The 144,179-nt window shown below is 40.5% G+C and overlaps 1 protein-coding gene across 14 annotated transcripts; it reads left to right on the forward strand.

Annotated features, from left to right (window-relative positions):
* Positions 1–16,021: 16,021 nt before the first annotated feature.
* On the forward strand, positions 16,022–97,227 carry ARHGAP12 (Rho GTPase activating protein 12). 14 transcript variants are annotated; one of them, XM_074832847.1, is made up of 20 exons: positions 16,068–16,173; positions 18,743–18,789; positions 21,945–22,699; positions 50,451–50,714; positions 57,875–58,015; positions 59,627–59,707; positions 67,999–68,124; positions 71,948–72,022; positions 74,788–74,849; positions 76,450–76,531; positions 78,477–78,599; positions 83,397–83,501; positions 83,850–83,948; positions 86,550–86,652; positions 87,664–87,783; positions 90,652–90,750; positions 92,881–92,958; positions 93,802–93,936; positions 94,221–94,323; positions 94,746–97,227. In XM_074832847.1, exons 3-20 carry the CDS (start codon positions 22,031–22,033, stop codon positions 94,918–94,920), a joined length of 2,640 nt encoding a protein of 879 aa, XP_074688948.1. In that variant the 5' UTR covers positions 16,068–16,173; positions 18,743–18,789; positions 21,945–22,030; the 3' UTR covers positions 94,921–97,227. The 14 variants fall into 14 exon arrangements, 13 of the variants coding, with proteins under 13 accessions (XP_074688938.1, XP_074688971.1, XP_074688979.1 ...); XM_074832837.1 differs by lacking the exon at positions 18,743–18,789 and having other exon boundaries at positions 16,022–16,173; XM_074832790.1 differs by lacking the exon at positions 18,743–18,789 and having other exon boundaries at positions 16,081–16,173; positions 87,667–87,783.
* The last annotated feature ends 46,952 nt before the right edge of the window (positions 97,228–144,179 follow it).

Consider the following 144,179-nt stretch of genomic DNA (forward strand, 5'->3'; position numbering starts at 1 on the left):
TTTGGGTTTTCTCAGTCATGGTGAGGGTCGGGGCATTTTCCTGGTCACCTCCAAAAGCAGGGAAAGGGCAGACTAGCTGCCTACTGAACAATGGGGGGGACAAACAAGTGGTGTCCCCACTGAAGTTGAAATTTAAAACCACACCACTTTTAATGTGCTAAGACACTTAAAAAAAAAGAGGGAGCTGGGGGCCAGTGCAGACAGCGCAGTGCTCTATGCCTGTCAGAGGGAGGAGAGGGAGGGAGATGGTGAGCTCCCCAGTTTCTCCATTAACACCACTCCTGCTTGCTTCTTTTGATTTTCAAGAAAGCAAACTTGTTTTTTCACTAAATGCTTCCTGCCTCTATACCCCAAACTCTTCATGTTTGTTACTGTTTTTCCTAAAGCATTTTGAACTAAATGCTGCTTTCAAACCTGTCCCCAAGCCCTGCAGCTACTACAGGATCTGCTTTTTTAACCTTCCTCCCCTTAATGGTCCTCTTACAGTATTTATTGCTCCCTCTTTGAATAATGGGAGATTAATTTAATTCTGCATCTTTTTCACATAGTAATTGTTATTAAATCTCTGAATCCTGATGCAATATTATCAAGCAGCTTCTACCAGCTGCTACAGCAGTAGGTCTGGATCCACAGACCACTGATTTTTTTTCATTTTGTGGAAGTCTTACAGGACTCAAGAAGAACCAAATATTATTTTCACTGCAGACTTTCCACAGGTCACTAAACCAACGCCTGTACTAAACTGACTGCCCTTATTATTCTGAATAGGGAGGCAGTTCCATGCCATCATTATGAACTGGTTTGAGAAAATTACTGATTTTTTCAGTTCAGCAGCTGAACCAAAATGTTAATAAAAGAAACAAAAATCAGAGTGAGCAGTGTGTAAAATTTGCAGGTGTTTCTTTTACGTTAAAAAAGTTTTGTCCATGTTAAACCATCCCATCTGACCCAAAGCAAAACATTTTCTTTCCTTGCATTTATAAAAACAAAAATAAGAAGAGGCTTCATATACAGATCTGTTCCTACACACCCAAATTTATCCCTCACCAATAGTACCTCACACAGCAGGTGGAAAAGATGGCAAAATAAGAGAAATTTAAACCCACATCTGCCATTTAGGGTCAGTGGAGACTTTCCTGGAGCGTGCTGGCCCAGAGGGGTTGGGAACAGCCATATCTTTGGTGGCCAAATGCCTTGGGAGAGACAGTTGTTCCTCTGGCTCTTCTCTTCCCCCTCAGCAGGTTTCCAGGAAATCATGTGAATAAAAGCCTTTGTAAGGAGAAAGGAGAGAGGGTCATGGAGACAAGCTGGAGAGGATGATGCCAGCAAGTGCCACGCTGACAAGTCCTTCCTCAGAAAGCAGCTGTGCTCCTATTGTGCTGGGTGAATGACAAGGCTCTGCCAGGATGTCACGCTGACCCAAAACGTTGCCGCTGTGTCCAATTGACCAATAAATCATGTCTTGTTCGGAATGCTCTCCTGAATAGCTGGGTAATCACTGCTTGTTGGCTAAATGCTCCCTAATGGGTGAGGTTTCATTTGGAGTAGATGTGAGTCTCTGATGCCTAAGGGTGAGTGTTTTTCAGTGGTGCAAACTGGAAGAGCCTCCAAGTGAGCCGGGCCAAGAGCATCCTGCAGCATCCCCCCTCCACAGTGGGGAGAATTGTCACCAACAGCTGATCATGTTTTTGTTTTTTTGTTTGTTTTTTTCCTAGAAATAACTATTTGGGTCAAATTTATGAGCAGTTTTGGGATGACTGAATTACTTTTGGGGGAGAATTTGCAATTTCCTTCTAAGAAACTGCTGAGATCTACCAGTTAATTGCTATTAGCATCTCTGAAGATCCTTTGGGCAGGTGGAGACCATGTAGAAGAGACAGAAGTGAGACAAAACATTTTCCAAGCAAAGATATAATTAGGGATTAGAGAGACTGATCCTACTGCATAGTGTAATTAGGGGATTATGGCATGGCATTGACCTGGATTAGACTTGACAGAAAAATCTCTACCCTGCTATATAAAACCTTCCAGGTTTTGATATGGAAACCTGTAAACAAAAGATCTTCACTGCCTTAAACCCGTGTCCTACAGCAGCCTCGCACAGCTAAGGCTTGCATGTTGAGGAGTGAATGGAAACTTGTGTGGTCTCCTGGGTTAGAGGTAGAGAAAACCCTGATGGGAGGTGACCACCAGCTCCGTCTGCTACTTCCCCTCCCCTGCAGGGAAACTGGTCTCAGCTGAGCCTCTTCTGGTGTCCCCAGTCCTCCCCCGTCCAAACCTTTCTCTGAGCCCCTCCCGGGTGTTGGCAGCCTGGGGGAGTGGGCTTGAGGACCTCCTGCTCTGGCTTCTGGGCAGGTTCCTACTGAGATCTCCACTAGGGTTTGGGAAGAGGCTTGAAGGGCACCCACCACCCCCCCAGTCCTGGGCATCACGTGGGAGGACAGAGCCACTTCCTCCTGTGAGGCCAAGGAAGGCACCTTGTGGGCCGGTGGGCAGGGAGAGAGGGAGAAACCTGCCTGCGCACAGCCCCAGTATCACGGAGTTCTACATCAGCCAAGCCAGCCCCTAAATCAAATGAAGACAAATAAAATTGTGAGAATCAGCTACACAGATTACATTCCCTTACCTCCTACCCTAAAGCATTTCTAAAATCAATAACTCAAAAAAAATTAAATCATACCTCTAAATGGACCACCAGCAGTATAGGCTTGGGTGCTCTTGGTACATTAGTTGATGAATTCTTACTAAAAGTCAATAAAACACTCCAGTGAAGCATCCCCCAAATCAAGCAGTAAGACCAATGCTGCCATTCAACCTCAGTATTTTTTGTGGTGCTCAGAGCCATAGATTCCCAAGGAGAAGAGAGAAGCGGGGAAGCATAGTACCCTCCCACAGCTACGAGCACTTGGCCGTGGGTCATGTACTACAATTGCAGCAGCAAGGCTGCCTAGTTGTCACGTCATCTTCTTCTCTCCCTGTACCACTTTTTTGTTTTTATCTAGTATTAATTCTTCAACACAGAAGCCACCTTTTTACTGTGTTAAATCCTTGTTCATGACAGTATAGATTGTAAATGCAAATGACTCTGGGTACTTCACTTCCCTCATTACATACTCTCCAGCACACAGGTGGATAATAAAATAATAATCTACATCTTATGGTCAGTTAACGAGAATAAATCCATGGGTGAAATGAATGTGACAAAAGCCTGCTGTGAGAAGGCCCTGCAGCCTCTGCAGATCCATTTCCTGTTCCATGCTCAAAAATCAATGTATAGTTAAGTTTCAACAGCATTCACATGTAACTGCTAGATAATAAGAGGAGATCTTGACCAAATCAAAGGCTTCTTTTACTTTGGGGAGCACTGATTTTGACAAGGTCATTTGTCTTTCTCTTGCTGTGCAATCACAGAATGAAAAATTGCAGAATTTACAGAAAATAGAGTCACCAGCACATCATCTTGTCAGCCTATGATTTGTCTGGAGACGAATGACTGTCGGATTTCCTCAGCCTAGGAAGCTAATATGAACACTGTCTGTGGTCTAGTAATTTTGCTAGACTTCCCAGCACTCACACCAAGCCAAATATTCAGGATAGTAAAATGAACATATTTAAACATGTAATTTTAATGAAAAATTATTCCAGAGCAAGTGTTTGGATTTTCAGATCCATCCTCTTTTAAGGTATTATTTGGAACTGTTTCACAATTTTATCTATAATAAGAACTAAATATTTGTGATACACCATAAGCTTGTCTAGTACGTGTGCTTGTCTCCCCTCTACATTCTATTTTCCTTGGTCAAGATTATTACCCCCTTGAGTACCATACTCAGCCTTTTGCTATCTGACAAGCCAATTAAAAAGTTATTTGAAGTTGTAAGTAAAGAAGTAAAAGAAGATTTAGAACTATAAAAAGTAATCGGTATACTTCTATAAAAGCACATATCTGGAGGATATTAAATGACTGCAACATACAGTCAGGAATAAAAGGTAACATAACAAATTTGAGCTGTCACTTCATCTCCCATTAGGAGATTAATTAATTTTCCTTTGACAGTGATAGCAGTTGAGATTCAACATAACGACACATGATATGAAAGCATAAAAGCTTCTTTTAGAAGTGCATATTGATAGTCATCTGCCTGGGACCCTACAAAGTACAGTAGATCTTTTTTTTCCCACATTTGGCCCAGCAGGACCATTAGGCGGTTTGTCAGAGGTTGCAGAAAGGCTCAGGAGCTCCTGAAATCGGGGTGCGTCCCTATTTCCAGAGAGGTTTTTTGGGTTTGGAAGATGCTAAAGATTTTACTGTTCCTAAAATACCTGCTTGCTTAGGGGAATTTTAAATGTGAGTCTTGTCACTTGTGTTTGGGATTAATTAACCCTTTGGAGAAAGAAGTCTTCTTGTATATCTAATAAAATTGCCTGAAAAGGTCTGTATTTAAAAGAAAGCCTACATGCATGACAACCTAGTTCTGCATAATAATCCTGTCACCACTGCACGGCGGTTGCTTTGGGGTTCACCCAGAGCCTCGGGGGCAACTTGTTCCCTCAACACCCCCAAAGATGCCACTTGTGCTGCAGCAAGCCACCAGTTTGCAGCTCTGCCACCCAGTTTAAGGGGCCTGACTTTACTTCCAGGAACTGGGATGAGTTTCTCTGGCAGTCCACCCTGGTTTTCCAGCAGATGGCAATAACCCATAATGGGTGAGCTGGAGGAGCTGGGGGCCTGCGCACCGGTGGGACAGGAGCCTCCCCAGCAGCCCTGCCAAATCCCGGCGGTAGGGAGAGAGGGGAAAAGCAGGGAAGAGAGAGCAGCAAGCCAATGAATAATAGATTACTAAAATCTAGCCAGCTAGAAAGTGCATTCACAGGAGAGGGGAAGAGTGCATAATTCATCTGTAATTGCTCAGGGGGTGATTTTAAATAAAGAAAAGAGAAGGGTTGCACATTCCCTTTGTTTCTTTTTTAAATTTTCCAGTGATGGAATTGTGGTTTTGTTCACATATCTTGGCCTTAGGGCTCAAAGGTGACCCAGCTACCGTCCTGCCATCTGTCAGGTGATGCAGCTGGTCACACATGGGATGCCAAGGCGTGACTGAAGTATGACCTAAAAATTGACTGTTGCCTGTAATACTGCAGGCAAAAAGTGGTGAACGTAGAGGATGCACCTTTAAAAAGTCAGGGACAAAATCCTGGTACTATCTTGTTGATGACTATTTCATAACTCCTGAAAATACTCCAGAGGAATTTCTATCTTGTGATTCACCGTTAATCATCCTGCTCACTTTGCAAACCATCAAATTTATGTGAGGTTAGCTTTTGTCACAGCGATTGGAAACCTGTTTAACTTTCTTGTGTTTCTCCAGAATAAACAAGACAACAGGAGAGAAAACGCAGGCTGGCTAACCTGGAGTCTATAAAGGATGTTTCCTTGGGAACTGACCATGTTTTTGTTTAGAGTTGATGATTTTACGTGATAAACTTACCCTCTGCATTTGTCAAGATTAAAGACCTCAAAATTCTTATTGGCATTATAAAAAGCAACATAAATATAGACCCATACTCTCAGCTCAGAGATCTGCTTGTGCCAACATCCCGTCTCTGAAAATCAAGCTCTTTTAGAGGAATAGCAAATGAGACAACATGCTCTGATTTCCTATTCACCCGGGGGGAGGTACAAAAGGCTGGTCTATGCTGTAAAACCTGAGCATTTATAACTGTCCCTGTTCCACGGCTACCTGCGTAAAGCTCCTTTTGTTTTCTCATCTTGCTACACTCTTGGCCTCAGTGAAAGACTTTGGCAACAATTTCCATGCTCTAGTTTGTATGAAAACCTTTCTCAGTTTCTACTTTGTAACATTTCAGTATAACTGAATGTTCCCTTCTTTTTTCTTTTCTATTGATGAAAGAGCGCACTTAGAAACTTTTGATCTGCTTTCTCCTTACCATGATGTTATATTTTTTCTTATGGTGTTTCCTTGTACTGGTCTCTTCCAAAGATAAATTTTTCAACCTCTTCAAAAAAGGCATAATAAAGTGGGAAGAATAGGTAAAACCCACTGATAAAACATGCTGAAAAATACTGAGGTAGTCTTACAAGAAAAGGCAATTCTTCCATTTTTATGTCTCCCTTGCTGTCTTCCTAAGAAGCAAATTAAAAGGTCTGAGGAAGATAATTGTTTTGGGTGGGTGTGTGATTGAGATCCTAATAATAAAGTAATTGCAAGAGCAATAGTTGAAGACCTATATCTGTTAAAAATTAGTGACTGCTTATTATTTACGCACCATTGTATGAGCGGACCTGTTTTAACTTCTGCTAGCATGACAGCTTCTCAGCCTCCACAGCAACAACCTGTTTCATGCTTATTTTTGAATTACTGTGTGTTCAGCACCTATTGATACCCTGTTTGTGGCATGCATGGAGTATGTGGTCCAGATTATCAGCTCTGCGCTTATTTTACTACTCAGTTATGATGAAGCTGATGCAGGTAGATGAGCACTAGCATATCTTTCAGTGCCAGATGGACTGGCACAGAAAAATGCAGTCTGAGACCGGCTCAGAAGTTAATTGTCTTGCGCTTTATTTTCTGAACGAGACAAGATGCCTACAGATACTGTGTTTCTTTTAATGATAAATTGTGGTTATTAATGCACTAAATATTTTCCATTAAACAAGAGTAGGAATGGATGATATATTTCCCAGTGAATAGTAAACTACAGTCTCATTCATTCAAAAACTTCATAGATTTGATCTGAGTTCATTTGAATGATGCTGCCTAGGGAGAGCAAAGGAAAAGCAATGTCACCGTATTCCCATCACGGAGCTGGGGGAGGGGACCGCCTCTCTTTGAACATTCACTCTCAGCATGAAAGATGCAGGTTCAGTGTCTGCTTGAGGGGATTTAAGACCCTCCACCACCTCTTTCTTAGTCCTTCATTGCTAACCTCCATGCCATTAAATATTCTGGGGTGCTTGCAATCCTGTTGCTGCTGTTCCACTTAGCATTAATAATTAAATCTTCACTGGCAGAGGTACTGAGCTTCAGATATCTTCCATCCTCGAGGAATGCTCCAGGCTGAGAAGCATTCATGTCCTTTGTTGAAATGACTGCTCATATATTTTCCACACACCAGAACTGTGCCAGCCAGAGGGACTGAAGGTGGCCCACTTTAGAGTGACTGTCTCATGGTTAGGATGCTAATCTGGAAGAGATGGTAAACATGATTTTAAATCCAGTTTCTGCTTCATTTGAACTGAACTACAAGGTCTTTGTTTTGCTATAAAAACTCTCACATTTAAATTTGTTTTGATGCAAGTCAGAGCTTGTTTTTAATTTTGTTCCCCCCCCCCCTTGCTTTTTTTGTCTCAGCAGGAAGCCTGAGAACTCGCCCTCCCTTTTCATTAATTGCAAACATAACGATAACAAAACTCTGAGCCAGTGAACACCTCTCACTTGGCTTTGGAGTTTATTCATCCCTAAGGTATAGCTATTATTTCGTAATTGGAAGCACCTTCTAGGTATTCTTTTATCAGTAGTATAATAGATGCTTACAGCTCTGCTACTACTTCCTTGTGAGCCTGCCTTGGTGTTAACAGCTTTTATCTTGGCTCAGCTGTTTGCAACAGCTCTGGGGCTCCTCCCTTCCAGGACATAGTTTCATCCTAACCGAAACCAGCATCCTACACAGCGTCACTCTGTCGTTAGGGCAGACAGGTGCTGCGCCATATTTCTTCCCACTCTGCAGGAAGAGATCATGACCTCAGTTATGTAAAACAGTGGATGGAGCATACATATTATGTACCGCTCAAGTCATGACCTAGTATGCACAAGGCTTCTAGACTTTCAAATTACAGACTGAGCTAATTAGAACTGGCTAAAATATCCAGATATTGCACATGTTTTTATTTCACAGGCTTCAAGAGATATAAGCCTCTACTCTTTCCAAAAATGTTTATATTTGGCATCAACATTTTCACTAAAATGTTTAACGTTTATTAAATTGAAACCTGATTACATGGATCGATGATTTTGATGAAAATAGGAGAGTTTGGAGATTGGCTTAATGACAGCGATACAGGCAAGAAGTTTTTGTGAATGCTTTAGGGAGTGCCGGTACAGTGGATGGCTGAGCCTACAGGAAAAGGCATTAGACAACAGCTGTGGTGTAGAGGTGAATTACAGTGTCACAGTTAACACAGTCTTTCTTTTTCCCCTTGCTTTATCATGGAGCAATTGTAAAGTCAAGCTATAATCTACCAAAAACATTCCAGGGGATCCTTCACGTCAGCTTGGGGTGTGAACCTATGCTGGTCCAGCCAAAATACTACAAATTTCCATTCTTTCTAATGACAAACCAATTTTACTATTTAAAACCACATACAAATAAAGACCCAGCGAATCCATTTTTGTGAGTTTCTCCCATGGTTTGCTCTCTAGTGAAAAACTTGAATGACTCATTTCTGGCTAGAAGCAGCCGGGACAACAGAACTAATGGCAGCGCTGACTGTGTCACCTACAGCGTTATTGCTATGCCAGCCTTAGAGCAATTAAATACTTTCTAAGGGTTTCTTTTCCTTTTTCAGTGGAAAACAACTGGGCAAATAGAAAGAACAAGGAAAACCAGCAGAGAAACTTGCAGGAAGGCAAACATAAGACAAAATGTGGACTTGGATTTCTGAAGATATCTCTATTTGAAGAAGAAGCAACAGGATTGGAAAGGGTTTGGTCTCTGAACTCCAGTGACTCCTTGGGAATGGCTATGATATGCTGAAATTAATAAGAACTCTGAGCCAGCACATAGTTTCCTTCATACCAGCCCACTCAGGGACTTGAAATAACTTTTCTGTCAGAAGCAAAGCACAGAACTGAAAGAACGAAACACAGCGTGTCATGGAAATGTCATAACCTACCTGACTCTTTCTGTAGTAGCTATTGGCACGGAAGGTTTATTTGTTCTTTTATGAAGCAGAATTAGATAGAGAAGAGTTGGTGCAGGGGCTATAATGGAACAGAGGAACTGGGGAAGAAAGAATAAAAGGTGGTATCTGTACTAGTAAATTAATCATGGTCACAGGCACTGGAACTTGATCATCTATACTGTGAAATTGTTAGAACAGTCCTTCCCATGGTTTTGGTCAGAGGCTAACCTGCTGTCTCCCACACATGCCCTGTGATGAGACATTTCCCAATAGGCAGTTTAGATGTTAACACCATATTTTGAAGAGTAAGAGCTCTATGGCTGTGGGCCCTTCTGGGCCGGTTGGCCTCACTGTCTGAGGGATGCTCAGGCCTGTTTAGCTCCCTGATATAGGCACATCCATAGAGAATTCAGGGACCTTCACATCCTTCTTCCTTTGACATAAACGACCAAGTCACATATTTTCTCTAAATGTATCTAACAGCATCTTGAAACAAGTTAAGATTTTTCTTGATTCTAGTGCTCTCTCTGAAGCCATTCAAAACTTCTACCCTTCTGATGGCAAGGAGCTTTAAAAAAAAAAAAAAAAAAAAGCCATTTGCATCCATTTTGCTTAGAGGAAAAACATTATGTTGGTATTTCCCCTGACATATTTGCAGAGAGGAATCAAAATCTCTCTTCACCTTTGTTGTGTTCAACTAAATACAAGAGTATGGAAATAGTTAGGGACCTTGCAGAAGATGGAGTGTACTGTTCACATACTTCAAATAGTCTCTTCTATGCTGAGTGATAAAAAAAAAAGGATTCTGGCTACTCTAGTTCTTAGTTCTATTACAGGTAGAAAGCATGTCCTAATTTCCAACTCGTATCTATTCACAGCTCAAATAGGAGAGCCACCCTGCACATAAGGGTATTTCATGCAACCACAGCTTGCCCAGTCCTGTAGACAGCCCTGGACACTAAAGCTGGGCCTGTGCTAGTAAATAAAACAGGCTGAGGCTGTCCTCTGGCTCTGGTGAACTGGCAGCATCCATCAGCTAAGCTCTTTCACTCTCAAAACCAGAGTGGGTGCATCCAAAGTGCCTAAGGGGAACAGTCTCTGGTCCGTGCTAATTCTCAAACTGCTTGAACATGGAGACATTCACTTTGGCTAAACCAATGTGCCAAAACCATGCCAGGGAGCATGCAACAATTTAACACAGTGGGTGGCCCTGTTTGTTTACCAGCACAGCCATAGCCTTAGACTGTAATTTGCAAGAATGTTTACTGAGTTGAATATCACAGTTACCAGACGAAATATTTTTCTGAATCACTAGGATGCATAGAGTGAAACCTCTTCCATCAGGATTGTTCTCTAGCTCTGTTTTCTTTAAGACCAACCCCATGGTGACTAAGCAACATCTTTAAGAGAAAATATCATGCTTATAAAACACAAGATTTCAGAGAAAAACTGAAATATAACACATGCATGTCTATTTTTCTGGGGATAGGTAGGATTAAATTCACGTCAGGCAGCTGAAAATTAAAATTCCAAGTCACTCAGTTTTAAACTTTCTCATGAATTTGTCTAATTCTTTTTGTACATGAAAACTTTTTGCATTCACCAATTCCAGTAGCAATGATTTCTACTGTTTAACGACATCGACAGACTCTAGAGTGCAATTGTTCTGATCACATATGGGCACCTACTTTAAGATGAGATTAATTATTCCAGAGTCCTTTGACTGTAACAAATACAACTCCACTGATTCTCAAGGGAGCTTAGACATCTACCTTTGATGTAGATACATACTAATAGACACCCAAAAAACCTGGGCAGGATGAACTTCTCCCCTGACTTGTAGCTATGCCTGTTAAGCTGAGATGAATTCCATACGGTCTATCAATTTCTGCTGTTCCTCAGAAATAGCATTCAGTATAAACTGGGCCACCTCGTATAACTTCACTTTGACTGTCCACTGGGAACTTTATTGGACCTTGAGAAGCCTCCGTGGTTCCATGGGATTGGCAACGTGCAGTTTGAACTTCCAGCTTCAGAGCGCCTGGAAGCGAGCACGTTGCTTGCTGAGCCACGCTGGGCCCTTGCACTGGAGCAAATTCTGAACTTGTGTGATTTGGAGAACCAGAAACTCCCTCTTGAAGCCTGAATTTTGTGCAGTATAATAAAATGAACTTCAATATGAATAAAACAGTTAACACACAAGGTTTTATTTCATTCTTTTTGCACACCTATGTAGTATCGTTATTTCAATTCTGTTTATCAGTGGTTCATAAACACAATTTCTTCCTTTTCATTAGACAAAAAATAAGTTACTTAGAAATTAAAGACACTGGTGTAGGACTCTCAATTCTCCAAGGTATAAATGGACATTTACATCGTGCTTTTTGAATATCAGTACCTTTCATTACAGGAAAGAGATCTTATTTAAAGGATTAATTGTGCCTTTTGTATGTTTTGCCTGTTAGCTCAAACCATGGCTAGATCAAGGCACGACTAGTTGTGCAGAGCTGACTAAGATTTAGCTTAGGCAAAGGCCTTAAATCAAGGTAGCACAAAGAAATGTTCTCCTTCACCCACTGTCTGCTTTAGCTATTCTGTCAGAAAATTATTCAATACCTTTCCCACTTTTAATTCTGTGCTGTGACTCAGAGGTATATTTTCATGCTCAACATAGAAGTAATACAGTTTGGAATACTACTCTCAAGAAAGGAAAAGCAATAAACAGTTTAACTTCACAGGCAAGTAGTGAGCCTGGTCTTGGCAAGAGCAATATTAAAGGATCAGCTTGACCGAAAGAAATCCCACTTTGTTCTTTAGTACTGCTGACAATCAGATAGTTGTAAAAAAATTGCTCTTTTTACTTGAAAACTGAGACTGCTAATACAAACAATAGGCACATTTGAATTTCTGTCACAGCTTCCATTGAATGATCTCAGAGAGATACAAATACTAAACACCACAATGACCATGTGGCAAATGAACAGAGCAAAGTAAAAAAGCATGCGTTGACCACAGTCCATTCTGGCTGATACTATTTACAGAAATAATCTCCTGGCAAGATGGAAAAATCTTACAAATTCCTCCCCAATTTTTCACAGTAAGACAAATTATCTTTTCTGAACTGTGGATAAAAGTTCTTCCTTAAGGCAGAGAACATTCCTTTGTAGTGTCATGGTGAAATAAGTTCTTCACCGAACTTCTGAGAAATCTCGTTCCTTTTTCTATATTCTTTACTTTCTTTGTTCCCTTTTATATAAATAAAAATGGCTCATCTGCTAGTTGAGTCAGGAGATGGGAGTAAATTGACAAGTTCATGCAAAAAGCCCACAGTATCTGCACTTCGTTAAAAAGTGTTTTTGTAGTAGTGAGAAAGAACAGAAAGGAGGAATTGATTGTATGTATATATGTAGGTAGTAAAAGTATTTTTAGATAGAGGTGAGAGGCTAGAAGCTGTCAAAAAACTGAGAGTAGGAGCAGAGTAGACAAGAGATGCCCCAGGTAATGTGCTTTTTATATCAGGCAAGTTGAACCATTTTATAAAATACACTTGTAAATAGTATTTGAAGTAAAATAAAAATATTTTCTATTGATATGAAAACTGTTTGCTTAATTAAGTGCATTTCTTTGTCTAAATTCAGAACGGTTTCTCTAGGGCATATCGCTACTGAGGTTATAAGACCAAACACGGAGAAAAAGTCTCTGAAAAATGGAGTGAAAACCCAAGGAAACAGCAAAATGAGCAAGGTGGGTATTTGCAGTATCTGCCTGTTAGATGTGAGAAGGCTTTTGTAATTGCCTTCTCACTCATTTCTGAAAGAAAGAATCAACATAGTTCATAATGAGATTAGTCTGTTTGGTAAGCGGGGGTGGCAAACAATGAATAAACAACAGGGTTTAATACCGATCACGTTTTAAGCAGCATATTTCTGTTGGTTACCCAACATCAGTCCTGGCATTATGACTAAGAGGATGGCAACATCCAATCTCAGATACGCATTTCAAATTAATTAATACACGACACGCATCTAGAATTACTGTGACTGAGGCATAAAATAATGGAGAGCCGAACTTGTAGAGATTTGAAATAGAGGACTCTAAAGAAAAAAAAAAAGCAAAAAAGTAAAATTGGAATTTGCCCTTCAATTTTAATAGGCTCAGATTTTTATACACATGACCCTGGTATTTCAGAACTTTGGATCTAAGGAGGGAAAGTATCCTTTCTATGTCTATTTCAAATGCTAAAAATGGATTTTTCCAAGACTGAATTTTCAGAACTATGAAACTTTTTTTTCTATGGATTTGTGTTTTATGATAGATTGTAAGTGTTGGGTCAACTCTTTCTCCACAGCTGTGGCATTTACAATGTCACTTTCTTATGTGGCTTCTCCTGCATCTCTATACGGCTGCCTGCTTTCACAAAACTTCTGGGAGCTTAATTACCTTTGAGACAACACCCTTTTGGCAAACATAGTTAAATTTAGACAAAGGTTTTGAAAGTTTGGCGTAACAGAACAGACAGACACAGTTCAAACATTGACTTTTCATAAGGAATCAGTTTACAAATACAGAGAAGGACGTCTTTGTGTGTGAGTTATGATATAAAACATTCAGAACACAACACATACATGAATTAAGTGTCCTGTAGTTTCTACCACAGCTCACATATCCTACATAAAGCAGTTGCAGTTGGCAATTCTTTCAACCCCAAGATTCATGATGTCACTACGTGTACTGGATCTTTCCACATAACATATACATATAGTCCCGTCTGAGGTGTCAGTATGACAGCCATCCTACATCTCCAGGAAAAACAAGTCATGGTGAGTAAAGGTTGCGAACTCTAGCTCTTTCTGCTCCAGAGAAATGACAGAGAAATCCTTCACAGATGGAAAATGTAACAGATGCTAAAATTGGAACTTGGGCTGGACAGTTTATTTGTAATGTGGAATCTTTTGTGACTGCACTTGGGCAGGGACTCAAAATTACATATCTTCTGGCACCTTCGGCTCTATTATGCATGTTGATATTATGTGGGACCATTGGTTCAACACTGACTCAGAGGGAAGAGTGCCTCCGACTGAATCACTAATGCCATATCCTGCAGCACTCTAGTGAAGCCTTGGCAGTAAGGAAGGATAATTACAATGTGGTTACTATGACTGATTTTTGAGATGCTTTTATGTATACCTCAGGCATGTCAGCAGGTAAAATGCAGTCAGCTTGCTCAGAAATACCCAAGTGTCCCGAGTATACTATTTTCTACCACAAAACTGGGCATACAGATAGAATCTTATTAGACAAAAAATGCAACTGAACACTATACCCTGAATTACTCTGTATCTTTTCCACATATATATAATTTACAAAACAGTAAGTATGAATACAAAACTGTCCTTGTACAGATTTCTTTCACCTTTTGATGATAAATAACAGACATTTATACAAAAGATGTTGCTTCCCTTACAACAGAAACACTAGTCTCTAGTCTGTTTTTCCAGAGTCTGTGAATAACTGCTGAATGAGTAGGTGTGACAGTGACATCAGCCTTCCAACATCAACAGAATTTTACTAACAATGTTATGAGGCCAGGCAGCCCGAAGTCAAATGATCCTTGGTGCCAAGGGGACATTTTCACAAGTATCAGGCTGACATACACAGTAGCAAAACTCTGCAGTGTTTACTACTTGTCTTGCATGTTGTCACATGCCACCTGATAGGAGGCATCAAGGAAATACCGATACGGGAAATATCATTCAATACGAAAATGTGTCCACATGGTCAGTTATACCTACTGATGCTATTTTAATCTCTTCCTCAAACAGGGTCTCTGTTTCTCTCTTCCTCTTGCTTGCACTCCTCAGGTCTCTTCCCATCGCCTTTCTTTGCCTTCAGCAAATCTGTACTTCCCACCTTCTGAAGATTTTACTGTCTCCTTCCTTCTTCTGTGTGTTAAAATAATCTAAGAAAAAGTTAGGGCCAACATCAGTCTTGATTAGATTAATAGAGCGCAGACAGTTTACACATCTCAGTGCCATTGTTTCAGGATGTTTGCAGATTCATTCCGATACCACTGTATGGGTTACAGTCAGTTCATGGTTTCAGGGTTATCTTTGCAACCATGACGACTAGATGCTATTTTTTTAAAGATGAAGATAAGATTACTTACAATTTGAAAATGCTGTGAAGGACACAGAAATGTTCCCAAACTGGACATTTGTCAACTTTTACTAATGTAGTAAGAGATAGCAAGCAAGTTAACTCAGAATAACTGAATAGGATTATTTTATTTCTTTTTGGTCAGATTATTTGAAATTGTGGTTTCTTCAGTTATGAACTATTAAGCACTCAGACCCCTGGTTGCAGGGAGGAAGGGGTGTAGCTTTTGTTTTCTGTTTTTTTTTATTACTGAGAGAAAGGTCTGGATATTTCACATTAACATGTGAATTAGAAAATGACCTTATCGCTCTGGCAGTCACGCTGGATTGCTTTAGCGGACTGTATTAAAGATGGACGGCAGAATGGATGGACTAACCTGTACGCCCACCAATGCCAAATTACGCGCAACGCCCCCTTTGGGGGCCAGGACCCGCGCTTTCTGTCAGGCTGCTGCCCCTCGAGCCTCCGCTCTGGCGCCAGCCCGCGGTCCCGGACAGCCCCACGGCCGAGCGCTGCCCAACGGGCTGCAGCCAGGCGCGGGGCCGCAGCTCCTCAGCGGGCAGCAGCCGCGGAGCCGGGGCCGCGCCGCTCGGCCGCTCACGCTGCTGAGGGCTCCGCGGCGAGCCCCGCGGCAAACACCACCCCCCCCCGCGCCCAGCCCCGCCGGCAGCCACGCGCGGGGCGGGCGGGGCTCGGCGCACGCCGCGGCAGGCCCAGGCTCGGACCCGGGGGCGGCGCCCACCGCCACCCCGGCCCGCGCCGCGCGTCCGCCGCAGCGCTCCTCGCGGCGACACCCGAGACCCGAGTGCCATCGCCGCGCCGGCAGGGCCGGGCCGCGCCGGACGGGACCGGATGAGAGCGGCGGGAACGGGGCTGCGCTGTGCCCGCCCCTCCCCGTGCCACACGCCCCCCGCGCGCCCCGCCCCCGGCACGTGACGGGGGAGCGGTGACGCCGCCGTGCCCCGGAGCTGACACTCGGCGTGGGGCCGGCGGGGCGGGGGAGCGGAGCGGAGCGCAGAGCAGCGCAGAGCAGCGCAGCGCGAGAGCGGCCACAGCCGGAGCGGGGCCCGGGCCCGGCCGTGCCGCCGGAGCAGGTGAGGGGCCGCGCCTCCCGGCCTGGCGGGGGGGAGGGAGCGGGGAGGAGCGCGGCGCCGCCGCCGCCGCCGCCGCCGGGACAATCGGGCAGGGCAGGGTGGCCCCGCGGAGGGCACGTCCGCGGCCGCGCCGGGGCCGGCTCACGGCAGCGGCCCAGGTCCCCCGGCGCCGCCCTCCCTCTGCCGGGGCGCCGCCGGGGAGCGCCTGCCGTGCCAGGCGGCCGGCGGGGGGTCTGGGCGGCGCCGCCCCGCGGTGCCCCCGGTGGCTGCGGCGGCTTCGTTCCCTGGGCGCCGCCGGGAGCGCGGAGTTGGCGGCGGCGGGAGGCAGCTCCGCGCCCGGGCGCTGCCGGTGCGCCCGCGGAGCCGGGGGCGGCCGGGCCGGGCCGCCCGACCTGCCTTGTGCAAGCGCCGCTCACCTGCTGGGGCCGCGGCCGGCGGGAAACAAAGGGCGGCGGCGGGCAGCGGCGCCTTGGCGGCCGTTCCCGGGCGCCCCCGCCGACCCGGGAGGGGGCTTCGACGCCCTGGCGTTAACTCGAGCGCGGCAGCTTGGGGTGGTTTAAAGGCCGGGGTGCGGCGGTGCGGCGCCGTTTGCAGCCGGTCGTTGGAGTCAACAACTTAACAAAAGCCCGCGACGAGGAGCAGGTGGGCTGCTGGTGCGTGGAGGCTCCTGAAGGTGCGGGGTGCCGCGGCGTGGCTTGAAAAGTTGTCCTGACGGTTATTTAAAATGCATCGCTCATCCAGTGCTCCGAGGCAATTGTTAAAGGGTTACTTATTATGCCTTTAATTTTTAAGGCTCTGGGAAGCTCGTTTATTTGGAAGTAGTGCTTTTTCTCTAGCCTGTGTTGGTAATCTCTGAGGAAACAGTAAAGGATTAAGTTTGTTTTCATAAACCTTACAAATTGTCTGTGTCTTGTCTATATCTGTTGTTTGTTTTTGCATCTTCGCATCTATTTTTATACAACTTTTGCATGCTCTAGACGTGCACTTTGCAGATGGTGGTTTTTATAGGCACTGCTGAGGGCTGGTTGTCTGCGTGAAAATATTAGCTGAGGAGTTAGTTGTGCTGGATAAAGAGTGGTAACCCTTGGGAAGGAAGGTATGAATAGGGTTGCATTCTAACCAGATTATTGTGGGACCAGTCTCCCAAGCAGTGTTCATGCAGTACAGCTTGCACCCCGAAGAAAAATGCCCAGGCAGAAGCATAGAATCTAGTGAGCTGTAGCCAGGGTATCTCATCTGGCCTGAACTGATAAGAATTTATCCTAATTTAGCTCCAGTAATTGAGTTTATTTCTGTATCAGCACTGCGGAAGGGTTCATTCCAGTAGTGGGTGAAGTTTGATGCTGAAAATGGAAAAAGATTACACAAGTCAACTGCTGCTGCTTTGTAGGACACCCTGAACAAGGTCACACAAAGATTTTTAAGGCGATTGTTTAACATCCTCAGTGGCATTTTTTAATAACTTATCATCTGCTTGTATTATAAAGTAAGTAACAATTCCATAGCCGTGGTAAGGTTTTTTCCAAGAGAAAAATAAAAGAAATAGGAAAAAAGTTTTTAAGTGTATCTCAAGTCTCAATTATCTGGGTCTAGAAGATCAGAAGAAAATACTCCGTGATATGAAACACCTATTGCGTACCTTCTGATGTTTATGTTTTTTTTTTTTTTCTTGTCTCGATAATGGTGAAGTTAGGGGTGATCATGTCTAATATGATATATGATTGTATTATCTACATATCATATATGATCATACTTATGATTCTGTGTGTGGTAGGACCATGCTTCTTTCAAGACCCTTTGCATGTGCTTCGAGATCAATGTAGTGAGCATCGTTCTGCCGTTCAGATGGAGAGCTGTGGTGGCCGCCTTGCTGTAGGGTTTAAGTCGCCCTGGGAAAGGCTTACCCCCGAGCAATCTAAAGCTTTCCAAACCCCACCCGTCTAAGGTGGGGTTTAGAAAAGGTCTCGTTTTGTGTGGACGTAGATAAAATCCGGCGAGAGGCAAGCGTTTGCACCCTCGCGTGGGGAGAGGCCCCCCGGGCCGTGGCCGCGGAGGGGCGCGGGGCGGGGAGAGGAGGCAAGGGAGGAGCTGACCCCCTCAAACACCGAGGGTTGCCAGCCTCACTCGGCCTTAGCTGAGTAAGAGGTGGGAACGGTGCCCATCGGAAATCGGATCCCGAAGAGATCTGTGCGTGGGTATCGAGTGGAAGAGCCTCTGGCCGCTTGCTTCCCGAGTGCGGCAGGGCGCTGGGCGGCCGGGGCCGTGGCTGTAATCACGCGTGTCCTCTCCTAGGGCGACGCGCGTGCTCTGCGAAACGGTGTTGCTGCGTGGGGATGTGGCCCACCTTAAATTAGCTACCATGTAGCAATCGGGGTTTTCCTCAGCAGAAGAGTGTGGCCTGAGTCTGTTTTTTGGTATTTGTAAGTTTTCTTAGGTCTTTGGTGTCAGTGGGGGCATTTGTTGTTATTAATCTCTTAATCAGGCATTGAGACTTTATTTAAGGTATTAAATCTTACAGCTGTCCTCTGTGGAAGTAAATAATATTTCATGATTATTGTCCTCTAATTAGGGTTCTTCAACCTTCGTTACCAGAGTGGGTGCCATCCAGCATTACAGGTAATGGTAAAGGAAAAAAAAAATACAGTGAGATTATAAAGTCTGACCTGACCTATCACTTCAGCTGTTGACTAGTAGCACAACCAAGTCAGTACTCCAAATGTCAATACTGTGCATTCACATCGGAATTATTCTAAGTCCCTTACAATAGAGGTTTAGCTAAGGCTTTGGTGGCTCTTTAACCTGAGTTCTATGAGACAGATAGATGGACACTTGAAAGGACATGACAGTGAGCTGTCCCCTGGAGTGCGCGTAGGGTACAGACAGTCTACCTTCTGTGGCACAACAGCTGCATTAAAAAAATTCAAACAAAATAAAACGTAATGCATTTGCATTTATGAAATCAAGACCATGGTAGTTGTTTGCAGACCTGCAGGGTTAATGTTGATATTTGTTAAATTTGGAAAGATTTCCTACCTATGCCATAGGTATTGCTTGCTTTTCTCTGTTGAGGTGGAGAATTAGAACCTTGTTTGATCCTGATGATGTGTTATGTTTATAAAACTGTTTTAGTGTTCTGATCAAATGCAGAACACAGCCTGTCTCTTTTTGATCATATGTTCAACATTACCAAATGTTTGCTGTTGACTTGATAATTTTGCCGTTTGGGTAAGAGAACAAAAAACTGTGCTGCTTATTTTTGTTGGTTTTTATTTTTTTATGGAAAGGGATGAGACTGCAAAACTGACTTCAAAAGTGGATACAGCTATTTTTGTAGCTACTGTATTTTATTTGACCTGTATTTCTTAAAATTCTGTTTTTTTAAGCATAAAATGCAACTTGTTGAACCTATCTGTCTTGAAAAAATGTGAAGCATGCATTCTCAATAAATACCTGTATGAAATTGGATTTTTCATTTCTCTTTTGCCAAACTTTTAAACACTTGGTAGCCCTGTGGGAAACCATAGACTTAGGTTCTCTTCTTGGTTTCTGTATTGGAGAAGGAAAAACAGTGTAAATAGATCCTCATGCTACCTTTTGACTTCCAAGGTAGCAGACTTTAGAGGTGGATTGTAACTTGGGAACACTTGCATTTTTCTGGTGTATGACCTTGAAGCCATGAAGGGGGTTGGTAGCAGCTTTGAAGTGTTGGGAGGAGTCAGGTTTAGTAATGAGGAAACCATAACATTTGTAAGGCAGAGCTTCCAGAACTAGGAAGAGTGGGAATGGCTGCAGTTTGTGTTTACCTTCTGCTACAGTTGTTAAATAACTGCAGAGCTGCACTTGAAAAAATACCTATTTATGTAGAACAGCAGGTAAGCAAGTTTATTTTGTACCGAGTCTGTAAATAGACTATAATGCTGTGAATTTCAGTGTACCATTTTATGGTAGAGAGAGTAAACACCAGAATCCTAGCATTCTTTTCTACTCTCAGCTTTGTTGAATGTGGTACCGTCATTCCTTCTGCTGAGTCCTCAATAAAATTGTCTGACCTTCTGATTCCATTTGGAGCTTTGCGAATGATGGTAGCTTTCAAGTTACCTGTAGGAAATGCTTCCTGGAGGTAAAAGAAGATGGACTGTAGGAGAGAGAAAGATGCAGTTTAAAGATGGGCACTCTGTCTTGGCATCATACTTGAGCTTTTTAGCTGCTTCTTTCTCTGCTCAGTTATGTGGGAAATACATTATTTTTTTCAAGGCTCAGACCAGATAGCAGAAATGGTGAAAGAGAACTTGAAGAACTGTTGGGGGTTTCTGCTTAAGCTCTCCCCAGTAGCCTTTTTTTGTTGTTGTTTCTGTCCTTAGTCCCGTTTAGGGTAGCTGAGTTTACTCCGTGTGTGTGTCTGCATGGAATTGCAGTAGTTCCACTCTGTGGCAGGGTAAACGCTCCAAATCTCATCACAAAGTCTTAACTTGCGGAGTTGCAACTTTCTACGTAATTTTTCTCATTCATGAAATATGCATTTTTAAACAATATTTATTAATCTCTATGAGATTAAATGTGGCAGCATTTTACTTGAATTCACCTGCATTCTATTTGAATGCTAGAGATCTTCCCCTTTACTTACCTGCTTTGATTTTCACGATTAAGAAACTGTATCTTTCATGTTAACTATGTTGTGTTCAGTCTAAGTTGGCAAGACTGATGCTTATCCACTTAAGAATTGTGACATTGATGCTACATGATTAAATAGAGAGAACTTGTAGTTCATGGGTACGGATACAATGGCGTTGTCTGGATTATAAGGTGCTGAAAGCCCTTCTCAAAATTTTCACGTGTTACCCATTTTTTGGTTTCGGTTCGTAGTCCTGTTTCATTATTGTTGGGTTTTTTGTTTGTGTTTTCTGTTTTAGTCAAACTTTTGGTTAGATCAGGTTTTCTCTAAGGTATGTCACAAAAAAATTCTCTTAAGAGCAAAGTAAATATGTGAAATTTAAATCACTGAAACGAAAGTATCTTGGAAACATTGAATACTTTAATACTACCATGGTTATAGATTAAATGCTGTATTGCAGTTACACTAGCAATTTACAGAAATAAAAAGTGATTATACCACCTGTTTTATAGAAAACAGCTAGATGCATAGGCAACGTGATCTGCAGCCTCAGACAGCGTGGGTCTCATACTCCTAGTCACCTCCTTCTCCAGTTAGGTGAAGGTTAGCAGGCTTTAGGGTGTGCAGCACGTATGGATCAAAGATTGCCAGCCCCTGCTGAACCTGATGACCAGGGTGTAGCATTGGAGGAAGATTTAAGAGATTTTGAAAGGAATTTTGAGCACTCTTGAACTGAAAGAGTAATCAAAATAAGCAAAGAATAATATCTTTTTGAATATTTTGATTAAAACCAGTGTAGTAACACAGTTCCATTAACAAATTAAGCCTGTGTGTAAACAAGAGATTGACTCAGACTAGTATCCCCTCCAAGCCCCTGATGATCGATCAACATTAGTTAGTAATAGAAACAGGCTTAATGAGCCACTTGATAACAGGAGGTTTGTGTGAATAGGAGAGTTAAATCAGTGACTAACTTGTTCTACTGACTTTGTTTTATCACTGAGAAAGGTATCTGAAAATCTTGCATCTTTCTATCAATTGATTAGTTTGAGGTTGACATAAATTGAATAGGCAGGGTTATTTTTGAAATTAATTGCCTCTGAAGTGCTCTTAAACAATTACTTTATTACATATATATGTTTTTTTCTTTTTCTTACAGCTCTGTTTATTAACAGGAAAATAACACTTCAGAAACAGAATGTGGCTTACCTTTTGCCTGAAAAGGTGAAATCTTTTCAAATAGAAATGGCTGATAAAGGTGGGAAGATCATTCCAGGACAATTGTACATTGAAGTGGAGTACGACTATGAGTATGAGGCCAAGGACAAGAAGATTGTGATTAAGCAAGGGGAGAAATACATCTTGGTGAAAAAGACTAATGATGATTGGTGGCAAGTCAAGAGAGATGAAAATTCCAAACCCTTTTATGTGCCAGCACAGTATGTGAAGGAAATACCACGAAAAGCGCTGATGCCACCTGTTAAGCCTGCAAGCATGCTGCCAAATAATGCTTTGAAGTTGACGCATGGATTACAGAGATCAACCGAAAATGTGAATAAGTCACCAGAGCTTTCTAGTTTTGGAAAATCTTCTCCAGTTCAAGTGTCTTGCTTAGTTCGAGATGCCAATCAAAATCTGGGACTGAACAATAGCCCCGGTCAAACTCCCGGTTTGAGTCTGGACCTTACTCAAAACAATGGTAAACTTAACAATGAGTTGCAATCTCCCAAGGTTTCCAATCAGTATAGAACCATCTCCATGGGTCATTTCCCATGTCCAGAGTTCTTGGAAATAGAGAAGACCAGCTTTTTGCATGAACAATCTTGTGATTCAGCAGGAGAAGGCTCAGAAAAAATTCACCAAGATTCGGAGTCTGGAGATGAACTCAGTAGTAGCTCCACAGAACAAGTGCAGGTAAGCTAAAAAAATCATCCCTGTAGATTTGTCTGTGTTGTTTTTTTTTGTTTGCTTATTGCCATAGTTACTTGCTACTGTTTTGAGACTTATTCCTAATAAATTCAGATTTTTGAAGTAAAAATGTCGTATCTCAGCATGAACTGGTTATTGAAGACTAAACAGTTGATGTGTATAGCTCTATTCCTTGCAGAAATACTTTGCTTTGGCGATTAATTCCATTTACGTTATCCTGTGATTCAATGTTACAGAACCACTTTTGTTCCTTCTTCATTAAGATTGTTTTGAGATGACACTGAATTTGGGTTATATTTTCTTCCAGACGAATGGAGCCTACTGCAGTAACTCTTCACTTCTTGGCTTGTTGAAATAATAGTGCTAGTTACTGCAATCTTTTCCTAAGTATGTGTATAGATAGTGTAAGAGCTGTAAATAGATGTATTAGTGGGTTTAATAGTTAAAAAATGGTACACTTAAGATTTATATGTTTAATTTCTGGCTTGATTCTTTTATTTGTAGACTCTCATTGTAATGAGTCAGCCTTGCCAATTCTGCTTTTTACAACTTTACTCTGTATTAAAACTCAAAACATGTGAGTTTGTTAATTAGTATGGAAGAATCTCAGGAATGATGTACTCCCACTTCAGGCTAAAACTGAGCATTGATGGCCGCCTTAGTAAAGTGGTTTCACTTTTTTTTTTTAACAGGCCTCCTCCACCCCCAACAAAAGATTAGCACTCTGATTTAGATAATCAGGTCACTTCTAGTGCGGGTAACCAAGTTAATTGGTCTATTGTAATCTATCTTTTTTCCTTGAACCAATGATGTATGTGTACCGACACATAATTATGTATGTGTGTATATAGGTAATTCCAACACACCACACCCTTCCCCACATTCTGTAGGGAGATGTTAAATTATTTTAAAATTCTAAGGTTAAAAGCTCTCTAGTCTTGAACTTTCTTACTCTGTAATGTTAAACTGTTATTGCTTGGGTACAAACTGATCATTGTAGTAAACACCACTTGCCAGCATGTATTCAGAGTACTAAAGGAACTCACTCAAGTGTGGTAATCAAATAAAGGTTGATATCAGCTAACTTTAGAAATAAAAATCTTATCGTGGAGTGAATCAGTACTTTGCTAATAAGACAGAATTAAGACAAAGCTGCTTAGTTAATGAGTGAATGTGGGAAGATCTTAAAGATACAAGATTGTTTGGGTGATTTAGGCTTGGACTCTGAACTCTTATATATATGTATTTATTGAAATACTTGGAATCAGTAGTTTTTTAATATCCTACTCTGTTCTTGACCTCATTCTTGAAATTCAAAATTTCTCTAGTTATGGGACTTAATGCCTTTAATATTTGTATCTTTCATGAGAATTTTATTTTGCCCCCCCCCCCCCCAATAATAAGGAATAAATAGAATTACTGAATTTAATTTTGAGTAATTTCTCACTTATGCAATGTGAATATTGATCAGTTTTCTTGCACTTTCTTTACAGAGTGTACTAGCTCACTGTAGCTGATATGAGTCACTTAGAACTTGGAAGGATAAAATAATTATTAGATATTTATTTTAGAAGTGTGTGTAGTAGCCCATCTGCTGCTGTAGTAATTGATCGCCAAACAAATGATGAAAATACTAAGGAATATTTAGAAACTCTATTCTACTTTAAACTTTAGTGTGGTAAACTACATATATTGTATGTTAAGATAGTTCCTTGTACTGTGTTGACTATAGTGTGATGCATCTCCATCTCTGAAGTAGATGAAATTCATGTTACGTGCGTGTCTTTTGTCAGATGATAAGACATACGTGGCCTGCTGCTCAGTTTCCACCGGACCCTGTGGCTATTGATGCAGTGACACTTAGTCTTTTCACCTTTCTCCCTCCTCCCACCCCCACAAATATACTTGACTCAATGCTACAACCTATTCATAAGTTTGGATTTGAGTGGAGCAGCTATGCACATATTTGTAGACCTCACTGGGTTGTGGAAGGTCTGAATACAGGATTTTTCACAGTACTTAACTAATAATGCTACATTTTGTCTGTGGAAGAAGCATGGCAGTTTCTGATGTTACTGAAGGACTTGCCATTATTGTGGTCTTGGGTGACAAGAATCTGGATGCTCACTGAGTCTTGCAGTTGTCTTATTTTAAAACTGTGAAGTAACTTAATCTCATCATGTGCAATCACAAGCTCTTTAAATACAATGAAAATGTTTGATATTTAGTAGCCATAGGGATTAAAGCAGTAGTAGCACCAATGTCACTGTTAGCTCAGTCTAGATATTCAGAGTGCCAGCCTTCTCACTGGAACAGCCTTGTGTTTTTTTAGAATTCTTTCAATAATGACTATTGTTTAGTAGAGATCAGCTGTGCAGAAATTAATGGCTCAGAAAGCTGTTTTTATTGCTCTTAGTCTGTAGTGAGAACATCAAGTTCCCGGCTTTCACGCACAAACAGGATTTCACTTCACAAGACTGACTGTAGTTCTCCCTCCCTGCCTACTGTGGAATTCAGTTTTACGCAGTCTGCATTATAATAAACTCTAAACTACAGGTGTTTTCTCTTAAATTTGTAAGATTAGAAGCAAGAATGACCTTAATAATACCTTTGTGTAGGTGATTTTTTTGGGCGCAGGGTTAAGGTGATAGTACTGAGCCCTAGCCCAACCTTCAGTGTGTTTTCGGTATCCTGAGTACAAATGTATGAGATGCAGAGAAATGCTTCTGTTATGAGATTCTTCTAAGAGGTGGTTACATTATTCTCTGAAGATTATCCTCCTTCTTTCTGGTAATGAACTGCAGGTTCTGCAGCTGTACAGTCTGGAGCTCATAGGCTTGCTGTCTGTGGAAATACTGGAAGATCCAGAGTCTCTGCAGTACTGCATAAAGGAAGGATTTTTTAGCAGCTGAAATATTATATGAAATGAGGGATAGAGAGGTAACTGAGAGCAGAACTTGCTAATGAAAATTGAAGCAAATGATCTGGTCAAGAGAAAGAACAGGACTGGGTAATGAAAATTCTTGACATTTTATGCAAAGAATTTCCAACTATTGGGTACAGCTCTGGTGCATAAGGCCTTGTAAGAATCAGATGTGAGTTTACAGACTCGAACTGTAGGAAGGTAGGGCTTGAGAGGAAACAAGCTACAATTTAACCAGATTTAAATCTCTGGTGGAGACGGTAACTGCAGGTAGAACTGGAATTGGATTAAACGCTTCAGGAGTGCACAGCTGGACATAAGAATCACAGACACAGTGGTGGTGCTTGAAGCTGTGAGAGTCAATGAAATTCAATAAAATTTTAGGAAAATGGTGTCAGGTGTGATGTCCCGATCCCACAGGAAGGGCAGAAGATACTCTTCAGAGAGGCCAGGAATGGGGGGAAAAGGAAATTTCTGAAGAGGAGAATTCTGCAGCAGAAGATGGACAATACTTGAAAGAAGCAGATGGGAAGTCCCAGCACGATACAGTAGAACCCTGAGTAATTGTTCCAAAGAAAAAAAAAAAAATTAGGCATTAGGCATGCCTGAACAGGAAAGAAAAGTTGAAGTAAAAGTGGAAGACATTAAAAGAGATCTTGAAAAGAAGCTTTGGGCAATGTTTGCAGGTAATATCTACTAACAAGTTTTGAGATAGAAGGCATGTAGATGGAGAAAGAGTTGGGTAAATTTATAGATAATGTCAAGAATGGTTAGGTGTTATCTTTATGAGGATGATACTTCCCAATAAAATTGTTGCAGACAAATTAAAATCTTTCAGCAATGCTAATGCATAACCTGTGTGAAATAACTTTGTTTCTCCTGAGTGTTACCTCCTCTTCTGTCATAGGGGACATAGAATATATTTAACAGTAAAGTACATGCACTGTTTTAATGTTACTTTTTATGCTTATTAAAAGTTACTTTTAGTGACAGGCTGGTTTTAATCATTATAAATATAGACAGTGACCTATTTGCAAAGATTGTTCTTTCATCCTCTTTAGTAATTGACTATTGCATAAACTGTGAAGCACTAAAGGGGATTATCACTAGGATGGTTGTTTTGCTTTGATTAATTCTGAGTAGTAAAGATCTTGCAGAGAGATCTTTGTGTTACCTCTGCAATTGCTATGGGATTGCTGTAATTTTTTTTTTATTTGGGAAAATAATTTTTTTGTGTTTCTGTAGAAGATATGAGAGCACGTCTTCTGGAGATCTTAGCATTCTTGACTTTGTCACTTAGTGGAAAGGCTGGTGGCAAATCGTTAGTGTTAAACTGCCTTGTTGGTCAAACATTAAACCTCTAAAATAAATGGCTGTTACTGGTTTTGTGGAACTCAGAATTAATTTTCTTCTATTGTAAGATATTTTGTGCTGTTTTATTTCATTTATTTGCCTGAGGAATAAATAATTTGACAGTAAGAAGGAAGCACGCTATATACAAGAGGTTTTTTTCTTAATGAAACTGAGCATGTTTGCAGATTCATGGTGGCATGTATAATGTAATATTTGGAATTATGTTTTAAGTACTATCTTTTTAATCTCTTAACTCCTTAAAGTTGGCATTTGTTATTCAAATGATGTTAAATGCTGAAATATGCCCATTATAATGAGGTGAAGAATAACTTTTAGTGACAAGGAACTAAAAGCTTTATAATTTAAGGAATTTTGTAAAACATTAAAATATATTTTTTTTGTAATTCCAGTAACTGGTGCTAGAACTTTGTAAGCTTGAAATATTTTCTAAGTTACATCAGTAACTCTGAATGTTGCCTGTCCAGAACCTTTAAGGAATACTTTTCCTGGCTTTTTTTTTTTCTCTTACCCAGTGACAACAGATCTGGATAGTTTCACTTTATAGTGGTGCTGTTTGTGATTGGCTTTGTCTCAGTATTTTTAATATGTAAGTCAGCTATCAGATAGTTGTACCTCTCAGTCTGAATGAGTAATTCTGGATTTAGGTGCCCTAGAATGAGGAGGCACTGTGTCCCACTAACACTGCCTACAGTCTACATGCTCCTCTGAATTTCCCTGCTGCAGATCAGATTGACCTTCTTTAAAAAAAGAACCAAAATGCAGAAGTATTACGTATGTGAGGCAATTGTTGAAGAATCATAACCTGGGAGACAAGTTGGTTTTAATTGCCTGGCATGTTCTAATATTGGTGTCTGAATGCTCAGCTGAGTAAGCTAAAGATCTGCTTGGTACGTGTAGTTTTGTGTTGTGCTTTCAGAATTGAAATAAGCATCTAGAGCAGTGTTAAAATTGTGCAAGTGCCAACACAGTCTTCTGACTTTTCACCCGTTTACCTTAATTTCATGCAGAAAATGGTAAAGTACAACTTCCAAGGCATCAACCTACTCTAATAAACTTGTGCCTTTCATACTGGTAGTACTACTTACTGGCTCAAATGAAGCTCCAGCTGCAGTGCTTAAGGAGTAACAGTCATAATATGGAATTGATTTTTCTTTTTTTATCTAGAAAAGTGTAATATGAGTTTTGGTGCCTGCTGTCCCACCTGCCTTTTCTTTTGAAGCAGTGCAAGGTGCCACCCTTGGCAGGGGTGATGGCAGAATCTTTATGGATGGTGGAGTAAATGCTTTAAACAAAAGCAGCTCTAAGAAGAGAAACTGGTGTTTTGTCTGACTTCTGCCTAAACTGAAAGCAGCTGGAGATACCCAGGACTTGCTTGTTCTCTACTGGCAGTGCTTTTGTTGTTTTTAAGTCGGGAACCTCCAGATATAGAACAAACTTAAATTGCTTTGTAATGAACAAAAATCCATTTGAGAATATTTGACTGTACCTTGCTCTTGCATATAACTCTGAATATAAACAATTGCTTTTGGTACATCTTTACCTAGTTACTATCTAGGCAGTTTAATATTGCAGTGTTTGCCTATGGAATAAATGTGCTGTTATTTTGTAGAATTGTAAAGAAAGTATCATTTGTTTCACAGCAGTGTGACAAAACGGTAGGGAACGTATGACTCGGTAGAATAAAATGCAGAATGCTTTTTTCTCTTTTTTTTTTTTTTAGGCAGCTCTCTCTGGAATAGTAGACATTTGTGCTTAAAAAAAGGAAAGTAAAATCTATGGGTATCTAGTACCCAAACAGCTGATATTTCTCTGACGTGCCTTGCCGGATACGTTTGATTTAAAAGCGATAGAGAGAAACAGGTTTTGCCCTTACGTGAGGTTTGTTCTAATGCTAAAGGACAAAATCTTTCAGGATAGTAAAAATTGAAGATTTTCAGGAGACTTTTGTGATGGTGAGTAATTGGGCAACATAGTGTTAGATTACACTTCTCGATTTTGAATTTAGCCTATCTTAATATGGCTTCTGAGCTAGTCCTTGGGAAAGACTAATGTTTTAGTAGATTGTTTTATGAAAGAACTAAGTTAATGCAGAGAAGCAATCAAACCAGCATAGAGAAAGTAGTACAAAATGGGGCAAAACAAAAATGCAGAACTCTAAATTTGTGGTATTTCTGTATTTTAAATAGCATGCAGTTGCCATCTTCTCTCATCTTGAAAAGGAGATAATAGTGCTGAAAATAGCATAGAAGAGGTGAAAAGTATGAGTGAAGACATGGAATAGCTCCTTGTATGAATGCTTTGCAAAAACCTTACATGCTAGTGGGTGCACATTTAGTACTGCATACAGAGGACTCCTGATTTTGAAGTTGGAATTGTAGTTATTGATGCTGAAATGGCTGAGAGATTGTTGAGAAGTAAAGCAACCTTAATTTTGGTATTTTTTTCCCCCTCTTTCAACAGTTTTTAGCTGTTTGCCCTGTCTTTTCATTTGTAAACTCTTGACAGAGACTGGGAGCTTGTGCAGAGTTGTGCTCTGAAGACTGGTGTAGGTGTTTGGAGTCTATATTTCAACTAATTCTAGTTCTCTGATAAAACAATTTTGTAAATGAAAGCTAAAAATTGAGGAGCTGTCTGAATGAATTGAGCTTATTGCTTATGTTGGGTTTTGATGTTACGTTATTTGGCTTCAACTTCTGTTTGTAGTCAAATTAATGATTAGAACTTACTGGCTCCTATCTTATATCTGAAATTACATATTGCATTTTGAATTTAATTAACATAGTTTTAATTGTTCCCTTTTTTAATGGTTTGCCTGGGGTTTCTGGATTGTCTTCAGATCATCCAGTTAAATGAAATAGCTTCCCTGTGTTCTGTTTAAATGCAGTGCTGAAGAGCAGAGTTTTATGTATGTTTTCTGGTGGCGTCTTAACGTACGCAGTTGCTAGCCTTCTCTTGCCTTCATGAATTACTGTTCAGTTGAATTACTTTGCTGCTCTAGTCACCACCTGGCTCTACAAATATTGCTGGTACAGCACTTAGATGGAGTGTTGCTGCCTTAAGCGGTATTGTGATTGAGTATGTCAATAGTCCATACATACTCCTATACTGCAACTTGAATAGTCATAAATAGTCTGCAAATCTGATGTATTGGAGGACATGCTTGCCTTTTTAGCCATTGATGTGATGGCACTTTTACCAACAGATGTGCCCATGTAAAGAAATATTCTAATAAAATATTATGTCTGATAAAAACAAAAATATTGTTAGTAAACTTTCTGGTCTTTCAACTAGTTGTTCAACATATCTAATAGTGTTGTATACGCATTTCTTTTCTAAACAGCTTGATAGATTGCCAAGATGTTTAGAAATGATTCATAGTACAACAGAAATTTTATACAGTGTTGCACGTAACCATTGTTTGTTCTTTAAGCATTTAGAAGAAGCTTTATTCTGTGCTGAAGTGTGTAACACTAAATATGAGATTCCTGAGTGACTTTGATTTGACTGCTTTTCCTGTTGAAATTGAAAAAAGGTGCTTCCCCGTATCAATTCCTGGTTATCTGCATCCAGTTCAAAGAGCTAATAGCTGTCATGCATAACTGCATCGTGCTTTAGACACCGGGAACTCTCTATATAATGTGTGTGTGTATATACATATATTCACTATATATAAAGTTTAAAAAATCAGGGGCCACTCTTCTGTTTCTTGATAGCACTTTGAACTTGATTTGTACCTCATAGTGCAACTACCAATTTTAAACTCCTTCACAAAAACTGAGATCTCATTGGTATTGTCCTTTAATTCTCCAAATAAGTTCATTTATCCTGCCTGCGACTTTGTCCTTATCTTCCCTCCCAGGTGCTGCACTCTAATTTTTAATGGCATCTTCATGCTACCCTAGGGCCCTGTACTTTTCATACCATAATGTGTGTTACTCCTTAGTGCTTGCACCCACAAGCTATGCCAGAGGACTTCATCACTTCCTCCCAGGCATGCTTTTCCCAGCGGGGCTCTATGGCTGCCTTGCTTTAGGCGGGGAGCTGGAGCCTGAGCTCTTGGAGAAGAGGCAGTGTGGCTCTGCCAGTGGCCCAGCTGTCACGCAGCGTTGTCCTTCCAACCCTCTGCTCATCGCTCAGCCACTCATGCTTGTGCCCGTGGCGGATCCTAATCAGTCATCCACTGCAGCCTTTGCAGCAACAAGCTACAGCCTTCAGCTTTACTTGCTTGCTTTCCTCCTGCCTTTGCCAGCCTGAAGGGTTATGTTCTTCATGTGTCTTCGTGTGACTGTCTGAGAAGAGAGGACATTTAGGGTGAGGGAAGTAAAACTTTAGAGATACTTTTTCTTGTTATTCTTCCATGCTCTTCTCACGAGGAGAGACCTGTCTCAGTTCCTTCTTTTCCTAAGTTTGAGAGCACTTGTTCGTATAGCAGCTTGTGGGTTGTGATGCACCAAGGTGTAAATTTTCCGTTGTTTCTTTACTTTTCAGTTAACTGTATGTGTAAAAACTGTAGGGCATCCCTTGCTTTTTCCTAGTTCATAAGTTGCTATTGTAACCCTCAGTTGAGTAAAACTTGCATATACTAAAATTTTTTTTGTCTTTTGTGAAAAAACAGAAAAACCCAAATCCCAAGTGCTTTGCTAAAATCTAGCTCTAAACTCTTTTATTCTTCTTTTCTGGCTTTGTAAAACTCTAAAGCCTCAGCAGACTTTGTCCACACTTACTGTCTGATGATATCACATACAGTATTTGTGAGGGCTGTAAAGCTACTGCCTGTCTTTGCCGTGCTGTTTATTAAAACAAATAAAGACAACATTGTGGGCTAAGAAGATGTTACACTGACAATTTCTTTCTTTGCAATTGATTTTCTGAGGAAAGTTTTTGGCTGTAGCTTGAAGGGACTGTATTTGGATACTGTATCCATAGATGGTATCAGGAATTCCATATGCTTATCCTGCTCTCACTTCACCTTCTCAAAGTGCGTCCTTACTGTCTGTCCAGAAACTGCTGCTTTGCTTCACTGTGTATTATGTTAAACTGTGATTTGAGCACTGAGGACCAGGCTTCTGTGTTGTCCTTGGTATGGTTGGATCTGAGCTTGAGTGCAGCCTCAGAATTGTTGTCATGTAAATAAAATTCCACAAATACTGTATCTTTTTATATCTTCTTAACTGTCATCTGAAAAAAAAAATGCTGGTTTAATATCTAACTTTATTGAAGTAAAGGGGTAGTTGCAGACTTACTTTATTTTAACATCTGTTTTAATGTTGAAACACAAAATTAAGTGACAAAAGTATACTTATGTACTCTGGATAGCGAATTGCAGAAATAGCTGTTCTTAAAAGTGAAAGAAATTCTTGCTAGTGTAAGGAAAATAAAAGGGAAGAAAGTGCAGAAATGCATGTCTGAGTGTTTCATGCTTTCTGCCCTGAAACTGGGTGCCAACAAAGTGTCTGCAAGCAGGGAGAAACAGACTTAAGAAATACAAAGGACAGACATGTCTATTTTTAGCTGTTGCAGGGGGGAAAGAAGATGCAACCTGGTTGAGATTCCCATGAGAATTTTATTGCTTTGCTTAGTTCTGCTGTAAGCAGTATCTATAGCCTATTGCTGAGTATTTCTGGGATAGTCTTTAACAGTGTAATTGTGTACTTGCCTTTAGCATTTTAAAAAAACCCTCAAAAGTGATCTTAAATCCCTTAAGTTCTTGAAGTTAGGCATGATGGGTTGGATGTATTTCTAAAAATACTCATCCTGCTATTCAGTACACTTTTGCAAAACAGAATCTCAATGTTAAAATTAGAGTAATTGTAGTCTATTATAACTCAGTTAAAAGTTGAGAATTAAAAAAATATCTTGGAAGCACCATGGCATAATTACAGGCTTTTTTGTGTGGTCTTAAACAGCTACTAAAGGAATTTTTTTTTAAAATAATTCTTACATAAATGTGCCAACTACTAACACTTATTTTGTTTCATCCTGTTATATCTTTTAAGGCAGAATTTTAAACTGAAGTCTGAACTTCAACTGTTGTGTGTATGTCTTGTCTGGCATGAGACTTGGCTTTCTGTTATCCTTCATTACAAGAAAAAGGTGTTATGCATGATGTAATAGTGGATGTTCTTTGTCTTAAGTCATTAAAATATGAGTTTGAGGGACTTCAAGCAGCCTTAAGAACTTCAGAGTTTTGATTGTGTGCTGGAGCATGTATGTTGTTGAGATATTTAGCATAATAAATTAATACAAAAAGATCCCCCAGATTGAAAAGGATTTGGAACAAGCTGTTTGATATGTTTAGAAGGACTTGCGACATTTTATCTTAATTCATATCTCTCTCACCTCCAGTATAACTGATGAATGCTAATGTATGTGGGATTTTTATGGTTTATTTGAAAACTTTAACATACACACTACATAGCTGAGTAGGTATGTTTACTGGAGGTGGCAATACATAAACAGCCAACTTCTGGTCCTGTTAGGAGCCCAAAGTGTAATGGGAATTTAATTTTAAAATGCTTTTCCAGTGGAGCTGTGAACTTTATTTCTGTAAGTGCCAAAACTGGAAGTATTTTTCCTGGTCAGAGGGGTTTTAAGCCCAAAACACATCTAAAGTATTGGAAAAAAATGTTAATTTTAATGCCAAACATTTTTTACCTCATTTGCTTGTTGCCTTAAGCTTTGTTTGCTTTGGGCAGGCTGGTGAATGTCCCATTCCAACATACTCAGAGACAGTAAGGATGTCAAAGAAATGCAGTATCTTAAAATACCAAAGACCCCTTTGAAAATTAAATTGTAATCTCTGCTCTAAGTTGTTGTACAGTGACTTTGTCTTGCACATTGTACAAAATCTTGCTGTCACGGAACCCACTGATTGTATTCAGCGTTACACAGTAAACGTTGAGAGCATACTGTATCTGAATGCAAATTTAGTAAAGGATAATCCAGTACAGGGACTGGTGGTTTTTAAAGACAGGAAGGTCTAATCTGTTCACTGTTTGTTGAAACCTGCCAGGTGAAAATGAGTTTTGATGTTAAAATAATGAAATTTTAGATAATCTATTTTAATAATGAGCTAAATGAGTAAGTGGGAGCTTAACATCTAATTTTAATGTAACCATTTAAAAGATTACTTGTTAGTTGATATTATGTTTACGTATGTGAAAAAATAATGAATAGTATGTGAAAATGGCTTTTTATCTTCTGTAAGTTTCAGTGATGCTTGAGGGAAGGTTTATGTGGAAAAAGCCTATGGAATCAAAAACATATCAAACAGCTTGTTCCAAATCCTTTTTAAGTTGGGGGATCTTTTTGTGTTAATTTATTATGCTAAATATCTCAATAAAGGCATGCTTTATGACAAGGGTGGCTTTTTTTTTAATTGGTGTTTGTAACTTCTTGTTGCTATTAGATCTGTTTTGTTACAGTGTGCCAGTATGGCCAAAAGCTTTGTATTGCCTTGGCGAAAGGTGGCATAGAACTTCAGTTTCTGCTCAGTATAGATGATTCTATATGCTAAAATGTAATGTACATGTGCTCTTAGCACAGTTTAGCAGTTTAACATCTTCCTGTAACTCTTGTCCTGCGTTTCTCTGAGAGGAAGGGTGGCTGCCAAGGTTCATCATACCTTGAGGCTTCATTGTAGGTTTTGCTACGATTGCTGTACTGTTGCCATGCCAGATTGTTTGCCCATCCTCTAATCCCTCATTTCAATGGCAATCTAAAAAGCGCAGCTATTAATACTTCCAGTAAGTGTTATTTAGGAGATATAGCTAATCACCCTGTATACTCAATTGCTGCTCTTGTGAAGACAAAAGCATTTGGAGCAATGTTAGCCTAAAGCCAATTCAGGTATTTAAAGTTTTCCAATAAGCTTTATCTTTTTAATGTAGCTGTTGTACTAGATGTGACTGAACAGCTAAGTCTTAACAGTCATGAAGCAGAATAAGCTCTATTTATTGATGGCAGTGTTGCAGAAAGCTCTCTGGGCAGCTGGCTGATTAGCTTGCAGCACTGTTACTTTACACAGACCCTCGTGGGACCTGAGACCTGGAGCTCCTACAATGCCTGCAGTTGCCCATAGTTCACCTTTTTAGAGAAGCTCAGTGAAAATGTCTCCAGAAAACGGCATAGAAATCAATGGCAAAGTATTCTTGTGAAAACTTGTATACAGTAATTTTAAATACACTGAAAACCTCGTTTTTCTCTCTGCTTAGTTCATGTCAAATTATTGTTTTTCCAGAAATAGTAAGGCTTTATGTGCCACTAGTTTGATACTCTGCTTTAGCTAAATCATCAAACAAATGCAACAGACGTCTAAAGGTGCATTATTTACTGATGACCATAGTAGAAAAATAACATGCCCTTTACCCTAGTATATATTTTTCTCAGAGACTCACAGAAAGTTCAGCTTCCATTCAACCTGTTTTCTGCAGTTGAACAGCTGCTTTCTGTCAGCTTTCAAGAACAGCTTTATGTGCTGAGCTTTGCTGTATACCTTAGTGTAGAGATTTTTAATGCATACATGTCCTTAAAAGCATTTTTTTTTCCAATAGCTTGGCAGATAGTGCTGCAATACTTTATTATACTTGTAGTTTCAATGAGAATGTTCTCTAAAGGCTGGTGGCTCCAGCTGATCCGCTGAATGCTGAGCATGGAATTATAATTCAGCAGCATGGGGGAGGGCCACGTTTGCCATAGCAAGCGACAGGGCACTGCTTACTGCATGTTGCTTAATCAGCATGAAACTATTAGCAAATTCTTACCATCTCAGCTATAACGTACTTCTCATAGGTTTGCTTTATTGCACAGGATGGTCAAAAAAGCCTGGAATGTTTTAGTAATTTTAAGTAGCATAACATTCTTCTTAATGAAGTTTGACAGCATTTTCTAAACTCCCTCACACTGTATTAACGAGTACCATAAATGCATTCTTGTGTACTAAGTGCTGGTAACTTATTTTTGTCATTTCCTCATGAAAGTTTTCTTACATGAAAGCTTTTGACATACTTTTAAACTCTAATGTAGTATATAAAATAGATTCTTAGCAACAAAGCGTCTGTATAATTAGTCCATTTTAACGTACTCTCTTAATTTTGCCAAAGTTTTATATTTGTCAGAAGACTTTGTAAATCGTACTTCAGTCCAAAAAAACCTCCAAACTCCTGAACATTTTTGTGAGGTTTTTGTTGCCTTTTTCTTTAATAAAAAATTACCCCCCACCCACAGTATTTTAGGACATGCCTTGTAATCTGGGGTATGCAATGCACAGGGGGGTTAGTGTGGCCTCTTTCACTCAGTCCATCAGCAGTAAGTTTCAGAGAGGACTAGTGCTGGACACTTGAATCTGACTTTTTCTTCTTTGCCTTTTGCTTGAGGCAGTATTAATTTATTCTTGTTATGGCAGTTTAGCTTCTTAATTTTCCTGATAAATCGGTGTGGATCTCTGATATCTAGGGATTGGGACAATTTTCAGTTTTAGTTGTCAGCAGTGAAAAATGGTGCTGCATAGCAGAAAGCCAATTCAATTATGTCAGTTTACTTTACTTTTAATAATTTGTGAATTTGCTTCAGAATCCTGGGAGAAGTGGAAAGGGTCACTGTGTTTCCCTGCTTCCCACCGTGTTATCAGACAGATGGCATGGGTTGTCTGCGTGGTGGGCAGGGATGTGGAGAAGAATGCAGGTTCCTATTTTTATTGCAGGGTCTGGTTCACTTACAGTTGCGTTCATTTCTCTTTTACATTTGAGAGCCTCATCTCATCTCTGGAGCCAGATCTAGAGAGAGGTTTTTACAGTCTTAATCCAGCAGTGCTGCTTGTAATCAGAATGGCTCTAGCTTGAATGTAGCACCATATGTGGGAAGACCAGATTCCATCTTTATGATCAGTGCATCTTTAGCAGACCCTGTCTGGATTGATGTAACGGTGGCAGCAGGCCTTTGGAGATCGAGCCTTTACTTGAAATAGTCAAATATTTGCATTTCCCTCCTCCTTATTTCTGGCAGGCTATACCTCTTTGTTTCAGCTTGTCATCCTATAAAAACTTTGTTTGAGAAGGACCTGCAAACAAGAAGGGGGATTTCTGTGAAACATTTAACTATGATTAGTTGTTGATACTTGTCTGAAGGAATGAAATCAGCACAGAGAGCTGGAATAAGATTTTTTTTTTTTACAATTTTTACTTTTGTGTCCTGTTACACAGTTGGCTTCTACAGCAAACGCAGTATTTTATGTTAACAGAGAGTTCCAAGCCTTTAAGGGAGAAATTTCAACTGAGGATGTCAAATGTTAGGTAGTGGCCTAATTTTTTTCTTTTTGAGTTATCAAAGAACTCGAAGATGTCACAGTCAGGGATAATTGTAGTGACTTCATAGTCTGATTTATACCAAAAGTTGTAGAAAAAGTTACAGTGAAACAGGAAAAATATTTTTGTTGACCATGTCAATTATCAGTCCAATCTATAAATGTTTTCACTTCAATATACCCCCTAAAATGAGTGCTTAAAAAAATACATATATCCTGAACTATGTTATGGGGAACTTGGCTGACATGCTGTGCTGTTTAACCTTCCTTCATTTCAGTTTTTGTACCACTGTACAGTTGAAAGTACTAAAGTGGAGCTATTTCCTATTAAGCAGATCTGAGGAGTCAGAAAATAATATATATATTATTTTGATTATTGAAAGCTTGATGAGCTGCTAATTCTCAAAGCATCTAATTTATTATTTAAAATAACTTTTCTATGGAGTGGGCCTGTAACCTCTTGATTCTCATGGTGCTTGACAACTAATCCATATGGCTGCCTATTCAACTGCAGTCATACTAGCTTGGCAGAGGGACTACTTTGTGTTTTGTTTGTTTGTGGTTTTTTTTTATCATAATTTTTAGTTTAATTTTAAGATTTTTTTTTTTTAAACTTGAATTGATCAATAGTGATGTAGGACATAAGGGACCATTAGAACCTGTTCTGACACCTCTTTTGTAATGCATGCCTGCGAACATAATACAGTAGTTTTCTGTGTGAAACCTATAACTGGAAGAGGGGAGGTATTTGGATTTAGTTTTGGCTTTTGAGGGTGGATGTCTGTGTTGAGAGCTTCTGGATATAGGCTTTGTCCATTGTTGAAGAACCCATTTGTTATTATTCTTTGAACATTCTGGTGCATGCTTTTTAAAAAAAAGAGTGAGTTTCTAGACCATGTGACACTGCCTTAGTCTCTTCACTGATTATTTAAGATGTGATAGACATACTATAGGCTGTATGCACTGATGCTATTTTGTGGTTCTTTCTCAATTAGTGTAGCATACAATCCACAGATTTTTTTGTTAATCCTAATGGCCACATTAAGATTATATTTGAACTGCAAAAATTACAACGAACTGCTTCTGAACAGATAAATATTGAAATTTAGGTTGCACTGCAGTTATGCAGAAGCTTAAAAAAGCCAAGCAAAAGCTCCAAAGCCCAGTTCGCTTAACTTTGCTATTTTGTATTACAAAATGCAACTTGTTTCATCATTTGCTTATGTGCAACTTCTCAGGGAAGACAAGCAACTTGAAGTTTCCTGTTAGTGCTGCAGCTGTGTAAGTGAACCAGGGGGAAATGGCCACAAGTCTCAGTAAAACTGCTCTTCATTAAACATGTGGGGTTTGCCATCTAACTCCATAACGTGTTGTAGGTGGTTTGTTTTTTGTTTTTTTTTTTTTTTTTTTTTTTTTTTAAATTGTACCTGGGAATTGACTTACTGGCTCCATTTCTGAGGGCTGTGAAGTGATAATTCATAGTCAAGGAAGAATAATTGAAGCACAAGCATTTCCAGTTGTCTGGCACACTTCAGGATATTGCTTTAGGTGACTTAAATATTGTGCTGGAAAGTTTTTTTAGTATAGAGATGATTTCACTGCCTTTGTGACTGTCTCCAAACACAGAAGTGGGTTTGTCCATTGTTGAACTACCTGCTCTGAGAAATCTATATATTAATTCCACAAAGTACAGCGTTCTGTATATTTTCCTCTTTGGTTTGTTTTGCATCTTACTAATTTTTTGGGTTAACCTAAAATCTTCATTTCCCTTACTGGTATGTTTCTGAATGTTTTATAACTCTTCTGGGTTGTAACTTATTTTAAGTATTGATATACCCTGGAGGTTTGCAGAGGAGACAAAAATATAGCATCTTTTCTTGCTTAAATTGATTAAGATATTCCCACCATACCTGGCCCAGGTTTTTCTACTAAAAATTAATATTAGTAATGTGCTTTTTAAAAAATTTTGCAAAAAGTTACTCTTCAGCACTCTGAACAATACACCATTCCTATTAGAAAAAAAGAAAATAAAAATTGACAGGCATAGCAGTTCAGCATAGTTAAGACTATGTATTAGTCCTTTGCCTCACTACACTTTCTGTCTCATTTGATGACAACTGTGGCAAAAGTATCCCTTTTCTTTCTAATTTTGTAAGGTAATATATTAGATGCAGAGTGAGGTGCTTTTTTGTGCTTGTCCACACAGACTGATAGAAGACCTTCAGCATTGCCAGAACTGGTGAAAGCCTCACTGGTAAGTGGGCAACTCACACCCTAGTCTGTGCAATGGCAGAGTTCCCTAGATGTGTTTTATTTCGCAGTTATCTTGGTTTACCTGTTGCCTGAGATAGTCATAAGGAGTAAAGCTTATCATCAAGTTTTATCTTGTATGTGCATCAGCCATCAGTATGATACCCTTTTTTATGTGGTTGGAAGGGCTTTGGTGGCTGTGAGGAAAATGTGTTATTTTATATTGCATACATGAAGTATTGCATGTGTTTTATGTTGAAATAGTTTTTCTCAAAATACTAACAAAAACACTTTCTTCAGAGATCAGTTTTTTCACTCCAAGTGGAGGACTTCAGCTAGTGAGCAAAATTGTATTTCTCTTTTCACTCTTATCATTCATACTACCACTGTGTTCTGTACTTGGAGGTGATAGGAAGACCTGTCCTCATTCAGCTTAATCTTTGTTATTTTGTGTCTGAGCTACTTGGGGTACTTATTCCTTTGGCGTGAGGCCTCTTCTACTTAAGGTGTGTTCTTTAATGCTCCGATCACTATGGTACTATATTGCTTGTTTTTATAGGGTGTTGATTTTTCTCATAAGAACAAGGATTTAAGCCCAACATTTCAGTTGTGCATACTTGTACCATAAACCAGCTTCTTACTGTACATTTTTAATAGCTTGCTCCATTTGTTTCTAACTTCAGATGTGAATGTGCTGCCGTTCAAGGTGAGGGTTACAAATGTGTGAAGCTATACAAAACCTGAGAGCAATAAAAGCAGAACAACCCCGACATGGTTCTTTCTCCCTGCACAGGGACAGAAGCAAGAATATCAAAAATGCTATTGGAAGTTGTTGACTAACCTGCACTTAAACCTTCAAGGAAAGTTGAATTTCCTTATTTTCCTGATCAGGCTGTTAAAAGATTTCATCCCTTGTACCTTGCTTCACTCCATACATAACTTTTTTTTAGATGTAGCCATTTTTGAGGTTTTTTTTCCTGTCCCTGGCAGAAACAGACAGCTCTTTACTTATTATTGTCTAACTGATTCAGGTTTAGATATTTGAAGATAATTCTTTGTCCCAGACACCTTTGGGGTTTAATGATGCAGCTTAACCTCCTTAAGAGCTAACAGGTTCTGGAAGAGAAGGTCCTGTTTTCCTGTCTCAAGTCAGACACTTCAAAGGCACCTCTGACCTTGCAGGGACCTGCAAATACCTAGAGGGTCTAAAAGTAGGATTGTCTTGTTTTTTTGTTTTTAAAGTCTCAGTGGGGTTAATTTGCTGATATTCTGTTTTTTTTCCATCAGCTTGCTGCGGGGTCACATCAGCATCATGGGGGCAGAGCGGAAGGGAGATGGGGTTGCTTCTCTTGGTAGCAGGTGTCTTAGCTATATCTTAGAACTGTGTCAGTAGTCTTTTATTTTCTGAAATAAATGAACTTGTGGTTTTTTTCTAGTTTTCTAAACATTGAGTTGTTGGCTGTGTCCTTTATTAATTTGGTGACATGAATTGAATTAGCAAAAGCATTTGCTGAAGTTTTGGTATAAGCAGAAGTGTCAGTGTGGCTTCTGCCTTTTTTTGCACGAAGGAAATTCTTTGCTTATGTGCATGGGGAGTTAGGGTAACTAACTCATTTAAATCGGCAAATTACTTTTGGCTTCCCTTTCTGCTAAGATGAGCAAAACAGTTTTTTCAAAAGGAAAAAAAGCAAAAAAGAGGTGTGGGTGTTTTTTTAAATAGTAGATATTCTTGTGTGTTTAAAAGGATAGCTGTTTAAATATTTGCCTGAAATGAGAAATAATGGAAACATCAGGACTTTGTGTGCACAGTCTTAAGAACAATTACATCCTGAGATTCATATTTCCCTAACCTCAGTCTGTTTTGTGTTAAAGTATGAATAAATTACTTGATGAACAGGTTTTGTCATAACTTTTCTAGACCTAGTGTGTAAAATTTGGTTTTTGATTTGTAGAGGTACAGAGCTAGCACGACAGTATGTAAAATATGGTTCTTCATATATTTTGAAATTGTATAGCCAGTTAGGATCCCTAGAACATACTTTTCAGATGTTGCTCTTAGTTTATAAATTGGGCTGTATTGAAATTTGTTTCTCAGGTTTTTAATATAATGTTTATGGAAGTTAATGTAAATAGTGACACTGGCTGTTTTCTGAGAGGGTTGCCTGTTTATTCTCAAGTGAGACATTCTATTCAAGGAAACTGCCCACTGGAGATTTTGGGACACATGAGTAGCACAGTACCTTTGGGAATAGTAGCTGCCAGTAATAAACTCAGGGAAAGCTCTGAGAAGCAGATGTGGAGGGTAGCAGCTGCCTATTAAACTGTGTCAAGTACAGCTGCTTGCGTGTTCAGGAAAGGATAGAGCCTACCGGTTCCGGAATATGTTCTTGTTAATATATTAGTAAGGCAAGCCAACAGAAATTATTCTAATATCTGATTTCGTACTATATCATGGTTATGGCCTAGGCCAGTTGCATCCTAGGCCAGTTAGCCGTGTTATTCACCCGGGTTTGCTGCCTTAATTTATTCCCATAACATATTTCCAATATACCAGTAAGTGTGCTGATGCATTAGCATTGCTCATACTGTTTGAATACTGGTGATGTTCTGCAGCTGCATACATTATAAAAAAAAACTTATAAGCATTGCAGTTCATAAGCTCAAGATGATATTTTGAAATTATTCTAACACCTAACAAAGAAATACTAGCATAACAAATGCTTGCAGAATTTGCTGCCACAAGCAACATTTAGTGAAGCAGAGTTTCACACAAGTGAAATCTGCTTTTACAGCAGAGTAAAAGGACAACAGCTGTAAATTGTGTGGGAGTTCTGCATTTTCTTGTCAAGTGTTTGGAATTAAATACCCTTTCTGACAGAACACAGATTTGATGACTGCTGTGTTTTAGAACTGTCTCTTGCAAATTGTTATTTTCTCTATTTTTTTTAGAAAAAACTTAGTGTTTAGAAAGTGAGCCATTAATATATACATATATAGGGTGTTTAAATTTTTAATGGCTCTGGCTTTTTCCTTCTCTTTGGAATAGTAGAATATTACAATTTTTGTTCTGCTGAGTCATGGGTTTTTGGTAACTTGCGTGGTAATACTTAGATTTCATTCTCTATGATCAAATAGTACTCAGGCTCTCTTTTAGGCTTTTGAGCTTGCCCAGTAATACAACTTAAGTAACTTTTGAGTAACTTGGGAATCTTATCAGAGGTGATGTTTACTTTCCCATGTGCACTTTCCATGGGGGCCTGGCTTTACACTGCTTTGTGTAAGCACCGGACCCTCAAAAGTACACTTAAATGCTACGGGATCTGTACTTTTGAAGATGTGAAGTGTAGAAAAAATAGCTATTCAGTTCCAAGTGACTTAAACTAATGGAAACTTTTTCTTGACCTTTAAGCTATTATGAATTCAAATAACACCATTCTACCCCCCCAATTATATCTTGTAGGAGCTAACTTTTTAGGCGTGCTATGGTACCGTAGTGGTGACAACATAGAAGTGTTCCATGAAGGTGTTAATGCTCTGTCTTAAAAAATACTTTGGCCTCTCTGAGGTAAATGAGATGTATGACTATACATTAAGTCAATTAAACCAGTAAATGGCTTGTTAAGTGAGGGCTTTCCAGTACTTCTGAAACTTTAAGACATTATTCTGCTGTATCAGTTATTCTGCTGTAATGCTTATAAAACAACTAAAGAACTTGTGTTCCTGTGACACTGCCCTTCTGAAAAGCAGTAGCTGTTGGCATATTACAGGACAGTTTTCCACTGGAGAAAGCAAGTTAAACTTTTCCAATGTTTTATTAGTGTGCTATCATAGGTTTTTATAGAAAACAATCCTTGAGAGACATCACAAATAATTCCCAACAGCTTTATTCTTCACAAATCTGTATTCAAATATGTACTGCAGGTTCCCCAGAGGTCAAGAACTGACAGCAGTTAAACACAGAATAAACTTGGTATTTCTACTAGTATTGTTGAAACGTCCTTATTACAGAACCAACTTGATACCACTTCCATGAGGGTGGAGGAAAAATAAGTGTGTAAATCTCTTCTACTGCATGGCATGTCCAGGTTGTTGAAGATGCTGACTGAATTTCTGAAATAGGTTGCAAATACTACATTATGTCTGTTGAAAGTATCAGGGTTTTACCTGGTGAAGTAGGCAGGGTGAAAAAGGGGTGAAGAAAACTTACTAGCTGACTTTTTTCAGTGTTGTTAAATTAGGCCACTCCTAATTGGGGTAAGGTTGCTGTGTAAGCATGTGTGAAGTAAAGTGCTTCATATGGTATTTAAATTTCCTACTATAGGAAAAGCAGCTTTGTCTATATCCCCGGACAAAAGCTTTTTTATGGAAGGGAGAAGCTAGATTGTGCAAGTGGCGAAGTACAAGTACGGTAAACACTGTCATCTTTGTGCATGTTTTACAAAGGATCCCATTGTAAGATCTTATTTCCGTTTTTTAAAGTATTTGACGTCACTGCTGCAATCCTTCGATCAACTATATACTTTCTTTTATTGCTATAAATTTTCTGAGTTCATATGTAATAGTTTTGCTCACTGAGATGGTCATGAGCACTACAGACATGTGAATGGGAAATCTCTAGAGTGTACAGGAAAAAAAAAGGTTTTCCATCAGTTTTCTCTAATCGGTCACTTACGATGGATGATCTGGGAGTATTGTCTCAGGTACTCAGACACAGCCAACTGCTCCCCTCTCCAGCAGGCCACGAGGTACCAGAGAGCCTGCCTGCTGCAGCCGCTTTCCACTTCTGTTTCTAAGTGCTTGTGAATGTGAGAAAGCAGCCACCTCTTGGCTTTCCACGCTGCAGGATTTTTGCAGTACAGCTTAATGAATCATTGTCTTGATGAGTATGAAAAAAATTTAAGTCACTTTGTTTGGGCTACCGAGCAAAGGGAATGTATTTAGTTTTAGAGACTTTTTGCTATTTAACTAGATTTTTTTTTAAATTAATAAGGCATTACAATATTACCAGATAAAGATATCTATTTTCAGCAACTTTGGGATTTTTTTGCGTGTGTGTTATGGGAGAACTAATGCAGAAGGGAACTTAAATGACTGAAATAACACAAGTGCATTCTGGCAGAACATGATGTCTTATGTACTAAGACTCTTTGTTTCATAATTTAGTTTCATAAATGAAAATATTAATAGATGTATTTACATTAAAATTAATTGTATATAAATAACTCCAGAAATAAAAGAAAGTAATAGCTCAGCCTGTAATTCAGTGTAAGTAAAATGCAAAATTGACCAAAAGATAAATTAGTGAAAGTAAATCAGATTCTTAATTTTGCTGTTACTAATCTGATGGAAAGTTATTGGCTAGCCATTTTAAAAGAATTACTTTGTATCTGCTTAATTTTTAAATGGGACATTTTAAACATTTAACTGTTGAATGGCCTTTACTAGGCATATATATTTGAATGATTTATATGGGATTTTAATTCTGCATTGCTTTACAATGTCACTTTTTTCTTATCACTTTATAATGGCAGATCAGCAAACATGAGAACTTTTAGTGCAGTTAGTATTGCACTATTATAGCTTGTCTGAAATTTTATGCTTAACTATTAACAGGCTTCTAATACTTATTGTCATCTTTTTACGTGTTCCTTAGAGTGAATTACCCAGTTAAGGTTGGAGAAGGCTAGTGCATAAAAAATCGTTTGGGTTCCCATTTCAGTTTGGCTTGTTAAATTAGTTTGCTGTCTTCACCTTTGAAGTAGTAGAGGACTTGCTGAAAAATCTCCCTTGTGGATTTTTGGGTATTACAGTAAGTTTTAAATGTGCCTTAATATGTTAAAATGAAGGGAGAGTGCAGAACATGTTTGTAAAAACATAAGCCAAGAGCAGAAAGAGGAAGGAAGAGATGAGCTAATTATTCCAGCTGAAGCTGTCACTTTGTGAAAATGAAACTGTAGAGTTTTTGAGATTTTTTTTTTTTTTTTTATATTATTCCTGTTGAATAAAGCTGGTATTGAAGTCCCAGGCCTTCTGAAAAAGGACAGTGGCAATTCTTTGGCAAGAAGCTTGGTTGTTTAGGGAACTGGGATGCTTCGTTCCCTGTCTTGGGATGTTGTGGGATGTGCCTGTTCTCTCCCCTTTCTCGGGCTTGCTGCTGCAAAGAGTCGGTATTCTTTTGTTTTCCTTCGGTATAATGATGTTCTTCCCCATTAGCATGGACAATCTGTTGCTTGTAACTTCATAAAGAGTATTAAGATGACATTTGCTTTTTAATTATTTTTTCATTTTTAGCAGTTAGTTTCAGTAATCTGAATGGTGCTGCTGAAATGGAAGCTTTTAATTTCAAGTTCATAACACTAAGAAAAGCTGGAAACAGAGGCATGACAGCTAAAACAATTTATTTGTAAAGGAGGGAAAATCACGTGTGGTAGGTCATGCTTTGCAGGCTAGCATTGCAGTTCTTTAAGCAGTTGTTATGTTCTAGAAGTTTTGGGTTGGATTAAGTGCTGTAAAAGGAGAAAGGTAATTGCCAGTTTCAAGGAAACTTTGTTTTCTGCCTTTTAACTGCTGGCATCCTTGATGCAGTATGTTCTCATTGCATGGAAATAAACCAAAAGTGTTTTTAGGTGGTGGACAGGGAAGAGATCTGTAGTCCTTGTTTTTCCCAGAACTTCAGTCCTATCCTGTTGGAGTGCACTGAACTTTTTTTTAAATTTTGAACACTTAAATATTGCCATCTGAAAAAAGCCATTTGTATAAAGTAACATTAAAATTTAAGGTATCCTCTGAGAAGCTGATAATGCATTTTGGTAATGAAAAGTACCTTGTGAAGTATAAATTTGCTTTTCATTCCACTGAGTGGAAGTGTTCAGAGGCCTGATAGTGTATCTGCAGCCTTTGTTGAAAATGTTGACTGTTCATTCATGAATGATTAACAGGCACATATCTGCTTCCTACTGTGTCAGTATAAAAACTATCTTCTGAAAAAGTTGTGTACAGTCCCTATTTGAAGAATCTTGTGTGTTTGATTCTGAAAACTGTCCAGCCTGCATGAAACTCTTATCAGTTTGCAAGGGTTTAGTGCAAGCAGACTTTTCTGTGAGACTGAACTTAAATACAGCAGATTCTAAAGTATTAAAATACAGAGCATTACTGAGCTAGGGAGAGGTCATTATATACATAAAGTTGTAATAGTTCTTAATGGATTGTACAATTTTCATTCAAGTTGTAGCATCATAGAAGTATTTCTGCTTTCTAATTTTTCTTTATCACTTTTCTCGCAAGAGTCCTTCACTGTTCTTAGCAAGAGAAAGCAACATGAAAAAGTCTGAAATCTGTAAAAATAGAAAATGAATGTTGAAATGTTTTGAGTATAAGACATTTTGTGTGTGTGTGCATGGGCACATCAAAGGACATGTTCTTGTGATTCTGATAGTGAGAAGACAGAGTTTCTTTTGGTAGATTTAATTCCATGTTTATGAACGTTCAGAGGTTGTTAATGCAGAAATGAAGCCTAGGGAGTGAAGTTCTAGCTGGAAGTCCTCATGTATGTACAGAGCTGTTTAGTGTTTAGCATATATTTTAAGCTTCCCTTAACTCTGTATGTCTGCTTTTGGGAAAACAGACATGGAAGTGGTCAGAAACTATTTTGTTCTAGGTAGTGCTTTATCTATTCAAATTTGTACACTGGCAATGAGTAATGGGTTTGGTAAATGAAAGGAGTACAGTTAAATTAATTATTAAAGGTTTTTGCAGAACGCTGTCTTAAAACAGTTCTGTGAAATGAAACTGCAAGGTGATACAGGGCCCGGGAGCTCTACAGGGACATCTAGTGGGACTTGCCTCTCTCCCAACCTGAGGGGGGGCGAGGATTGACCTTCCTGCCAACACCACGCAGAAAGTACACTAAAGTTAATTTCAGGAAACTTTGAGATTTCTAAAAGCTGTTTTTCTCATCAACAAACGAGAAATTCTTCACAAAATTAGCCTTGATAAGGTTGGGTGCTGTTGAACTGAGCATTATTGTAGACACAACAACATAGCTCATTGCGTGGCTGAAGGTATGAGGAAGTATTACTGTATGCTACGTGGTTATTTAAAATAGTTTCTGATAAGAAAGTTGTATCCCTCAAAGACGTACTTATGAGCTAAACTGTGTTTTGTAGTTAGATTGATGGCTTTGGGTTTTTTTGGGTATTTTTGTTTTGTGGGTTTTTTTGTTGTTGTTTTGCTGAAAGCAGTAACTTAAGGGTGCCTTTAAAAATTTTGCAATTCTCCCCGAAAAGTCTGTCAGAAGAGGGAGCAACAAGGAATGGAAGTAGCTGGAGGCTTCATTGGCAGGACAGTCCTGTTTGTTGTTCTGGACAAAAGTTCTGGCTTTCCCTTGAAAACCAGAAATTGGTATATTGAGTTTGGAAGTACTAAGCATTCAGAAGAAAACCCCTCATTATACTTTCATATCCTGTTACTGTTTTAAACTTAACTAGTATGGTGCCTGAGTTATGTTGCAGTAGGCTGACCGTGAGCTTCCAGTATTGGCTTAGCACATACATATCCTCTGGTTTCATCTGGAGTTGTTCTGGTTATAATGCTGAAACCATTGAAAAACTCAGTGTGAAACCTCTGAGCCATATTCCTATGTTTTGCTTGAGAAAATGTTCTAAAGATTGTGAAGGATTCTGTGTCATAGCTTTTCTATTTGGAAAACACTTTTATTAATACACAGAACTGTTCTTTTAATAATGACATTTCATTGTCTTAATTAAAACAAAAAAGCAACTGGCAAATGCAGGCTAGACAGTAAAGCCTTCTTACTGTGTTGTGTGGAAGAGCAATTTTAGGATGGGAGTGTTGTGCAAGCCAGCGACCTCCTGCTGCAGCAGCCAAGACACTCGATGGTGCTGCTTTTGCCACTTCCTTGAAATAGAGGAAGAACCTGAAGGTTTGTGCATTCCCCGGTGCAGGTGTGTGTTGGTCCTTCAAATTACAAGCCCGGTGGTTTAAACGTGGGAAATGCAGCTCTTCAGTCTGACTGGGAAATGAATGCAGAAGCTGCACTCTTGAATGAGCAGACCTCAAGGTTACTCTCCCAGCATCCCGGGGAGTTGAGGGTCATCCCTGAAAGCAGTGGGGCGATGCTTTGTTCATAGTAGTGTTCTTTATGCTGTTAGTGCTCTCAAGAGCAACTCTACTAAAGGCAGCTGTTCTACCCTCCTAACAAAGAAAAACCACCACCAAAAACCAGGAACGGGTGGTGGAAAGGCAAGATGCGGATAGTAGAAAGTCTTTTACTGCTCATCAAGTTTTGTAACAGTTTTTTTTCCTTTGAATTAGGTAGAGGAGGATACTAATTGGTTTTGGCTCTCTGATTTTGCCAGTGCTGCAATTTTTTTTTCTTCCCCCTTGTGGTTTGTCTTAAACATACTTGCTAAATCTAGTAGCTGTGTTTTCTCTTTTAAAGGAGCACAAAACAAGTCCATGCCTGTTTTAATCTCATTAAGTTCCTCTCTAGCTGTTTCCCCTTTTGGTTGTGGATATTGTCCATATTTGGTTCTAGCTATGGTGCAATCAGTTTATATCTGATTGTGTGGTATGATATGCTGTCTTGCCTGAGCAAACCCCAATAACTTATGATTAGATGTGGTCTAGATTAGCAGCTTATTATTTTAATGTTTAAAAGAACATTATAAAAGATCTTTTATATAATGCAGTATGTTATTTTTTCTTGTGAAAGATGCAACAAGAGGCACAAGGACTTGCCTGCAGCAAAACTTCTGAATAAAAACCAAGCAGGGGGAAGGGATAGTATAAATTATATAGTTCTTTCCTTTAGAGTGGCTAAATAATGTGCCTTAAGATACAGAGATGGCTGTGCATTACCAGGAACTATTCAATTTGGTTTAATAACAAGCTGCTCATAATCACAACTCTCATGAAAACACATGCTCTTATATTCTGCATGATGTGTTTTACATACTTATATTATACTTTAAAAATTGAACATCTGAAAGTGTATTTCCCTCCTGAACACATTAGTGGCTTATTTGAAAGTATTTATGGTCTTAGTGAGTGCCGTGGACTTTTAACCATGCTTTCTGCTGGCCTTCACCTTAGTGAACTATTTATTAATGAGAAATTGTCACTAGTGTTTTGTTTCCTTGCAGATATTTGTTGTTCTACTTGTGTGCATATATAGGAATAAAACGTATATCCACTTAATTTCTATAAGAAGAGAGTGGTAATCAGAACACTCAGTGGTATTGCTTGTAATGTTTTTAAATAAGCATCTGTTTGGAAAGGCATACAGGTAAACTGTCCAGGTGTTTTCCAGAGTTTCTTAGTCACAACACTGTGCTCATCTTTCCAGCTGAACTGTCTGTTTAGATCTCGCTGAGAAGATAAAAGTAGTACTTTACATTCACCATCATCTGTATTAGCAGTGGGGGGAAAAGGTTAGGCAAAGATGGTTCCCCAACAAGCAGCATCTCAGAAATGCTATGTTTTGTCTTGAACAAGATCATATTATTTACAGTATGAGCAATACTTGAACTGTAAAGCTTAAGTTTTTCAACAAGGCAAGCATATAACTATTTTGATGACGATTCCAGTGTATTTCAAATCCACTGTAAGACATAATTATCAGCTGTCATCTGGAGAAATGCTGAAAAATTGTTTCAGTATTACATAAGTACAGCTTGTGATATCTACCTTATAGTTTACAACCTAATGTTTTCACGCCCCAGCATCTTGTGGCTGCCCTTTTTGCTTTTGTACATAACAACTAAAAAGGGAGTTTGTTGGTTTGTTTCACTGCTGTAATATATTCTGATTTATAAGGGAGCATTCTAAAATTCATTTGCTCTTTAACAATGCATTTCTTCTCTCAATAGCCAACTACTCCACCAAGCCAAGGGAGGCCTGATTCACCAGTTTATGCTAATTTACAAGAACTGAAAATATCTCAGTCTGCACTTCCTCCACTACCTACAAGTGCTCCAGTCCAAATAAATGGGGAATGGGAAACCCATAAAGATACAACAGGACGCTGTTATTACTACAACAGAGGATCACAAGAACGAACCTGGAAACCTCCGCGGTGGGCCCGAGATGCAAGCATTAATAAAGGGGATTCCCAGAGCCATGCAGATCATGAGGTAGTTCCTTCTGAGATCACAAGCAATGAGATTGTAATGCAAATGAATCCTGTTTTGCTATGGAATTTGGCATCTGAGTTTCAAGGTGTCAAGGAGTGTCTTCATTTGGTTTTTTGGTCATGTGTCTTCGTATGAAGTAGGAAACAATTTGGGTCTTCAATCGCTTTTGTGTACATGATCTGTGTACAAGAGTAGTAAGTTGTAAAAATGCCTTACAGTCCCTCAGCAGGTATTGCAGCTTTTCTTTTAAAGGTGAAGGAAAACTAAGATATTTTGAAACTAATAGGACTGTAAATGATAATAGAGTAAGACAACCATTGTAACTTCTCTGACATGGAGTGCGTTCTCTCTTTCCCAGTGTATCTGATGCATTTTTGGTGGAGAAGTGGGGGGGAAAAGAGGGGGAGCGTGACAGTGCTTCTAGAAGCAGGATTTATGGGGATGCGTTGAAAAAGGCAAGGGGAATTATTTTTATCAATATCAGTTAAATACACAGTAAAACAAAGGCAGGAGATATAAAGGTGTTTGCTACTGCTTGGTTAATACTGTGGCAGTAAATTTAAATATGAGATATTTTTCTGATAAAGGAAAATATTTTCGTAGAGAGAAGTTAAGATGGATTTACAGATTAAGATGGATGTAGAGAACTCCAGAGTTCTGGAGTCAAAACCGGTCTTAATATGGAGTTCCACAACACTTTCCACCCACATCAAAAATACTGGCATAATTGAAGCTTCTATCTAATTAAAATGTATTGATTTTTATTTTAGAACTTACATTAATATATACTATTAATAGTTCTATATATTCTGTGATGCTTTAAAAATGTTTATTTTTTTAAAAAGGGGCAAATGTGACTTCAGACTCAAATTCGTGAATTCTTAAAGAGGTGGAATAATCATAGTGAATATAAAACCAAGTTTAGCTGGATAACTTGTTGCAGCATTTTATTTAACCATTTGCTTAGGAGATTTGAATTTACATACTTGTGAGTGATTTCTGCCTTGGATAGCTGTAGAAGAAGCTAGGAGAAAGGGCAGCTGAAGGAGCAATATCTTGTTATCAAATTGTATTAACTTTGAGAAAATCCTTTTCTTCATTCTGTGAATAATATCTTAGAGAACAGAAGATGAGAACGTTAAAGGTACCATGGTAGAAACTCTGCCTAGCTAAGTGTCTAGGTCCAAGGGTAGCAAATGCTGATGGGGGGGGAGGAAATCCATCCTTGGTTTTGTCAAATAGCCACAGGAGCTTTTGGCTAGATTACATTCAGGCCTTAAACATATTCTTTTGATATATAAATGGATTTTTTTCATTAGATAGACCTTTTGCTTTTGCAAAACCTCTTATCAAAGCTTTGCTGCAGACCTTGCTCAAGAGAGTTTAAGCTTACCATGAAGTTATTTATGTTAAAAGATGATTTGGGCCAATATTTGAGGCGCAGATATATTCTGCATGGCCAGTTGCTAGGGAGAGCCAGACAGTGGTGTGTGTTTATCTGAACTACAGTGGTTCAGATAAAGCAAAGGAATAATTGGGAGATGGATATTACTATTTAAATATGCTTAAAATAGTGCTCTTGTGTTCAAACAGTACTTAGGTTAATCAGTTTCCTGACTGAAAGAAAGCAAACATTTATCAAGAAATCTTCTGCATGTTTCACTTTTATATACTTTTCAAATGTGTATAGTTTAGGTGGATTTCTTCCAAAGCCTATTGCAATGTTTAGTTTTAAAATTTAATTGTGGGCTGCTCAAAAAATTATAGATTGCTGGAAGCCCTGTTGTAGAAGTGTACCTCTGGGATGGTAGTGCAAAAAACAGGAGAGAAAGGAAAAAGGCACCCTTTCAGTGCCTTTGGTGATGACCTTCATAGCAGCAGTGACATCAGCAAGCATTTAAACAGCCAAAAAGGCTGTGAATGTTTTCTACCTAGGTTTTAGTAAAGCCTTTGACAGTTTCCCCACAGCATTCTCCTGGAGAAACTGGCTGCTCATGGCTTGGATGGGTGTTATGCTTTGCCGGGTAAAATCTGGCTGGGTGGCTGAGCCCAAAGAACTGTGGTGAAGGGAGTTAAATCCTGTTGGAGGCTGGTCACAAGTGGTGTTCCCCAGGGCTCAGCACTGGGGCCAGTTCTGTTTAATGTCTTTATCAATGATCTGGACAAGGGGATCAAGTGCACCCTCAGTAAGTTTGCAGATGACACCAAGTTGGGCGGGAGTGTTGATCTGCTTGAGGGTAGGAAGGCTCTACAGAGGGATCTGGATGGGCTGGAGTGATGGGCCGAGGCCAGCTGTATGAGGTTCAGCAAGGCTGAGTGCTGGGTCCTGCACTTGGGTCACAACAACCCCATGCAACGCCACAGGCCTGGGGAAGAGTGGCTGGAAAGCTGCCTGGCAGAAAAGGACATGGGGTCAGGTTGGTTGACAGCCGGCTGAATATGAGCCAGCCGTGTGCCCAGGTGGCCAGAAAGGACAATGGCATCCTGGCTTGTATCAGAAATAGTGTGGCTGTTAGTATAGGACTAGGGAAGTGATCATCCCCCTGTACTCGGCACTGGTGAGGCCGCACCTTGAATAGTGTGTTCAGTTTTGGACCCCTCACTATGAGAAAGACATTGAGGTGCTGAAGTGTGTTCAAACAAGGGCAGCGAAGCTGGTGAAGGGTCTAGAGAACAAGTCCTGTGAGAGCAGCTGAGAGAGCTGGGGTTGTTTAGTCTGGAGAAAAGGAGGCTTGTGGGAGACGTTACTGTTTTACAACTACCTGAAAGGAGGCTGTAGCGAGGTGGGTGTTGGCCTCTCCTTCCAAGTAACAAGTGATAGGACAAGAGTAAATGGCCTCAAGTTGTGCCAGGGGAGGTTCAGATTGGGTATTAGGAAAAACTTCTTCACCAAAAGGGTTGTCAAGCATTGGAACAGGCTGCCCAGGGAAGTGGTGGAGTCACCATCCCTGGAGGTATTTAGAAATGTGTAGATGTGCTTAGGGAAACGGTTTAGTGGTGGACTTGGCAGTGCTATGTTAATGGATGGACTCAATCTTAAAGGTTTTTTCCAACCTAAATGATTCTGTGATTCTATGAAACTTTCTTGACACAAGCTAGTGGCAGCAACAGGTAAACTAGAGAAGTGTTTGTGGCTGTCACTTTGGTATCTCTGATGATGGTCTATTAATTTCTCTCTGGCTGTCCTTTTGCTGGATAAGACTCTTTAGTCTGCATAAGGTGATTTTTTTTTTTGAGTAGTAGCTCTTCTTGTAGTAAGTGTAACTGTTTTTCTGTTATCTTCTTTCTTTTCATGGAAGAACAATAATTCTTTCTCCCCCATCTGCAAATGATCTCTTTGACTTACTCATACTTCTGTACCATGACTTCACAACATGATTGCATGTTCAGAAAATTTGATGTTTTAATTTTTTTATTACTCATAACTTACTTCAAGCATCAAAAATAAACAAACTGAGCTATCACAGATTGGCCTTCAGATAGTTCTATCTATCATGTTTTCAGTCTTTGTAAGACCAATGGATGATACATGTTTTGATTAATTTTTAACTAGACACAAGTTTATATTTCCAGTAGCGCAAGTTCCTTAAGTAATTTGTGTCCTCTAACTTGGTTATCAAAGTTTGAGTCCTGGGAGATACACGTTGCAAGGTCATATCAATCCACTTTTCAGCAGCCATGTGTTGATTTTGAAGCTGCCTTTTTTTCTCCTTTTTTTTTTTTTGTTTTGTTCTGCATTTGGGAACGTACTTCATACTCCACTGTTCATGTTCACCTCTTTGTTTATGACCTCTGAATACTTAAACAAAAATACTTAGAGTAAAGGTTGAGATCTGAGCCTAAACTACAGCAAAATCCCAAATTTTGTCTGATTATGAAGACTTAGAGCAAATATGTCTTAATTAGTAAAAAAAAAAGATTTAATTTATTATAATGAAGTTAAGTTGGCTTTTACACACTAGTCTGAGTTATGTTCATTCCCTTTAGATTCAGTAGTAAAGGAGCATATGGAGGAAGGTTAAATGCTGGTTGTATCTCTACTGATTTGTCTTCGGAGGAGCTTGTATCGTATCGTATTAGGTAGCAAAATGGCAAGGTGACCTAAAAACTTTGAATATTCATATATTCTAATATAGGTGTAATATATTAGAACATGAAATAGCTTATAGTTGGTCTTAGAAATTTGTGATTAGCAAATTGAATTTTATTTGATAATTAAGAAGGGGCAAAACTGTATGTAACTTGTCAAAGAAGTTGGTAGTAGATGTGGAACAAAGAAAACAGTTGTAAGTTATGGCAGTTATTTGAATGGGGTCGGGGGAAGCAGTGAAGTCCTATTGACAAGGCCTCTAGGAAAGTGTATAAGACTTTGGAATTATAGATAAAATTTATCAGAAGTAGTGACTTGTTAATGTATTTGAGGAAGGAGTGCTTAACAGTAACTGGAAGAAATTTGTTAGATAGTAAAGGGATTTAATTAAGGTGGACTGTAGAAGGAATGAGATGTTGTCATATCAGAGAAAGACAAACCTCTAATACCTAGCTAGAAGACCATAATGTGAAGTAGAGACCAACAAATTAAACCATCAAGCTGCAGAAGAGCAACAGGATTTCATTTAAATGGAAAACTACATTTAAGACATGTGGCAAGATGCAATTTAATTCTGGTTTTTATTTCAAAATAAAGGGTAATAAAGGGATACTAGCTTCTTTAGTTAGTATGCTTTCTTATTATTTTGATTTTTAGAAGTAGAAGTAACTTTCAAAACTAGACTGGTTAAGTGATAGAAGAGAGACCGTAACTGTTCCTTTTTTTTATTAAATGCATGGTGATGAACTGGTCTCTGCCCTTAAGAATCTTCCATGTAGACGAAAAAAACCCCAGGAAAGACAGTAGAAGCTACGATGTGGGGGTCCTTTTCTGTAATTTACTTTAGTGTCACAGCAAAGTTCTTACAAGGTGTAAGGTTGGACAGCTGTCTGCTTAAGATGGCTTTATTTAAGTGTGATAGAGTGTAATTGGGAATGGGACTCTTTAGGAAAAAGCATGGCTGATTCGTAAAAAAACATATAGGCAGTTAATACTGAAAAAGTGTTGAAAGTTTAACTGAAAGTGGCTGAACGTGGTTTGACCGGTGTTCTCTAACCCCTGTTGATGCACCTTTAGCAGTTGTTCCTACTAGCTGAGGGACAAGGGAATGCTTTGGCTTGGTAAACTTTGTTACAAAGTCAGGAATTGTGTTTAAGTTTAGGTCTGCAAAGGTATGTGAGACTAGTTAAGCCCTGAAGCATCAAGACTGTTACTATATGAGCATCTTCCAGATAGACACATTAACAGACATTCTTACTGAACAACAGTGTTTTTTCTAGGAGGATTTTCATTTTTTAAGTCTTCCATTTACAGGTTTTACATGTGTACAGTGTTTCCTCAGTATCAGGAGTTGCTTGGAAGAGGCAAATACAAATGCATTATGTTACTAGGTCATAACTGCTGTTAATAGTAATAATAGAAATGTCCAAAATCTACCACTTTGAACGTATGTCAATGCATTTAATATTTAACCATTAAAATATAATATAAAATTAAATATGTGTGATACAATATAGATATCTTCTAAAACAGCAGTTCAGATGGGGCCAATAGCACTCTTATCAACTCCTGAGTCTTAATTCTTCAAGTGTAAAAATAGGACTAAAGATTTTTTTATTCCACCAGTGGTTAGAAATTGGCACTTCAGAATTTCGTATTACCCCACATGCAAGCGAGGTGGCATTGTTTAATCCATAGTTTACATGCTTTTATTCTGTAGGCTGTAGAGGATGCTTACATTTTTTTCATGTTACTTTACTAATGACCTGAAAATTTCCCATGGGTTTTGCTGTGCTCGGTAAGCTGGCTCATGTCAGTGTAGGGAGTTTGTGTCACACAAGTGGTAAGGTACTCGGAAGGTAACACCAAAAACCTATGTAATAATAATTCGGAAATGTCACTAAACACATAGTGTCTAAAAAACCACTGGCTTTTAAAAACTGATGAGTTTCTGATACCTGGATTTTTTTGGTAAGATTTAAGTTTTTCAGGAGAGTTTGTTTTTTTTAGTTTAAAATTGAAATTCTGCCTTTCTCCTGCTTTTTAGTTTTCCTCAAAACCCTTATACTTGTGTTATTGAACCTTAGCCTATATTTAGCTATCGTAATTTCTGAACAGCAGGATGTATTCCCTCTTAGGTGTTATGCTTCCTAATAGCTGAGGATCCAAGCTAGTGTGAAAGGGAATCTGCACTGAATTCCTCAGGAGACTCTGGCATAGAGATATTGTTGTGGGAGATGAATGCAGGGAGGTTTTTCTTTAACGCATGGAATGGGTGCTTTGAATAATACTACAATATGTTAGCAAGGAGACGAGCAAGGTGTACGAGGGAACAGAGATTGTTTGACGTGCGTGTGCAAAATCTTTCTTCTACTTTACCTGTCAAACTTGTTCCTTACATTATAATTCACTTCTGCCTTCAGAAAATAATCTTACACCTCAGCTAGTTGTGCAAAATAGAAAGCCTTGGTTTTGCATTGTTCATTGTCACACTCAGAGTTGGAAAGAGGAGAGTGGAAATTCCTAATATTGTAGGATGCATTGCACAAGTACTGTAAAGTGCTGGGACCTACAAAGGTGCAAGTGGAGTTTCAAGTTGTCCTTAATGATTATTGTGCTTCCAGATACTATTTGGGAAGGGAAGAAAAGGATTTAGGTATGAAAGTTGGGATGTTGCCAGAAAACCAAGGTAGCAGTTCTCCCAAGTGTTTTGAGGCAATGCAGATAGCTAACTCTCTTCATCATTCAGAAATGTAAAGTTGTGGAAATAAAATTTAGAGTGGAAAAAAAATTGGAGTTTAAATAAGTAGCTGAAATCTGGTATAGTAGAAGTTTAAAAAAAATTGTATCAGTATAAACCAGTTGTTCTGAAAGTACTCTGAATTGCCTAGCAATTACCGAATATTTCTGTGCTGTAAAAATGCATCTCTTATTCTCTGATGTAAGATATAAAAATGTGAACTCCCTGCATTTATTATTATTCTCTTTCTAGTGAAATAATCTTTGATCTTTCAGATTTTAAAGCACTTTCCTTCTCAAAACTGCCTTGTATGTTTCTGACTACTTGTAGCATCTTTCATCAGAAGAAAACGACCACAGTTCTTGTTACAGCCAGTCAGATAGTCAGTATGGTTCTCCTCCAAAGGGTTGGTCAGAAGAGTTGGATGAACATGGTCAAACCTTATATACCAATGACTATACTAATGAAAAGGTACTTTTTCCTTCTTCTCATCACATGTTCTAAATCTTTTCCACTAATTCACTGTTAGAAATGCAGATTTCGTTTCTAGAAGTGAAAAGCATACCAAAGCTGTATCTACTTTTGTTTTTAAATACGCATGAAACTTTAGCAACTGAACTGCCTTTTTAAAAAATTTTTTGTATGTTCTTTACTATTTAGGAAAAGTGTTCTTATTTCCAGTTGGGTATCAGATTATATTAAATGAACATACCATGTATAATTTTTTAATTCCTGCCCTCCCCCATTCTCTTGGTTACACTTCAGGAGTGAACTTCATACCAGTATAATGTTTTTCTTACTGTCTTTTAGGAGGTGTTCTTGCTAAGTAAGCCTTCCAGTTAAGATGGTTTCAAGCTGAAAATAATGCTGCTTTATCAGTTTCATCCTTTACTTTACTAGAGATGTTCAGTACTGATTTCAGATGCTGTAGTTTAATTAAGAAGTTTGTCTACGATATCAGCAGATTTATGTTCTATTCTAATTATTTAATTGCTACTGACAACTTACTGTGATTCTGGGCATGTCATAAAAATGTCTCCCACATAAGATTAATGACCATATTTGTTTATATTTGTAAAGCAGTCCATTTTTTTAATTGTTCACTAAAGTTGCATTTTGTTTTTCTTAACTTCAAAAAGTATTCATTGAAACAGCAGTTTGCTTATTGTATTATAGCGCTACCTCTTTTCCACTTGATGTATGCAAGTTTTTTTTGAAAGAAGTTTTTAAATAATTGAGTTGTATGTCAGCTTTGGAATTTTATCCTGCTTAATCTATTTCTGCTAACCATCTGTAGAACACATACCTGTGATTTGGCAAATAGGCAAACTTTTTTTTAATTGCACTGGGATTGATAGAAAACAGGGTTTCCTATCACAAACAGTTTATTGTAAGGCAGTCTTGTGAAACCTGCTTGACCCAAAAGCCTTGCTGTGAGTGTTTTTGTGCATATTTTTTGTGTGATCTTCTTGTAGACTTTTGTTCATTACAATTCTTTACTTTCTGTATAACTAGTAACAGCAGTTGGCATAGCTTTACCTCTTTGATTGTGGGAGTTGCTTATAGAGGTTACAGAAATTGTATTATATTCTTCATGATTAGGAACTGCATCTCATGTTCCTGTTGATGTTTTAAAAATGGAGTTGTTCAACAAGTGCAATTATCCCTTAAATTATCAGCAGTTGCTGGCTGAGCTGTAATTCTGTAATTTTATGTATAAAATCCTTACGTAGATCTGATGCAAAGATTGTGCTTCCTTAAACTGACGCCATAATGTTGGCAAGAGTGAGATATGCCAACTTCAGAAATATGTTTATCGCAATCTCTTGTGTGATATTGCAGGACTATTTTCTGAGGAGTTACAGAAGGAAAAAGTATCAGTGAACCTAATTCAGGAAGCTGAAAACCATGTTGCTCTCATTGCTAACTAACCTTGGTTAGTTAATGGAGGTTGTGTGCTAGACACTGCTGAAGTGGATGGCACTTCATTAAAAATTTACTTTAAATCCCAAGTATCAGAGATTTACTGTGTTATGACTGTCACTCTGATTACATTTTCTGTCATCACATTTCTTTCTGCAGTGGATAAAACACGCAGATGAACAAGGCAGACCATACTACTACAGTGCCGATGGTTCCCGATCAGAATGGGAGTTACCTAAGGTGAGTGACCTAAAAAAAAAACTTTGACAACTTGAGGCTTTTCCAGCCTCCTCAATAAATGTTCTATGGGGCCTTTAATGGGAGTTATTCACAACAAGAGGACATATATATTGCACTTTGTTATTTCTTGCATTTTTGTGGAATTTCTGATTGTGAAGAGAAAAAAATATACTCAAGGACATGAAAAATAGATCTATGTAACTATTCAGATGTCAAAAGAAGATCATCTATCTCAGCTGAACTGAGCTTTTCATGTAAGGCAGCAGAATAATATCTGTGATTTGGCTGTGATAAAGGAAACCTCTATAGGAAAAAAGAAATTTTTTTGCTACAAAATGTTCCAGAGAAACTGTAGTATATATTTACTACCCTCCAAATATATGCTTATACAGACAGGTGTTGAAAAACAAACGTTTCAGCAGAGTTCTGTGGTATCTTTGAGAACAGTTTTATCAGAAGTGTGTTCAGGTATTTATTAATCTTGTAGTGAAAACAGAAATTTGTAGGAAACTGACAGAGCTAGGGATACTTGGTAGTCTGAGGATGTACCTAATACTATTTAATTCTCATTTTCACTTTGAAAAACTATAGGACATTCGTAATAATGGTGTAGTTGTATAAGTCTTTCCTGCTATTAGGATATTTGTTCAATCCTACATAGTAAGGTGACCATAAAAAAGTCTCACCTAAGAAGGAGCATGTTTCTCAATCATTGTTTCATCAGTCCAAAAATTGGTGTCCTAGGTCACTTCCACTTAGAAAGGAGCAACCTTAGTAGAGAGTGCTTTCATAATGTTTGTGAGAAAATATTTACACTGAAATTTATGAATGAAGCTTAAACTAGATTGTTTTGTTATGTTGGTAAAAGAACTTGTATCTGAGTCACTGAAGAGTTGAGTTAGCTTTGTGAACTTTCCCATGTTGGTCTGACGTGTTAGATAAATTTTGTAACGTACATAAACCTAACAATATAATCTGTAACTATAGGTTTTAAAAGATACTTAGCTATTGATTAGCTATTAGATTAATTAGTAGTCTGAAAATCTGCTAGACCAGATTTTACCAGAAGCAATTGTTAGTTCAGTATGTATAATTGAAGTTAATTTTGGGGAATAATGTCTTGGGCACTTCATTCTATGACTTCTGCAATGCAGAAAGTTTTGACTGTGAAGAAGTAGCTTTTCACTAAAATAGATAGGGTTTGGATTAGCAAATTAAATTTGGCTTTAATCCAACTATAATAAATCAGAAAGATAATCCAGAACTGTTACCAGAGGCGTATTAGCATAAATAGTTGGGATTTAGTGTTTGTGTGTTTGTTAGTGCATGATATTCTAGTGGTTCTAAATGAACATCTGAGCTCCATTGTATTTATAGCTACGTACAGAATGAAACATAGCCTCTCTTTCTGAGTTTGTGATCTGATAATATTTTCAAATCATCATGTATTGCTGTTACAAATTTTCCTTGGAAATTATTTCTCATGAGCCATTTGGGCAGAATGTACTCTTTAGTTCCTTCTTGAAACTAGTAAATGTGGGTAGCAGCAAATGTAAGGTTTACAGAAGTAAATGAGCGATTGACTCTTGGATTCACAATCCAAGAAATTTTTCAGCCAAAGATTTAGCTAGTTCCTGTAACTATATATCTGAAGAACATACAGCAGAAATGTTACACTTGTGAGTAATTGAATGATTGACCATTAGTCTCTTGAAAATCTTGCTGAAGATGGTTCCAGAAGTGTTTAGGAACAAATGAATTGGAAAGACAACATAGACTGCAGAACTGCTATGAAGAAAAATAATCTATATTGAAAACTAGCATGAGTGGTGGGAGAAAACAATAGAAAGACTTCATCATTGTAACTCTTGTTTATATGAAAATTAAGTTACTAGGGAAGAAACCCTACTCTTGGCCATTTTTTTTTTTCCCCAGTGTATTTACTTCAAATATTGCCTTCCAAAATTTGTTGTGAAATAAAGTGATGGAATAGCATAGTCATGTAGTGCTGTTAAACCAGAAAAAGAAGAGAATCCTTTTGTTACATGGTTCTTTATAATCTGGACTTCATTAGATCTAAAAATCTGGAGGTTTCTGGAGATAGTACATTAGCTGAGAAAATGCTATAACATTAAAAATCTTCACTGTTATAGCATTAGCTGTAAATGTGAACATTCTTGGGAATAACACTTCCAGTATTCTGGTATGTGTGAAAAATTATGAGGGGGTATGATGGGGAGGGAGGGCAGTTACAAAACAGATTACTTCAGACAGTCTCACAGAAAACCTTCCAGTCATGTATATTTAAATAACATATAGGATAGCTGAATGCCTCTGGCTAAAGATGAGTCTCAGATGGAGTAGCTTTGACAACTGCTGAAAAGTCTTAATAAGGCTCCCCGTGAGTGTGACCCAGCTTTTTGCAGTGGAAGAGAACAACATCCTGAATTTTTCTTTAAAATGGGTAATAATATTTAACCATAATTAGTATGACGTCTCACAAAAGACTTTGAGTTTTCTCCTACGCTTATGCATTCTGCTGCATTCAGTTGTTGGTTCTTGCAATTATTGGGGTGGAAGAAGAAGAAGAAATAAACCAGCAAATAAATTCATTCCTTCCTAGGTCGCTATGATAAAATGTTTATTTTGTGTGTAGTGAATGAATAGTACCTAAATTGTGTTGAGAAAGGCTACAATCCTATTCCAGAAACATAGTTTTCTAGTACGAGTTTTATAATTTAAGCAAATGAGAAATCTGTATTATGGGGGGAGACGGGAGTGAAATTGATCTCAGGGAATGAGAACTCTCTGATTTCTAAAGTTTAAAAAAGGTAGTTTTCCTCGCTTCGTCATATTGATAATTATGTAATAAATATTGAATAAGTAGCTCAAAGGGAAGCTGGAGAGGACAACCTAATAAAAATTTTTGAGACTAGCAGTCTCTCAGATCTTCAAAATGCGTTCCTAGGCTGATAGCTGGCATAACAACATGAGTAGACTTTGAAAGAAAATGCATCTGCTATAAATAAGCCTCTGGAGTGAACTCAGTTTTGGTGTTAATATTTACAGACTGTGATATTGAAATTATACTTTCTCATCTCAGAAGTTCCTGCAGCATTAGCTCCCCTTGCTGTATCCACAGAGGAAGCACTAAGTAGAGTAGCTTCGTTTTTGGCAGTCTTAATAGACCAGCAGACTGCTAATTCACTCTGTGCATTGTCAATGTCAAGTATGAGCTCCGGGGCCTCAATTCTGATACTCAGGTGAATGATTTTCCTGCTGGAGACCTGAACGCTGTCAAACAGAGCATGCTATGTGAAAAATTAAAACAAAACATGATGCAGGTAATATGAGAAAGATACTATGCAATCAAATGCTGAAAGAAAACAAATATGAGAACATGTAAATAAGGCCTGGTTGCCTTACGGTAAATTTGTCTTGTTCTGAGCAGTGCTACTTGATTTGGGGTAACACACTGTGTGTGTTGACATTCATAATCTGCTGTAAGTCAGTGCACTATCATTAGCAATAATAGATCATCTTCATGTTCTTGTCAAAATTGGGGATTGCTTGGCAAGAGTTGAGACAGTCTCAGCCGATATGAGGATCTAGATGGTTTTTAAGGACAAAAGTGCAAGTGATATGACAAACCTGAGATAAGTATGAGAAGGCAGTCAGATTTTTTTTTTTTCCCCTTTCTCTTTAATGTGTGTATTTGTACTCAAGAGGCCTGGTCTGGTCTTCCTCATTTGTCCTGATATTTGGTGGTTCCCACCCCCCTCCCCTCTTTCCAAATAAGGTGAGAGGGGGGTGAAAGTGCCCCCAGCTTTTTCTTGGGCAAGCAGCAGGACCTGTGACAATCAGTGCTGACTTGGAGCTCTTCTTCAAAGATCAGCCATCGTAGTGATCCTGAGGGTTAGAAGGTGAAGCAATGGATGTCCAAGGCAGAAAAGTGAACGAAGTGGGTTATCTAAGATGTGTCTTTCAATCACTTGTGCATTTGAGGTAGCACTGCTTGTCCCAGTGGTCTTCTCCTTCTGCATAGGTTCTGTTCCTTCAGTGCAGCTGATGCCTTCAACTGCTGTCATCCAGACATCCTATGGTAGAGAATGAGGAATCTTCTTGCCCTAGAGAAAGAAAGAGAATGAAGTCCTTAAAAAGACTTATTTATTTATGTAGGTTTAGGAAAAATGTATTACTGATTTAGTTAAGAAAAGCAAAAGCTGTAACATAGGTGTTAGGTCTATCGGAGCAACAAAAAAGTTTATTCCAAGCCAGTGACAGTAGTAGCACTAAAGAGTGGATTTGTGTTGAGGCAACATTTAAATTTTTTTTAAAAAAAAGTCTTTTATTTCAGACAGTCTATTGGGATAACTGCAGATAACATGGTAGACCATATAAGGTGCTAAAGAGTACTAGGATATCAGAGTATTTTTAAATGGTGCTGTTTTGATCTCTGATTGCAAGATGGGAGAGTAAAATGCTTAACTTCAGGGAATTTGCTAGCTCTCACTGTTGGTTGTTTCCCACTCTTTTCTCCCTTCACCCACCCAGTTCCTTTCATCTGAATGAGGATGTTGTTAATGCAAACCAAGAAGAATCTTTTTTTTGTTTCTTAAATCTTGACAGATCTGTGTCTCTATAAGAATGCGGACAACTGCTACAAATAACTCAGAGGTGTTACATTTATTTCAGTCACAATTAGGCTAGGACAGAGCCTTGTGCCATGCTCGGTTAAAATAAATATAAATCTCTCAGCCAGATGAGAGGGTTAGAAAATTTTATACAGAGACAAAGCTTTTAAGTAGCTGGTGAAGGCATTGAACAAATTCAGCAATGACAATAACCCTGTGTGACCTAAATTTACACCACTGGTGTCCTTACCCTACGCTAAGAGCTGTTATAACAAGAAGTCTGTGTTACTTGGTGCATGCAGTCAGAGTGTGAAGAACGCGCTCATGTCCTCCCTTCCTCATAGGAGATGCTCCCGGTGAAATGGGGAACAAACTGAGGTGATGTGCTGGAGGGGTTAATGTAATGGGACAAATTTGAGTTTGTGGAGGATTTTTCAAGCAGCAGTAGTGTGTATATTTGGAGTTGTGTGCTACATTATCAGAAGCATTAGAATTAAGAAAATAGTATTGCACCATAAGAAGACGCTATTAAGGTACATGGTGTAGCAGAGATTGCAATAAAACTGACTCATTCAAGCCTACACATCAGACAAAGTATGGCCCTTGCCTGATCTCTGTCTTCAAGTTTACACCAAGGTGTAGGCATAGAAAGCCTGCCTAGTCACGTAAAAATAAGATTTTGCATGAGGGAAGGAGAGCCCAACCTAGTTGCTTATTGTTGCTGATAAACACTGGGAAATATAATTGTAAATGCCGGTAGGAGAGGCAACAGCTCTGCAGGTAGGAGTCCTATGGAGTGTCAGTAAATGAATCTGACCTGAAATTGTTCTGCAAGGCTTTCTGAACTAAGGAAGATTGGGTGGGGGCAGACCAGAGTATGAGGGGTGGTGTCTGACCTGGCTAGGCTACTAGCTCTGACTGCTTCTCTCTAGCTAGTGGACTCTACCTGATCTAGAGGATGGCTAGTTCCATCTGATAATGCAGAGTCTGAAACAGTATCTGTATCACACTGTGATTCTCTTTGGAGATCACAGATCAATTAATTTATTTTAAAAGCGGAGGCTTGTCTTGAGCCGAGAAATGCATAAGCTTTTTCTTTTTTTCCCCCCTTAGTAGTGTGTTCTGCTATTTGTAATGAATAAAACAAACAAACAAACAAAACCCCACAACATAAACACCTGAGCAAAAAATCAGAGAATAATTTGGGTCGGAAGAGACCTTAAAGATCACCTAGTTCCAACCCCAAAATGTTTACTTGATGCCTCTATTGTTAGAAAATGGGGAAAAAATGTCAAGGGTTCCCTTTAAAGACTTGTCAGTTTACTAACACTGTTTGTATCACCAATGCAAATTATTTAAGCTGCTAAGATACATATAGCTGAAGTGTTCCTGAGTTGTTAGCAGTGCTTTGTTAATGAGCTCCGTATAGTGTTGCTTTGCTTTCTTGTTAAATATGTTTTGTAAAACTAGAATTTCATACTACTTTACGGGTCCTTTCTCCTTCAGGATGGATGTCTGTTAGATAAATTAACTCCTGATGGCTTGTGATGGTATCAAAGGCACCTTTTAAATACAGATCACCTGTAATTATGCATGTGTCCATGTCCTAACTCTTAACATAGACTTAAATTCAAGATAGATTACTTTAAAATAAGTCTTTGACTGTTTAAAGTTAAGTTCCTTGAGTTTCTCAAATGGAAAGTGCATGGAGATTTCCCATAAATAATATTCACCACTGTCACTGAAGTGTAAATCTATTTCTGAAGTAAATGGTTCTGTTTCATAGCAAGAAATATGTTTGAATTTCTCACTTAAATGTGTTAACTGCTGTAAGGAATGCTGGTTTTGGCAACCTTCTGTGATTTAGACATAGTTTCACTGAAAATGTTTTAGATTTTAGTTGTAATATGGGTGGGCAGTTCTGCTGCATATTGCTTAGCTTCCTGCCACAGCTTGAGTTGTAGGAGCATCTGCAGAGTGGATATTGCCATAACAAGAATGTAAGCTAGTATTAAGATTCCTTGCAGCATGAATGATGGTTCAGCTTTTGATTTAACAGGGGGACGAACTGAGAGTTGCTTAAACCTCACCATTGTAAGAAAGCAGTTGTCATGTGAGTGTAAATGTGCTGAACCCACTACAAAGTCAGTGCTATTTCAGAAGTGAGTTTCTGCAATGATAACCAATACATTTCTGTCTGTACATGAACTGCCAAATTTTATTCTCAGTACTGCAAGATCCATTCACCTGGGAGTGTTTTACTACTCTTGTACATACTGAAATAATGTAATGAAACACTAAAGTTATTTACCTTTTTAGCATCTGTTGACTTATTTGAGCATTAATTCATAGTAAAACACAAAGCTAGCACAAGCATAGTGTCTGCTGGGGTAGTAGTAATGCTGGTTCTTTATTTGGGCAATAATGTAACTGTTACGCAGTTCAGCTTAAATTTAGCATTTATGTTATTTAGGTTAAACATTGCCATGCTCTGTTGGTATGTGTAGATATAGGTTACCTGAGGCTCTGAGCTTACAGTAGGAATTAGTAACAAAACTGTAGAATTCAATGTGCTTGCAAGGATTACAGCTTTAGACTTTTTAAATTAAAAGGGCACTTGACTTTCCTTTGTTACTTCTTACCAAGTGGATTCTAGTCCTTTACCTGACTCCTCAATACTGCCTAATGTTTCTCTGTGCAGATTTTAGTCTTCTGATGCTGAATAGAAATAATGAGATTTTTTTAATGACTTAAAAAAACCTCATACATTGATGTTGCCTTTTCTTGTTTGTATTTTCAGCATTAAACAGTGTTTGAAATATTTTTATATTTCTTTATAATGCTACTTCAGTGTTGGTGCTGATGATTTAAAATGGCAATGCTACTAATAAGTGTGTTGCAATGGTGAGATCTAATTAAATGCTGGGTCCTCCTCATGTCTGTCACATCTTCTCAGCCTGTGCATCTTTGGATGCTCTTGAGTTATTAGAAAACCCATGTTAGGATAAATCCATTCTCTCCTTGGCTATTACAGTTCTACTGAGTCTTAAAATTATTTCCTACTAAATGTTACTTTCCATGCTTATGTACATTCCACACCAGGAAATCCTTTGATTAGTAATCTGATGTGATTATTCTGAAAAACCAAGTCCTCACCCTGTGTCTCCTCTCTTAGGCATCCCAAACCTTTGGGTCAAGGAGAATTGTATCCAGGCAATCATAACTCTCAATCTAAATACCTTACTGCAGGATAATGGGGTTTTCCTTCTCTTACATGAGAGCTAGACAGGTGGTATGGTACTGTCGGTGCAAAATGAAGAGTGAATGTTTAAATCTTGTATTCTAATTCCTTGATGGTTCTCAATATGCTGGTTGATTGCAAAACCAACAGTAGGTTGTTGCACAAGAAATCAAACATCTCTCTGCCAATGGAGAGTATTATCCCAACAGGCCAATCTTAGTTACTGCCTTAGAGAGGACTACAGCAGAAAGGACAGTTCTGAAGACTAAATGCAAAATAAAACCAAGGCTATTTCCACATCCTTGGATGACATTGGGAACCTGAAAGCTTGCACTTTTAAGGTGTATAAATGGTATGTCCAGGTCTTGTTTGCATGAATTAAATTCTACTTATAGTTTGATTTTTCTCTTCTTTAGTATAATGCTTCACCACAGCAGCAGAGAGATATAATAAAGAGTAGGAGTCTGGACAGGAGGCTACAAGAACCAATAGTTTTAACAAAGTGGAGGCACAGCACAATTGTGTTGGACACCAATGATAAGGTAGGAGCAAGTTAAACAGCATGCTGGAATACCAACTGTTTCTGATATGTGAACTATTTAATCTAACAGATGAGTATGCATGAATTTCTGAAATCTCTTTTCTTATATTTTGTTGTATCATTGTGTATAACATTAGAGAAGCCAAGGCCTGTTTGGTAACTTTACTGCTGTTACTTTGTGAGTAGTAGGTCTTTTTTCTTTTTACCCTTGAAGTATTTCAACTAGTGTTTGTTCAGGGTTTGGTGTGTACAGCCATTTTACTTATAATTGGGAATCTCCCAATTCAGTTTAGACTATGGAGTGTAAGTAGAGTTTGAATTCAAGAATTATGGATGTGGGTGAGGTTCTCATGTAAGGTATAGTGATATTTAATGCCTGGATGTTTTAATTATAGGAAACACAAGTAGGAATACACTTGCAAGATTGCAGATGAATAATTGAAATATTCATAGAATTGAAATAAAAATTGCACTTGCTAAAGTAAAAACTATGCCTTAAAGATGTAAATAGTAGTAGTATACAGTGGATCTATCACTTTAATGCCTGTTCCATTGACCTCCACTGTAATAAAGAAAGAGGAAAAGCTGTGGGTGGTTACAGCAGGGTTGTAATATTGTTGTTGAAGGACAGAGGACAGTATTGGAAGTGCTGAAATGCTTGGCTTTGATCCTGTCAGGAGCTGAGCTGGGTGTTTAGTCTGGAAAGAGCTGCTGGTCCGTAACAACAAAAGCTGTTTTCTGTCCATTCTTAGGGCATGTTCTTGATAGTCTATTTTGGGCTGTACAGTAACAGATTCTGTTTAGGCCAACAAGGAGACAGAGCCTCTCCCTTGCTCTCCCTCTGCCTGTCTTCCTCCAGTTTGATTTTTGTCCCAGTCATTTCTGCTTGTGCTGGGACATTCTTTCTACCTGGGGGTTAGAAGTGTTGATGTGAGCTGAGCGGAGAGGAACCGAAGCAGGTGTTGTAGGATGGTGACTTGCTGTTTTCAGTAATCTTTCAGCAGTCCATCCCAAGATTCTTGGAAACTGAAATACTTGTTAATGCTGAAGTCTTAGCACGGGTTACTCAGAATGAGCTACCAGGAAATGACATTGTAAGCTCCCTTTTTCTAAAGATACAGGGAAAAATGAAATCAATGTAGATTTGGGAGTATGGAGAAAAGTCTTTTAAGTGAGCCTGTGTAATCACAGATGTTATATTCAAAACTAAATGGACAAAACACAGTAGTTGCAATGAAAATGGATCTGCTGCCCACAATGTTACTTGATTGACCTGTTGCTTCTGGTATGTCATGGCTGGCAACGAAACACCACATAGATGCTTGCTCACTCCACCCTGCCTCTGCTGTGGGACAGGGAGAATTGGGGAAAAAAAGTAAAACTTCTGGGTTAAAATAAGAACAGTTTAATAAGTGAAATAAAATATAGTAGTAGCAGTAGTAGTAATGGAAATAAAGATAACAAAAAGAGAGAAATCAAGCCTGAGAAAAGACAAGTGATGTACAATGCAGTTGCTCACTGCCTGCTGACCGATGCCCAGCCAGTCCCTGAGCAGTGATGGACTGCCAGCCAGTCTTCCCACCCACCCCTGTTTATATACTTCTAATGGTTTTCCAGGTTGAAATGGAGTATAGGAGAGTGGGTTGTCATGAGTTGACTTAGTTCCTAAGAATAGGATTTATTGGATTTTATCTTAAGCTTTTGAGCTGTCAGTTTAGAATATATCATATGTGGTGCTGAGGAGGCAGTGAGCTGTGCTTGGCTGGAGACTGTGCACCTGTAGGCATTAGTTTAGCTCAAGTGATTCTGAAGTCCCCTCTAGAGCTCCTTTCCCCGCCCTACTCCTCCTTATGCATCCTTTTGCACTTCATGAGAGACAGTCTAGATGGCGTCCTGATAGATCAAAGCTGAGTGGACACTTCTAGCCTCATGTACAGTTTAGGGAAGAGTTAAATTTTTATTTTTTGGTGTAAGATTTACTTCTGTTTTGGAACAACCTTTATGTAGTGCTGCACTGAACAAAGAAGCTCTTGTAAAACAGTGAATAAGTGGAACTGTTTACTTTTCTTCAAGACTCCAATGTTCAAATGCCTAGACCTTAAACCTAGTGAAGCAAGCATGAAAGTGTACAAATGCCTGGTGTAATAACCAAAAGAAACTGTATTTGAGCCATACTTGTAAAACCTAAGTCAGTAGCTTAAAGTTTCTTTAATGCTTCAAAACATGGAGGCAGCATGCATTTTTTAGCAATAAGGAGACTATATAGTTTCATATAAAATATGATGTTAATGCTTTGAGAAAATTAAAAATGTATAGAGGAGCAGTAAACTAGTGTTTTGTGGAAAGGCAAAATCTGTTTAGTGCATTGATGCACCTGTTTTATTACCACTGTGCTGGCAGGCACACAGTTATATATTCTTCTTTAAATTAATATGTGGAAAGGGACTAGTCCATGACCACAAATACTGGATTTCTTGTTCCAGAGTTGCTTAGTGTATGAAAGCTATCTCAAAGTCAGAATGAAATAGTAAGAACAACAACTGGTATTTGTCTGAATAGGCATATCAGCCCTAAGTTAGCTTTTTTAGCTGACTCCTAGGGAAACTGTTCTTTTTATTTTCCTTGTTTTTTTCCTGGGAAAATGACAGAACTCAATTCTATGAAAATAGGCCAGTCAAAAGAGTGCTTAAAAGTGAAAGTATGGGTTGCCATGGCTGATAAGAATTTGTTGATATCGAATGTACATGTTAACCATTTATTGGCTGTGGCACATATCTGTATATAGTCATCAGCTAAACAAGTTGGTAAGCAGAGGAAATAATACCTTCTTGGGGTAGACGATGTTGATTTCCTTTATTTGAACTTTTTTTCCCCCTCCCTACGGACATCTGAAAATACAGAACATTTAGGCTGTTCTTAGGATTGCTGATGTTCTCTGTTAGGCTACTAAAATAACCAGTGGGCCACTTCTATAGGTAGATTTACAAGTGAATTTTAAAGCACGGATGTGCAGTGTTATGTAATGCTGGAAAAGCAAACTGACTTTAGGAGAGCTGTCAAGGGAATTAAAGAGGCAGGGGGAGAAATGTGTTAACAGTAACAGAGAACAAGTGATGTTTTTCTTCTGTTTGAAATTCTTTACCAGATTTTCAAGTGGTGTATTTGTGCAGAGCAATCATTACTTTAGAGGAAACATGCGTTCCTTTTTTGTTCTGGATGGGCCGTTTTTCTAGTTTCCAGAGATTTACTACTTCTTTTTGGTCTGTAGTTAACATCTAGTTTAAAACAAAAACCTGAATGTCTAGAAATTCAGTGCTTGATTGTAAGGAAATTAATGTTCATGACTCACAAAAATTAATAGAGCTGGTATATGCTTCTCTACATATAGAACAATTTATTGTACTAATCTCGTATTTACTAACCAGAGAGACATAATCTGTTCTTTAAAATCTTGGTATTTATTATATGGTGCCCTGTAATAAGTTAGTATTATAAATGTGCTTCATAATTTGATAGCTATGTCATATAAAAAAATCTGCCCCTTAATAAGGATGAAAGCTTTGCTCTAAAATGTAGGTATTGATATTTTTTCAAATGGATATGTGCTAATTAACCCAGTTTGAGTGTTGTCTGTAAATCTTGTAAGAACACTGTTTAGTAATCAGACTTATAATACAGTTATCTGAGAATATCATGAATGCTTTAAAAAAAGTACACTATTTTGTAATGTGTGAATGTGTATATATAAAGTACCTCAGGGTTAAGAAAAATTAAAAGAATTGTAAGAAAGAGAATAACTTCTGTTACCTGTTTGAATTTTATAGGAGTCATCAACTGCTTCTAAGGCCAGTTTTCCTGAAAATGAGTCCTCTCCTTCTTCACCAAAGCATCAAGCCACAGTCAGTATGCAAAGTGTTTAAATAGATAAGTAGATGTTGTAGAAACTGGGCTATTCATGATTAGAGAATTGAGGGTAAGCCTGCTTGTTATTGAGAAAAATAATGGGATAAAACTATTTGAAGGCCTTACATTTTAAAAGGAATGCATTGTATCCAGCTGTGCTTTCAGAAAAAAAGGTAAATGTCTTTGGTGATAGGAGACTAAGTTAAAAATGCACTGTGGTATAAAGTTATGTCAAATTATATAGAAGTCAGTTTACTTCCTCCAAGAGTCATAACTTCTCACCTAGTAACTTGGAAGGTAAAAGCAGAAACAAACTCACCCTCTCCACAGAATCTCTCACTGTCAGTAATCAGTAATAGTTTGTAGTATTTGATATCTTTATTTTTCCCTTCTGTTTCAGTCTCCTTGAAAAGACATAGAGGACCTGGCATTAAATAAACTATGCCTTTTTGGTTTTGATTCTACTAACTACTGGGAGGAAAACTTAAGCTTGTTAAACTAGTTATGAATGTTTAACAGATTTTTTTGCTTGAGTTTATATTTTAAATGTGATCATTGCTTTTAAGCAGTGGGAAATAATTACAAATTTTTATTTTTTTTAAATTTTGGAACTGTACAACAGTAGCATTGAAATATATGCCTTGACCAATTTTAGCAGCCGTTTAGTAGGTAGCTCAGGGCACTAAAGGCACAACTTCTGTTTCATTCTTACTCTGCATGCAGAGGAATGGTTCTCTGGCTTATTCATGCTAATCCATTCTTACAACTCTTCAGACAGTTTTGCACAATAAAATAAACATTGTTTATTAAGCAAGCATAGTTGATAGCCTTACACACAAGCAATTATTACTGCATGTATCCTAATTTCTTTAAATATGGCTCAGACCTTGAATTATTAAAATTGTATTTTGTACAAGAACTCACTACTCTAAAAGAGAATAGAAAGCAAGGATCTGTATCTTTAGCTGTCCCCTGGGATTTGAATATTACAAAGAAAGCTGGTGAATTTTTGTATATTTAGATACTTAATTTGCTTTCCACTTCCTTTTCCCTGATTACATTAATTTTCCCATTAGTACCCCCTAGTGTTGCTGCGAAGTAGGACATATGATACTTTTTTGAATAATAATTCTTTGGAGCATTCCCACTGCTTTCACCAGGAGTAATTTATTAAAACCACAATTTATTTGAGAAAGTGGGCATGGGTTCCTCAATCACTGTGAAAGATGGTGACAAGCCCTTCCACTTACTAAAGCCAAAGTTTTGTTAGAAGGGTGCAATGCATAGGACTGTTAGTGGTAGTCTACATGGATCACTAATGAAGTGACGTAAGAATGGGCTAGTTTTTTTTCTTGGGAAGAGGGGGAGGGAAGTGCCTCATTTCTTCTATTGAAAATATCAGTTTGGGAAAACAATGTATATATCACTGGCTTGGGAAGGCATTCCAGCCTAATGGAGATACTAGATTGAGTAAGAGTAGCAGTTACCACTTGGACTGAAATAATATCTGAACCACCAGCTAAACACTATCATCCTTGAAAACGTCTTTTTTATATTTTATGTGCTGTGCTTGAGACAGGTAAAATTTTTAAGGTTCATGAAAAACAGATCTATATCTTGAAGAGTGTTGTTGTAGTATTCCAGCAAAACATTTCTCTTTGATACTGTATTCTGCAGTTATGGGCCACTTAAATTTGAGATTTAGAGGAGAATGCTGAAGAGAATATATCTTCATTTTCATTGGTTCTAAAATTGAGGACATTTTTGTTACGATAAAACTAATTTGGTTCCTTTCCCTAGTTGATTGTTTCAACTAATAGCTTATTTCTTAAATTAGGAACTGCTACAAGGTGTTACTGAAAAGGAATTGCTTAAAAAAAATAATTTAACATTCCTTTAGCACCATTCACTGGTTGGACAAGGCTGGAGTGACAGGAGAAAATTATAGAATTAGTTACCTCATCTTGAGAGTCACAAATGGTATAAATCTATGGTTTTCTTTTTTATCATTATCCTTTTATATAAATTCCTTTATATTTTATTATTTTTGCATAGAAACTAGAAATATTCACTCCAAATATTTGAAACTTGCAAATACTCTTCTTGTTCAGCGGTGTTCTTTTTCCACTATTCACTGACTGATGTCCAAATTTGTACAGAGACATGCCAATATAAATGATTTTCATTAACAAGATATAACTAAGTAGTTTAAAATTGTAATATTTTGCTTGGGGATAGGAAAAAATAGGACATCAAAGAAATGTTTCACTCATCTGTTTTTGAAATGAGTGTGTTATAATTTATGCATTTCAACGATGTTTTTTTCAAAATACGCAATTATGTTAAAATAACTTGGAAGAATTTTTTCAGAGAATTTAGGCTGTTTGTTTGTCAGCCATCTCCTTTTTTTAGTAAAGGGCACAAACATAAATGTGCTATTATACAAACCATTATAAATTTATGTTTTTAAAATTTCCACTGTCTAGTAGCACAAATTATTTAGTTTGACTTGTCTGAAGAACCTAGGCCTTGAAGAAGGAAAACTTTTTATCCTCTGGATGGTAATGAGTACTTTCCCAGAGGAATTTTGATTTTGCTGATCTCTGCATATTTAAATAGACTTAAGACAGTTTCTTGAAGTTATAACATGGGCAAAGATGGGTCATTGCCAGAAACTGATTATTTAGGGGATTGAATTCAGTGCCCTGATAGCAATAGAAGATTTTCTTCTGTATTTGTTATGTTTTGCTCTATCTTATAGGGCCAAGAGAAGTACGGGTTATTGAATGTGACAAAAATTACAGAAAATGGGAAGAAAGTTCGGTAAGTCTTGGACTTCTAAAAGTACATGTGCATAAGAGTTTGTGTAAGGTATCTGACTTTTATATTAGAACAGCATACCGGGTTTTGCAGTATCTTATTTTTTTAAGCCTTAGATGTTTTCCTGTAGGACACAGAGTTTCCTTATCCCAAAGTATGTGTTTCTCCCAGTGAGCTAAATATAGCGGACTTCAGAGAGCCAGAGGTTCATGTATGCCAGGGCAGTGGTTTCCTGAAGGTGTACTGATGAGAGACAGCTCTTTAAAATGGGATTGATTTGTTTGTTTAAGAGAAAATCTCTATAGGTTATAGCCTGTCTTGTTCCTTGGGTAGAATCAGTGTAAGAGGGGCTTTCAGACTTCCGCTTCATCTGCTTTAATTTCCAAGGAGTATACATGTCATGAGCTCCCTAATTCTTCCTTCTCTCTGCTTGTGAAGGTTTTGAAGCAGAATATATCACCCAACGTTGATGTCCCTGTAGGTGATGAATAACCTCATTTCTAACTTCCTTTCTCTGCCTCACAGGCAGGCATTTACATTATAAATCATAATGTATAATCAAGTAACGGCATCTCACTTTGACTCTTCGCAAAACACCAGAAATCTGTGTTAAATACTGCATAAGTGTGGCACATCTTCAGATTTTAATTCAGTTGACTTTTTACTTTGTTTACTTATAACTTTTTTAATTTAATCTTTTAAGTCTAATACTGTGTAGTTCAGTGTTTCCCAGACTTTTGATACATGAAGCATGCTTTTCCTGAGGATTAAATAGTCTGTACCCAGCTGATAGTCCAAAGCCACCCTGACCTAGTCCAGTGCAGCCGAGCAGCACATCTCACCCCCAGTTTGGTTCCTAAGAGCTTGGTAGGAAAGGGTGGACAGTGGCTCATGTAAGCTTCTCCTAATACAGTATACTCTCACCATTTATGTGGCATCTATTGGAATCATTGATCTGGATTACTGAGCTGCTGTACAGAAAGATGCAACATGGCCATCCTGTCACTTTGCGAGCTGTTGAATAATAATTCATGTTTGGGCAATGGGAATAGATTGTCAGGTCTTGTCAAGACTTTTATTTTTTTAATCTCAGGAGGACAGGTATTCAGGCATAAAAGCAAATAGTTAGACAGCTGGAACAACTCATTTATTCTTTTTCTGCATTTTTTTAGATGTGTAGCGAGTATTTTATTGCCAGTGTAAATGAGCTTATTACATAAACATGGGACACTTGCATCCCAGTTAGATGTGATCAATCAATTTCAGAACTATGCAGTACTTTGGCATAATGTACTAAGTACACAGTAGGATGAGCATTCCAGATTAGCCCCTTTGAAATTATAATTGTATGGTGTTCCTCTTGGTGAATTGCTTCCACTACTGATTAGCTTTGTTTGATTTAGACTTTGATGGTCAGGCTGGGACTGTTAACATATGGTCCCTTCTACAAATATGATAGCAATTAACACTAGCTGATGGCACTAATGACCGTATATATGGTTAAGTACATTAACATACAGGCCAGCTGGGCAACAATGATTGACAGTTTAAATATCTACTTTCAAAGTCAATTTATCTTATGTTTGTTTACAAATATTTACAGAAAGAATTGGATGTCGTCATGGGCAGTATTACAAGGTTCATCACTGCTGTTCACTAAAACCCAAGGAAGTGGAACTGGCTGGGTAAGCTCAGGAACAACCCTCACCCTCATTTAAGTGTTAATCACATAAAGCACAATAAATTAAAGCCCTCTTATTTGTAGGGCTTAATACTGATATGCACGCATAATTTAGAAAAAATAAGTGTCTTTAAATTCGCAGGAAAGTAGCTTAATGTAGCAATTATGGTGTAGAATGAGGAGAAAACCAGGTGTACTTTCTTGTATTTCAGAAACATTTTTATATTTGATAAGTAAGAAACTGATAGAGGTATTCAGTTGCCCTGTAAACTTACAGTTTTTGCTGCAGGACAAATATTTTTCTATTCCTCAGTGATGTGTTTGTCTAAACTGTTTGTTTTACCATTCTTGGATATTTTTTCATAAACTCCAGGTAATTTTGAATGTGACACATGTAATAAAGTAGTCTGATACTTGGCTTGTTGCATTGGACTACTTGAATAATGTAGTATTGTTGTTGTATTTAGTCTTTGCCTTCCATATTTTGTTTTATATCTGCATAGTGCATGAGAAGTATTTGTATCTATTTAATTGTCTGATGAAGACCTTAAGAGAAACATCACACTGATGTTGATGATTATTCAATTTTTACATGATCTCTCATTTAATAGCACTATAATTAAATTTGCTGTATTTGTTCAGCTGCATTCCTACATAAATAGTTACAGAAATGGTTCTTTGTGACTTACCTAGTTTTGGAGGTCTGACTTGTGATCTGCTGTAATAACTAGAGGTCAGATTCAGTATTCGTTATTTCAGTGTATATGTTGTCTTGCTGTGCTTTGCTGATCTTTCTACTTGGCTCACTTCTTCCTGCTGTGCTTCTTTTTGGGTAGTGAATTGGTATTGTCAATTCTTTTCTAAAGCATTGAGTTTGTTTCACAGCTGTAAACATAATTTTTTTGCCCTTCCCTTGCTGTAGAAGGGGTGGTTGGAAAAAAATGGGTGAGGATGGATAAATAATATCTGGGGTAGAAGAGAATGGAAAGAGTAAAGTTGGGCAAAATGGTCAAGCAGAAGGAAAAGAGAAGGGAAGGAAAAAGAATAAAGGCATGAGATAAGGTAAATTATGTTGTCTGGTAGGAGCTGCACTTGACTTCTGCAATTTACTTTTATAGCGAAGGATCCAAAAAGTACTTACAAAACTAAAGTCTGTATATGCATGTTTGGAAAGTAAAAAAATTTCACCTGAGAAACTAATCAAGTTCCAAAAACTATTACAGCTACTAATAATCCAAATGTAGCTGTAGGTCAAAAAACCAGCAGCTAAATGTTGATATCATTAAAACACACAGTGCTAAACTAAGATACTGTTTATGAATGTGTGATACTGTTAGGAATGAATGTGGGCCCAAATGAATTATCCATAAAAGATAACAATTTTTGTTTATTGCTTAGAAATACTAGTGTAAGTTGTGTTACTCCTTCCAAATACAGTCATTTGGTGGGGGGAAAAAAAGGCATAAATTCTTCTGATACTTTTGCTCCACTTAAATTATCATAGTCACAGTATTTCCGTACAACACTGTCAGGTATATGTCAAGTATTGGAGCTGGATCAGCAAAACAAATATCAAGAGTATGAACAGAATAAGGTGAAGCTGGAAATATTAGAGAACCTCTTCCAAGGACTTTCTGTTGTATACCTGCATATTCACAGTTGACTTTGTAAATATATAATTAAATATTCAGCACACACTCTTTCCCCTCTGTGTAGGAACTTTTTTGGGGGTGTTAAAAATTCCACCTCACGTCTCAAACTTTAATTTGTGTCAGTATTTTAATAAGGTGAAGTCAAGTCTAACAGTTTGACATATGATAAGAATTACATTTCTTATCTTATGAGAAGAATATTTGTTTAGTGTTCATCTAGTGATTGATATAACCATATCTTTTTTTGGTGTGCATTGTTTTGTGACTTCATCAATTTTCTTCCTTTTTCTCATCAAGTCATTTTGCCAAGGGGGCTCAATTCCTGAGCTCTTGCTCTCGCTGCTTTCTTCTTGGAAAAATGCTCTCAGTCGTCGACCTGCTGTCACCTATGTAAACGCTGACCAAGTTTCAGCTATCACTGTATGTGTTCTTGTTGCATGCCTCTTGTCACTGTAAGGCTCTTTACCACTAATCTTGAAAGTAAATTTGAATTTTTCCAAGGTTTAAGTTTTGTCACTTCATATAACACCTGTGTATCCTGTTTGCTGTTTTCTGAAAGCCATCCCAGGTGCAAATTAACACAAGTGTATTGCAGTAATCCTGTAACTGTTCTAATGGAACAAAGTAAAAATTGCTTCTGGTTCATCAGTGCCAGAATTATAATCCCAAATTTGTCTACTATTTGATCCACTAGTGTATTGACTAATGAACAGTATGATATGGTCAGTTTTTTAACAGATATTTTATGTCTAATTCTCTAACACAACTAATTTAGGATGTTTGTAAGATGCCTGTGATACCTTTGATACAATGATGTACATGTTGTTGGTTAATTCTAGCTCTAATTGGAATACCCAAAAATGTAAATGTTATGTGTAAAAAGCTGAAGGAAAAGAGCTCAAGGATGTTCTGGCTATATGCCACGTACATGTAAATTTGTAGGACTCTTCTATATAAAATGTAAGCATCTATAGTCATGGTTTGAAGTGTAGATGCTGAGCATAGAAGTGCTGCGTCAGCAACTGGTAAAATGTTGGTAGGTAATATGGTGGCTTGTGCTCAAGGTGGATGAGGAAGAATTTAGATAATGATAATAGGGTTAGAAATAAACAGGCTTGACTGGTTGTATAATTGGTTTTTAATATCACTTTCTCAGCACTCTTGTCAGAATCAAACTAAAGCTTTCATGGAAGAAATCATATGCTAAAGACATTAAAAGCAATGTTTCAGTAATTTGACTTCTTGAGGATTTTGAAACATTGGTGATGTTTAAAACTATTTTGGTATCTTGGCTTGTATTTCCTGAAGAGTGGAGGGAGAACTGTATGTTTTGAGCTTAGTTAAGATTCATGAGACTTCTAGAATGTACCTTTATTTTTAAATATTTTTCTGGGGTGGGAGGGGGTGGGGGAGTAATTGCAGGCTTATTCAATTAATCTTGTGCTAAAAATTATGCAACTGCCTTTTCTTTGTCAAATTCATTGCTATGTATCTGAAAGCCTGGAACTGATAATTTGTACACAGTTTGGTATCCTTTAAAATGTTACTTTCTATAAGGAAATTCTGATTATTTTTTTTTTTAATACGTCTTCTCACAGAAATTTAAATTTTCAACTGTTTAAAGAAGGTGTGTCTCAACTTTTGGTGTGAGTTGCAATAGCTATTGCCAACTTTTAGTGATGGGGCTTCATAAAACACACCAAATGGTAACTGCTTAGAAGGATTCATCTGTCAACCTTCTGTAATAGGTGCATGTCTTCAGTGTCAGCTACAGTGGTGGTAAACCAAAATTGGGTAAACTTCTCAGACATCAAGAAAATAAATGGTCTTCAAGGTTCATCTGGGCAAACTGTTGTTTACTGTGTTATACCACTGTGTTTATTATAGCCAAGGATGTTATATGTACGTTACTACAGTTCATTAGTATTGCACAGATGATTATACAGGAGCTCAGATGATTATCATGAAAACTATTTGGAATGCAAATACTCCTACCAGAGTCTGGTTTCAAAAACCTTTTATCATTTTGCTGTGACAGTAAAGAATGCATTTTTCTGTTTTTGTTAAAGCTGTAAGTTCTGAAGCTCCCTTACCAGCCACAAAGGAGCACCTGTCTCCTCAGCCCTATTTCTCCAGTCCATCCATGGGTGAGGAGAACTTGGAATTAAAATGTTCTACCCAACTCTAATTAGAAACAGAATTATGGCAATGGCAGGTGTCATTTGTACATCCAAAGTCTTCCCATAAATAACATCCAATTCTGTTTCCAAAGAATTCTGGAATGTATTACAATACAGACTGTGTGGCTTGTCCTGTGGAGGCTTCCAGGACTTGGAGAACTCTCCTGAAAAGATTGAAAAGGCCTTCTATTTATTGATGGCAGCACACATCTTCAAGGCAGTCCTTAAGCTACACAGCATCTACTATGTCTAAAGCAAAAAAACCTCAAACCCCCTATTCATTCTAAAAAGTAGTTCTCTCTGCCATATAACTAACATAAGCACATCCCAGGACTCTGCTTTTTTTTCTAGCAGAAGCTATTAGAAGTGATTCAGGACAGCTTCATATTTAGGACAGCTGGCAGCACCATGTATAGACCTCTCCCGCTCTTTGTCTCGTACTGCTGCGCTTTCCAAACTTCCCAGACAGCTCAAAAGAGAAATCAGTAAGAATAAGGTTTCTGCTCAGTAAGAGCTGAATTGATCTGGATCAGTGCTGACATGGTAGTTCACTCTGTTTTGAAAAAGCAGAATTTGTCTAGGTGGCAGCAGATGCTAAAGGGAAAGGTTTTCTTTTTACTGCTCTCCACAAAAGCTGCTTGCTTCAGGAGGGTTTGATTTGCCTTTAGCTAACCCTTGTATGCAGAAGGTCTGAGCAGCCCTGTACAGGACTTGCTCCTGGAAGCTTTCAAGGAGGGAAATGGCTGCTGGCATCTTGTTTTCATACACCCAGGAGCAGAAAAGAACCTTGGCAGGAAAGCTCATAGGAGAGCCTTGCATGCTAAACTTAAAATTTCTTTGAATAAAGAAGTTAAGTTTGTGATGAGTGTATAATGTATTGGTATATCAGAGGAGCTTTTCAAAGAGACTGGATTATTTGCTTGGGTTTCCCCATCGTTGGATCTCACGCAGCAGTTTGAGTACTGCTTGTCTGAAGGAGCAGGAGAAGACTTCTTTTTTTCCCCCTCTGAGAAATTTAGCTTCTAGTTTTTGGCTTGTTCTGTGCTGCTCTGAAATGCTGAAGGGAGTCGGGCCAAAAAGGTGGGTAGAGTGCAAAGGTGTTCGAGGTAGTCCTGCGATCTGTCAGATGGGGAATTCAGCAAGCTAATGTATTGGAGGGCTTTCCTTTTGGGGCAAAACAGCAGTGACCTGTTAAATTTTTTGTTGTTGTTGGTTGATTTTTCCCGTAGCAGGTCATCTCCTGTTCTTATAATCATCTGGGCGGAGTTTTTAATGAATCTCCCCTGACCCTGCAGAGGACTTGGACACTAGTCTCCTGCTCTCTCCAGTGCCAAACTCTACACATTGATATTCTCCCCCACCCCCAGCACACAGCAAGATTGGTCTAGGCTGTCAGGAAGTGTGTGGCTGGGGCACATTGGTTTTATGTGAAGCAGTTACATGAATCTCTCTTAAATAGGCAGCTGCTGCATAGCTGCCTACAACTGCAAGAGCCATAATGGCCCAGAGATTGTTCCTCTTCCTGTGGGCTCCACTGCTAAGCTGAGCCTCTCTCAAAAACATTACTATAATTAATAAGAAATGTTCTTGGATGAGGTATCTGAGAATTAAGTTAGAAGTAGAAGGGTTGGTTGGTTGTTTTTTTTTTTCCCAAGTGCTGGTTGGCATTGGGTAAATTAGAAATATTCTCCTATTCTGATATTTCATAGGTAAAATAAAGAAGTTAAGATGCTACTTTCCATTCAACACTTAATTGCCCTTAGGACTCAAGGCGGGGAGATTTTCCAGTGGTAAACAGCCTACCTAAAACACAATTAGCATTAATTAACATCCATGCTGGGAATTTAATCAGAAGCAGCAGATCAGTTCTGTTTTCTGAACTGTTTTTTCTCCCTTTGGATACAGCTGTTCTTGTACAGGCTGGGAACTTGTGTTTGCAGCAAGGAGATTGTCCCGGGGCTTATGGCCTCCAGAGCTGTCACATCAACAGCATTCGCACATCAAAGACTTTTTAAAGAAGTAGAAATGAACCTTTCTGATGGATCAGATGCTACAAGCTTCCCCTAGAACTCCAGCATTAAATTCCTGTGCTACAGCCAAGTGACTTACAGCTTTCCCTGCTCTGTGTCTTACTTATTTTACTCATAATTAGAGCTTTTTGTTTGTATGGGTCGTTGAACTGGTTTCCTTGAGGAATGATATATCAAAGCTATGTGGTGTAGGTAGAAACCCTAGTAAAAGTACTCTATTTTAACAAATTGTGATACGTAGTATATAAATGTAAAAGTAGTAGGTAAAAATAGCTCCCTGATGTTTTCCTTCAATTTTTTTGAAGTGTTACTTGTGGGTTAAATGCTTTTTTTAAAAATCACTTCAGTTATTAGCTGTTTGTTTAGTAGCTAGACAGTGAAATTGAGTTCTGTATACTTGCTAGGATATGCTCCAGTATTGCAATAGAAACGGTACAGAAGAATATAAAATAATGTGAAAAGCATTGTTGGAAATACATATATTATGAAAATATAAAAACTGCAAGTGCTTTTTCAGAGCAGGAGGGATGTGATTCCTGTCTAGTAAAGCTACTGTTCCTGGTCTGATTTTTGGTTTTGTATGCAACCATTGATTAACTGACAGAATGGATTTTTTTGTTCAGTTACTTATTAGCTAGTTTTCTTTAAAGTTTGGGACTATCTTGACTAAAATCAAGCTACAATCGAATGCTGTATGGACTTCTACCATTTGTGATGGGAAAAAGAGCTCTGCTGGAATCTGGTTGGCATTTAAAGTTATGGAATTTTAAGGGGTTTAAGCTGAGCAGCTTTTAATAGGCATGCTTAAAGGGTGTTTTGTGTCTGTTTTGTTTTTTGTTTTCCTGCTATCATGCCTGTTGGTTTGTGGCAAAGTACTGTATTTGTATTATGTTGTATAAATAAATGGAAATAATGTATGTTGTATTTAGAGGATTGCAAGACTGTGTACCTGTTAGGAGTTTCATTCTTTGTTTTTCAGTTTTTCATGATTGTTCCTTTTTTTCCAGAAGTTTGGTGTCAATCAGTCTAAGCCAGAATTTACAGTGGATCTCAAAGGGGCATTGATTGACTGGGCCTCAAAGGACAAATCCAGCAAAAAGAATGTTATTGAGGTGAAATATTTTATTTAAATGCGGAATTATATGTACTTTAATTAATGACTTAAGAAATTTTCTCTAAACTTAAAAATGTTAATTGAGTTTTCTACATTTCTTCCTTCTCAAATGTGGACGTATCTTAGTACCTGCAAGAAATGTCCATTTTTAATATGTCTGTATGGGATATGATTTTAAATTTTAAGCAGACTGTTATTTACTGTTTTCACTGGTAAGTGTTCTTGAGTGACTATATAATATCTAAAAGTTATACAAGGGAGAAATTTAATTTGATTTAGGTAGTTTCACTTTTGAATTCTAGAGTGTTTATCAATTCTGATGATATCTGTTTTTATTTCTTTAAAGCTAAAAACCCGCCAAGGAACTGAGCTCTTAATTCAATCTGATAATGACAGCTTTATTAATGAATGGTATAAAGTTCTTAACTATACCATCAACAATCAGGTATGTGTTTGAATTGTGACGGCTCTATTTTCAAGGTAGTGTTATTTAGTAAAATAATGGATGTAACATCTCCTAGTGCTTCACGTACATCTTCATATCCTGATTTTCTTGAGTGTGGGTAGGAGGTTAAGGATATGGCGATTCCTGGTGGTGACAAGTGAAATATAAATAATAGTGGCAAAGGAAGAAGAATGGCCCACTGGTTTAGGAACCAGGAGATGTGGCTTGACCTCTAGCTCAGAAATGAGCTTCCTTCTGTGGCCAAATACTTGTTCTGTCTCAGTGACCTGAAAGGTTCTGACAGAGAGGGAAGGGAGTAAAGGCAGGAGGACAGCCAAGGAAGTGCTCCGTGACACATGTTAATCTGCTTTTGATACTGCTGTTCACTTAAGGCTGCACTAAAGTGCGAATTAAAAGCCCTAGCAAAATACTGTATTATGTCATCTTATTGGGCAGCATAATGCCAACTATTTAATCAACAGAAAAGTGATCAAGCATTTGCTCTTGATATTGCCAAACAGGATTTGCCATCTTTGAATTCAGAAGAAGTTGGAGGAGATCTTGGAGAAAATATTCCTCTCGTATCCACTTGACTTCATGTGTATTCTTAATTTTTATAGTTACAGGCCTGACTGCTGCTCATAAGCTGCATTTATGTTGCTTTCCATGTCAGTCAGTGGCCTCCATTTCTCTTGGCTCTGAGAGTGTTTTACACATATGGGTGTTTTCCACCCAAACACAGCAGACTGATATGAATGGTTTAGTTTCCTTCTGAGTGCTCATGGTTTAGGCTCTCTCCTGGTATGAAAATGTCATGACCCTTAATAACCAGGTAAGGCAGTCACTCAGCAATACCCTTCTTCCTGTCTGCCCAGTGTTATGCTACTGAGGCCACTTCTTCCCTGCTTAAAATATAAATGAAGATGGAAAGGCTGAGAGATGCTGTGATGTGAGTGAGGTGTTGTGTGTTAGGTTGAGGAAGTGAATGGTGGAATAGAGAGAGTTTATCAGTGCTCTGGAGAAATGGTGATATATTACTGCTGGGAGTTGGTAGCCAGGAGACCTAAGACTACAAAGTAAGAGCTCAGAAAGTACATTGTTAGACTACCTGATAATATGGAGCACTGAAGCTTTGGATACAAAAATCCATCAGATCTGAAACTAATTTTGGTAACTTCATGGCAATAGTAGCTGTGAATCTCTTGCCCAGGACAGAGGGGCCAGTTCTAGTGTGATGAGATCTTCCTCAAAAGAAGGTACAGATTAGATTCTGGTCCCTTTGCTCCTTCAGGCTGCTGTTGTGGCAATATGCTGTACAAGAGGAAAAGCTGTCTGCAAAGGATGTGGCTCCTCTTTTTTACATACAGAATTTTTCAAGTGATTAGATTGGACTTGTTCCATAATACAAACTAGATTCCAGGTGATTTTTTTTTTTCCAAAGCAGTTAATGGTTTCAAAATTACCAGTCCTAAAAAGCTTTGAGGCTTCTTGAAGAGAGCGCTGTCCAAATGGTGTCAGTGGCAGAGGGATACTTAGTGGGGACATTAATTGGGCAGTTGAATATATTGATCTTTGATGTGTAAAAAGGCTTTCCAAAACTTTTGAAAAGCAACAAGGAATGCAGGTGTTTAAAGCTAATATCTACCCTTCAAGGTAAAGTGCAGCTTAGTTGATGAGGTCATGATTCTGCTCATTTAATGCTCTGGAGTATGCAGCCTTGCCTTATTTTTAAAATGTCCTTCCTTGTAGCAAAAGACACTGTACAGTCAGATTTTTGTACCTTCATAGAAGTCAAGTTCACTTTAGTAGAAGTGAAGTAAGAAATAAGTGGTTTTGGAAGGGAGTATGTTGCACTGAGACCAGAGGAGGTCCCTTTTCCTATTTTTTGATATGTCTGCAGTCATGCATGTAGCATAGGTGTGAGGCTGCAGGTGGTCTGTTTAACAGACTCTGGTATCTGCCTCCACACTACAATATGGTCTACATTGTCACTTGACTGTGTTAAATGAGAATATACTGAGAGCAGTAATGCAGGGCAAGAATTTTAGGCGCTGGTATATTTACTTTTTCAGGAGTGAATTTGGCGTATCTTTTGACAGTGTGGAATTTTCCAACTGGTAGTTCTACTTTCTATTAAGAAAATTATAATTACAGAGATAAATAGGATAAATGGTCTTAGAACTGTTTTTTAGACTCTTATCAGTCAGGTGCTTCTGTATTAGGCCATGAAATAGCTGATGTCTGTCTACTGGATTTGGAAAAGAAAAAAACCAAACAACAACCCAAACAACCCAACATTTCTATTGTTTATTGCCTGATGTAATGAAGTATTATCTTGAAAGGCTGCTTGTACTTTGTTCTGTCTCCAGCAAAACTTTATTGGGTCTTATGATCAAATAGTGTTTCTCAAAGCGATTCATTCTGCCAGTGAGAATGGTATAATCTCTGAAGATATTTTAGCTTCTAGAGTTCAGGAAAGATTAAATGTCATTATAGGGAAAAAATGTATACTGTAGAACTATCTACAGGAAATGTTTGTTTAATGGTATATTCTATGAATTGGCAAACTGATCACTTTGTATATCTTCTTAAATCTAATAGGTAGTAGAGTCTGATGAAGCATTAGAAGATGATGTACCAGATTCCCCTGGGGTGGAAAAACAAGACAAAGAAAAAGAGAATAAAGACTCTAAGAAACTTCGTTGTGAGTTGAAAATTTTCCATTAATTGATTTTAGCAATGCCAACTTATTTTCTGAATCTTCAGTGTTATGTGTAAATAGAGGAGAAGTCAAAAGGACAGCTAGAAATGAAACTACTGAAGTCTGGAAACAGGCTTTTATATACTTCATTCGACATCTTGGTGCTAGATAATAGATTTTCTTCCATGTTTCATTAATCATACTTGAAAAAAGAAAAAAGTACCAAATATCTTTAGCTCCTGCTGTATGACACATGAAAAACAGGAGAATAGGCAGTAGTGTAAGGGATTATTTTCAAAGTGTTGTCAAAATGCACAGGAGTAATTTGATGTTTGTTTTCTGACTTGTGTAAATGGTTTTGAATAAGAATTCTTTTGTCCTTTTACATGTTCAAGTAAAACAATTCTAATCAGTTTTGGTTTTTGTCTGTGGTACAGCATCTGTAAATATTTGCACTATTAACTTAAACTGCAATTTTGCCGAGTTGCTAATGTTGTTATATTGGCTCATGTAAAGAAACTAAACATTTTTTATTACACCTTTAGAATTTTAGAGCTAGATTTCTTTTAGCCGCAGAAATTTTGTTCTATGCACAGAAACATATTAATCAGGCAGACTATTTTCTGTCTTTTACTTTTGGGCCTTATATGTAATTTGCAAGAAAGTGTTTCTTTCAAAGTGGTTAACTTGATGAAAGGCAGGACTGGTTTTGAAACATAGTCATATATTTAAAATTCCGCATCAATTCTATATGTAAGCTACCATTTAGTTAACTTCACAGGCAACACTTAGTTTTACAAGATTTTTGTGACAGGGTTGTTCCTTGGTAGTTTGAAAAATGTCTGCTATTTACAAGGAGTTCCAAGAAGTTAAGGAAAAAAAATACAGATGCATTGCAAATTTGTATAGTTTTTAATGTGGTTTTGAGCTAATTTTTTTTTCTAAAAGGTTGGTTCCTTGGCAGATAAATGCTGGTTCTGTGGATATTCATGCTAAATGCATATCTCTTTTCAGCAGTGAAAGCACCAAGCAATATAGATTCCACAGATCAGAAGAAGACCAAAACGAAGCTCAAGAAGTTTCTTACACGACGCCCTACATTACAAGCTGTCCGTGAAAAAGGCTACATTAAGGGTAAATGAACCTTTTTAACAAAGGAAATAATTTGAAAAGCTGAATTTAGTGGTTCATGTGTAAAATGGGGTTAAAATGGTCTAGTTCTAGAGTAAAATACATATATATATATATAGCTGGTTTAACAAAAGTCTTCGATGTATAGTGTAACTGGTGATTGATACTCTTCTGAGCACTGCTACTAGCCACTAAACTTCATGGAGGATGTCCTCTCATTCAGCTTGTTACTGGCAAAACTGCAGTGAAAAATTGCAGGCCCGGGAGCCTGTTTGGACTTGGAGTGCTGCTTAGCTAGAGAGTCCATTTGGTCTGCTCTTCTGCAGATAGCTTGTAGTTGTTTGTGCATGCAAGGGAGAGAAACGTCATTTGGGTATAAAGCTGAATGCATGTGCTCATCTGTTTCATAAGGGTGTTTTAGTCTGAGTGGAACCAGACAATTGTGCCATCTCATAAGAAATTAAATATTTAGGCAAACCAGGATGAGGCTAAAGGAATCTGAACTTAAACATCTTTTTACCCCTACCTTTTTTGAATGTATACTTTTTTTAATTGTTTCACAAACAATGAGTCTTACAGATATTCTTGAATCAAATTTATGAAAGAATTGATTTCCATTTGTCACACTTGTAGAAACTTTGAGAGAACAGTATTTGCACAGGTTTAAGTTAATGTGTTTGTGTAAATTATTGACTTGGTACTCACTGTAAATCTTTATTTATTTGTATGCTTTAGCAGGACTTGTAGGTGGTGCTCTACTAGGGTCAAAATAGCATATGGGTAGGCAAATATCAGACCAAATCCTACTGTGATTTGCCTAACTACATACTTTAACAGCTGTGCTTCTGTTGCATGTGGCGTTTGATATATTTGTGTATCTGCAAATATAATTTAACTGTAAATTATGGAATTTTTGTTTGGGATGAGAAGCCATTATTCCCAGACTTTGACGTTTTGCTCTGCTTTACAGCTTAGTATTCATGTCATGGCTCAGTGACGTAACTTCTGACGTTAGCAACAGTGAACACTAAGCCAAGTTTAATTTGTACACATGCGTGCTGATGATTGGATTTTTAATAAAGACGTTAAGGAATGAAGAGTTTGTTTTTATTTAAAAGCATGGTGTAAATTTTAAAAGTTGGATCTGCGCTGTACAGTTTTACATTTACTGTATGAATGAAAAACACAGAAGTCTTTATGTAAAAGCCCAGTGTACTTTTGTGGCTGCTACAGAACAAGCTTAGTAAATGGAAAACTTGGCAAACCCAGTATGAGCAGAAAAAATAATGAAAAGTTCTAGAAAAAAAACCCAACACTTGAAACAGCATGCACTAAGCAGAGAAGTAACTGTGCTACGTGGAAAAACAAAATTACAAAATTTACTTTAAAATGAGAGGGAAAAAATGATTTCTGTATATGTGGAAATTATTAAAAGTCAGAGGCAATTGTAGCAAATCAGTTTGTTACTTGCTAGAATTTTCTTGTGCTACCTAATCTGCATTGCTTTACCTGCTACAGCTGCATGCTAGCCTGGCTTTCTACTGTGTGGGCTTTCTCAATCCCTTGCTACTGATTCTGCTTGTACAGCTGGCTGCGTGAGTAGCAGCAGCAGGACTGAGGTGTTGTGTATCACCGGCCTTATACGCATACAGCTAATAATACCACTATATGCCAGTTTTCATACTATACAATTGGTTTGGTGTGCTGTTGGATTTCCCAAAGCAGTAGTCAGATGCAAGTGTTGTTAATTACTAAACACGAAAAATGGGCTAGATGCTATGCATGATGTAAAGGCAAGAGCAGCTTCTCTCTTGCATAAGCTCTGAAGTAAGATCTACTAGATACCATGAAGATGGCCAACTACCTTATTTAACAGATTAAAAAAAACCAAACCAAAACTTTCTTCCCTTTAAGACTGTAAGCTTTGCTTCTCTATCTCAGGACCCTATTTCAGTCTCATGCATCTGAACAGGGGAGGCCATCTATTATTTGGGCGTCTTTGATGAAGACCATAGAAATGGGTCAGAGATTTTGCTGATAACATAATTGGAACAAGAAGAGTTAACGTGTTCCTGAAATACACTGAGACACTGCAAGAATCTGTTCTCTACCTGCCCAAGCTCATTTTTGTTTTTGTTCCAGTTTATGATAGAAAACATTCCCCCTGGATTGTGTAGTTTTGAAATGACTCAAAATTACCTTTGCCCGTAAATACCTGTATTTAGATTTCAACCTTGCAGCCAGGTTGCATATGCATAGTCATACTTGCATCCATTCAAAGCTCTGTGATGTCAAGGTCTGTCATTTACAATTCCATGTCAGAACTTAAAAGTGTTAGAAGTTAAAGACTCTACATTAAAGTAAATTAATATGTAATGCTGGGTTAAACAGCAGGTGCAATGAACAATGAAATTTTACAGCATTTTTTCTGCAAGCAATGCCATTTTTCCCCCCCAAGCAATGCCACTTTGCATAAAGTTTATTATCTCTGTTCAGAATTGTAACAAAGATTGCAGTAAATGTATTTTGAACTTGGAACAGAAATGGAGTGTAATGGGACATTTGAATCCATTAAATTTCTGACTATATGGCTCTTACAAGTATCTCCTGATGGATTAAAATTATATCAGTAGCAAAAGTTCCTTATTCAGAGACTCATGTTTGTATAACTGCTGACACTCTTTCTTACTGGGAGCCTTTTCTTGCTGGGAGCTGCTGAGAGCTCTTTTCAAAACTTCTCTATTTTCACTCTAATACTGCAACAATTGTATCCAGTAGTCTTTGCCCTTTGTAGAGGTTTGTTTTAACCTGAACTAGTTCTGTCACTTGAGTCCTGTTCCACTGTAAATCAGTCTCTTTACTTGGTTCCAGATCAAGTGTTTGGTTCCAATCTCACCAGCTTGTGTCAAAGAGAAAACAGCACGGTGCCAAAGTTCGTGAAGCTGTGCATTGAGCATGTTGAGGAACATGGTATGGTTGAAGTTTTTTGTTTCCGAATCTCTCTTGCTCACCACACTATCTAATTTTGAACATGTTAATCCTTAAAATGCTGTAGATTTATTTTGGGAAATTAATCTGAAACTTGTATCTGCAGTTGGCAATGAGTTTTTAAGAGTGGGGGGGTAGGTGGGATGCAAAATGGGGAGAGGGGAGGAAATCCTGTATCTGAGAAAATTGATCTGCTTCAGTATATTTCAAGCTGAGGAGAAGGCAGGACAGCCTCCTGGCAGCAAGGCTCTAAGGAAAGAGGGATTACAAGAAGTAATAGAAGAGCTCAGCCCATCAAGTTTTTTTTCAGATGAAAAGAGAGACTGTCAAAACGCAACCATTCATTTTTGGAAGGTTTACACGTGCTAACAATCAGTTATATTAAAACTTCCTTGAAACAAACTTCTAGGAAAAGATTGTGTTCCTGCTCTGTATATGCATTGACTACCAGAAGACAAGTCTATCGGTTTGATGCCCTTCAGCCAGTTACACTGATTGCTATGTGAAGTTTTGTGCAATTCTGGAGATATCAGTGTCCACATATTGACTCTTTTTTTTTTTTCTTTCTCTGCTTTCATTGCAAATAAGTCTCTCCTATGTAATAACTGAGAAAATTATATGTTCGAAAGCTACATGCTACATTCTGGGTTGTCTGATGTAAAGGACATCTTCACATTTTTGTTGAAAGTGTGTTGGTTGTGACTCCTGACTTGGCTGTAGTCTGTGCTGGTTTTCTTGCTTGTTTCTTGCTGTTGTCATTGCCCTATCTCTTGGAAAAGATGACTGAGAGGGGATTATGGAATCTCCATAATCATCATTCAGATATCTACCAGTCTGTTAATCTGAGAACATTCTCTTGAGAATCAGGGTAAGTGTTACAGGGGAATGTTACATGTGAATTTTAAGGCATCTTCCATGGGAACTTCATTTAGGATTTTGCTGCAGCCTGTAGTCCTCTTTCTTAATGCTGCTATTTTATGGCCTGGGAGGGGAAAAATAACTGCTTCCATTGCCTTGCCCCAGTTTGCCAAACTGTCACCTTACTTGTAACAGCAGGCTTTATTCCGTTTGAGATCTGCAATTTATGAGAAAGGGGTTATTTTGCTTTGTTCTTTTTTTTTTATTTCTTTTTTATTTTAAAGGCAAGACTGCAGTGAAGATAGTGGTGAAGTTTTCCTTTTTTAAATACCTGAGGGGAAGCTGACAGAAATGAACAGCTTTTTTTTTTCCCCACTTCTCCAACTCTTCTTCCTACTGCCAGTATACTTCAAATCAGTTCTTTCTGTAAAGGAATGACTAGTGGATTATGGGGAAAAGGGATATGTCAGATGGTGCTGGTAACAGTGCTGTGTTGCATCAGACAACTCCTTGAGGAGCTACAGGGACTTGCAGGTATTCTGGCAACACTCACACTCTCAGTGGCACTGACTCACATGCTGCATTCAAGTGACATTTCAATAAATTCTTTACCTCCTAATCACTTCTGAGTAACTGCAGTAGCAACCACAGAGGCACAGTTTTCTTCTTTTCTGGTTGTGTGTGCAATACTGTAAAGGCAAGGGCTACCCGTCTTAGTCTTGTAGGCTGTTGGGTAGCGATGAGTGTGCATGCACATCATTCCTTCTATATGCAAACCTGGTCGCTTGACAACTTTGAGATGCTCTCTATGCATGACTTGATTTGATTTTTCTTTAACCATACATTAAAAAATTGAACATCCACAAAATACTTGGTTCTTGCATGTTGGACTCTCATATATTCCCTGCCCACCACCACCAAGAGCATCTTAAATGAGACACCTAGTCTCATTGAGGAAACTTGAACCTGTTGCCTCATTACTACTGTTTTGCTGTGTAAGAAGTTTTAGAGATTACTTTGAGCTTGGTGCTACCAAACTGTGTCAGCAAACTAAACCTCCTGGTATGCCCTGCCCATCAAAAAAGCTAGTTTAACTTTTTTTCCTTTTGTTTTTATTGAACCAAGTGTTCTTTGTTACAAGGTGGGTTTCTTTTGGTTTGAATTTTGCTGAGTAGACCTATAAAGAAGCAACCTAATGATTTCAGAATTCATACACGTGTAAGGTATTAAAATGGATTTATCCCTTTGTTTTAGGATTAGATGTTGATGGCTTATATCGAGTTAGTGGCAATCTTGCAGTGATACAGAAGCTAAGATTTGCAGTCAATCATGGTAAGCTTCCTTCAACTATATTGCAATTGCATATTTTCAGACTGTTGAAGTTCAGAAAGCTCAGAAAAAAATTTTCTTAATGTATAACTGCAGTTGTTCATGAGAAATGATTGTCATTCTTGAAAGTAAAATTACTTCAGGATTGCAGAATTTAAGTGTGTAATACACAGCATTTGAAAAACGTATCATCCTGGAGGTTTGGTCTTATGTGGAGCATAGAGGCATTGCTAGAACATAATTCTAAAGAAAGGTTGCAATAGAATTGCAGGGCGGGGGTGATTTCAAGCAAAATAACTTAATACCTAATGGAAAAACAGAAGGCATATTAAGTTTCCACTAGCACTAAAATTGTACGTTAATGCTTTTCAGTGAGATTTGCTATTGCCTTTTAGTATGGGGGTGCTTAGCTCCCCTTTGCCATGCATAGGGTGTATAATACCCTTTAATGTGGCTATATCTTGGTGTTTTGTTCAGTGGGAATTGAAGGGCAGCTTGCAACTTGGAAGAGGACAATAGCCCATCTACAGTTCTGACCTCTCATTTCCTGACTGACAGGGTCTAACAGTAAACTGTGTTATGTCAGCAGTTCCTATTCCCCTTGTGTGTAGAGGAGCTGCATGTAGTGCAGTAGGCCGAGTTTGGCCATCTCTCTCTGTAGTGGTTGAGTTTCTGTATCCCCTTTTACACTGCTGCAGCTCTGTATCCCAGCAGAGAATGGGCTGAAGCGAAGTAAGTCTTCACTGCTTTAAAAGCACTAAGTACAGAAGAGTAGTTAAGTTTATTTTTTAAAAATGGCTTTTTGTAGTTAATTTAACATTAATTATTAATTTTTTTCTCTCTCAGATGAGAAACTAGACTTGAATGACAGTAAATGGGAAGATATACATGTCATCACAGGAGCTCTAAAGATGTTTTTCAGAGAATTGCCAGAGCCGCTGTTCACTTATAATCACTTCAACGACTTTGTCAATGCAATTAGTAAGTCAGGAAAACATGCGTGTGCATTTTTAATAAGTTTTTCTCAATATGTACAATTCACTTAATATTCATTTTACTGTCCAAAATAATTTTGGTTGTGAATGTCTGCAAGGCTTTCCGGAACTTGTCTGTCGGTAATGGACGGTCCGGCCAGGAGGTGGCAGTATTTTATCTCATATTAGCACTGCAAAACGTTCTCATTTATTCCCATTCCCTGTTAAATTTTATGCTAAAGTTTAAACAAAAATACCGAATTCTTGTTTCTACACCTCATCCTTTTGCAGAACAAGAACCAAGGCAGCGTGTCCATGCTGTTAAAGATTTAATCAAACAGTTGCCAAAACCAAATCAGGACACTATGCAGGTACTCTTTAGACACCTGAAGAGGTAAGTAGCAGATAGAAGGGAAAAGCTTTGTATTGCTGATCCTCCCTTGAAGCTAAATAATCCAATTAAAAGTATTAAGTGACTGTTTCCACTGCATTTTTCTTGTCTGTATTGGCCTTGGTGAAAACGATATATCAATCTGTATTTATACAGGCTTGCAGAGCACCAAACATACTTTAGACAGTATATGTCATAGTTGTGAGGTTTACTGCCAAGTCCTTATGTTTGAGGGACTGAGAGAGGATCAGGAATAGCATTTCAAAACAAAACTTTCCTGTAGAGAGGGGAATCACAGCAGCTGTATGTCTTAATAGCAAGACTACTCAAATAATCTGAATAGTCTTTGGACTCTTTTTTTCCTGTCATCCTAGTACTCTAACACTGGTAAGTCTCTTTTTGTGTATTTTTTTTTTCTCTTTCAGAGTTGTAGAAAATGGAGAAAAGAACCGAATGACCTATCAAAGTGTAGCAATAGTTTTTGGTCCAACCTTGTTAAAACCAGAAAAAGAGACTGGTAACATAGCAGTCCACACAGTATACCAGAATCAGATTGTAGAATTAATTCTACTGGAATTGAATTCCATCTTTGGACGCTGACGTTTTTCTTGGAGTAGAAACTGGAAGTGATGGGTTAGCAGCAGTACTCCATCAGAAGGAAAGTCTCTTGCTGTACATGATGTATTATGTCTGTGGACCAAGCAGCAACTTGTTTTTTGCACTTTTGGGGAGAGGAGAAATGTTTGACCACTTTAATGCGGATTAAAGACAACACTTTGGATTTCTTTGAAAAGTTCAATGTTAAAAGTGAATTGAACAGTTTATAGTTTGCCTTTTTTAAAGTAGCATTGGGAAAATGTAATATAGGTTCATACACTGGATTTCTTGGAGAGTAAAGCTATTAATCTCAAACTGGATAATCTGGAATTTAATCTTAAATTTCATCCACTTGATAGGGAAAAGTCCTACCAACTGGTATGAAAAAATTCAGTGAAGTTACATCTTAAGCTTGTGTATTACAACCTACTCAGATCTGTATGACACTTTTCCAAGGGGTTTCTGCATGCAGTGCTGTCTTAAACTTGTGCTAACAGTTTGGTTTAGTTAATTCAAATTTAATTCCTCACTTGATATCTGCTGTCCTTTTTCCTTTTTTCCCCCCTTTTTCTTTTTTTTTTCTTCCTTTTTTTTTCCCCAGCAACCTTTCTGGAACTTCTTAGTTGCTTTATAGAACAGCACACTATTTCAAACACTGAACTTGTAAGGATATCCAGCAATGGATATTTGTCTTGTGGCATAATAGAAGTCATATTTAATAAACATGTTCATTTTTTTCAGGGTATTTCCTGAGCTAAGTTTTGTGTTATACTGATTTAAAGGTAAAACCCTAAGTAAATACCAACTGTAACACTGTATGGAGTTCTTCGTATAATGCTGTGGTAGTGGAAGTTTCTTGATGTAAATACAGGCTGTTCTTTTGATTATTGTATATAATTCGGTTCCTGTATAGTTTAAGAACACTTTAGTCACACATTTCTAATCATGGGTAGATTAGCTACAGTAGCATAATGTTTCCAGTGGATGTCTGGGTTTCAGCAGGGAAACAAGTTATGGGGAGGGAGGGGGGACCTAACTGTGTGCACTTTTAGATGTTAATTACATTTGCAGACAAATAGCTGTAATGCAAATGGTACTGGAGAAATACTGAGTGTGCTTGCTAAATTGTTAATGCACTACAAGAGGAGCCTTTTAGGTTATTTAATATGTACAGGATACATTAGAAAAATGTATTATGAATTCTAACATCTACAAATAGTGAAACTCATGTTTTGATAGATAGATGTTTGATGGAATCCATGATGCTAAATTTAAGATCTTCTTTTTACATTAATGTAGAATAATTTGTAAAATTGGTTTTGAAAGATTTTGTTACAGGGAGCATGGTCTGCTGAAGATTTTTTAAATGTATTTTTCTAGACTAACTGCTGTATCTGACATATTTGTTATGTCTAACCTGAATAAAGAAAACTGTTAGTTCTTTTCAGAGTTTGCCATTCCCACTTCAGACAACATGAGCCCCCTTTAAACAGTAAGACTGATGTATCTTACTGCTTAGCACAGATACTACTTGTGGCAAAGAGTTGTCATACTGGATTAAAAGATGAATGCTTACTTTATAACCTGACAATTTTAGGAACTTCCCTGTCCCTTTAACAACTTAAATTCTAACATAAGGTTCAGAGAGGGCAGAAGTAAATTATGGATATAAATTTGCAGTCTTTAAAACATATCCGAACTTAACCTACTGTACAGAAAGCAGGTACACTGGGGAAATAATTGTATTTCGCCTTTGATCTGTTGTACACCTTTCACAACACAGTTCTGGCTTACAGCAAAGGGGATGTGTGGTGAAGTACTGAGGTGTAATCAGATGAATGGTACGAGAATTTCATGAGCATAGAGCTTGCATGAAAAGTCTTTGGAGATAAGAGAGAAGATGAGTTACCTTGTGGCTTTCTCACTGTCTTCTTGTGGTAATGGTGAAGTCTTGTGGTTTGTTGTAAAGCGACCTGGGTGAGAATTGTGAAAGCTTCATCTCTGTGTTGTTGTCAGCCTCCTGGTAGGCTGTCAAACTGGAGCAGTGCCGAGTGGCAGGTGTGCCCCAAGCTACTAGACCATATCAACAAAGTTGAAATCTGTTGCTGTAGATTATTCAAATCCCAACTTCAGCTGTAACATAAAAAAGAATTCCCACCACTAAAGGAGAGGGCTTATCCACAGGTCACCTTTTCTGTACAAGTGTTACGTTTTTTCAAAGAAAGAATACCTTTTTAAAACAAATTGATAATGAGGATGTCACACTTTTCCTTGTATTCCCCCCAAATAAAGCATTTTGTTATTACAATATCTAGTATTGTTTTGTGCAATGAAGTTGTCATATGTTTTAATGTTCTTATTTTTAGTTTGGGGAGGGGAGAGTATTCTTTTAAAAAGAGGTGTAGCTAAACATTTGAAACATTTGGGAAGAGGAGGCCATCCAAGCTGATGGTGTGCTTGTTGTGACCAACTTGAAACTGTTTATGTCAGCACATTGGGTTTCTTGACTACTTGAAATACCTTGTCTTGGTCCTGCAGTTAGCTTTAATTTAAAAAATCAAAAACAGATTTTTGCAGAAACACAGCAGGGGAAAGCAATTTGTATTAGATGAAACATAATTAAGTTTATATATTCCTCACTTTGAGCTTTAAATCAGATTTGGTTCTAGTTTAAAACCAATTTAAAGACTGAATATAAACTCTTTTGCAGCCATAACCACCCAAAGATACTGGAGGTCCCATATTATGTATTGGTGCCAGTTGAGCTTTTGTTCCAGCACTAGAACTGTGTTCAGCTCTATAGCTCAGCAGCACAGTGTTAGTACCAAGCAACTCTCAGGCATTTCTTCACTTTAGAGCTGGAGAGAGAAGTGGATACAAAAAAAGACAAGGCAAATATACACAGTCATTTCATGTAAATTAGTTTTTTTAAAACCAGAGTTGCATGTATAAATAAACCTTCCTCTGTGCAAGTGGATAGGTCACGCTTACTGCCCAGACTTTCCTCCCCATCTTCACGGAAAGCCAAGATAAATTCCCTTTGTACTGAACCCATTGTATCCTGGCAAGTGAATCCTCGACGCACAGCACTGAGAGAGAAGGGAGTTTGTAGGTAATACAGTATTAGTTTATTCCTATTTGAAGCCCTAACTTTTTCCCCTTAAAGGGGACAGCTTTAAGTAATGATATTTTCAGAATCAATTGGTTAATTCATAAGCCATAACGCAAACCAAGCACAGTGGGACATTCTGCTGGGCGAAGGGGGAGGTACAGCATGTCTAATGAGGCCTTCTGCAACTGCTGGGGAGAGGAGAGCTCCTCTGAAGAATCTTAATTAGTCTCCACAATTGCAAAGTTTTGTGGGCAAGCAGCTGGTAGGACTGGATCAGACCTTTACAAAAGTAGCCCTATGTGACTGTGGGACTTAAATGAACACTTCCCCCCCACAACCCCCACCCCATAACGTTCTTGTAAACAGAGCACTTGTAAAACAAGATCACACTGTGTAACAAACCAACATGAAAGAGATTCAGAGCAACTTGGCCTCTTGGTCCTTTTTATTGCCTTGAGAATTAAATGGTAGCTCTAATATTAGAGTTTCCTACAACTTTCCCAAATGGATTTGAGTTTAAGGTACTTGGCTACTACTTTCTTTCAAAAGAAGAAATCTGTTTTGCATTCAGCAAACTTAGAACTGCAAAGTGGAACAGCAGGGATAGCATCAGGTTTATTTCTCGTAGAACTTCATCTTGCAGCTTATTGCACTAAAATGTAGTTGGCTAGGGAAGGGGAGACAAGATCCTTAGTGTGGGAATGAGAAAATGCAAAACACTGAAGGCAACCAGACAAAGCAGGTGTGATGGACAAGCAAGAGAGCAAAGAAACAGTCACTTCAAAAATCTGCAGGAATCAAGGCTAGAGGCCTGGGAGAAAGCCAGGCTGCCAAGAGTGTGGGTTTGATTTTTTTTTTTTTCTTTTCTCTTTTTCTTCTTTTCCTGTATCATACAATACAGATGAAGACCTGACTGTTTTGTATGGGTAAGTTGCTCTGTAAACAGGTGGAGTTAAAGTGACATTGCAAAATGGCAGTGCCCACCTTTCTCCAGACTTTTCCAGAGTGGCTTCTGTGTGCCAGCTCCTCAGTGATGCGCTTGTGTCCAAGTTCCTTTGATGCAAACACCTGAGTGCTAATGGGAGTCAAGAACTCTATTCCTTCAGCATACTTGTGAATGCACAACCAGCATCTCTGTGATACAAAAGTAAACTTGTTCTCAGTTTGACAGCATTATTCTGATGGCACTGAGTCCCTCATCTGAGACCTAAACTTTGTGACACCCGATCCTGAAGAGTATGGATAGCCCTGTCGGTTAGAATCTCAGCACAACAGAAGAAACAAATATATGAAGCTGAAAAGTAGGGAGTATGCAGAAAAAGATGGTTTATCTTGGGGTTTTATCTTCACAACCAGTTTAGATTTGCATGTATGGTACAAATCTACAGAGAACAGTTTAATTCATAGTGTGAAAGAAACAGCTGTTGTCTAAAAAAATAATTAAAAGCTGTCATTTTTTATATCAGGCATTGGAAAATAAATGTTAAACACTGGTCAGCTTGTCTAGTTCACTATGTGCTGCAGCCAAATGGCTGGAATCAAACTTCTGGCGGTGTGGTGCCTGGGCACTGATGTGACAGTGCTCTCTGCCTTTTCTTTATCAGGAGGGTGATGCTGAGCTGTGGTGGCTTGTTGGCTTTCTGCTCGAGTGTCCTGCCTAGCTACTCCTTCCAGTAAAAAGGAGGTACCTAACCTCGAAACAGAACTGAAAACCACCTTTTTCCAAGAAGAACTTTCCTATCAGCCTGGCCTGGGCAGCGCTTTGTCTGCAGGCACTTCTGCTGCACAGTGCTGCCACCAAGCTCGCCTTCCCGCTGCAGGGATACTCCCCCCCAGGACCGAGTGAGTGCATCTTCTGTGGGTGCTGGCCTTAGTAAGGCCCCTGCCAACACATGCATGATCCGCTCAACTTCATAGCTTGCTTCTGTGAAGAAAAATGGAGACATGATTGTGCAAGAGGTAGAGCCTCTCCTCTGGCACTCCCTTAAAGCATTATGTACAGTAAAGGATACCATCATATTTCCCGCTATGAAATAGCCGTTTCAGAGCTGAAGTGCTGTTCTCGCCAATATACTAGTCCTGCTCTAAGTTTTCTCTTTGAAGTTTTAAAGACAAGACTTTTCCTATTAATCTCTCCTTTTCCTGCATCCACCCACCTGCTATTTCTGCTGCACTGAAAGTCAATCTGACTTGGACCATTTGCTTCCTTATTTGTACAACAGCCTGGAGCCCGGGGGCTGGAATGTGCTCTGCTCTGCCCAGAGCGCTACTTCCCCTGCCGAGGCTGAGGTGCGGGCCCCTCAGCCATAGACACTTCATTATAAAGCAGTCGTCAGCGTTAATGCTAAATGGTAATGTAAATTAAAAAGAGAAATTTTTAAAAAGGCCAAAAAAAAGCACAGACTAGAAGAATTAAAAAATTAACCTTTCCAGGTAATAGTTAAAGCAGGCTGCATGCTGCTCCCATTTCCCTGAGTGTCCATTCTCCTGTACTGCAAAAATGTACGTAAGCTAAGCAATTAGGTATTATATTTGGTGCAAGACTGAGGGTAAGCAATATAATTCCATGCCACCCTTGAATCACCATCCTTATTGCTTGTGTAGGCTGAGCTGTGAGCCAGCTATCAAAGAGGACTGCACAATTTCAGGTTTGCATTAAACCACTGTGGCTATAGGCCAGGATCATACTTGTCCCCTTCTTTTCCCTGAGCTTCCCAGCCTGCCCCATTCAAATGAAAATAAATAACTTTCTGTCCACCTTTCCTATTCATGGAGTAGAGCAGCTCTGTGCAGCGAGCCAAGTGCTCAGGGTGTCCATGGGTACAGCTTCGTCCCCTGTATATACACAATTTAGTCAAGAGGGGGAGAAGACAGTTTATCATAAACATTGAACAGTGGGCGGCATCATTAGCTCTTAAAAATCATAACTAACTCCCCAGGTGGTTGTCCTAATGTGTTCTGGGCTTTCTTTGCATCCTGGAGATAGAAAGCCTGAGCATGTGAGGGCAGGATACAGTGCAATGAAATGTTGAGTGCTGGTGTTGCCGGCAAGGCAAACTCCATTTTGTCAGCGTCAGACTCCGTGGCGGAAGCGATGCCCGTGCTGTACAAGCCAGAGGTGGGGACCAGTGCCTTTCCTTCCTGCTGCCTTTCTAATTTGCTAGGTCATGAGCTAAGGCTTGTGGCATGTTGTAGGCCAGACAGCACGATTATAATGGTCCTCTCTGGTTTTAAAGAATCTATGAATGAAGCTGGCATGTAGCCTTCTATTTAGCCATCAGCTTCCTTGTTCCTACTTGGCTATTCATGCCCTATATCAAATGAAAGCAGTTCTCCTGGCCAAAGCTTCATTCCCATTTCTCTCCTAAAGTAATGCTGCTCAATTGAGCAAACCTGTCTCGTCACCCACAGCAGCACTGACAGCCCTGCTGTGCTGGAGTGTTCCTGGGGACTGGGATGGCCGTGATGGTACCAGGTACTGCCACTGTCCCCACTAGTGACCATGAGTTCAATAATGTCCCGTTAAAGTTACTCTTTCATTACTGCAGCCTGAAATACGAGACTTGGGTGATTGCAGCCTCAAACGGGCAATGCTTTGCCCCTTTAAATGCTTTGCATCAGATACAAAGAAATCCTCAAAGCCATGAGCTGCTGCCAGGTGGTGTAAATGCTTGCTCTGCCACCATGAAGCAGAGCCAGGCATGAATGGGCCTCGGCAGCCCCCACTGGCACAGTCCTGTCATGGGACATGGCACCCAGCACCACAGCCTCTCCCCCAGCCCAGCAAAGGAAGCTTCTCTAAGAAAAACCAGGCAAAATGAGCTAGCAGGCAGCCTGCCAGAGTGCCCAGCGGTCCTGTCCATCCCTGCCTGGACACAGCCAGCATGCAGCACTCCCCAGCTGTAGGCAGGGGCACCGAAGGCAACTGCAGACACAGAAGCCAGGGCTGGGACACATGGAGCTGTGTTTCTCCCAGGCCCAGCAGCAGTTTGGGCTGATCTTAAAGACCTCCACTGATGGAGAGGGTAGGGTCTCCCAGTTTCATCTAGCATGTAATTCTCATCCCACTCAAAAAGTCTTTTCTTTTTTCACATCAAAGTAGCCCTTGCTGCAGCTTACTTGCATCGTTTTCCTTACTCTGTCCTATCCATTGTTTTTATCCCACTGGCAATGTATACGGTGAGCTATTTTTCCCTGTGTCTCTACTCACGCAATAGCAGTCCATGAAACTATAAAAGGTTACTGTGTCTCACTTCTCCCTTCTTTAGACTAAGCAAACTCAATCCTCCTAATCTTTGCTTGGATGTCACACAGCCAGCTGCTTCGAGCATGGGACAGGGAAGTGTGAGTTCATATACCCCTCAAGGAGATGCCTTCAGCACTCACCTATTAAATAAAAACAAGTTGCAGAATATTCTTCACTTCCCTTTCACCCTTTGATACCCACCCTCCAGGCCATTCCCAGACTTTGCTTTATGGGCTTGCCCAATGACCTTGGAAACTCCCACCGTCAGCTGACACAGAAGCTCTGGTCTGGGTGTCCCTGAATCCACCCTGATTTCCAGCCACTTCTGTGACTAGAGACCTTATAACCCCTGGAGCTATGCAGCAATCAAGGCACTTTTTTCTTCCTGAAGCAATTAGCCAGCACCTAGGTACCTATGCCCTATTTTAGATATAGCAGAGCAGCTTAAGGGCAAGTGCTGTAGCTGCCATGCCTGAGCACTTGCTGTGGACTGGAGGTCTGTGCCTGCCCTGGTAGTATTTTGAGGGAGAAAGGTGTGCAAATCAGTCTGCTTGATGTGTCCTTGTAGAGGCATGTCCTTGGGACGAACAAAAGCTCAGATTAAGAGCTGATATATGAAAGTGCTCCAGCATTTACACATCTACTCAGAAGTGTTGGCAAGGAAAATCAGCATTAATCAAGTAACAGGGAGAAAAGTGAAAACCATCATGGGCAACTGCACTCGGACTGTGTAGCTGAGGTGTTCACTCTTCTTTCTTTCCAGAATGACTGGTTTGGGTGATATCAACACCCAGATAACTGCAACTCTTACTGTCCGTGTAAACAAAAGCTTTGCTGAAACACCAGGAACCAGGGCACTGGCAGAAAGCGCTGCTCCAAGGGCTGGGCTGTGGACAAGGGCAATGTAGCCTGAAGCCGCACTAGCCAGCTGCCTCCCTGGCTGTCACCGGGGCACTGTGAAGGTACCGCACCAACTCCCAAAATACAGGCTTTGGAGAGGGAAGAGGAAGAATCGCTCTCAGAAGCTGTCACCAAAAGCAGCAGCCCCAGCACAACCTGCTGCTGTCTCCCTAGAGTGCAATTGCAAAGCCTCGCAAACGTCCCAGATAGGGCCAGTGCACAAACTGGGGCAGATCCTGTGGTTCCTCTCCCCTGCTTGCTGCTGGTACCACATCCCTCTGTGGCTCCCGCAGTGACTCCATGGTACCCGTGGCAGCTGCCACCTTGTCCTGCCCTAACCTGTAGCTTCTGAGTCAGGTCGTCTGGGCAAGAGCTGCCCTATCAGCTGCACACCAGGGAGGCAAAGCAAAGCTGGAATTACATTTCTACTCATGGCATGAAAGCCTACACTTGAAGGACAGTGCTGTTAGCTACATTGTGGCAGCTGGAAGAGGTTTTTGGAGACAGAAATACTGAAAGCATTTAGCTTGATTACAATTTTCAAGACAAAGCTTGTTGTAACTACGAATTATTTAACTTGGAGAGGTTCTCAGCATCTTATGTACAAAATATCAAGACTGAACATTAAGAACCAAGATTAAAGAAAAAAATAAGGTACTAGCAGATTTGGCATAGTCTAGCAGATTTGTCTGACAAATTGAAAGTGTATACCTCTGTATTATTATTTTACCTGAACTGGTGATCAACACTACACCTGCACCACCGGGAAGAACATGTCAAAGTCTAAATTTCCTTTCATTTCTAGGCACCCGTGAAAAGGCTGCACACTACTGAAAAGCTGCGATTTAAACCCCAAAAAGAAAATATTGTAAAGCCATGCAGTGGTGGTGTGGGGCTAGTAATGATTTCAGCCCAGTGCACTGACGTGTGGAAGATGTGCCCGAGTCCCGTTCCTGACAGACAGGTCAAGGTCTGCAAAACAGAGCCTCCGATTCCCCTTTTATTCACATGAAACGTTCCCCAGTCAAGCCACAAAACTCTGGGTGAAGTTGGAAGGGCTGGAAATTATAACCCAGGGCAGAGCAGATGGCGGAGTCACAGTGATTGAGTTACTGCTCCTTTGATATCACCATCTGGGCCCCCTCCCACCTGCCCTGCAAACAAGCCCTGGCAAAGTTTTTGCCCTCCCCCAAAGCCCTATTCCCCACCAAGCCAGCCAACAGCATCTCACACTATTACACAGAGTCACTTTTTATAGTTAAAGCACTGGAAAGAGAGGGAAGACATAATTAGGAGGACTCTAGTCCTCTTTTTGCAACCTTAACCCTGCTCCTGTTCAATCTGGCAGAAGAGTGCTGTCACCTTCTCCTGGGATAATGAACTCGGGTCTGTCAGACTTTTTACTAGGGAGGTGAAATATCTAACAAATTCTGGACCCTGTTACCCACTAAGCACAAATAGCTTCAGAATTGCCTTGACCTGATTGCATCAGTTGTCCTTGGTCCTGGTCATTGTCCTCATTACCTGTTCTCTGCAGAGCACACTCATGAATGCTACCATGCTGCAAAAATCCCCCTTCTTTGAGCCGGACACTGGATGCAGCTCCATGTGGGCAGGATGGCTCCGGCTCCTTGCCAAGCCAGCCACAGCAACGTGCGACGGGGCTCCCGGGGTGGCCACAGCTCACCCCATCGTAGTCCCCACCGCTCTGGGCACAAGCAGGAGGCAACAGCCTGGGCCAAGGGTGGGCTGGATCCTCTGACTGAAGAGTGCCTTGGAGAAGACAGGCAATTCTTGCCAGCCCGGGGACAGGCGGGTTTTCCAGGGAAATTTTGGCCAAGTCCTCTCCTTTCCTGAGACCTCACACTCCTTTTCTGTTTGTTTGACTGTCTTACAGGGCTTGGCTACCAAGCAGAATTAAGGTCACAGCTCGGTCTGTTAAAAATACCCATCCAATTATCCGTTGGGCCATGTTTACCCTTTATTTTCCTAGCTGCAAGTAGTCCTGGAAGGCACAGGACCACTCTCCTCAATGAAGACAGCCGGTCTGGGCATATGGCCTTTTTATTCTCACCTGCTTTCTCCCAAAAAGTGCTGTGCAGTGGCTCTGATCTCCCTTTTAAAGGGGTCTCAGTCTTCCCTTTGAGAGTGCTGCGAGGTCTCCGCCACGCAGCAATCTGTTCACAGCATAATTATTCTGTTAAGGCCTCAGAGACTGTGAGGCTCCTGACATTTTTCATTGCCTGGAGAGGGGTAATTTTTCATTGCTTTCCTGAGGACTCTTGCAATTCGCAACAGTAATGGAGCATCCAGCTACACTGAGCTGCAGCCTACAGTTTATTTTTATCTCTTGATGGACATAAACTGAAGGACTTCCAGCTAAGATCGGGAAAATGGGGAGGTGTAAGCAAAGCTATTAAGCAAATTATTGCAGAAGTTCATAGCAAACCACAGTCTTTCATGGTGGTTGTAACATGATTTTGAAATTGTACAATAACAAGATACGCTTTACCAAATACTAAGGTATAAGTAAAAAGTAGCAGGAGACAAGGGATCTCAAGTTACTTTAAAATAAATAAACTCTGAAATACAATCAGCAATATCATATATGCCTTTAACTTTATCTGTCTCCAGCTACAGATCTAGAGGCCAGATCCCCGCTGCAGCTGGTATGTGATTGTGTCAGCTGAGCTGCTGGTGGAGGAAAGGCATCACTTCATCTCTGGGGTACACGGTAAGAAAAACAGAGCCTAGAAACCATACTTTGGCAGGATCTGCACATCTCCAGATAGTTACTGAATTTTTTCACATAGTCTGTTTAAAAGAAAGTAATTGTAACAGAAACCACTCTTGCAAGCAGCTGGGAAACAGAGCAGAAAAGGGTTGAAATTTTAGTTTGGATTTGAAATGCCGTTGCATGCAGGAAGTGTTTTCAAATACTTCTGAAATCTAACATCTAATTTAACTTATCAAAACAGATGAGCAACAACCTACAAGCCTGAAAAATAAAAACACGTGCATTTTGCCAAACCTTTCCAGTGAATTGCCAAAGAATAAGTATTTTAGTTTCAAGCTTCTAAAGGGAATTAACTCTGAGAATGAATCTGTAAGGCAAAAAATAAATTCTCTTTTCATTAATTTTTCTGGTAACAATCCCAGTGGTGCTGAAGAAAGGCAGGTAGGCTGAGCTGCCTCTCCTCCATACAAAGAGTACAGGGGTGCTGGGGGATACAAACAGAACTAGGGGACTCTGCCCTAGGCAGGGCAAATCCCTGCTCCCGAGTCAACTAAATGCCTTTCTGTCCTGCAATTACTTTTCCCTTATATTAGACAATCTGCACTTAGGTCACAGCACAAAAGTCAGTCAATTTTCTTCAGCACAGTCTAGGGCAAAAATGCTGCTTTGCTCCAGACAGGAAGCTTATTTTTCTTCTTAAACCCAGCCCTAAAATTCAAATTAGCCTCCAGCTCAAAGCCTTTACCACCAGGGCATGAATGCTAAATAGCCTGCTCCCAGTCCAATCTGTTCACTGCGTGGCTAATGATTATTCTCCATAGAAACCCTACCAGAGTCAGTTATTATTCTCTCCTCATGCACTTGTATCTCTCTTGTATTTATATAAGATTAAGTAGCCCTGTTAGGTTTTTACCTCTCTGATTGGAGCTTATTTTAACCTCAATTAAGCCATCAGCCCAGCTTTCTGAAGGCAGAGCAATAGCATAGCCATTATCATTCTCTCCACCTTTTGTATGAAAATGATGCTGAGGATTGGTTGCTTTGGGGATTGCTCTGTGGCAGGTAACCAACGCCGAGAGTTGGGGAGGATAAATGGTGCCAGACTCCCAGAGGTGCCGTGGCACTGTGTAATTATTGTTCCAGACAGCTGAAAGCAGCAGGGTTTCTGGTTCCCCTGCTTAGTTTCAGTCTGCCATGATTGCTGGCACAGAAAGATGCTGATTATAAGTAAACATTAATTATGCCCTGCTACCCCACTGCTAGCATCGCTGGGCTTGCAAGCAACAGAAGCACAGTGCTGCGCTTGGCTCCCACTACCGAAAAGCCATCTATACAGATTTCAACATCCAGATTTTCATCTCATTTGGTCAGAGGACATTGCTCCTAAATATCATCATCATGCATAGCTAGAGTTATGGTGCTTTTTCTACCACTGTTTATGCGCTGTACTTCAATGCTGTTGCTAAAATAATGACTAAAGTACTTATTCTTTGAAGAAGGTGAGCTCAGGTGATGCAGCAAGCAATTCTGTTATCTGCTCCAGAGCAGAGGAATCATTTTAGTGTCTTTAAATGAAGAAAAAAAAAAAAAAAAGACAAATAAAACTTATCAATCATCCTATATGTCAAGGTAATTTTTTTAAGATTATGTGCTTTTTTTAAATGGCAGCCTATTCCTCCTTCTTTTTTATGTGGCTTTGGGATTTCTTTTTTTCTTTGCTAAGAGAGGCTTAAAAATGCAGAGCCCACAGTGTTACAGACAGTAAACACTGCGCCTCGAGTTGCGTGGACAGTTACAAAGCGATTTCCGTGGCACTCGAAATGCAGCCTCCGACGCTGATGGAATTTCACTGCGCCGTGATTGCACCGCACTGCAGTGAAATAGGTTCAATTTGATTATCTGGCTATTCCATTTCGCCTATATTTACAACCTGCCTGACCTCTGGGGGAAGGGGAGGACAGGCAGCCAATCATGCCGGAGACATTTCAAAAGGTCAAAGCAATACAGCGTTTACCACTATAATTCACAGGCTCTACAATTCGGAGACTGTGCTCTCATGACAAAAATTGGCAGAAGAACATAGTTAATGTGAAATATTTGTCCATTCCCAGAGCAAACACGGAAAATAGAGAATGTTTTAAAAATTTGTCCCTTTCTCCTTTTGGCACAAGATGATGTGCAAGTGCATAAAAGCAGTGCATGGAAAACACGGCGGTTCTTAAAAGTTGCCCTTGGCTGGTGCTGAAAGGTTTGTGTTGGACTGGCTACCTGGGAGCTGCCCCTCCTTGTACACTGCCTCAGCTCTGATGTTAACACATTTACAGCCCCACGGGGATGCCTTTGAGTGTGCTGCTGCTGCTGCTGTCAACCCCAGATGGGTGTCACCCTCCACACCTCGTCTCCACCATCCCCAGTCAGCAGTGAGGCCGCCATCTCTCCTACATCGCACCAGCAGCACAGGGGGGCTCAGGGGCAGAAAAAGCTTTGCAAATTTTAAATAAGCTTCACATACAGTCCTCCCATTCTGAAGTACAGATTCATTAAGGTCATAACAGCCACCACCCATCCCTACTGGTTAGCTAATAAAATAGTGTGATGACTCCAAAGTGTTATTTTAAAAATCTTGTATACTTAAAAGGCCCCAAAAGTCAGGAAGGAAGAAAAGCAGCTTCAGGCTCATGCAGGTCAGTGCAGCTACTCAGTTCTGTTTTTCCCAGCCCTCCCAAGCCTGGGTCCCAGGTCTGGGTGGCCATGCAATCTGGATCCACATTTTGCACCTCTTGTCTGTTTGTATTTAAGCACTGTTTAGTCTTAAATCTCCACTGAAGTTAGGCTTGCCAGAGCTCCTGGGGCCAGAGGCGGTGTGAGTTATAACAGTTTCATTTTGAAAACTGGACTGGTTTTTGTTTGTTTTAAAGTGAACACTTTGTATGACATCTCTTGAGAACTCCCGTCTATCATCCTACATGTTATTGGATTAATACAGGAGAGAGTGGAGTCTGAAAGGCAGCCGTAAGAACTACTTCTTAGCATCTTTTATCTTTGCAGGGAAGATCTGTTTGAAAGACAGCCTAACAAAGCAGACCCGCTTGAAATAAGGTACTGTATCAGCTTCACGAGGCAACACAGATTGGAAATATGAAGTGGTTCTTATAGGGAAGCATTTCTTTTAGATGCTGCATCAAGTTCAAAAAGGATCACTTGAGGCTCATGCTGCTTCTTCCTGCAGCTTCCACGAGCTCCTGGTCCTCTTCTTTGTCCCTAACAGGGGTCTCTGGTCCCTGCCACTGCACATAGCCGAGCAGATAAGGCTTCTGTCTGGGACAGGGATGAGCACTGACTTGACTAGTGCTGCTCTGACTGTTTCAGGCAGAAAATACTTTGTTCACATAGCTCCCTCCTCTCCAGTCAGCAATGCACAACACCACCACCTTCTGCCCAGTCTTAACAGGGGTATTTGATGAGACACTGAAATAACAGCAGATTTCAGGGAGGGGAAGAAGAGGAAATAAGACCTGTGTGCTGCTGAACATGACAAGCCAAAGAGCGAGGAAGAAAAAAGGAGGGTGCCAGAGACATAGACCATGGTTGTGAAGCATGATCAAGTCTCACGCACAGAGTATCTTCCCTGCATCCCAGCTCACCTTCACAGAAGGAAAAGCCCAGCTTGGTCCAAGGAACAACTATCTGGTTAGAAAGTGATTGAAAGCAGCTTCTGCTCACACACAGGGCTTAAAATGAACTTTGCACCAGAAGAGGTAAATATTGCTTTAATGTCACGGCACCTGGCACCAGTTGGGTGTGCTGTAGGACCAGGGAGTGGGACACAGTTAGGCAAGGTGCTTAGGGATGTTTCATCCAAGCTCAACCATTGGCATGGGTCTGGGGTTTTCTCATATATGGAAAAGGCTACAATTTGCCTTCACCTTTAGTTCTTTCTGATCTTTCTGATTTCGTTCTGATTTTTCTCCATCTCCTTTCATTTCTTTTTCCTTGCTCTTCATTTTGTGTTTCCTATCCTTCAGCAAGAATTACTCATCTTCCCCCATCCCTTTCCCAAAGCACCTCAGTATTTATAAGTATAAATGGTTCAGGACGTCCAAAATTCTTTAATACAAGACCATTTTCCAGTGGATTATAAAACTACCAAAAGCAGAAAGTTTGGCAAGAAAGTTTGCTATGTGGGATTTCTGCTTTGGTTCATAATCTTTGAGAGGAGTCATCAAAAAACCTTCCCAAAGAAGCCTCAGAAGGAGCTCGGGGATGCTCCCTTCTTTAGGGAGCATTAGCACATCTATTGTTCAAGGCAGAAATTTAGAAACCTGCTGAGACATCACCCTCATCTCCATGTAGCCTGACCAAATTTGGCCAGTTTCTGAGCCTCTGAAAACTCTCAGACTACATGCAGACAATAAGTGCTGGCTGGAGTTTGCCAGCTAAAATATCTTTGCACTGAACATGCTCCAGCTGAGGGGCAGCGAGATGCTAACTGAGCTTTCCACACCTCCCCTTGTGGGCCACAAGCAGTGGTGGGCAAAAGACCAAATTAAAGTTATTTTACCAACCTTAATTTTAAAGTTCCCTTTATTTCATTGCTTGGCTCAACAAGCCTACCTGAAGCTGTGTGGACAAACAAGATAAAGATTCCCACTGTAACTGAGCCATTGGAGAAGTAAATATTAACTATATTTAGCGTTAAAGTATGCAAAAATTAAGGCTTCCGCAAGAAACATGTTCATGTCACAAAAAATATCAGAGGTGTGTCTTTATTGTTTGTCAAGATAATTGTTTAATTATTTATAACTCTACACTGTATTGCCAAGATTTACACACTTGTTCAAATAACAGAGTTGCTTAAAAGAGCAAGATGATGTCTTTACTGAAAAAGCTTGCGTAATTGGCATAACCTCATCTTGGTTATCATAGTCTGGTCTATCACAGATTGTCTGCAATATTAAATTACTGGGATATGGAGTAAAAAGGACATAAGTCCAGCAGGCTAAAGCTGGTGGTGGAGAATGCTGACAAGGGTGAGAGACAGAGTCTGCAGAAGTGAGTTTCTCTCCACAAGTAGTCTGGAAACCAGGCTCAGCAAAAACCTCTGTAAGAGTGAAGCAAGGGATAAAAATAACACAACAAAAAAAATGAAAACAAAGCAAAAACACCCACACCAGGAAACGAATGTATCTCTAAGGCAGGATGAGAGAGTAACTGAGGAAATGTTTCTGCAGATAAGACAGCTCAGTAAAAAAAAATCCCAACCACTCCACCCCACAACTCATGCATTCATCATGGGCGGATTGCATTTACCATGATGCCAGCCGCAGATAGCAGATGCGAAGGAAGGGCACTGTGTTGCTTTTACAGCTTACAGACACCACGTCTGCTGCAGAAATTGGCCTGCAAAAAAGGGTCAAAATGCTCAAAACTCTGTCAAAGTCATCACCTGAACTGGCAGGCACAAGCATGTTGAGCAGAGCTGGTGAAGGCAGGCAGCTGGGGACCAGTTGGCTGATGTGGAGCCGCAGCCCCCAGGTGTGAGGCTGCAGGTGGGAGCTGGTGGGGCTGGGTAAAGAAATGCCGTAAGCAACATGAAGAAATATTATACAATTAACACAAGGTTACTTACACAAGCCTACAAAGGAAAAAGTATCCTGTTGTACTTCTTGCTACCAAGCCTCCTTTCCTAATGTGCTTCTATTTAATTCCAAGAATGAGCAGGAGGAAAAGGTTTCAGAAGAAAGAGGGCAAACCTCTAACCCAGTCCAGAGTCCTCTAGGCTGTTTATAGCCCTCCAAACAACTATAGCTACACAGCCTTGACATTCCTGATCCTTTACAACAAACTGGGCATTGAAACAAGATTTTCCATGTTTGCTTTCTTCACATTACAAAAATTAGAAAGGAACAAAAAATTACAGGCTGCACTGAAACACACAGAGCCAGAAGGACATTCCTGAGCATCTGCCCTGAGTCTAACCCTGAGCTGGCATGTTTAACTCGAGCTGCTCTGGAAATGCCGGCCACATTGATGGCCATCATGAAGCTTTCCTGCCGCATCTGTAACTCCAGCAGCAGGTCGGTGAAGAGCCATGGAAGTGTCACAGGCACCCTGTGGTCCACATGGGCAGTCAGTACCACCATCCCTCAGAGGCACTGGCATCTGTGGCTTTAGGGTCCCTGGAGCTTTGCCCTGCTGGAAACAGAATCACCAAAGGATTGAGGTTGGAAGGGACCTCTGGATGTCATCTGGTCCACCCCCCCTGCTCAAGCAGGGACACCTAGAGCAGGCTTCCCAGGACCATGACCAGACAGCTTTTGAGTATCTCCAAGGATAGAAACTCCACCACATCCCTGGGCAACCTGTGCCAGTACTTGGTCACCCTCACAGTGAACGAGTATTTCCTGATGTTCTGAGGGAACATCCTGTGTTTCAGTCTGTGCCCATTGCCTCCGGTCCTGTTGCTGGGTGCCACTGAAAAGAGTCTGGCTCCATCATCTTTGCACCCTCCCTTCAGGTATTTATATACATTGATAAGAAGCCCCCTAAGCCTTCTCTTCTCCAGCCTGAACAGTCCCAGCTCTCAGCCTGTCCTCATGGGAGAGATGCTCTTGTCCCTTAACAATCTTCACAGCCCTTCATTGGAGTCTCTCCAGTATGTCCATGTCTGTCTGGTATTGGGGAGCCCAGGACTGGACACAGCACTCCAGGTGTGGCCTCACCAAGGCTGAGGAAAGGGGAAAGATCACCTCCCTCTATCTGCTGGCAATGCTTTGTCTAATGCAGCCCAGGACACCATTGGCCTTCTTTGCCACAAGGTCACGTTGCTGGCTCATGTTCAATTTGGTGTCCACTAGGAGCCCCAGGTCCTTTTCCACCAAGCTGCTTTCCAGCTGGGTGGCCCCCAGGATATACTGGAGCCTGGGCTCATTCCTCCCCAGGTGCAGCATTTTGCCCTTCTCCTTGTTGAACTTCATGACACCCGAGGCTGTCCTGAATTGAACCTGTAGCCTTGCACAATTTGATCTAAAGACCTGAATCTGTCATTTCTGCTCTCCACCTGCTGCTCCTCAGAAATGTGATTTGGAAGGCTTGCTCCATACTCAGTTCAGACCCTACAGAAAACACATGAGTGTTTGAAAGTCCCCTTTCCCACCAAAGAAGCACTTAATGGCAGTATCAGTACTGCTGGTACCTCCCAGCCCTTTCCTCCAGCTTTGCCATCAGAGCACTCGCACAATGTGGAAGAGCCCAGTGTTCAGCTCCTTGCCTGGCTCAGAAGATACCAGAGGCTCCCATAGTGTGGATGCTCTCCACTCACTGACCGTGACTGCTGTAGGGACAGCAGTTATCCTCTGTCACAGGCCACACAGCCCAGCACCTCTGCTTGCTCCTCATCCTTCCTCTAGATAACCACAGGGCTCTTTCTCTGGGGTTGGGGCACCTTGGCACAGGAGAGCACAGCCAAACCTCTGGCCTGGGACAGAGGAGAGCTCCAGGGAGCAATAGTGACCACCCAGGATGAGGGATATTATCATTCAAACCCCACTTCTTCAAATGGTGCTACTCCTACCAGGAGCACAGTGCTGGAACCCTCCTATCTTCCTCTGGCCAGGTCTGGAAATAAAAGCCTTTTCTCTCAATCCATCCTTGGTGACTATTTCAGGAAATAGTCTGGGCAATGAACTCCCTCAAACAGCAGGACCCATGGCCCTAAGTAATACACCTTGGTGCCAGGTCATGCAACCCCCCTTGCATTATCCTCTTCTATGGGGACCACAGGCCCATCATAGGGAAAGAAGAGCTGAACAAGGGCTTTACATTACAGATGGCTAAAGACTAAGTGCTGCAAGGAGTGGCATTGCAGCACCCAAAACTTTTTGAGCACTTAGGCTTTAGGTTCTTGCAAAGAAGCAGCAGCAGAGGGGAATAAAAACCCAACCTGCCAGGGTTTACTGACTGGCAGTCAGTGAGTCTCCATCCTCCCCCCTTTCCATCACAGGTTTATTGACTACTGGAACTGTGGCTGTACCCACTGCCAAAACAAAATGAACATTCATGCCCAAATTGTTAACAGATGTTGGGAACATCTCAGAAAATACATAAAGCCCTAAATTGGTCTTTCACTGAGAGATTACTATTATAATGTCATCCCGGCACAGTGCTGCTCACAGTAATCTGCCAAGCCAAAGAAAGTAATTAACACAGTTAAGACTGTGCTGTAAGTCCAAATAAGGGAAGAGGAAAATGGAAGTTTATCTTAAGCTATCCTTAGCTCACCTTACTGTGTCTAGACGTGGCAAGTTGTCAGAGAGCTGTCTAAGCACCTTGGGAGAGGGTATGCAGAAGATCATGTTCTTCACCTCCCAGCTGAGCAAAGCATGACTGATGCTTGCAGACTGGAACTCATTGGGAACATCAGCAAAGCACAGTTGGATTTTAAGCCTGTGTTTTTCAGTCTCCTGATATATAGAGGCACATGGTAAATTTGAAAACAAAACCAAAATAACAAGTGTTAAGCAGAAAGGTGTGAGAATTTTGCTACTGTTTCACTGCCTCTTCCAGGCATTTTGGAAGGGTATGAAGAACAGCTTACTAGAGAGACCTCCACAGAGCATCCTGCTGTCTGTTAGCTGATTTATAAAAAGAAGACAGTCTTACCTGTCAGCATAAGGGCAATACAAAACCCATGAAAATTTGCACTGTGATCTAACACTGGAGACCCCCTACACATACACAAAAACCACCGTCAAGAAGGAAGATTACATTGGCTGAGTGGGGGAAGATGGGTGGTGGATTCAACAATTTTGATAGGAACAAACATATCCAAAGAAAAGGGCTACTAACACTGAACTATTCACGCTACTGCTTAGCTAAGAAGAGTTTAATCTTCCCCCATGTGCTGGTGCTCTTTGAAACTATGTCAGTGTAACAGAATTAATTTGAGACACAGGATTTTAAAGAAAGGCTTTGACATGTTTTTCCTTAGAAATTAATACCTAAAATGCAGCAATAGGAGATCAAGGTGGACAAAAGTTGTTTATAAAGAAGGAAAAAGGCAAAAGCCAAATGGAGCTGGGAAGGGTCAATAAGCATGAGCAGATCATGAAGCAGACTATAGCAATTACATCATCATTTTGCTCTTATGCCAGTACTGTATTTTGAAAACACAGTGTTTTTCTGTTCCCCGCAGCATAACCCACAAAGTCACAGGCCTGCTGTGCCAAAAGCCTTCAAGTTAACATGCTGTATATTTATATCATTAAAGAAATAAGAGGCCACTTCATTCATGGTATTTAAGCCTATATATTTCAAGATCTAAACAGGTTTTGAGTGACAAGGCTTAGTAAGGTTATTCCATAATCACCTACTATGAAATTCCTCTAAAGCTTCTGACTGACTGACTGCTGCTACAGACACATACTAGCATAACCAGACCACTCAGCACAGCAAATTCACCCTCCTGCAAGTCTCTGTATTTGCACACATCCTTATGCTCCCCCGTCCCTATCTGAGATCAAAGATGCCGCCGTGTCCTGGTTCACAGCACAGCAGGAGCTGAAACTGGAAGTGACATGTTTAGAGAGTGGTCATTTAGCACTAGCACAGGCTTCATGAGTTTCCACTTGCCTTGATATTAAACAGGTGTTAAACAGTAGGCAATTTTATAAGTTTCTTTTAACTGGAAACTGTCTTGAAAGCAACAAAAACCTCACAGAGGAGGTTTTGTGAAATGTCAGAGGGAAACATCTGTTATTCGAAAACCTAATAGGAGGAAAGCACTCCAGTTAGAAATTTCTCTTTTGCACATTTTTCCCATGCTGGGAAATGCTCCTCTGGGACTCTTGCTCTCGCCTGCCTGCAGCTTTGGTGGTTGAAGGCTTGCTTGCAAGAGCGGTAGGATCTAGAGCTACTAGAGGTTCAGTCAGGACCCGAGCCACCAGAGATCAGCCAGGATGAGGCAACTCAGCATCACACAACCCCTTTCAGACACGCAAGGCCATGCAACAGCTTAGCACCCTTTTGCCTCTTTAATTTGCTGCACTTCCAGCAAAACCTGACTTTTAAACACTGCTGGTGTCCATCAAATTGTGTTGCTTAGCAGAAAAAGAGATGATTTCAGGGCCTGTCCTTTAACTGAAGTTTACGGAGGACATCAAGGAGGACTCCAAATATAGGGAATAACAGGTAGGAATGAATGACAAATGCTTACAATATAGACAGATTCATCATATTCCTCGTCTCAGCATCTACTATTGGCCACCAGCCATAGGCAACTGGGAAACTTAGATGGGGATTATCCTAAGGGATAAATTTGAGATGGTTCCTGAAAAGCCATCATTTCAGTTGCAGGCACAGACCTGACTGCTCCACTGGGGCTCAGAGAGGGAAAACGATACTTTTCAGAGCATTATGCAACTGGTGTTTCAGCCTCCCCTGTCATCCTCTCCTTTGCTGCCCCAACGTCAGGCAGAAGGATGCTGCGGGTCCCCAGTTTCTCACAACCTCAGAATATCTTGACAAGAGCAGTTCAAACAGTGATGCAGTGGGTCCTAGGAGAGAGCAAAGGGGTTGTTTTTTTATCTAGACCTGGGACTTAAGGTATGACCTGAGACACCTCGATACACTTTGATACATTATTCATTTGAAAACCAGATCTGAAGTAGATCAGCAAGACAAGACATACTCAGATTTTTGTTTCTACAGTCATTTCTTTATTCTTTAAATCAGCCTGAGAGCAGCAGGGGCTGGTATCCTCCCCCATCAGGGGAAAAAGATTAGCAAGAGGAACCACAAAGTTTTTCCTCTCTGTCCCTTGAACAGGTGATATCCAAAGCAGAAAACAAACCCAGTCCTGGGGCACTTCTGTTAGCTCCATTTGGAGGCAAGCTCTCAGAGCCAAAGACACTGATTGTTTACTGTTGTGCTGTCAGCTTTAAACTGCTCAGTGTGACTGTTTTGGGTAGAATAAATAGCTTTTGTTTCACTCCTCTGCTGTCTTTGGCTCCTGCATGTACTGGTTTATTGGATTAAAACACACAGATTAAGGGGATAAGCTAATCAACAAACAGGCACCAAACTCCACGAGGCTGGAGCAGATGGTGGTGCAGTGCGTACTGCTGGCTCAGCCTCCACACCTGGGAGCATCAGTCCTCCCAAGGCACACCACTGTCAGTGTAGAGACAGGTTTGCCTTAGCCATAGCTGGGGCATCACACTCATGGGCAAGTACCACTGCACACACCTGGATAAGAAGTCAAATCCATGTCCTGTTTTCCTGGACTCATCTTCTAGATTTGTGTGGTCCTGTTTGGTCTGTGTCTGCACCTGCGTTGAGACCTCCTGGCATAATTTTAGATCCCAACCAAGTACTTGCAATGTCTGTCCTGGCAAAAGCCTCAGGTGAACTCAGCCCAATGCCTGTGACACGAAAACCTATAAATAGGACATGCAGGCATTTGTTAGTCACACATTTTCATGAGGCCCTATTTAGGCAACAACAGACGATTGACATAGGATGGAGCTTACATATGAGGCAAACCCTTACCAGGCATCCCTGCACTGATTTACACAGGCACAAAGACCACGTGCTAGCATGCAGGGTGCTAGCCTGGAGGCTGCTGGCAGGATCAGGAGCACTGGCTGGCACTCATTCTTACAACCCTCCAACCTTTAAACAAAAAAACCAAAAAACCCCCCCCCTTTTTTGGGAAGGGAAAGAGTGACACACTACACCCATAGGCACTTTCTTGTCCAGGTGTGAGCTCAGCTAAACACGATCTTTTTCTTTTTCCTCTGAGTAATCTCTGGAGACACCATGCTTGAATTGTCCCAGCTCTTTGCATGGGCTGTTGCTGTGTTACATTGCCATGGTATTTGCTATAAACTAGACTCTTAAAAGGCTTAGTGAAGTCCCTTATTAAGAAAGTTATTTTACATTCATCTGCTGCTCAGTTCCAGGGAAGGTTACCTTGGATAAGCTGCAAAGTTATGATGTAAATACATGTAGCTTAACATTACAGAGCTAACTCAGTCCTGCCTGGGGACCTACCGCTGAGCCTGCAGGGGAAACCCAGCAAAAGCCTCCTGCAAAGCACTCTGTCCTCCCCGGCAGAAGCAAGGCTGCTATTTTGGCAGACTGTCGAACCCCATGCCTCATGCTTCACAGCCAGTGCACTGCCACAGCCACCTCCTTGCTGCAAGATACACGATCATAGCCATGCTGACTACCTTTTCATGTGGCCACTGTAGTCATCTTCTCCTTTCCTCCACCTGCTCCCTCACAGTCCTATTTCCCATGTCCTCCCCTGAACCGCTGTGGTTAGCGATACCACTGCATGTCGATCCATAATCTGTGTGCTGGTCATAAAAGAAGCACTTCTGATGCACAGCCATCAGCTCACAAGGCAGGCAGTGGCCATGAACACAGTGGATTAACTTAATGAGTTACAAAATAAGAATAACCATCCCATTTTCATTATTATTCTAAAAATTCAGAGCAGACCAGGAAACCTGACCTCTGTAATTGCCTTCTCCTCCAAGGCACAAATCATATGAAATAAAAAGGAGCCAGCTTCTCACCCAAAGACACACTTTTAACCTCCTACAAACACACAGAGGTGATGTAAAATGCCCATATTTTATCTGCAAATGTATGGGGCTGATACAGTATAGGCTGACCCAAGTGGGCACGGGTTCTAAAAGCAAGTAACGTATTAGAAATATGACCAAAAGAGAAATCCTAGGTGCACCAATGGACAACTGCTTTACTTCTAAGAGAAGTCAAGCCTGCACTTTCCAGAGCCACAGCCTCTGCTGTACAAACTTAAAAGCCCCAATCCATTCCATTGTGTTGTGCAAGCCACTTTCTCCAGCCTCTGCCCCCCTGGTCTCCTTTCAACTGTCTTGATTTTGTGGACTGAAACATACAGACACTTAACTGCAGGACCCTTTTCCCTTACAGAAACCCCAAGTTTTGAGTGTAGGCATGAGCTTTTGTGTGAATGGCTTAACCTTCACTAATTAGGAGCCCTCTTTTTAAGGATATATTTTTTAGGCTATACTGACATCTGCAGGTGCACCATAATGGATTTTGGAAATTAGACATGCTATGGTTGAAAAATCAGCCTCCAGGTTTGCAAAGAAAATGATGATTGCGCTACTCTATCTGAAGGGAGTAGAGGAGCAGTGCAAGTTCCCATGAGAGGGTGCTATGCAGTTCAGCAGCCAGGATCTGCTACCAAACCCATGCTGATGCTATAAGAGCAGACTTAATTACTCCTGCCCATGAAATTCTTCTCAGGCCAGTAAATCACATCAGACCAACACAGTAAAGCACCTGCAAGCTGCAGCTCCTCAGGATTAGCAGTGAGTTGCATTTAGGTACTCAAACCTGCGTTGACCAATGTTGGCCTAAAGTTATTGTTAAACTATAGCCACAGAAATCTACATTTGGAAAAATGCAGGAGATTGTACATGAGAATGAGGGTCAAATTAACTTGGGTCATTGTTACTTGAATTTAGAAACACCCATCAAAATTGTATTCATCCAGAATATAACATACTTTACAATGGTCCCAATTTTCTACAGATCTGCTCTTACAGTGAAGAAGTATTACACTTCTGCTGGCTTGCAAAACTGCAGCAAGTTGTCACGTGTTCTTCAAAATCAAGATGGATTCAGATCATCTTGTCTTCAATGAATCTGTACACAAAAAATTCATGAGAGATGCAACCTGAAGTAGTTGAGAGATAGAGCAAAGCCCAGGTACCAAGACAGGCAGGCATTTCTGCAGCCTAATGCATGCTTGGAAGTTACAGAACTGAAAGAAATTGGCTGAAGCTTTTGGGTACAACTGTACCCATTACAGTACTATAGCATAACAGTTTTGCAAAGGTGAGTTGCTCTTAGATAATTTCTTCATAAACACACACAGAGAATTATCCTCATTTTCCTCCCAAAGATTTTTCTGGCTTCTAAAGGTATTCTATGATCAATACAGTATGTTCTGTTTTATCTCCTCCTCAAATTATTTCAAGACATGAGGACTTGGACAGCCATTGCATCACTTCTAGGTATTCTTGAAGCATTAAAAAAGAATAAATCCATGAAAACAACACACAGTTCCTTTAGTTTAAAAGGTATCAAAGATGAGATTTGTTTGTCTCGCACCAAGTTAAAATTCAAGCTCTTTTCCCACTGCCTAATGGACCTCAACAGACACCCAGGCTCACCTGAGCACAGGGAGCCCCAAAGGAGTGGACTGCAGGGAGACAATGTGCACCTTCCCCCCTGCAAACTGCTCTTGTGCAGCCCATGCTCAGGACCTGTGTCTCTGAGACCACTAGACACCTTGCAACTCATACCAGAGGCAGCAGGGACTGATCCTGGAAGCTGTTACTTTTTCAGATGAGATTGGCATGATTTAGTATCCAGTTATGAGAATAATTATGTGTCATGCAAATGAACCCCATCAGCAGACACACAGAACAGCAGGAGAAAGCCTGGAGTTAAGACACCCCTCTCATCTTAAAAGCCATACTCTGCTCACTTTGTCTTTTCAGATAGTCCCACTGAAGTCAAAGCAGCTACTGGAGCAGCTAAAGAGAAGGGAGTTGGATCGTGGGTATGTTAATGTTAAAAGATCTTTCCCCCTCCCCAACCAAGATACTACATCCGAGTGTTGTCTCAGTGACTGTGCAGGTGCAGAGATGCCTTTGACTGCACCATTTCTGAGACTGATCGATCCAGTGGGTGCAAGGAGAAGCAGATGAGGTGCCATTTCCCCTGTGAGCAGAACGTGTAAGCATGAAAAATGAACTCCTATCAACACCATGCACTCGGTACACATCTCTCAGGGCTAGATTCACAAAAATGTTTTTTTAAGACCTCATCTGCCAACTAGAACCCATCACTCTGAGCTAAGTCCCTAAGCTCTCTGCACACTGTATGACTGCAGGGAGACAAGCACCTATGAATAAGGAATGATGAACACCAAGCTGCGGGGTAAGGAGTAACCCTGCAGAGCAATTAGGAAACACTCAGGATGGGTCTCTCTTGTGCACTTCCTTATGTACCCAGAACACATATAGGAATCCTGCAGTGAGAGCGGTGGCTTATCAACATCTGAGATTCACACCCTTGGAACTACAGAGCCTATATCCCTCCAGGCACAGCTATCTGCACCCTTTTATAAATCCTGTAATGGCACATTGTCTGATGAGGCAGGAGGCAGAGGTACAGCTCTCCCTGGCCCTTACAGCCCCAAGTGCTCTTGCAGTGAGGATCAGAGGTGGGGGCAATGTGGCCTTTCTAGTCCCTGTAGCAGGGACAGGAACAGGACAAGGCTGGAAAGCTGGAGCCAAAGTGGATCCAAGAGACAGAAAACTCACTCAGTAAGTCAGGTACAACAGCTCTGCAGCAGATTGCACTGAGTGTGAACTGAGCTTCTCTTCTCCATCCATTTAACCATCACAATGAACTACCTCACCTGGGGAAAAGCTGGTCCTTCTGACTTGGCTGTGCTGGGGAGAGAGGCTTTCAAACATCCTGTAGAGAGGACAGAGACTAGACCTCTTGAATATTAACAGATCTTCATTGTCTTCTCTCAGTTTATATTTGGCATCTGGACAGACAGAGATCTTGCCCTATACGTGAGCTGTGGAGCAGCTCAGCAGCCTGCAGGACGTGTCCCAGAAGTCCTTGGCAACACAGTACCTCACAGGATTCATCACTCAGCCATAGCTTTGCCGTGTGGCTTTTACATCCTTGAGCTCAAATTCAACACTGCGACAAGCACACCCTCAAACCAAGCAAACTAGCCTTGAACCCATCATTTCCACCATAGCTTTATACATCTAGAGAGAAAACAAATCTCCCTATCTCTTCATTTCCACAAGGGAAGCCCTGGGGCAGGTAAGCCCTGCAGTACACCTGTCATACATAGTGTGAAGCACAGCTGACAGCCCTGAACACGAGGCAGCCATGAGACAGAGGAGGAGGAGAGGATGGGTCCAGGTCTTATACTGCCATTCCAGCAATGGTAAAGACCTTGGAAAGTGGTCCACAGAAGGACACAAGGGCCAGCTGCTTATTTCTCTGTGTCAAGAGGGTTGTAGTACAAATCACCTAACAGACAGAAGCAGGGTCAGAAAAGCCATGGCCAGAAAAGCCAGGGCGAGCCTTTCTCTTCTATTATGAAGATTGGACATTTAATAAAACAGAGGAAACTGGCTGCATGCAAGACTCGCTGAAGCGCCTCTGCTGAGGACCTTGCTCACTTGCTGACATGACACAGATTTAGTTCAGCAAAGAGGAACATGAGAGCAGGTAAAATTCTCATGCAAACCCTACTTGCTGAAAGTGATGGGGAGAGGAGAAAGGAAACCAAACCTGAGCCAGGAGCCAGAACGTATGTTTTGGTTTGTGTTTTGTGATGGTCTAAACCTGGTCTGATCTAAGAACTTCTGAAATGAAAGGAGTTAAAATTCGGGCCCAGACTTCATATTTGGATCCATTCCAAGGAGAACAAAAAAGGACTAAGTCTTCTGCTGTCTGAAGATTAGACACATTTATCTGCCAAACTGTTACCAAGTATAAGTTTAGCACAATTTTAAAAAAAAGAAAAAAAAAAAAAAAAGAGGGGCTAGTGGAATGCATTAATCTGATTTTTAAGCAGTGATTAAATAGTCTAGATCTGAAAATGCTACCTATGAGCACATAAGACACTAGCCCAGCTCAGAAACCAGGCATTTTCCAAACTATTAAAAAGACATGTAACACATTGTCAAAACAAGCTACAGACAAACAAGTATACAACAAGTGAAAAATGTGACTGCAAGGGGTGTGATGACAGTCCTGTTTGCACAATACATTAATTTCAAGGTACTTGAGCATCTGTTATATATTTAGTTCCTTTCTGCTAAAGACAATAAAGCAGGTGAGCATCACTTACACCTAAGAGACCATATGTTTGTGAGATGCTGGGAGGTGCACTCAGCACAGAGGGAAATTCATTCCCTTCAGGAGAGAGCAAAGCAGACTGAATTTTTTTGCACAAACTGCTCTTTATTATCATAAAGTTATTAATGCTAGTGAACACAGAATACAGCACCTAGGTTAAATGCCTCCTCTTTCTTGCTTCCAAGACATTAAACAAGAGTCTTGCTTTGGCTTTTGTGGACAAATAAAGTATAAAAAGGAAAGTTAAAAGTGGCTCTACCCTTTGTACTGCATCCTCTCCTAAACTGTCAGGAGGGGAAACTGGACATGAAAATGTGGCTCCCAAGCAACTGGAGACAGGAAAGCAAGAGGTTACTTTGTTTTAAAAACTTCCTGTTTATGGCATCCCCATTCACAGAAACACCACAATGGCTGCTTTTGCTCCCACTATTTGAGGTATGTTTTCACGTTTAGAGGAAGCAACAGACTGAGGAAAGTGGAGACTCCCCTTTATTCATCATGTGTGAGGCCACACTGGGAGTACCATGTCCAGCATCAGACTCTCCAGTACAAGACAGACAGAATTATGCCTATTAGAGGCCACCAAGATGGTTGGAGGATGATGCATGTGATGCACCAGGAGGGGCTAGGAGGGCTGGGCTTGCTGTCAGGACTTTACTGCTGTCAACAGCTACCTAGTGGGAGGGAAAAAGAAAGAGGGAACCAGATTCTTTTTCAGTGGTGCACAGCAAGAGGCAATGGATGCAAGCTGGAACATGGGAAATTCCAGTTAGCTAGTAAGTTGAAAGTTATCTGCTGTTGAGTGGGGTTTGGGTGAGATCACCTCCTGAGGTCCCTTCCAATCTACATCATTCTGCATTTCTAAAATTAGGTACTCTCCTATGGAGGAACAACCCACCTTCTTCACACTTCAGATTTTGATGGGAAATGCAAAGAAAGGGAGAGAAACCATCTGGAAATGAAGATGCATTTTTATTTAACTACCTCCAGGACAATTAATCTACAAGGGCCCAAGTAAAGAAACTCCTTAATTTCTAATTTCTAATAAAGTTCACCCAGCTCAAAAAGCTGTCCAGGTGAATGTGCCTACTCTTCATTGACCACTGCACTGCTGAGACAACCAGGCCTGTACTTGGAGAGAGGGTATAAATTTAAATAATTAAATTTAAATAATTAAATTTAGCTATGTGCACTAACTGGCCAAATGATTTGGTATTAGTGTAGGTGCAAAAGTAGAGTTTCAGAGGAGTTCCACTGCAGCTGAAGAGGCTGGTCAGGTCATAACAGCAAAATGTTGCTAGCTGTGAAGATGCCCAAACTGCTTGCTGAAAGGGTTTTGAAATGTTTAGAAAACAAATAAGATGATGCTTTTCTTTTCCAAGTCTAAGGAATTCAGGTGCTACACTACAAATCATGGTTGTGCTACAAAGACAGAAAAATTATCTCTGAAAGATCTTCAGAAGGGACTATGTTTATATGTGCACTGAAGAACAGAAGTGCAAGTGTTGTGGTGTAACCTTGTATAACAAGTATGTGTAATGGTAACCAAGGGGAAATTCTGTGTGAAAAAAGCCAATGGATTTACTGCCCAAATGGGTTTTGTTTAAAAGTAAAGCACTGATATTCCAAATAGTACTTAATATGTTTTTTTAGAATATATTAAATGTTTCTTTATTAAGGAACTGTACAGTATTCCCTCACTGATGTTAATGGGGACTACTGGCACCTTCAGTCAAAAACCAAGATCCCTGTAATGTTTTCTGAAAGGACAGAATTGAAGTCTGTGTTTCAGGAAAGGGTTAAACAGAGATCCCCAGTAAAGGAGAGCTGGATGATTACAGTAGGGCTGCACTGAAATGGGGTTACATGGGCATGCAAAAGGGGAGGATGATTAATATAGCTAAGCCCTGTCTTGCTGTCTCTGTTTCCTGTTATCAAATCAGGACAATGTTACCCGAGCTATGAAAGCACCTTGCTGGACAGGGGATCTCTAGCCCACCAGATAAAGACCCCCACTAAGCTGCAGCAGCTGGGCAGGACAGAAACACGCCCTTGGAGATCCAGCTGACACAGGAGGAGAGGTGGGAACCACCACTCCCTCCCATCCCATAAGAGGTATTAGTGTAAACAGATTTGCCTTATAAACCCTCCTGTTTCTCCGCAAGAATACCAAGGGGACCCCCCATCTGAGTTTCTCTGCATCTCTCCTGGCCATTACTGGGGGGCTCCCTTTGACAGAAAGGGCAGAGGAGCAACCTCTGGGAGCTAGGCAAACCTGCCAGTGTCTTAGGGCTGATGATTTAGGGATGCATCTTTAGCATCCCCAAGCCCTTTGAGACAAGAGACAGGCAGGCCTGGGAGCTGTTTTGCTGGGTCAAGGGGCTGGCCCCTGCCCAGGTCTCCTTACTTTTCCCCATACTAGTGCTCCCAGCAAAGCCATGGCAGCAGAGGGGGAGCGGCCCTGGGGGGACGCAGGGCTGCTGGGCTGCTCTCCTCAGGAAAGCCCTGGGGCTGCTGGAGTAACAGGTTTCGTTGGCCTGGGGCATTTGGTGGGGAACAACTGAGCTGTATGAACTCCCCAGTGGAAAGCCAATGCTGACCTCCGCTGTGCCCTCTTGCTCACCTGCTGCCTCCTCCTCAGGGCCTCCAGCAACCCAGAGCCCTCTGCCTGCTACTTATTTATCTTGTAAAGATGAGCCCAGAGCGTTTTGTTTTTCAGCCCTTCCTGCACTCTTGAGGGGGGAGGTAACGGATAACCTGGCAGGAGACACACATGCTCATCAGCCCGGGGGTCCCCTGAACCACTTTGGAGAGCTCCCCGGCAGATGGTCTGGCCCCTGTGAGGGGACCACACAGGTGCTGATAAACATTTATCAGTGCTGCCGTCATTAATCCATATGCTTTTTAAAATAAAGAACACAAACCTAAATAAAGCCAGGGAAAGCATATATATATATAAATAGCAGGAAACACTGGAGACTTGGAGTAGCATCTTTCCTATACTGGGGGGTTTCCTTCTGCATAAACACAACAATAAATAACAAGTGCTTCAACTAACAGCTATAAATAGCATCTCGTGCGCACACTCAGATGATTTACATGCTTGTCCTGGAGTGATTGGGCTGGAATGAGTTGCAGCCTGTTCCTCTTCCTACATGGCAGGAGTTCTCCCATTACCTAAGCTTCATTGTTTCTACACTTTTTATTCCAGGGCTTCACGCATGGCTTGTTTGCTGCTCAGTTCCTTCCCGTGTCCAGCTTCCCTCCTTGCCAGTATTTCCAGCAACGGAGATGACACCTGATGGTGAGCTGATCAATGGCTGGTTTCCTTCCTCTGAACTCACCCTGTCCCACACACACCACAGCCTATCAGCTTCCCAGATGTTCCCACTTGTTTTGTTTTCATAGGATATTTGAGAACATTTCAAATCCACCAAGGTCTGGATGAAAATAATTCAGGCCTCAAGCAACTGTGCTGACTTTAATCATATGTGTCCTGTTGAAGAGGGGACACGCACACATACCGTACACACTCTTTTCACACATGTGCAGTATATGTTTTCTGACGCAAATAACATGTTTCTTCTATTGGTTATTCTTGGTATGAAATAGTATCTTCTGAGACAGAAAAATATCACATAGTACTGACAAGAAGTTTATATTATTTGGATTGTTATGGCAAAGGCACTGATGGAAATTTCCCTTGGGAAAATACACAGCACCTGAGATTTCTCCTTACATTCATGAACACATATAAATGAGTCTTGATTGTATGAATTGCTGACTGAGGAGATTCGGTATAACTCCCTTTGCTGTCCAGGTTTCATAGCTGTAGAATTGTTTGCATTCTTTAAAGCTTTCCTGCCACCTCAACTAAACAGAGGCCAGAAAAAGGGAACTACCTTAGTAAAATACACCACCGTCTAGAACAAGGGTTCACAAACTTTTTATCTCGTGTGCCAACTCTCAGCCTTTTGAACTACAGCTCCACAGATGAATGCCATCTCCTCTGCAACCCACATGTTGCTGGAGGTGGTTCAAAGACATATGGAGACTGAGAGCCTGTTACAAGGAGAAGACAGCACCGCTTCTGCTGAAGGCAGGAAACAAGCCAAATGAGTGCTTGTGATGTACAGATGAAGTCAAGACTTGTGACTGCTCTGCCAGCCTTGGCAACTCCCACAGGCAACTGCAGAGTCACAGCCATCGACTGAGAACTGTTGAGCTAGGAGAAGTCATCTGCTGCTTTGATATTTCTTGTAGGGAGATGTGGAGACAGATCTCCCAGTTTATCCCAGCCCCATGAACATTCACACTTCTCAAGCAGCAGTAGCAATTGCGAAGAGGATGTGCCTGTGCTGAGGCTCCACACAGCTGCAGGGTGCTGCAGAAGGGCTGGAGGCACTCCCACTCACGACGATTGTTTGCCTGCAGCTGGATTATGCACATGGTTGCTTCCAATGTCCACAAAAGGTTGAAGAATGCAGAGAAAACAGCTCAGACAACTGTTTATTTGTGTTAAAAAAGGAAAAGAAAGAGACTCTCTCAGTGGAGAGCATCAATTCATGGCCAAGTACGTGTCTTTGGGACTAGAATAAGTGGTGCCTCCAACAAAGGAGATGAAAGCTGGTATGTCCTGCCAGGCTGTGCCATGAAACCACCTCATGTTTCTGTCTCACCACAAGTGACAGGACGGCCTTTCCCCTAGTTGAGTTCAGCAGAATTAGGGTCTCAACCTCTTTGTGCGTCTGTCAGTAGAGGGCAATGTAGTTACAAATAACTGACCTGCTCCAGGTCCCCACCCAGCAGAAGGCATAGACCTTACCTAGTATTTTATATTGCCATGTGTGACCTAACAGTGTGTCCTGCTGTTATGTGCCGTGTTTAACATACCAGTAACACTATGTCATGCAGCTGATACTAGAATTAAGGTCTAGGATATTTGTTTATGAAGGCAGGTTCCCTTGCGATCACTGCTATTTGTGGCAGGGGGAAAGGAGGGGACACAGCACTGGAATGGGTTTCCAGTGGGCGTTTGTTTACTGTACTTTCGATGCACTGGTTTATCAGACCAGGGAATAAGTTATAGCTTCCCAGCCTGCCTGTCTGGTTACAAATTCCAGTCTGTTCCTCCAAGCTGAATATAGAGAGCAGCTGGCTGAAGCTAAATGAATAATACTGCCTCACAAAACAATAGTGCTTGGGCTCAACATGTTGCACAGACATCTATTTTGAGTTTGGATATTTAAAGACTAAGGAGGCATGACAGGCACATTTATGGGGCAGCAATTACCAGCAGCCTGCAGACTGTGCCTTGGATGTGAACAGATTAACACCTTCCTCTCTGCATGTGTCAAATACTCTAGTAAAGAGTTCACCTCTACAAAGAAAGTGTCTCTGAAGAGTTGACAAGTCCTTCCACTTCTTATACACTCAGCATTTGCACACTGGATAACCTAAAGTAGACATTTTCTGTGCTACAATCAACCCTGTCTACAATAAAGCGATGAAATGCAATGTTGTTGTTTTATTTCATCAGTGGAAAAAGGTAGAAAGATCTAACAGGCCTTCATGGTTTATAATTTTCTAATTTCTGGGAAAACTTTTTTCTCTGGAAGAATGAAAGCACTGCTAACAATATCCTTAGCATATAAAGTGCCTCAATACTTAACAGCAATTATTGCTCTTCAAATGGACATGAGCAGTTATTTTTTGTTTTTCAAGGCAATAAGAGCTAGCATATAAACAGATATATAGGTTGCTTCCGCAGATACTCATATCTTTCTATTTCATTAGCTGATTACAGCTACAAATTCCTGCATATACCTATATTCCAGGAGACTGGATTCCTATTTTGGGCAGAACCTGCTAGCTTCTGTCCATTTCAGACAAAGCTGAACACATGCAGGAGAGCAGTTTGACTAACTTTGTGCCCTGAGCCTGAAAATATGTACTGAAATGCATGGTTCTCAGGACACCGTCATGACAATTTGAACTGCTCTCATGCAGGGCAGTGCTAGAGAGCTAAAATGTATTTGTTCTACAACCCAGTGTCATAAAACTGGATGCAAGCAGTCATAGGAACGTGTCAGAGTTTTTATAAGCTCATGGTAGCTTCAGGTGGTTGAAAGCTTCAAACTTTGAAAAATACTCTCATATTTTTGTGTACTCTCGTACACAATTCTGACATCTCATCATGTAGTTTTGCACGTAGCAAGCAACTAGGACAGTGAAATCAGGCAGGAACAGAAAACCCCAGTGAAAAATATAGTATGCCACACTTCTGACTTTCATCTGAAGATGGCACATGATACAAATGCTTTGGTCTCACCAATAACGTGCACATTAATGAAGCTGAGCATGTGATTAAATGCTTTGCAATAGTAACAGTATTTAGCTGAGGCTTTTGGAAAGTTGAAAAAAGAAGTATATAATAATCTTGTAAGAAACAAAAAGATTCAAGTTCAGGTTGTGAATTCCAGAAAAAGTAGAACTAACATTGCAGCAGAATTAAACATTCACAGCTGTTTTTGTGTCATAAGGCTTACAGCAGATAATTAAGGAGCATATTCCCACAATCCAATACTGCACACCTATTTAACTGGCTAATCTCTCTAAGGTCTCAGTAAAGAGTGAAAGTCTTCTTTGGTGGGCAAATCAAAGAACCTAATCTGAAACTGTGCTCTGGAGCACAGGCTTGAGGACTCCACCTGTCCAGTTTAGCCTGGACAATGTCTTAGAGCCATAGACTAATTTAGGTAGGAAGGGACCTCTGGAGATCATCTTGCCAACCTGCCTCTCAGAAGAAGGTCAATTGCAGGAAGTTGCTCAGGGTTTTGACAAGCTGGGTTTTGATTATCTACAAGGATGGACACTCTACAACCTTCCAAGGAAACCTGTTGCAGTGTCAGGACCTTCCCCTGCCCCCTTGATGAAAAAGGTTTTCCCCCTATCTAATTGGTGTTCCAGCTGGTGTCTGTTGCTGTGCAGCACTGCAGAGCCTGGCTCCATCTGTCCTTTTGGGGAAGACCCTCCTGAAGCCTTCCCTTCTCCATGCTGAACAAACCCAGCTCTCAGCCTCTCCTCGTGCTTCATCTGCTCCAACCCCTTCACCATCTCTGTGGCCTCCCCTGGACTTGTTCCAGTTTGCTGATGTACTGTGGAGTTCAAAAACAGACACAGTGCTCCAGATGTGCTTTCATATCCCTCAGCCTACTGCCTCCGCTCATGCTCGTACAGCTCAGTGTGGAGCAGCCTTTGCTGCAAGGGCACACTGTTGCCTCACATCCCACGCCTGGTCCACCAGGACTTCCAGCTCCTTTTCTGTCAAACTGCTGTCTGTCCGCTTGAGCCCTCACCTGTCCTGCTGTGGGGTGTTGTTCCTTCCCAAGTACAGGACTTTGTGTTTGTCTTTGTTGAGTTTCATGAGGTTTTTCTCAGTTCATTTCTCCAGCTTGTTAAGTTACCCCTGAACAGTGGCAGCTCTGCCCTCCAGCATATCGATTATCATCCCCCCCCCCCCCCCCCCCCCATGTCAGTACCATCTGCAAATAGCAGGGTATAGATACAGGAAATAATTAGTGGGACAAAGTACATCCAAACCCTCTGAACAAGCCATGCTTGAGGTCTTCTCTACACAAGATGTTATGGCAGCAGTCACACACAGCCCTTCTGGGTGTCAGCTGCAGGGACAGACACTCAGCACCTGGCAGCGCTGGGTCCGATGGTGCAAACTGTCCTGCCGCTTGCACATGGTCTTTCTAGGTGCCTGTCATGTTTCAGATAGTCAGAAGTGTAGGACTGCAGTGACTGAATGTCTAGGGTATGTGTCCTGCTCTATCCGGAGGATTTATTGTTGCAATAATGTAATATTAGGACAGTAAGCAGGAGACAAAATGTCATTATGTTTGTTATCAGTCCTTTTGCCATCGGCCTGAACTGCTGAATTTTTAACAACCAAAGGCATGGGAAGTAACTGAAAACCTCTAATTGAGCTGACAGTTTCCCCTGATTTCAGCAATTCCCCATCCCACTTTTCATCCCGATTTTAGAGTGCTTTTGCTGGGACCAGCTCTGTCCTCTGCTGACAAGGTTGCAGCTGGTCCAAATCTGACAGGCTAAATGCTCTGTTCCTATCTCTGACAGTGTTTTACTGCTCTGGAAACTTTACCAGGACCACGTCTCCAATTTGAATTTGATCTAATAAAAGTCACAGCACCTAGATGGTGAAGAAAACTGCACGGGGAAAACACCAGTGTCCGGTCTCCGCTCACTGCCGCTGCAACGCAGTGTGGTGCTGCACGGTTCCTCGCCACGGCCTCCTGCCCGGGTGGTTGGAAATGGCTCTTTGTGTCCAGTGGAAGATACCAAACCCTATTCTGTACCAGGGAGAGCCGTCAAGCAAGAACAAACCACTTCTCCTTACCTCATGCAAATGTTATTCGGCACAAAAGGTTAGGCTGTTTCCCAGGGATGTGATTACAAAGCCGAGGAGACACATTCGTGCTGCCTATTAATAAACATTCGGTTGGTTAGACAACCTTAAATCTCCTCTCTATATGCTGAGTTTTGGCAGCGCCGGCCACGCAGTACTCCCAGCTTCTCCCTGCAGTGTGCACAGCACTCTCTGACTCCACATTAAATAGATTCCCACCTGCTGCAAGACCCAAGGAATCACTTGGCATTGCTTACTTATAAATAGCATACACCTAATCTGAGCGCTAAATTAAATTAGACATAAAATATTCACACAGTCTACACCTGGTTCCCTGCTAATGGCAGCTAGCAGCTACATTAGTAAATGCTCTTTTTCCCTAGCAAACCTCTCCCCTCCGAGGCAGCTCTGGCAGAGCTGCTCACCCTGAGTGAGTGAGGCTGGGACGAGGGATGCACTCTGCCTCTGCCCCTCGCTAGTGCCAAGGCTGCCATCCAAGGGGGCCACCCTTGAAGGCTGCTGCCGTTTTTTTCCTTTCAGATAGTTCCTAAGTTTGTTATTTTTATATCATGCACAGGTCCTTTTAATTTCAAATATTAAAAAAAGAGAGAAAAAAAGATGTCTTGCATTTTCAGAGATGCTGAGAGAGTGTGTATTGGGTATTCCCAAGAGCACAAGCCAACATTTATTCAAGGTATCTAATAGGTTATTACCTAAAATCTTTCATTTTCTTGGTGACACACTGCATACAGAGATTGATGACACGGCCTTATGGTTTAAGTATTGTTGCATAACTGTTTCCATAGAATAATACGATAACAGGTGCTGTATTTTTAGCACCTAACTTTGGCCTAAAAGGCAACTTTCACTGCTAGACTTCCAAGGAACTGCTGTAGGAGAAAACAGCTACTGCCATACAAGTAGTTCAATAAGCAGAGCCTGTGTTGGAGCAAGTTACACCCAGCCCAAGCCACTGTGCCTGCCTTTACTGAGCTGGATGGTCCAGAAATTTGCAGGGCAATCCAAGCTGTTAGCAGGTTTGAACAGTGACCAGCCTGGGCCAAAGCCCAACAAAAACCATCTCCCTGAAATAGGAAGAAAATTTTGAAACTTCTAGATAATTAATTTTTATGTTTAGAAAATTGAAACACTTTTTTATTTAAACACTGATTTATGCTTATCAGAAGCTAAGGAACAATAATTCAGAGAAAACCTTTATCTCTGGCCTGGGGAAAGTATTTGTGGATTCACTCTTTTGTAACAGTTTTGGCTGCCAGATAAAAAAAATTCCATTATTCATACAGCTCTATTCAGGATCTCTCAGCCTACATGTCCCATATGGCAAGGTTTAGGCTTTGAGAAGTAGCAAATATCAAATATTTGATGCAATTCTGGGGTGGGGGGGGAGGAGAGAAAGGCTAAGCAAATGTTTATAATTCGGGTTCTGTTTAACCCATGCTAAAAAAAAGCCTTTGAAAGCTACTGTGGAAGCAGCATTTAATGTGTTTAACTCAAGACTATATCTCCTGGCAAGCTGGAACTGAGTGAGAGGCATTAAAAACAGCCTTCACAAGCTCTATAAAGCCCTTGTACAGTTCCTTTCTGCTGCTAGTTATGAGCCTTGCTCGTAGTGGTGTGGAAGCTGTGCCAAAAACTGTATCCTTGTAAACAGGACTTCTGACTTGATCACTTTGGAAATGATAAAATAGCAGTAACACTCAGGGCACCCAAGTAAATGATAGGCAGAGTTATGAATAACAAGCATAAAATATTAATCATTTGCAAATTGCCTATTATTTGCTGAATATTGTGTAAAAATAGAGACACTGCCTATTCTGACAAGCATATGGACCTTGGTTTTTAACCAGTAGCATGCAGCCAGACTGCTGTGGCTGAAGGGCGAACCACTGCTTTCATGTGCACTTTTCACCAGCAGACCTACACATTAAAAGCTGCTACTTAAACAGCAGAGCCACCCAGTAGGAAGGATGAAAGGGAAACCAGGATTTTGAAAATGGTCTTTCTATTCCCTGCTTTACCTCAGAGACTGTGGGCAAACCAAAGGCTCATGTTCCCCATCTTGAAAAGACTGGTGACAGCACTCTGTTACCCTGCAAGGATGGTGAAGATATGTACATTTAAGACTGTGAGACTCTCTGACACTAAAAAGAGAGAAGCATCCTAGACAGATACAGAGTAGACAGGCTGCCCTGGAAAGCACTGAGTGAGGAATGTGGCTCAGTATTTGCAAATTATAGTTGACACTTTTTTTAGGACTTAGTATTTTCTGTCAATGATAACACTCTCAAAGGAACAGACCCACAGTCTCTTACAAATCATGCACTAGAGCAGATGTCATATTTCTGATCCTTTGGTCCAATACACATATTTTTGGAACTCTAAAAACTCCTAAATTCTCCAAATCTAGATTGACTATCTGTGTTGTAACATAAATATGCATAGCTGAAACCCTCGTTATGACTGTCAATACTAACTAGAGAACCCTAATGTGCTTAAATTTAAGCCCACTTAATTTGCAGAAAGCTATTCAGGTGCTGTCAATCAAGCTGGGAATTTGAAGAATATTTAAGCTGTTGATTAAGTACTTAACATTACAGGTTAATGCAAAATTGTCTGTCCTACTTTTCTTGTGGTTATATGGTGACCTGTATAAATATTGGAGTTCTGTCTCATTCCTTCCACTACAATCAGATCCATGTCACCCCAAATAAGCTAGGACTAGAGGAGGTGCAAATGTGTGTTCCCATGTCAGGCTACCCACTAGCAACTCCCTTGTGCTGCTCATTTTCTCTCACCGATGAGATGCAGATGTTCGCTAGTCATGCATGTGAGACCCAAACAAGGCAGGAGGAAGAAGTAAAAAGTCCACAGAGCTGTTCCTCTTTCCAGACCTGTAGTGAGGTCTCCTTGCGTGGGAAGGGAGAAGGATGGTGCCAGCGAAGGCACGAATGGGAACAGCCATGCTCTTCCGAGAGCCTGGGTTTTATTAGAGCTCCAAAGCACAATGAGTCAAGGTGAAACTAGCAACACTAGATCCGTCTCCGCCCAAAACAGCTTCCATGTGAGAAAATCCTGACCCTGTCATCATTTTGCACATGAAAGTGGGAAGGTGAAACTCTCTCCCCTCTAGAGGCTGGGGATTTGTGTGCAGGACAGAGGGTCAACATCACAGAGCAGAACAGAACGTTTGCACTGCCAGTGCCAGAGCTTTCATGGTGAGGCTTTGATTTCTTTTTTCTTGAAGTCACAGACTCTGCAACAAGGGTTTACAGGATGTTTTCAGTATAAAACAAACAAAAATACACATAAAAACTCCCCACCAACTTTTTAACCCTTCTTCTTAAAGAGAAATGCCGTAAAAGATGACCAAATGTGATGTAACAGACTTAAAATTCAGAAGGTATCCCATCCTTGTTGTGGGCTATTGCAAAATCTTGTGATTTTAGACAGATGGGCACACTGAATGTTGAGGCTGCCAGTGTTACTTTGTTGAGCACCACATAGACCAGGGAGATTCTGTACTTCTGGATTTAGAGGTGGAACTGGCCCAGACAACAAAGCAGAACTAAAATAAACTCCTTACTATGAATAATATATGGTCCCTGATACTCCAGGAGACCAGATCTGTCTCTCCAGCCACTGTGTTAGTGGTGTTGTGCTACAAAGCTCTTATGCAGGTGCGTTTCTTTCTTGTGAACCTCATTTAGGGAAGAGGAAGCTGAAGACCTTAGATGCCCTCTGTCCTCACAGGTCTCACTTGATGTGTTTGAGGCCAGGAACACTTCAAGTTTACCTCCCCCTGATGTTTTTTCAAGAGCTGAAAAAGTTCAGTGTGGGGGTTGAAACTCATTAACTGGTTGGAGCAGAGATCACCCAGTAGCAATGTCCTTCACCTCCACATATGGTTGCAGAATCCACCTCATCTCCTTCAGCTACTGGCATGCCATCCCCATAGCTGCTGCAATTACTTACTCTTCTATGTGACACCAGGGAAGAGTATCATTGATTTCTTGCTTGTTTTAATGGAGTTCAGCAGCTAGAAGGGAGGTAGAACAAATGCTGCATCATCAGCCAGTTCCCACACATAAGCACCAAGTGGTCCTCAAACCATAACTGGGAAAGTGGATGATAAAGATGACATATACTGACATATGCATGGACTCAATGTGATGAACGAGTTCCTGGTACTATTCAAGTTCAATTAGGATTTTTGGAGTTAGCTACAAAAAGATATGTATTTACTGAGTCAAATTCTCTGCATTTAAGGAAATCAGATTATCACCTGCCTATTTGACTACTGGACTGTAAGGATGCAGTGGGCCGTTAAAATGATATATTCTTACAACATGATACACATGTTTGTAAATGGCTAAAAATCTAGGTCTTGTAACAATGACACATGGAGTATGTGCCTTTGGGTTGGTTTAGTCCTAAATATACATGTGAACTGAACCAATATGTTGTTTAGTTCAGTGTTAAAGAAAAATGCTCGTGACTTATTTCTAAGTGTTTATTCTAGTATGTGTTCACTTCCCTGGGAGTTGTTTTTTTAACTGTATTTCCAGGGTAGTCAGGATGTTGGTAAATATTCATTGGCAAAAACATCCCCACATGACTGGAATTCACTCCCAGCAGGCATTAAATTGGAACAGAGGAACAAAGAATATGCCAGACTTGATCAGACCACTGGTCTGTCAAGCCTGGTACCCTGCCTCTGGCAGTGGCCCATTCTTTACGCTTCAGACAAAAGCGAAAAAAATGAAATAACAATAATAATGCACCTGTCTGGAAATGCATCCCAGATACTTAACTCAGACTTAAAACATCATCTTAAATAGCTGGGTCTGGAGTTACAGAGAATAAAATAACTTTATACAGTATTGCAGGGAATGATTGTATTCACTTAATTTTTGCTGCCCTTTATTGATCATCTAATTAGGAGAGACCTTATTTTAATATTTATGCAGCTCTGAGTTTCCCTGACGCTGTTGAAAATGAGCTGTGGCTTCTCAGGCATAATTCTTGTGGGTAAGTGTCTCAGAAATCAATCAGATTTGACTCTGACAGTTTGACACACAAAAAGTGCCTTTCACTTTCAGCTCGACAGCCCAAGTCCAGGAGAGCTGGGCAGTGTCCTGAAGTCAGCGCCTCGGGTGGCCCTTGCAGAAATTGTTTGATTCCAACAATTAGGTTATGTTTTTATTATTGTAGTTTATCTAAGGCTTCTCTATGCCACCCTGCTCAGGACCCACTGTGGTGGCCCATGCACAAGCCTGTCTCCGCACTGACACTCTTTGCCCTCAAAGACTTTACGGTCCAGAAGAGAAATTGTGGCAAGTGAATGAGACTGGTAAACCAGTAGGGAAGATGGAAGGTGGACTATTATATTCATCAGGAGAAAATGGGCAGGTTTCTCCCACACTGGTACAATGACAGATCTGATCTGCTCATTGATTATGTGGGTTTTTTTGGCAGTGTCAGCAGAAAAGCTGAGGTTTTGTTGACACGGTAACTGAGTGATGCTCTCAGTCCAGATGTATTGCCCTCTGGACCAGGTCTGGGGCATGTTGATGAAGAAGGTGTTCAGCACCCAGGCTTGGGTGGCAAAGAACCTTAGAGGCCTCCAATGCTGTGTTCTTCATGGGCAGCACATGAATAATACAAGTATGCCATATCTTTGCATGAACATGTGCAGGTCAAGTCTCTTCAGGTCTGTGAGCAAGCAGAGAACCTCTGTTTGCAGGTGAAGAAAAAGTGTCTTTAGACATACTTTCTTCAGATTTTGAATCCTCCTGCCTCAGGCCAGTCTCAAGCGCTTCAGCTGAGAAACCTTTGATCCCCACTGCACTATATTACACAAGGGATATGTGACATGAAGTCCTTGGTTTTAACCCTAATAAATTGTAACCACACATGTTGTGTGTCAGTACTGTGTGTAACTAGCACATGTGAGAAGTGATGCTCACAGAAGACAGCGAATGCCACTGACAATAAATAATGGATTGCTGAGGAGAGTGGGCACGGTAAAAGGGACCAGTGCTTTGACCTTAAAAGCTGTTCTGAGCACGTCCAGTCTGTATGAAAAACCCAGTCAAGAATGGACATCTGTGTTTTCGGTCTGTTAACTTGTATTTGACAGCTTGGGTTTTGGCAGCCTGAAAAGATTTAAAAAAAAAATGCAGCCCATACGGGGCTACCCTCGCACTAACACAGATAGCTGTGAGGGGATTAGGGATGGAAGAGAGGCTGAGACGCCGGGCACAGAGGTAGCAGTGGACCCAAAGCGCTGCAAACAGCCCGGTGCTCACTTTTCCTCAGCTGGTAGCCATTTCTTTGAGGATTTGAGCTACCTGGCTGCTGGGTGAGGGTTTGCAAAGTGCCTGTGTGGAAAACGTTTCCATCTGTGTTTCCGTATGCAGCTGCTGGAGGAGAGGAGCATGGCCTAGGAGTCCAGCAACGCTCTGCACACCCCATCTCCCCTGGGCATGCCCTGGGCTGAGAGGCATCGCTGCCAGTTTCAAGCTCTTCATAGTTCTTTTAGAGTTGGTAAAGTTCTTCCCCTGCCTCTAGGGAGCATTCACCTGCTGAAGGTAATTAAAAAGAGGAGCTCACATAGCTGACTGCCATGAGGTATAAAACTGGATCAGAAGAAAAAATATTGAGCCTCAAATGAGTAACATAAATGTCTGGATCTGTACCCGTGGTCTTATTTCCTGGTAAAATTTTTTTGTTCCATTGCCTTAAGAAAAGAATTAAGATTTTTGCCTGACTGAGCCCGTATCAGGACAGCAGATTTAGAGAAAGACACTTGTCAACTTTTTGCTGCTACAAGGCTAAATGCCAAGAGAGATAGATGCATGCAATACTCAACGCCAAGACATTTATTAACCCTTGCCACTGTTAAGACTGTGTCAGACCAAAATACCCTCATCACACTGAATCATCTAATGGTGATATGCTGATGATAATGATATGCTAACGACAAAAGGTTTTGCAGGCATTCTCCTTTCCCCAGCATCAAGAACCAAGAAGCTGAGACTGCTATGTTGATTGTGGAAATGCATACATCCTGGTAAAGAGGCACTTTTGTGCTCTGAGGTCGACACTCAGAATACTGCCAAATGTCATTCTGAAATACATTGATTTGGTGGAGGGGGCAACTGTTTTAACACCCAGCAGTGTTGTCTTCTGCCGGTGCGATGATGGCAGGAACCAGCTGGAAGGCAAGTGTCTGCAGGCTGCGCTGCCCCAGAAACTCACCCCGTAGCCGAATAGCAGCACTAGTTGAACTTTCCAGACCTCTGAGAGCCTGTGACCATTCCAGCTCAGGGTCATTTAGCAATAATGCCTGACAGAGAGGGCATTTCTTACATGCTAACATGTGACTGCAGGTGTTTAGAGGCTGAAAAATAATCCAGTCAGTAAAGAGCAATAGGAAATGCTGATCAAGACCGGTTATTGCAAGTCAAGCATTTGTTTAAAGTTGTGGCTGGTAAGAGGGCAGGATTACATTCCCAACATCTGTAATGCTTATAATGAAGTAAGAAATAGAAAAGTACCATAAAAGCCCAGTTCTAGTCTCCATCAAGGACAGAAACACTGAACATTTGGAATTAGTTTTGATTACTCCTCTAGAACAGCATGCACAGCCCTTATGGAGTGTCCAAGCTGCCATGTGGCTTGTTCAGGGGAGTCGCGAGTGTCTGAGCAGACATATGGTGAGGTGAAGAACCAGCTGGTGCAGGTTGAGGCAGACACTGCCAACTCACTTTCTGCCGCTGCTGGGCAATTAGGCACATCAGGAACTCAGTGATTTTGTTGTTTTTTTTTTTTTTTTTTCTCTCTCCATGTTTGTAAGTGAAAAGACATAAAATGTCTGCAGGGCTCACTCACACTTTCCCTGCCATTGTCCTCATCTGTGTCCCCCCGCCAGCAGTCACCAAAAAATAAGACAAAAATAACACTGTTTGAGCTGAATGTATCTCTGTGCAGAGGGATCATGTAATGCCCTCTGCAGTATTCAAGCCTTGCCTTGGGTCTGCATATGGCTCATGGGTGAAGCAGCCGCACAAAGAGGGCTGTTGTATTGAACAAGTTCCTTCGGCACAATAAAAGTCTCTGCCGTAAGAATAAAGCTCCTTTGTGCAGGGAGCGGAGCATTTCCAGTGTGCAGCGGTGGAAGGAACACCCCTAGAGACTGGGCAGCATCAGGCATTTGCCATGGTCCTTTCCCAGCACGAGGCGTCTTTCTCTGATGCTGCCTTCTTGCAGTGAAACACACAGCGGCATTGATCTCAAAGAAACAAGCTACCGAAAGAGGCCTTCTCCTGCACCCACCTCTCCCCCCAGGCTGCGGATGAGCTGAGCAAGGCCCGTGGTAGCCACACTGCTGCAGGAGGGATCTTGGAGGGTGCAGAGCTGAGACCTTGCTGCTGCATGGTTGTCTCTGAAAGAGAAAGGGTGAGGGGGCTTGGAACAGCTACTGTTGAGTATCCAGGCCATCCTGGGACCTTCTAGCAAGGATGCCAGACATAGCTGGGACACCAGGAGCTTGTACCCCCTTCTTCTGAGCCCTGCAGGGCCATGGTTGCAATTCACATGCCAGCTGGAGAGCTAGAAAGCCCCAGACAAGTGCTTACACCCTATGCAGAGATGCTTGTGCTTAAACAAGCTTGTGCTTCTGACATTGGTCCAGATCCAGCTCGTGAGTTGAGGGAGCCCCTGCTGCCGCTCCTTCCCAAATGAAAAGCACTCTGTAAAGGCAGGAGTACTTGTGAGGACTGTGCTCAAAACCACATCTAAAAACAGACCATGTCAACAGAATATCAAACATTTTAGAGGTAGACATCGTCTACCTCTAAAACCACATGCAAGGCCTGACTTTAAGCTGAATCTGCCAAACATGCATGGCAAAATGGCTGGTGTGACCACATTTCCTGTTGTCCCCAGGCCTGGGGCGCTTTGGTGCCATGAAGCAGAGCATTCATCCCCAGCAGTGCTGGCCAGGGGATGGAGCGGCCTCAGGCACCTCAGTACAAATGCTCCCATCACTGCCAGCGCTCCCCAGCACCATGGCTGCTCCCCGGCAGGAAAGTCATCATGGCACAGGTTATCCAAGTGCTCAAATGCTGAGCTGGGAAGTGCAGCAAGACCTGATTCCATCTGTTGTTGCCAGCGCAGGGCACTTTGCTGGCTCATAAGGTGGAAGGTGGACAGAAGTTGTCCCAAATGAGCATGGTCTGCAGAGAAGCAGGAGCTGTCGGGTTGCTAACGGCAGCAGGCTCTGTGGACACCTTGGCGTCTTGTTGAGCAGCACAGAAAGCATTTTTGTCTGGGTCTAGTTACGGCAGGATCTGTGGTGGGTAGGAGGACCTTTCACAGGGGCTCAGGGGATGCAGGCAGAGGCTGCAGGTAGAAGGAAACTTTTCTGGATTTCAGTCTTCTCCTTGGTTTGGGGAAGAGATGCTGATGGTGGGAAATCCAGGCTGAAGAGAGCTCTTGACCTGCTGCGATTGCTCCTGTTGACACAACATGAGACACAGCCCAGTCTCCTCTCCTAGGCCAAGGAAAAGGCTGCCGGCTCCCAGGTACCTTCAATGGCGACTGCCAGGGCTTTGTCTGTGAGCAGCGGCTGCTCCACACCACTGGAATGCCTGGGGAATTTCTGCCTTAAAACCCACCCTGGCTCCAGAGCAATCAAGTGCCTGGACGAGAGGGACCAATTAGAGGGACCCATGGAGAGAGGGAGAGGCTGCAACGCTATTCACTTGCTGTCACTTCAAAAAGGTTTTCTTTTCTGTATGTTTAATATGCAAATATTTAATGGGGTGTATTAGAGCATAACAGCCATAACTTGAGACCTTTCAGTCAAGATTAAACAGGTGCCGAGTCTTTCTTTTCAAGGCCCGGCACAGCTGCGAGCCTGCCCTCCCCAGTACGTGATTATGGGATGCTGCTGGGGCATTTTCCACATCCCTCCCCCACGATGCCTCACCCGCTCCTGCAAAGCCCCTTTTTTTTGTCTTTCTGTGAAAGTCTGTCCTCGCCGTTCAAAAGGAGCAGGAAAAAAGAATTGTGATTTATTAGCTCTGGCGTAGAGGGCAAGGTTTTGACCTCAGGTGTGAATCTGAGAAAAATACTATTTTCCTGACAGCCAGCCCTCTCAGAGTGAATTAAAACTGCTATTGTGAGGAAATGGATTAAAGCCGTTTTGGCTTTTATGACAATATCAAGGTGGTTACTTTATAGAGCGTCTAGGATGTAGACTTGCCCCAAAGTGCTTTATAATCATCAGTTTAAAGGGAGAGAATTTGCCTGCAGAGATGAAGCAATGGGTGTATTTTATGAAACATTAATGACTGCTTTTGTAGATGTAAATTTGGGGATATGCTCCTGCATCTCTCTATGCTGTCCTGCAGCTGCAACTTGAGCTCTTTTGCTGTTAGTGAGGATCATAATCCAGCAGCGCAGTTTTGCTGGAGGAGCTTTACATCATCTTCTAATGTAAACAATATTGTAAGAGAGCCTGACAGCCCCACAGGATTTTCATTGAGCGATGATTGATGTGGAAAGGGATGGAACTGCAGTGATTCTGCATCAGTCACAGCTCTCGTTTGGCTCTAAAACTGACCCTGTTAGCACAGTCTGACTTGGATCATTTGTCTCAGAAGTACCAAGGGATTTTAAAACAGCTGTGGATTCAACCATTTCAAATGGGAACATATTTTTGGTTTGTGGTAAGAACAACATAAACCGTATGTGTTTCAGAACTCGGGCCTCAGCATTCCTGGCTTGTTTTGTCAGCGCGTCTTTTCTCTCCTCGGCAGCATTTGCACATGTGGCTCCACAGCAGCTTTTTGTTTTGTTTTGTTTTGTTTTTCCACTTCAGGTCTTCCTCCCTTCTTTTTTCCTCCCATTCCCAAAGAAAGAGAGAAAGAAAGAAAATGCATCACCTTTGCTTTTTACAGATAGGTAAGGTTTAAGCTGTGGGAATGCTTAAGCAAAGGAAATATTTGTTTTTCAGCCTTTGATGTATCCCCCATTTGATGTGTTTTCTCCTAAATGCTGTGGATCATACAAATGCCCACTGGTAAAAACAAATACCAGACATCATGGCAAAGCCCTGTGCAGTAATTGCGCGCTGCCAGCCCTCTCTCTGTGGCCAGATGGGTATCCCATTTCACTAATGCAAAATTACTCTGATTTTCTGATCCTCTCCCCAGCCCTTTCCATCACTCCTCCCCTTCTCCTTCGGCAGGTTCCTTCCCCACTGACATCTGTTCCAAGGAATGATGAACTAAGCTTTGAAGCAATTACCACAGTTTGCATTTCCTGAACCAGCTTGCAGTGTGTGTATTAAAAACACCAGCACTAAAAGTCAACAGGGTGTAAAAGGTAACAGAGTCTCCCACCTCAAAGCTAATGATGTTTTGCCATGTGAACAAGAGCTGTGGATCTTAATTTGCTGGCTCCTTTCTCATTTATACAATTTTCAGCCATTGCTTAATGAAGCCCGCCTGGTTCCCATGATGTGATATTATATTATCACAACGTTCATGTTAAGGGCCTTATATTTCACCCCAAGCACCTGTGGCTGCTCAGCAAGGAGGAAAGCTCTAATGTGCCAACTTGGATTCAGATTTTGCAACAGGAAAAGCCTGATTTTGGAAATGCCTCTCTGCCTTCCTTGCGACCGAGCGCAGCAGGGGCTGGGGAGCCGGCAGGCTGCTTGGGGTGCCTGCTGTCTGAGGCAGGCTCTGTGCTACAGCCAGCGGCTGGGGATTAATATCACAGAGAGAGTGAGCGCCGAGTTATTTCCGCAATCTGTTCACATAATGGATGTGAATGTCAAGATGCCGCCATCTGAAGTATGAGCACCTTGGAACAAAACAAAAAATTACTGGCGGTGTCAGCTTTCAGGAATGCTTTTCAGAGGTGGTGGAAAGCTGCACAGCAGTGCTGACTTTTGCCAGCATCTTCCTTTCTGTATAAAAGGTGACCTCAGGCCCTCTCCTCTTCCTCCACAGGCAGTCACGAACAAATCCCTTATAAACTAAACCCTGTGCACACTTATTACAGTGTGAACAGCTTTTCAGCAGGCGATTTCTTGGGGAGGTGTTCAGCGTGGATTTGTGGCTCCAGTGTGTATGGACTCTGCAAAAGGGCTGTGAACCGACCAGAGCACCTACAAACCCTGTCTCAGGTTTTATCCCCTGCTTTGCTGCAGACTGCCGGGAGCTTGTGTCAGACACGAGATATGGGCTGATTTGGCAGTGTCCTGTGTACAAGCACTGCCTCTGGATCTGGAGCTCCAGGACCAAACTGAAGCTGGAGCAGGGTTTAGTGCTAACCAGGAGATGGCTGTAATCACCCTGATACTGAGCTGAACCTCTCTGTGCTCATGAGCTTCCTGGCTGGAGTTTAAGTACTGTCCACATCATCACCATCACCGCAGTTGGTCAGAATAACTTACTCTGACTGTGAGTTCTGATTACACTGGAGAGCTGTCTACTCTCCAGCTGTTAAAATACTTCCCTCTTGATCTGGGGACACAGGTAGAGAAAGTTGCGTTGATCACACCTCAGCCTTGGATGCCTAGCGAATCTCAGCCCCCAGGGCTATAGCACTGCTATATGGCATTAATGGGAAATTTCAACTTGTATTTTCCCTAGAAAAATGCTACTGGCTTTGCAGCAGGTCAGCATGTAGGAGAGCCCTGCTCCCCATCGGGAAACATCCTGGCCAAACCCTGGGAGTTTTCCCAGGAGTTCCTATATTTGGTGCCTAAACTGCACAGTGACTGATGCCTTGGAAATGAAATAGCCTGGCTGTTACATCAAAAAAACTGTGA

Source organism: Strix aluco, chromosome 1 (genome assembly GCF_031877795.1).
Source record: "Strix aluco isolate bStrAlu1 chromosome 1, bStrAlu1.hap1, whole genome shotgun sequence".
In the NCBI taxonomy this organism is placed as follows: domain Eukaryota; kingdom Metazoa; phylum Chordata; class Aves; order Strigiformes; family Strigidae; genus Strix; species Strix aluco.

Excerpts from the sequence above, each read along its gene's own strand:
- ARHGAP12 (XM_074832837.1), top strand. The coding sequence starts at position 22,031 with ATGGCTGATAAAGGTGGGAAGATCATTCCAGGACAATTGTACATTGAA. Across the intron at positions 22,700-50,450 it reads GCTCCACAGAACAAGTGCAG|CCAACTACTCCACCAAGCCA; the intron begins GTAAGCTAAAAA and ends TTCTCTCAATAG. Across the intron at positions 58,016-59,626 it reads ATGACTATACTAATGAAAAG|TGGATAAAACACGCAGATGA; the intron begins GTACTTTTTCCT and ends TTCTTTCTGCAG.